We start from the raw sequence: 144,179 nt of genomic DNA, 5'->3' as shown, positions 1-144,179 counted from the left end.
ACTGTTGCAGGTGCTGTCTACTGCTCTGTTCCCCCTGACACCCCCCCTCCGCCTCCACTGTCACTCACCACCTGAGTAAGGAGGGTAGAAAACGTCCGTGGTACCAGCTGCGAGGTGTCACTCAACCTTCCTTGACCGGCAGATTGTGCACTCAGAGAGCCAACCAACGGCATTTCAAGAATACCTGAGAAAGCTTGCCTGGCAGGGCATGCAGACTTTCTCATCGTGATTCCCTGCACGGTGGGTGCCTCAGTGCAGAGCATGACTTTAGGTCACACCGCAGGCCGTGTAGAGATGGCTGAAGTCTACAGGAGGGGATGTGCAGGTTCTGTGCGTATCCTACACCTTTGCACACACAGTCCCTGAGTGTCTGGGGAACTCGCTTTTCTTCTAGATTCCCAGAGCCGTCTCCTAAGGGGATGGAGGCCTGAGATGGCCACACCCCCATAAGCAAAGTAGAATGCTAAGGAAGATGGGTAGGAAAGCAGACGTGGAGTCAGAAATACCTCAGCACAGGAAAGATCACTGTAGGTGGAGCTCGGGGTTTTAAGGCAGGCCCTGAGCTCTCGGCTGGCTGTTGTGTGTGAGGGATGGGGATCATGGATTTAGCACAGCTGGGTCTCCAGCTGGAAGAAAATATGGTTGGATCTTACTCCTGTGTGCCAACAAATTCCAGATGATTCAAAGATGTAAGTGTGAAAAATAAGGCCACAAAGAGGAAGGAAAACACGAACGACTTTATTTATAATCTTGGTGTGCAGGAGGCTTGTTCAGCAGCTCACAGCCCCAGACAGCAGAAAAGATAAGATCAAGAAACACGGTTATATAATTACATGCTGTGTGGTCTTGTCGAAAGAGAAGAGTGCAGGGCAAGCCAGGGGGAGAAACATTTGCAACCCATGTCACAAAGGGCTCCTTTCCCAATGAGCTCCCACAAACCAATAAAGCCAGTGGCATCATGGGAAGGTGGGCCAAGGTCGGGGCACGGGCAGGGAAGGAAGATCACGTGATCTGACTCTCTCAGGGCGAGAGGGAGAAACACATGGAAACCACAGTGAGAAGCTGCTCCTTGCAGTCATTGTGGAGCTGCTTTGACGAAGGCGGGGGAAGAAGGAAGCCGACATCCTGGCACAGCCGAGGGGTGTGAATTGGGATGACTTGGAAAGGAGGAAACAGGGACTGTAATTATCAAAACTATGTCTTGAGAGGGGACCTTGCTGTTATCCATGCTGGCTTCGTGCTCCGGGCTCAAGTGGTCTCCTGCCCCCACCTGAGGTTGCAGGTGCACACCTGTGCCCCGCCCAGTCTGTCGTGTCACGTTGGCCCAGCGAGTCAGCCTACCAGTATTTCTCCTGCAGACCCAGGTGTCCACACACCTTGGTGAGCAAGGACATTAGTCGCTGCTGTAGCGGCAAGGGTGGGAGGCATCACAATGTCCACTAGTAGACAGGAGTTGCATAGAAGGGCTGCGAAGAAGGAGATAGCTTTCAGATCACTTAAGTAGATCAGTCACCATCCATGAAGGGAAAAGTTGTGATTAGCACGCAGTCACATTTGTGCTGAAAGAGAAATGGATATAACATATACACATACCCACCCACGCTTCCTTCCTTCCCTCCTTCTTCCTTCCCTCCTTCCCTCCTTCCCTCCCTCCTTCCTTCCCTCCCTCCCTCCCTCCTTCCCTCCCTCCCTCCTTCCCTCCTTCCCCTCCTTCCCTCCTTCCTTCCTCCTTCCTCCTCCTCCTCCTTCCTCCTCCTCCCCTCCTTCCTCCTTCCCTCCTCCCTCCTTCCCTCCTTCCCTCCCTCCCTCCCTCCCTCCCTCCTTTCTTTCTTTCTTTCTTTCTTTCTTTGAGTCAGGGTCTCAGAGTCAGTCTAGCTGGTCTGGAACTCACAGAGCACTGGGACTGAAGGCTAATGTGACCACACCTACCCACATTCTTTTTAAAGGGTCTCACTGTGTTGCTCAGGTTGGTCTCAAACTCCTGAGTTTAAGTGGTCCTCCTGCCTCAGCTTTCTGAGTGTCTGGGACTACAGACCTGTGCCACTGCATCTGCAGAAGATGCCTTTGTTCACAGAGTGACGGGAAGTCTCCCAACTATGAGGAAAAAGCAGAAGCTGCAGAAATGCAGTTTCAGCATCAGAGGGAGAGACACTCAGAGTCCGTTTGAGGGGGCTGGAGGCTCACAGAAGGGGTGCTGTAGACAGTGGGGTGGGGTTCTTAGAAGCCTGTGGCTCCATAGTTGGGCTGAGCTCTGATGACATCACAGTTTAGACTGTAAGAGATTGTCACTGGTGAAAGACCTGAAAGACCAGGGATGTTGGGCACCTCTGTCTTCATCCCCCCCCAGGTCCCGGCATGTTATTAGGAAAGCAACATTCATCTCCCAGAACATAAACATGTTTTCTCATTTATCTTGTGGCATAATATGCTTGTTTCTCCTTTGCTTCAAAAACAAAACTGCCAAAAATAAATCAACTTGATTGCTCAGGAACATTTTTTAAACAGCAACTTAGTATATTGAGAACACTGGAGTTTATTACTGTTTAAAGACACACCGGCTTGCACGACGACGCCCCAAAGATAAACACCTGCCACCACTCCAAGCAATTCTAGCTTGTTTATTCTTCTAGTAGTCGGCTAAAAATACTTTTCTCTAGGATATGAATAATGCAAAATAGCTTATTTTGAGGCATTATTTGTTACTTTTCTATATACCCTTTCCTCCTCTAAGAGCCAACGTCTAAATTTATTTCACAACAAACAAAATTTGTTGGTTCTTGGTTACCAACAGTAAGTAAATGTGCCACAGGCCTGGGGGCAGATGCTGAGGTGACCCCTTAATCCCTTGCAGGCGTTCTTTGGCCTGTGCACTTTTCTGGAAGCCCCTGAGGTGGTTCATAAGCCCCCGACTTTCTTTCTTTCCAAGGTAACTTTCATGTTCAAAGTTCTGCCTTCCAGAGTTCTCCACAGGAAGAAATTCCATTTACTTCAGCCAGCACCTGGGCTGTGATGACTCTTTTCAGAGCCCACCCTGTCCTGGACACCCTGGCTGCCCTGTGCCAGCCTGTTGGGGGTGGCCTTGCCACCTTTTCGAACATCTTGATGGCACAGTACTGAGAGCAAAGCTTGGAGAGGACAGGTGACTTAAAAGCAGACACGTGGGCCACCAGGATGTTTGATTAAACAAGGGACTAAGGAATCCCCTCAGCTGCCCATAGGCCTGTAGCATGGTCTCAGTGTGAAGAAGCTTCTGCTCTCTATCTAAACGTACCTATGCAGTTCACACCGTTATACCAAGGAGCAGACGAGGTTACTCCTGCCCAGTGATGGCCCACGCATTCAGGGTAAACTTGGGCTCTGACATACTGTGATCTGCTCTCTGTGGGCACTGATTTTTAAAGGCCCAGAAGGAAAGGCCAGGCAGAAAGGATGGCTCTTCTAAGAGGCCATCTTGCCCTGCGAGGTGTTCATTAATTATTCCATCTTCCCCAAACCTAAGGCCACATTTACCTCCCAAATGTTAACAAGGGCTTTACGGGGCTCTTACTGGAACAAGGGTAGCCACTGACTATGACTGCAGGGACCTCTCACATCACTCCCTGCCCAGTACATCTTAAAAAACAAGACAAAAACCACATCAGAGGCAGCAAAGTGGTATGACATACACCTGCCGTCCAGCTTTCAGGAGGCTGAGGCAGAAGGATCATGTTTTCGAGGCTCTGGGCCTACATAGCATTATCCTGACTTAAACATCAAAGACTCGTAACATTAGAGAAAGGTAAAGAAATCAAGAACACCATCATTGCCTTCACGCCCCCTCCCCCCCGTGACTCCCTTTCCGGTGACTTGAATTACCCAGGGTCAACTGTGATCTGAGAATACTAAAGGGAAAGTTCCAGAAACCCACACGCTTTAAGCTGCAGACGATCTCAGCAGTGCCATAAAACCTTGTCCTTCCCGGGACGTGAGCTGCTGCTGCTTTGCTCGGTGCAAACACTGTGTGTGCTGCCCTCTCTGCAGCCACACACCCACCATCTCAGTTGTCACAGCCCTGACGTCTCGGTACTGCCATGCTGTGCACAAGCGACCCTTACAGACTCACACCGTCCTCCCTATTTCATCTCCTGTAGACAGGGCATCTCCTCACGAGAAGCGCGAGTCTCAAAATCAATGAGATGCTGAGATTCACATAACTTCTACTGTAGTGTTGACTGTTTTATTTTTTTTTTTTTTTGTTTTTTTTTTTTTTTTTTTTTTTGAGCTGGGGACCAACCCAGGGCCTTAAGCTTGCTAGGCAAGAGCTCTACCACTGAGCTAAATCCCCAACCCCTTGACTGTTTTATTTTACTTAGCCTAGAGAACCTAATTTATAACTTAAACTTTAATTCATAAACACTAAACTCTGAAGTTTCAGGCTCGGGGAGGGAGGCATGTTTCCAGGAAGGTGTCTAGTGGCTAAGGGTTAGGGGGAGTCTGTAGTTTAATGTTAGAGGAAGCTATCCCCACAACACATACCCTTTAAAAACATTCCTATTTGCCACTTAAAAACACAACCCCTCACTGCCATGCGTTTTCAGATTTTTTGCCAAAGCTACAGTACAGAATTCTGTAAACGGGAGTTCTGGGCCTAGGGATCCATCCCTCCTTGCAGAGGCGACACTGGCCAACAGGGGGCAGCACAGGGCAAGCATCCTGCCAGACGGTGGTCCAGGGCCTGCATCTCCTTGGATTTGGGGGTAGAGGGTCCTTTCATAAGTAAGTTTTTCCTTGGGAATTTCACTCTTTCCTATGTCTCTGCTTCATAGCTGTGAGTTGCTCCAAATGACCTTCAGACAACGTCACAGGGCTCTCTGTCTTCCAGGAAGATGGGGATTCTGTCTGATCTAATGTGCTGGATAAGCCTCAGTAACGTAGGCACTACGTTCTTCCTACACCAGCTTAGGATAACGTTCTGTTAAGAAAAGAGGGGTAACGTAGAAAAGGGGCAGACACCCAAGGGAGTGCCTTAGGTCTGGCTGGAGTCTTCATAATACTGTTCATCCCGATTGGCCACTGTAGAAAAGGAGGTTTACCTTTCTTTTCCCAAACAGCTTACGTAAGAGATGTTGGTGTTTTCATATGTATATAAATATACATATATGTGTATGTATATATGTGAATATATGCATAGGAATATATATGTTTTTAATGGACGGGTGACCTTGACTCTGCTCAAGCACAAAGCTGTGGGCACAGCCAGCTCTGCAGCACCTCTCACCTGTCAGAGAATAAAAATAAAAACATTGTCATGGAGCATTGTTCCCGGATTACCGTCAGCTTTGATGGTCGGTGGCTCCCCAGGGCTGGGGCTTTACTTTAGCATGCAGAGAGCTGCCAGGCAGGATGACAATATTTCACTCTGGATACCTCTTTCAACACTCTTCACCTGAATAAAATGTGGGTGCCCGCGCCAACGGAAGGATTTGGGCAAATGCAGCAGAGCCCCACACAGCCACGAGGTGACATTCCTTCTGTTATTGTCCTCCACAAGTGGCACATTAAAAAGGTGGAGGGCAGAGGATACAGCTCCCCAAATCACTACGTTGTCAAGCAGAAAATACCAGGGACTCTTGGAGATGAAGGCAGAGGCCAGAGGCTAGTATTTGTGAACTGCTCCTCCATGGTGACAGCTGGTGCCACAGACCAGGTGGGCTCCTCCCTCGCACATCCAGCCACCTCCCCCATTGTTCCAAGGTCGGGGACATCAAAGATGGCTCGGGACCCACATTCTGCAGCTTCCCCTGGAGAGCTGAGCCATCCTGTGGGCATGAGCGAGTTTTTCCTTTGAAGAGATGCTCCCAGCTGCTCAGGGCGTCACATTTGCCGTGACAAAAGAATGGGAGCCTGGAGGAGTCTCGGCTGTCCTTCTCATTCCGTTCTCTCCTGTGCAAGACCCCACTGCCGCCATGAGCTTCCAAATTCCTTCCTGATGCTCTGTCACCTCACTTGGCCCCTTGGTGAGAATAGGTTTTACACAGAATAAGTGGATTCCCAAATGGGACTGTCACTGTGTACCAGGTGTGGACACTCAGTGTCCCTAGACCGTGTGATTCTAGGACCACCATTTCCCCACATGTGAGAGGGAGGTGGGCCGGTGAGCCTCCTGGCTGCTGGTAGCCCTGAGCTTGCTCCTTGGTAGGAGAGCCGTTTGTTCCGGAGCCCGCAGGCTCGGTCTCGGCGCTGCCAAGTTCAGAAGCAGCAGCTACAGAAGAGCTGACCTCTAACTCTCCCCCGCCAGGTGGAGTCTGAGGGAATCTACGTCCTGGTCAGGACGGCTGCAATCCCTGCTGAGTTTTTTCCATGTCCTCTTTCAGGAGAAATGCACAGTGTTTTCTTTTCGGGGCCAGAGAAGTGTTTTTCAGTGCTTCTTGGCAGCAGACACTGCGGCTCTTTGGCTCCCTGGGGCCTTAGCAAATGGAAGGAGGGAGGAGCTGATGGGCCTGCTGGCCACAGCTTCCCCCTTGAGGGAAGAAGCTGTTTGTAGCCTCCCGTGTCCCCAGTTACCCCTGCTTCCCCCACAGAGCCCACTGCTTCAGGCCCTGGGGCACTGGACAGTCGTTTATGTACAGGGAGATTTCCCTATGGTGTGGTGGCTCCTGCCAGCCCCAGCTGCAGGGCTAACTCCAAAGATAAAATGGAAGGTACTTTCCCCGCCCCCGGTGCTGGGAATGGAGCTTAAAGCTTCTCCCACAGAGAAGTAGCCAGCTGTCAAACCCTTCTTAATTCATGACTTCTTTTTGTTTTGAGACAGGGTCTTGTTATATAGCCCAGGCTAGCCTTGGACTTGTGGCAGTCCTCCTGCCTCAGCCTCCCAAATGAGAGGTGTGCACTGTTAGATCTGGCTTCACTTTTCCTAAATGAGGAGAGCAAACAGCCTGCACAGAGCTATCTGTGAGAGTGATCTGGGAAGCTTCTTTAAAAAAAAAAAAAAAAAAAAATAGCAGCATCTTGGCTCCATTCCAGAGCAATTAATTCAGAATCTCTAGGGTGAGGGAAGAGCATTACTATTTTTAAAAAACTCACTTATGTGCTTCCAGTGAAGTACAACTAAGTCCACAGCCATTCCGCGGCGGTGCCAACTCGGGTTATAATGACCTTCCGTGTGTTAGCGTGGAGGCCACTGTGGGCTGGTTCGGTCACACAGAAAGGGCACTGGGAAAATGTATCATCCAGTTGTTGACCACCAGCTGCTGTCTGTCCATGGCTAGCCATCCGGTGCAGATGTGGCCAGACACTGCTTGGTGCTGCCATACTTCTGTGTGCTCGACAGGATGACCAGTTTAAGTGAGCAGAGCAGGTCACTGGACTGCAAGTGAGCACAGACAGCCATGCACTCCAGAGGTGGACCAGAAGATGGGAACCGTGGTTGTTTCTATTCTTCTAAGATTAATTTTTTATTAGCACATTAATTATGCCTACTCATGAAGCACCATGTAAGATTTCAACACATGACTGGCACATCTCAGGAAACACAGTCCCATATTCAGTGTAGCCCAGGCTGGCCTATAGCTATGGTCCTCCTGCCTTATCCTTCTGAGTGCTACACTGACGTGTGTCGCACACCATACGCTGCCAGAACCTGCATTTTAAGTGAGAGCTACACGGGTGCTCTGTAAACTCCATGTTGGCAGTCTTGCACTGACGGGACCTTCTCAGAGGAGCCTCTGCTTTACTGAGGGAAGCTGCTTATCCCTAAAGGGTCTGCTGATTACCCACCATCCTGGACTTCCCGCTGTCTTAATCCCTCGTTCTCCCTGGGATGTGTCCTGCCAGTTCTGAGCCTTTCTTTTCTTTCCCTGTGAGTTTCAGGATCAGCTTACCAAGTTCTAAGCTGGGATTTTTGGTTTAAGATGTGTGCTGATGGTGTGGACTAAAGGAATACACTTGCTTGAGGGAATTTTCCAAGACCTTGGAGATTCAAGCCTGGTCTGTGGGCCCTGGGAAGCTCAGCCTTTCTGTCAGACCATCTTCTCCCTCAACAGGCAGCATCAGTGACTCACTCTGGGTTACTGGTCGGCAGCTAGACTGTACCAACATTTTCTTTCCAGAGCTTCTATCTGACAGGTCCCTGGAAAGTCTGCTGGGCTGAACTCAGTGGCCCCCAGTGTGCATGATTTCAGGCTGCCCATTTTGTCCCCAATTCCTCATGGGTGCCCCAACTTCTGGTCAGGGCCCCCAGCTCAGTGCCTGGGAGTGGGGATCTTTGAGTTACCCAGAGAGACTCCATTGCTTTGGAATGGAAATCTTTTGTGATGTGCCAGTGGCTGCCTGGCTTCACTTGGCCCTCACAAGCACGCATCAGGTGGCAGATTCCTCCCGGGGATGTGTTCATTGTTCTCTGAGTTCCGCCTCCGGGCCGCTTAGAATTGTTTCCTACCATGTCCAGGCCACAGGGGCAGCGCTCTTTTTCTGTCTCTGCGGTCACTTAAATTCCTCCAAGAGCTCAGCTTCCATCACCTCTAATCATCTCTGGAGGACTTGTCCTTTGTTCTTGGATTAAGCCCCGACAGCTGTCGCTCTCCAGAGCCAAACTTCACACAGGGCCAGGACCACGCCACAATTCGTCAGCCCCGGGGTGGGGGTGGGGGTGTCGATGTGTTTCAACCAAGTCCTGGACAAAGTTTGCACAGAGCAGTGGTCAGCAAACTCAGAGATGACAGGAGACTGGCCTCAGAGGCCAGGTGATTTCTGCTGTGCTGAATGTCCATGTTGGGGAAGAGAAAGGGTCCGGACCGAGGCGGCCTCGCTCTCCCACAGAGCTGGTGTTTTCTCCTGAGTTGGCAGGGAGCCGGGTGTCTGCCAGCTCAGGGGCTACTTGCCCGTCTGTGGTGCTCGTCCCTCTGAGTGAGAGCCACTGCTATGAACAGCACATCTGGTCTCTCCGTTGAACACCTTCCTGTGTGAGGAAACAATCCAGGTGCCAAAGACACATTTTGAAAATACCCCTTGCTCCCACATTCTACCCCAGGTGGCAGGTGGGGTTGGCACATGGGACCGTCTTGTCACTAGCCATTGTCCAAAGGGCTCAAGGGAAAAGGGAAAACTTTGGCTTGGGGACCGGTTGGCGGACTGGGGTGGATATTTTTAGTTGGGTGAGCCTTTGGTCATCAGGGACCCAAGCAAGAATACTTTCACCCACAAAACTAAGCTGAGTGACACCTGAGTGCTGGCTGCTCCCAAAGGACTCCCAGGATGTTGGTTGACATTGAATTGGATAGATGATGGTCTCAGGGCCAACACATGTCAAAGAGAAGGGCCTCATGTCTGTAGGTCTTCTGAGAGGTCCCTCGGGTTCTCCAGGAGTCTCTCTGGATGCTGGGGTCTTCTTTCCCATTCAGAAGCTAAGGGGTTAAATTCCTGTCCTCTGCTCTGGCTCCTGGGCTGTTACACCCTGTACTGCCCACCAGCTTCCCTAGCCTGCCGTCACATCCATGATCACACGTGCTCATGTGCTCTCACTCAGACTCAATACATACATACATACATACATACATACATACATACACACACATACGTTCTCAGTCCCACATGCTCACACATTCAAACATGCTCACGCTGTATGTTCAGCTGTGTACCATTCATGCTCACATAGCCTCGCATCCACACACACGCATGTGCTCATGTCTTACACTCAACCTCTCCCCATGCTTCTGTTCACACATGCATGCTCACACACAGTCACTCTCCTGCTCATGCTCATGCATACGCAGCCCCATGCCTTATGCTACCCCTCATACACATGGCTCCAGCGTGTGACTTTTTGCAGCGGTCGTCTCTTTTCTGGCCCAGGTGTGTGTTGCTGCTTTCTGGCTGCGGCCTCCTCTGCCTCCCTGCGTAGCGAAGCCCCACTTCATCTTCCAGGTCCCTGCAGCATTCCCCAGACCCTCCACTGGAGTTGGCTATGATCCCAATGCCTGAAGCCCGTGGTCTTGCCTGTCACAGGCCTGTGTGATCTTAGAAGCAGGTCCCACATCCTTGCCCAGCTCACCAGGGTACCCAGGGCCATCACCAGTCTCCGTTGGTGTACGCACCACCAAATGTCAAGGGTGCTGCCTCACAACCAGGGTCTCAACGCACCAACTGTTAGTTCAGTCATCCCGGTGCCCTCTGCAGTCAGTCAGGCGTAGGCTTCCCTGGCTCTCCCATGAGGAAGATTTAATAGCAATGTATTTTGGATTTTTTTTTTTTTTTGGCTCTTCATTTAAAAGTAATTTCAAGGTTAGGAGTGGTGGCACACAGCTCTAATCCCAGTACTCAAGAGCCAGAGACAGATCTCTTTTTTGTTTGTTTGTTTTTCAAGACCGGTTTCTCCATGTATCCCTGGCTGTCCTGGAGTTCTCTTCCTCTCTCACTCTGTAGACCAGGCTGTCCTCAAGCTCATAGAGGGATTAAAGGCCACCACACACCTGGTGATATCTCTGAATTCCAGGACAGCCTGGTCTACAATACAAGTTCCAGTATGGCCAGGGCTATAGAATGAGACCTTGGCTCATAAAAACAAAATAAAATGGGTGGTGGCTGGTCTACAGAGTGAGGTCCAGGACTGCCACGGCTACACAGAGAAGCCCTGTCTTGAAAAACAAAACAAAACAAAAACAAAGAAAAGAAAAAAGGAACAGAAGAAGACTCTTAATCTTCTTTTTTTTTTCTTTTTTTTTTTTCCGGAGCTGGGGACCGAACCCAGGGCCTTGCGCTTGCTAGGCAAGCGCTCTACCAGTGAGCTAAATCCCCAACCCCGACTCTTAATCTTCAAGTTCATGTGTTGATGGTATGTTCGGAGTAGGCTCTTGGGAAGTGATTAGGTCATAGCATTTTATGTTGGCGTTAATGGCTTCATAATGAAAGGGATTTCAGCTGGAGTGACTGATCTGTCTTGCCGTCCATTTGATATGCCCCACCATATGAGATGCTTCAAGAATGCCATGTTCTTGAGCTTCAAGACTCTAAAATCAGCTGAGCTAAGTGTTAATAAACGAGTGGCTGAAGCCAGCCAGTGTAGTCCGCCCTGACCTTGAACTCGTGATCTTCCTGCCTCTACCTCCCCAGTGCTGGGCTGTACCACCATACCCAAGTCCTAGTCTTTATGAATTCATGGACTGAAACATCTTCTATATCTGTCTGTCGATGAACTCTCTCCATCCTCACTGACGTTTTTGAGCAGCCCCATCTCTAGGCTCTGCCTTTCTCAGCCTGGAGCTCCGGTCTCTGTACTCAGACGTGGTGCTTTTCAAAAGCTGGTGTCTCTTCCTTCTCCTCCACGTACTCTCCTGTCTAACTACAAACCATATCCCGACATTCAAACGCTCTCCTTGACCAAGATCTCCCTCTTTGTCCCAGACATGCTTCTACCAGGAAGCTGGGGGATCTTTCTGAAGTGTCACTGGGTCACATCACTTGGGGAAACCTGTCAGAGTCCGATTCAAATCCTTGACTGTGATTTAAGTTCCTGACACAGCATCACTCTCCTCTGTGACTCACTGCCCAACTCTGACCTTGGCCCCTACTTCAAACACCCTTCTCCCCTCTTGCTCCGGGTCACAGTCAGTCCACGTGACTACCTGTGTTCATTTCCGCTGCCCGCCTTTCCGCCTGGATTCCAGCTACCTGAAATAGGACGGAGTTGGGTTCTGTGAGTTGGATAAACGTTGGAAATAATTGCAGACATTATGCGCCCTAGCTATTGAGGACTTCCTTTTCCATCATATGTTCAGTGAGAGGGAACGTCAGGAGACAGATGGGTCCCAGCAAGGACTCGCCAGGTTCATTCTGCTCCCAAACTCCTGATGGTGGAACTGAGCAAATAGAAGCAACAGACTTTAAAAGGAGGTGTTTGCATACTTTGTGGTGGAGGGACGCACAGAAGGGCACAGAAGGGCAGAATCAGCGTTTGCTTAGGTCTGGCTGCATTTGTCTCTCCACCCTCATCATCAGCTTTCACTCAGGCTACTCTCTGGTCCCTAGAAACAGTGTGAAAGGGAATTGAGCCATCCTATGCCCAGGAGGCTTCCCTGACCCCAGCTACCTCTTCCTCAAACAGCACCACCATCTCCAGTGCCTGCTTTCCGCAGACCATCCCCATCCTGGCTTGTGCGCTTTGAATGCACTTTCAAAGGGAGGTCTTTTTGTCGGCAAGTGCCCTCGTTAGTATTAAGAAGAAAGCATAGCCTTGGGTGGACACTGTACTCTGCAGGAAGGGCATGGCCACTGTCCCCTCTCCCACACCCCAGGTCTAGAACAGAAAGATCTCCAAGCCTGTTCCTCTCCCTCTCGCCATCTTGCCTCTATTTTCTTCACTAGATTTGGAGGCCACTGTTTGGTGCTTCCCTCGCTGACGGACAGTGGCTTTTCAGATGTGTCTGCTGTTGGACTCCTCAGCAAAGGTCAGGGCTGTGATGGTGGACATGAGGGTCCCTAGAACTCTGCTCAGAGGAAAGACAAGACCCATAAGGGATTGCCTGTGTTCTAGATGGATAGATTAGTGAGCATGAATTTAGGCACACAAGTCTTACAAGCAGTGGGGATAACCCTTGCTTCTGCAAGGGGACATTCAAGAAGGGTCCTAGGTTCCTCCTGATGACCCCCTGGTTCCTGTAGCTGTGCAGGTGGCTTCTGTGAGAGCAGGCTGCTCTTCTGGGGTTGCTTTTGTCTCCAAGCGAGCCACCTGTTGTAACTGACCTGTGGCCTCCCATGGGATTTGCCCATAGACTGACCTGGAGGTGTTTACATTTGGCATCTGAATTGAAACTTGGAAGAGTTGGAGGAAAATCAGTGATGGAACGTAAACCATTATTTTCACTTTTCAAATATCCCTGGCCAGCTCTCCTGTCCCCTGCTGTTGCTTCAGCTCCTTAAGAGAGCATGCATCTGGACAGGGGCCCCTCGTGGCCGTTTGTGCAGGTGTGACTGTCTGCAGGAACTGGTCCCAGCAGGGAACATATCTGGACCTGCAGCGTCTGGTAGGCTTGGAAGTTGGGATCACAGAGATGGCTCCTCAGAACTGAGATTGCAGCTCAGGAGAATAACGCCATGTCCTGTCCTGATGCAGTGGTCACCTGTGTGTGGCACTAGTGACTTTGACAGAGGGTAGTTTTACAGGCACTCCGGAATAGTGGTCCATGCTGCCTTCAGCATCTGAAATGATAGAGGTCAAGTGCCATGGTGGAACAATCTTTTCCGGGTCGGGCTCACAGCCTTGTGTTCCAGATAGGCCCTACCAGGATGCTTACTGCGGGATGCGTCATCAGGTCCAGCCTTCTCGGGCCTTCTTATTTGGCCAGACTTGCTACATAACGCAAGCTGGCCTTGAACTCGCAGTGATGCTCCTGCTGCAGCCCTCACTCTCGCTCTGTCTGCAGGATTTCCTACGACCCCGCTCGCTTTCCGAGATACCTGCCCGAAGCCTACTGCCTGTGCCGAGGCTGTCTGACCGGGCTCTACGGTGAGGAGGACTTCCGCTTTCGCAGCGCACCCGTCTTCTCTCCGGCGGTGGTGCTGCGGCGCACGGCGGCCTGCGCGGGTGGCCGCTCGGTGTACGCCGAACACTACATCACCATCCCGGTGGGCTGCACCTGTGTGCCCGAGCCGGACAAGTCCGCGGACAGTGCCAACTCCAGCATGGACAAGATGCTGCTGGGGGCCGCTGACAGGCCGGCGGGGCGCTGATGAGACTGCCCGTCACGGTCCAGCTTCCTGCAACAGGTTCCCTGGCCCCCACAAAACCCACCCCACGATCCCTGGCTGTTGCCCACTTTTTTCGAAAAGACAGCTACATAAGCTTTAAGTATATAAATATTTTCAAAGTAGACACTACATACCTGCTACTATTTTTGAATAGTGGCAGAAACTATTTTCATATTAGTAATGTAGAGCGAGCATGTTGTTTTTAAACTTGATATACAAGCACACCAGATCCATCCAGTTTCCCTCTAGTAGGATTCTCCAGCGCATAGTCGTGGTGCTCAGATGAACTCCCAGCCGCACCGTGCCCTGCCTCTGAGTCCCTCCTGTTGCCCAGGCTTACCAAGGTGATCTGAATGCTCTCATCTGTGCACAGAAGGCCTCCCAGGCCCGTGGAGAGGGAGGGATGGAGGGGCCAGGAACCAAATTCCCTTTTGTTCTTTAGCATGTGGATGGTCTCAACCTCATGAGGATTAAATTTTTTTGGTGTTATTCTTTCACGTTGGAAAGCCACTGGTCTTAATTTGTTGCAGGAGGTAGAATGTGACGTCTTAGCCAATTCTCAGGGAGCTCCAAGCACGGATGGGCTGAGTTTTGTGGCTTTTGGATCAAGCCAACCCTGAGGAGGAGGAGGAAGAGGGAAGGTCCAGTCTCGGGTGTTAAACTGTGAACTAAACCCTTACTCTCATTTAGGTGGGAGGGCTGCTCCTGAACACATTCTTTTTCAGTCACAAAACAGCGGTGGCTAAAGGACTCCGTGGCTGTGTACATTTCATTTCTTTCCAGATTTTGCTCAGGTGAATGTGTTTGGAGTTTGGGAGGGAACCCAGGCCTTTGAACTTCCTAAGTTCTGTATCAGTGAGCCACACCCTTTCCTGACTCACATTCAGAAGAAAAATAAAAGGCCTCAGGGTGGTCCCTGATATGTCCAAGGGGACCTGTCACAGGCTCCTTGGTGCCACCATCTGGCAAACCTACCAGTGACCCAAAAACAACGAGTCCCATTGACCTTAAGTTGGAGCCTCCAGAACTGTGAGCCCAAGTACACCTTTGCTCTAATGTTTATCTCAGGCACCGTGCTAGAACAGGAAGCTAACACAATGCCTCATGGATGCTCACTTCCTGTCACCAAACTCTTGGGTAACAACTGTGGACAAGACACAGCCTCTTTCTTAAACCAAGACAAGAACTGCCGGAAGGGAACTGGGCTGCCACATGCCAGCTCTCTTCCGGGCTGCTTTCCTCATCTGGGGAATGTCACAGCACCATGTTCTGTCGATGTGTTAAAATACCTCAGCGACACCAGCTTGAAGTAGAAAGTTTATCTGTGCTCAGAGCATCAGACTTCAGCATTTGGCATTGTTTGGCATTGTTGCTGTGGGCTCCTGGCAAGGAACATATGGCTGGGGGACAGATGGAGCAGAGCTGCTCAGCTCATGGTGACGGAGAAGCAGACAGAGAGGAAAATCCAGAGTCCCTAGATATTCTTCAAACGCATGCCCCTAGGGTCTTACTCCCTCCTACCGGCCCCACCTCCAGGTCTCACCATCTCCTAAATGAGAAACTCCACAAGTAATTCTTAAGTTACACATTGTACATTATTCTACAACTAATGGAATCTGACACTGATTCTTGCTCTAATCCACGTCATAATCAGCTGCAGCTGGCTTTTTTGAGGCACCATCTCTGTGGGGCTCTGTGGGTAGGGCGGATGCTGGAAAGGCGCTGCCGTCACTGTGCACAGCTCCTGCGTGGTTTCATAAAAGCTGTAGGCTGAGGCAGGAAATGTTTCGCCACTGTGGACAGCTCCTGAGGCAGTGCACCACGGTAGACAGCTCCTGCAGTTCCAGTGAGGGTTGAAGACGGAGAAGTTGTGGAGGCCATTTTGACAGGAGCCGCCATTTTGGACAGCTTCTGTGGGACATTTTACTACGCTGGTGTGGGAAGGAAGGGCCTGCCTTCGTCTTGATGGCTTTTGTGGCACAGTGGCTTTTTCGGTGTGCTGCTCAGGGACCACAACCATGACTAGCAGAGTAAGGATCCACAGGAGGCAAGAAGGTAGTTCTGGAAGTTGATTCAGTATCTGGGAGTCCGATCCCAAGTATTTTATTTTAGGCATATTTAAAAGCACGGTACAGTTTGGTGAAAAGTTTTCTGGTGACAACTCAATTGCACGTACACAGTAAAGCACAAAGTAAACTAAATAAAGATCCTACAGGACTACATTGAAACTCTTTGTAGGGGCATGTGACACCGTCTATAAGATGGGTTGTATAGACTGAGAGAAACAAGCTCAGGATAAGGATATGGGGAGGATCTAGTGTGGTCTAAGCCACACAGATAGTGCAAAGGCTACCATGTTATCAACCATGTCTGTTCCAGACTTCTGGCCAGATAACAGCTTATGTCTGTTCCTTTGAAGGAACAGCCCTGTATGCTTAACATTCCAAGTTCCTCGGACTTCATCTGTGAGCACAAGGACCACCGAGGACCACAAGGACAGTGAGTGAGGGGTTTGTTTTGTTTTGCTTTCACGGTTTTTGAGACAGGGCCTTGTGTAACCTAGGCTGGCCTAGATCTTGCTCATCTGAAAATGACACATGAGCCTATGGGGGACACGTAACGTCCAAACCACATAAGAGGTATGAGAGGCGAGCGTTGCTTTGAGCATCCGAGTCTGCTGTTGTGAGGCAGGCAGTATGAGTGGAGAGAGGACGGCCCTGGTCCTGCTCACACTTGCCAAAGCACCTCCACAGGAGTGCAGCCAACGCGTTCCGAGAGCTGCAGAAACAGCTGCAGGTTTTATGAGGCTCAAAAACAGGTCACGTATGAACACAGATTTACCACTGCTGAAGCAACATCGAGGGTCCAAAAGCCATGAAGCACGTTGGCTGCTTCTTAAACAAACTTGTTTAGTTACAGGGCTGAAGATCTAACTCAGTGCTGACCTTGCATACTTCAGGGTTTGGTTCAAGCTCCTACGCCAAGGGGCAGGGACAACGGTGGGAGCAGGGGTGGGGAGAGGGGGGGCGGGCACACGGGGGTGGGGAGAGCGGAGGGACAGGGGCAGGGGTAGGGGCGGGGTTGGGGGCGGGGCGGGGCGGGGCAGGCATGAAGGGCTTCCTGGCTTGGTTCCCTAGACCTCTTTCTTAGAGTAGTTGCACAACTTCTCTTGGATGAAAAAAATGCCAGCTTACAGGACAAGTCGGTTTCTGATTTTTCCGCTGTTAGCTGTCTGCAATTCCTAAACTACACATGATTTCTCACTTAATGTCTGCTTCTCACTTAAGGAATTTGTGGCAAATTGGTTCCTATGGAAACAATAACGGAGAGACTATTGTTTAAACAATGTACGGCATGTGCCAGATAGATCGTAAAACGTTAGCACATTTTAAGGTGACGCTGTCTGAGAATGTTGAGAGCCGGGCCTGGCCTCTGCCTGACTCAGGACAGGATGGATTTAGCTCTAGTAACAAGCCCATCTACTCTGGCGTTGTCTTAATTAGGGTTAGTATTGCTGTGATGAAACGCCATGGCCAAGAGCAAATTGGGGAGGAAAGGGTTTATTTGGCTTGCGTTTCCCATCACTGTGCATTACTGAAGGATGTCAGGACAGGAGGCTCACAAACACGGCAGGAACCTGGAGGCAGGAGCTGATGCAGAGGCCATGGAGGAGTGCTGCTTACTGGCTTGCTCCTCATGGCTTGTTCAGCTTGCTTTCTTATAGAAGCCAGGACCACCAGCCCAGGGATGGCGCCACCCACAATGGGCTGGACCCTTCCCCAATAATCACCAGTTAAGAAAATGCCCAGCAGGACTGCCTACAGGCATTTTCTCACTTGAAGCCTCCTCCCCCATGACTTATGTAAGTTGCTGAGTTAAATTATGCACAATGAACCCCCGCCTTGGTTCCTCATCAGTGACCTCCCTGGGCTCATTTCAGTGCTCATGAGTGTTACTCTCTTATGAAAAACTATCAGAGTGTTTGATTCCTGAAACTTTACAGACATAAAACTAGCCAGCACAGGTGCCCACAACTAGGATCTTTTCCCCTCCCCTAGAGGTCAGTTGTGGCTCTGCCCAAGGACTAGATAGAGCGGCTTGTGCCTGGAAAAAGAAGTGTGCAGTGGAGAAGCTGGTCAGTGTGGGAGTGGGGTATGTGACATGTGTTGGCCATCTGACGTTCTTTTGGTCAAAGAAAGTATCCTTTCCCAGAGAGGGGGCCTCCTCCTCCTCTTCCTCCTCCTCTTCCACCTCATTTTCCTCCTCCTCCTCCTCCTCCTCCTCCTCCTCCTCCTCCCCCTCCTCCTCCTCATTTTCCTCCTCCTCATTTCCCTCCTCTGCCTCCTCCTCCTCCTCCTCTTCTTCCTCCTCCTCTCTCCTCTTCTCCTCTTTCTTCTTTTTTCCAATTTTAACATGATTGTAGGTCTCAAAAGTTACCAAACCACCAGAGTGATCTTGTGTACCCTTAACTCATTTCCTGTGAAGGGGTAAAGTACAGAAACTGCCAACATGGCCGCTCCATTAGGGGAAAGATTGTTACTATGGGTAAGAGAGGATATATGAAGGGGGCACCCAGGGAAGTCCAGAGGAAAGGAAAGCAGGCTGGGCATGGTCAGGGCTGGAGAAACAGAAGACAATGGAGTTAGTAAGAGATAGAACATAGGCAGACAGCACGAGACGAGAGCAGAGAACAAAAGTACCGAGACAGGGAGAGATGGGGTGGACAAACCACGTGGATTATACAGAGGATGAGTAGCAGGGGAGGAGGGGCTCCTTTTGGGGAGGGAAAGCTGGTTTCACAAGGTCCTGAGGAAATTGTGCTTTTATCTAAGCACCAGAAATCCTTCCATAGTCCGGCTAGAGCTCACTTCTTGACAAATGGACGGAAGGCCTGAGACCTAGCACCCAGAAAGAAGTATATTGGCTAACTATAGCGTGATGACACTGTCTCTGTGCTTGGACACCACTTGGAGTCAGGCAGATTCACGTGCACCATGTAATGTGATCACAGGATTTGTGAAACTGCTACCATAGGAGGATGGAACATTCCAGTACCACAGAGAAGGCCCCTCCATGGCCACGCTCAGCCTTCTTGCCATGCCCACACTGATCCCAGCATTGCTATGCTGTTCTCCATTTTCAAGTACTGTGGTAGAAAACAAGGAGTGTGGACTTTTCCACTTAGCATGATGTCCCTTAAGAGCTCTCCAAATTCTACGTATCTGTGCTTTTGTTTGGAAAAATCTTGCTGGGCTCAAACTTACAATCCTCCTGCCTCAACCTCCCTAGTGCTGAGTAGTCTCCTAGAGCACTGAAGGATATAAATACCTGTAACAGCAAGGTTCCAGCACACCCCAGCTCTGTTGCTTGGTTATTGTACTGGCTGGTTTTGTGTGCCAACTTGACACAAGCTGGAGTTATCACAGAGAAAAGAAATGCTTCCATGAGAGCCAGTTGTAAGGCATTTTCTCAACTAGCGATCAAGAGGGGTTGGATCCAGCCCATCCCTGGTCTATGGTTTTGGGTTCTATAAGAAAGCAAACTGAGCAAGCCAGGGGAAACAATCTAGTAAGCAGCACCCCTCCATGGCCTCTGCATCAGCTCCTGCTTCCTGGCCTGCTTGAGTTCCAGTCCTGACTTCCTTTGGTGATGAACAGCAACATGGAAGTGTAAGCTGAATAAACCCTTTCCTCCCCAACTTGCTTCTTGGTCGTGATGTTTGTGCAGCAATAGGAACCCTGACTAAGACAGTTATGAAGTTTGGCTTGGCACTGCCAGCCTTTCCCAGTCTGGAGTGAGGTGCCAGATGCTGGGACATCAGTGCTACATTCACCAGAGCTCTCAGAGCGGGAGGGGAGGTGGGACGCAGGAGGAGTGGGAATGCTGGCCGAGGACCAACCTGCTTCAAGGAGGCAGGTACCTGAGGAGCTTCCAGAGCTCAGTCCACTGGGCAGGCAGAAGCCACCATTGTTTTCATGCGCTGAACAATTAGACAGCTTCCAACATTTTTCTTCACTCTAAGTCCACAGACCTGAGTTGGTGTAAGAATCTCATAGAATCAGCAATGAGAAGTTTTATTTTATTTTGAAGCCATGGGAGTCCCAGTCGTGGCAGAGCGAGGGGGAGGTCACGACGTTCAACAGGAAGAGAACTGGGAAATGGATGTGGGGCCCTCGCTGGATGCTGCCATGTGACTCTAGGCTTCACAGTCCAGCCCCGAGTCATAGTTCGTATAACAGCGGAACTCATTGGCCAAGTTTCGGGAATGTTCTGGAATAAACTTGCACACCTTCACACCCAGGAGCTGAGCTGCCTGCTCCTCCATGATGGCGCCTGCAAAGAACAGACCAAGTGAGCTGAGAGTCAGACCCTAAGCACGGCTCGTCTGAGCTGCGAGAGGGCCCTAGACGAAGACCTGGAATAACTGGGGACGCTCCTACTGCACACGTGGCATAGTCTTGATAATCCTCTTTACTTCCTCTAACGCGTTTGCAAAGTGTGTACTTTCCCCACTTCTTTCTCTTGTGGACATGTGTGTGTTGTGGGGTGCACAGAAGTTCCATGTGCATGTATGTACCCATAATAATGGTGGCTAGAGAAAAGGAATATCTAACATGTATCCACGTGTGCACAGGCCAGACCATGTGAAACACTTCATGTGAGCTACATCACTCAATTCACAATGGCCCTCTGGGGCACAGAGGTCATCTAACTTGGTTAAGGTCATGCGGTCAGTGGCAGACTCAGGATCCCAGCACCCGACAGGGGCTCTGAGAGGACGTGAAGGTGGCATCTACCTGTGCACAGCAGAATCTTGCCCCGAGTCAGGAACTGGATGGTTTCAGATGTCTTCCTGAGACACTCCTCAGACAGGTAAGGGGGGTCTGCAACCACAATGTCAAAGCTACTCGGGGCGACTCCCTCAGGCAAGTCCAGGGGACTATTGTAGTCATAGAAGATAAACTCATCCCCGTATATGGCGAATCTTCTGTCGTATTCAAAGATGCATACAGAGATGTCCTCCCTACGAAGCTCCCGGAGCTTCTGGTATACACTGGGCGCACTCACACATGCGATTCTGGAAGCAAGCGCATAGCATGAGGTCAAGAACGGTGGAAATAATAACTTCTTAAAAGTCTCTGTGCTCAGGAATTGTTTGTTCTCGTTCTAGGAAAAAGGTATTTTAATTCGGTTCCACTTAAAGCTTCAGTCCCCCACATTAACCATAATTCCGCATACAGGAAGCTCAAACATTCAGTTGTCCACGAGCTGTACCACCATATACTGCACCTGCATCCGTGGGAACTCTGACATGTTTTACTGTGTGTTTGTGACTTTGCATCTGATCCTTTCCCAAAACAACTAAGATGCAATATGTTTATTCCCTAAAGGCAGACCCTATGAGTTTAAGGTTGTCTCTTTGAAGACATCGTACATAAGGGCCCAGTACGTCTCCTGAAGCCTTGCCACCTTAAGCCGAGTGGTTTCCAGTGGGTGAGACTTTGGCGAGGCTGCCCCGTACACTTTGCAGGCCGTCTGTCAGTTCACACGATTGCTAGAGCATCAAGTGCAGTGCCCGGTTTTTATATTAGATGAAATTACACCAAAGATCTCAAGCTTTCTTCCAAATGTCCGTGTTTGTAAACAATGTTTATTACAGATGCTCAAATTTCAAGTTTTCTTGGTGAGAGCAACAAATACATTGGACACAAGAATGGAAACACTAGAAACCCATGCTGTATGTAAAAGCCACTAATAACAGAATTCAGTTTAACATTGACAGCTCCCATTTTTGATCTTAGTTCCTTAAGTCAAAAAAAAAAAAAAAAAAAACCCCACTGAATATAAAGTGTAGGGTTCATAAACTCACCAGCTCTACCCTAGAGAGGAACTCTAAAGATGTCTTTCTTGCTGATACAGACACCAAAATTCCCTTGAACAAAGTAAGCTCACATTCTCTTGAAGGAAGTAATGGTGTGAGTAAGTGTTTGCAATGTTTAAAGAAAACTTTGCAGGCTTCACGTCTGAGGAGCCTAGTGTCTAAAATGTCTAACTCCAGCCAGGCATGGTGGGAAGCAGAAGCAGGAGAATCTCAGTGAGTTTGAGGTTAGCCTGGTCTACAGAGAAGTTCCAGGACAGCCAGGGCTGTTATACAGAGAAACCCTGTCTCCCAAAACCAAACCAAACCAAACCAAACCAAACCAAACCAAACCAAACCAAACCAAACCAAACCAAAAAAGCCCATGTAAGTCACAAGGCTGAGGCTGAAAGAATAAACGTATGTTTATGGAAATATGAAAAGACTCAAGGACACATTATGATCGGAGTTAGACGTGGCTGACCCAACACCCGAATTCCTATTTCAGGGTGACCCCAGCCCAATCTAAGGTGTTTTGTTTGTTTGTTTGAGATGGGATCGCATGTGTTCCAGGTTAGTCTCAAACTCACTACGTAGCTGTGGTGACATTGAACTTCGGATCCCCCTGCCTGCACCTCCTAAGTGCTGAGGTCACAGGGATGCCACTGCCCTGCTTTCATGGGTGCAGAGCTCTAGGTGACACCTGGGAGAGGACTGGGCCCTAGAGGAAGACAGGCTAGACTTTCTAGCTTTTTCTCTCTACCTCTTTTATAACGTCTAGATGTGTGTTATATGCATGTACTGCCAACTAAAAAGACTTAAGGGCCAGAGGGAGATGGCCCCACAGGTAAAGTTTTGCTGGGAAATGTGATGACCTTATTTTGCTTGCCTGGAACCCATGTAAAGTGGAAGACGGGATGGATACCCAAGGCTCTCCCCTGGCCTCCTCGTGTGTGCACTGCATTTGTGTTAACAGAAACGACAGTGGAGACTTCAAAACTAATACTGACACAAAAACAAATATACACACATCACATATAAACAGCACAGACAGAAACAAGTATGTCTTGAAAAGGAGTTAATTTTAAACTTAAGCTTTTAAAATAAGATATGTTTCTTCCTCCTTTTTCTTTTTAAAGACGTAAAATATTTTTACTTTATGTGTAGGAGTGTTTTCTGTGCACCACATGCACACCTAGTGCCCATGGAGGCCAGAGAAGGCACTGGATCCTCTCCAACTGGAGTTACAGAGCTATGAGCTGCCGTGTGGGTGGTGGTTTGAACCCAGGCCCTCTGAAAGACCAGCCAGTGCTTTCAAATTAACAGTGAAGCGTTTCTCTAGCCCCTCTTGTTTTCTATGTACGTATGTATGTATGTATGTATGTATGTATGTATGTATGTATGTATGTATGTATGCGTGCATGCGTGCATGTGGGTGTGTATGTGGATTTGTATATACCAATGCATATATCGTCTTCAGAGGCCATTAGAGGATGTCAGGCCTTTGGGACTGGAGTTACAGGTAGCTGTGAGCTACCAGGTCAGTGCCCAGAACTTAATGCAGGGCCTCTGCAAGAGCAGCTAACACTCCTACCTCTCTCTCCAACCTGACACGCTTCTTCCAGAGGCTGTGAGGGCTTCGTCTGTGAAGTACTCATGCAGCAGACAGTACCCTCCTGTGGTTATGGGTTGTGCCTGGGAGGATATGAGCACCCTTGTACAATGCCTTTGCACTGGGCAGAAGGAGCCTTGCGGCAGGAGAGAATTCTGCTCCTCATGAAAACAAGTAGAGGTCTGCAGGTTGTAGAGCCAGAGGGCTGCACGCAAATACATGGCCAGTCCCTGTGCGCTGACTTCACCCAGGTGCCGGGCTCCTCTCTGGCCTCAGTGGCAACTTTCCTATGCAGAGAATAAGCCCTACATGGGAGATCTATATATACCACCGTCCCTCCTCCCAGTGCTCAGGGATCACTGGGCACAGGGAAAGAAGACTGGCAGAGCCACGGATGGTGCAAGCAAAGTGGTTTCTGAACACAGAGGGCAGTTACATTCACACATTCACAGCATTTGAGACAGCATGTCCAAAACCTGTGCAGGGAGCTGGGTGTGGTGGCTGATACCTCTGTGAGTTCAAAGCCAGCCTGGCCTACACATTGAATTTCAGGACAGCCAGGGCTCCACAGTGAGATGCCGACTCAAAACATAACAAACAACAAAGAGGCCTGTGCAGGTTCAGACCAGACGAAACTCCAGCACAGAGAGGGGGCGGAGGGGCACCACGTCCCAGCTCTAGCTAAGGGGCTGACCGCTGCTGGAAAGGGAGTGCCAGCTTTCTTTAAGGCTACAACCCCTAGTGGTTGAGCACACTCCAGTGAAGGCCATATTTCATACAAACTGTACCTGATGGCTTAAAAAAGAGAAGAAGGCATAAGGTGGGTAGACGGGGGTGGGGATGGGGTTATGCCTGGGAGGAGTAGGGTAGTGAATATAATCAAAACGTATTGTACAAAATCCTCAAAGAACTAATGAAAATAAACTAAAACGAACACCCAAACTAAAATCCAAGAAAACGGAGAGTGTAAGAGGCCTGACCACAGCAGTGGTGCCGTGAGGCACAGCAGAGGAGCACACAGTAGCAGCCACTACATGCTGCCTACAGGGCACCATGACTCCTACAAACACCAACTCTCAGGAAAAAAGGTGTCAGGTTTGGTGGTACACACCCAACATCCGAGCACTTGGGGAGGGGGGGAGGCAAGAAGATGAAGCTCTCTTTTTTTTTTTTTTTTTTTTTTTTTTTTTTTTTTTTTTTTTTTTTTTTTTTGAGCTGGGGACCGAACCCAGGGCCTTGCACTTCCTAGGCAAGCGCTCTACCACTGAGCTAAATCCCCAACCCCAAGCTCTCTTTAAATAAAAGAAAAATTGTGTCCAATTAATATGCAGTGGTAAAACTAATAATTAATGGGAAAATCCAATATATCTAAGAAAATACTGCTGTAGTTTGAACCTCAATTGCCCTATAGAGGTAGGCCCTGGGTCTCGGGCTGTGAGAGAAGCTGGCACTTGCTTCCTTGATGCCTCTGCTATAAGCCCTGCTTCCAAAGGCCAACTCGCCATGACCAAAGCCCCCTGAATGAGCCAATACCTCAGGCATTTATCAGCGGCTGAAAGCCAGCAAGCTAAGGAAAAACAAGTAAAAACAGAAACGCATAAATTGCTGAGAGCAAAGGGAACAGAGTGGAGAACTGAAGAGCAGACAAACGGGTGGCAGACGGGTGACAGACAGGTGGTGGTTGGCTCAGTTGGCCTGGCACTGGCAGCCAGGGGAGCTGGGCCGTCCCTGTCCTACGTCGTTGAAGCATCCCCAAGGGGCTCCGGTTAACGCAGACCCTGGAAACACAAGACCTGGGTGAGAAGGTGGGGCTAAAAGCAGAAGTTGTTGAGAATCTATTTAAGAAACTGCTTGTTCCCAGGGTTCTCTTTCACATCCCCGTGTCCTGAGGTAACTGGAGAGACCTGGAGGAATGTTCTCTGGCTTGTCGGATGCTGGGTAGGGAAATACTCAGCAGGACGACAGAGTGGTACCCTGTGGGAATTAGAAGAGGGCGAGATGTAGCCCGTGGAAGAGCAGCTAAGCAAGGCTCTGGGCTCCACCCCAGCTCCAGAGCAGGGAAGGGTCTAGAACACCAGCACCAGATGTCTGTAACCTCTGGCAGGAATTAGGGGAATCCTGCCTGGCCCTCCAGCCACACTCTCTGGGAAATAGCTCATCCTGATCTCCTCACTACAGATGCCACAGCAGGAAAAGGGACTGGTAGGGCGGCTAACTGGTAGACCCTGAAATAACTGCCCAGCGCAGGCCAAACAGAATGAACAGACGAGGTCCACCCTTAGGCTTAACAAGGGGCCCACCCACCCTTAGGTGAAAGAAGAGGCAGGGCTCAGCAAAGGTACCAGGAGAACACCTAACGTCCAATAGATATCAATAATCAATAAACGAGAAACGTTACTTCACCATCGACTGAAAGGGTGTGCAGGAAGGAGGCACCGCTCAGGAGCTGAACGTTTAGCATCCAGTCAGGGTGTTCTCTTGAGGGAGAAGTGGACACTTTAGTACAGGGATATAGCCAGAGGAAGCAGTCACAGAGGACAGTGGGGAGGATGACAGGATCATGTCCCATCCTCAAGTAACAGAAGTTCCAGGACAAGGAATAGAAAGCAAACACACATGCACGTGCAGAAGCAAGCACGCACGCACGTACGCACGCACACACACACCAGCAGCAGCAGCAGCAGTGATGGGGGAAATCAAAGAAATAATTTAAGACATCCTCAAATCAAACAAGAATGAAAGGGCTACTTCGGGGCTCCCTAGGGTCAGTGCCACAGAGGAAAGTTACACATCAAGACATTGAAAACCAGGAATTAAGAGAAATCTCTACACGTGCCGTGGATAGGGATGGAGGAAGCACATTTTCTATACTCAAAATGGTGCTGGATTTCTTTCCTTTTTGAATGTTGGGTTTTGGTTTTGGTTTTTGTTGTTGTTGTTTCCAGACAGGGTTTCTCTGTGTAGCCCTGGCTGTCTTGGAACTCTCTCTGTAGACCTGGCCAGCCTTGAGATCTGCCTGCCTCTGCCTTCCCAGTGCCCGGCTTGACTGTTGGGTTTCTTAACAGTGACAACATTTTCAAAAACCAGAATTAGACACTCATCAAAACCAGTATAGTTCAGAGAAAGAGGAAATCAAAACCATTTTCTGACAAGTTCACCCCTGTACACCTCTTTTGTGGAAGCCGTGGGTGTGACCCACTTAGATGAGGCTATAACCCAGGGACTGGGGCATAGGAAATGTGTAACCTAGAGTGTAAGTGTCTGAAGACCCCAGCAGGCTGGCCAGAGTCCTCAGGAAGCAGAGAGAGAGGGCGGCCCTAGAAATATATTCTTCTCCTTAAGAAGTTGAGGATGTAGCTTGCTCTAGCGTCTATAAAGGGTAACCTGAGCTACACAAGTCAGAAAGAAGGGTGTGTGTCTGGTTTTTGTTTTCTGAGACAGGGTTTCCCTGTGTATCTGTCCTTGGCTGTTTTGGAACTCACTCTGTAGAACAGCCTAGCCTCAGACTCACAGAGATCCGCCTGCCTCTGCCTCACCACTGCCTAGCTATGGAGTAGTTCTTAGTGAGCCATGAGCGGTAACCATGTGACAACATTTACATATTGTAATTCAGACTTTGAAGAAACTATCTCCTTTAGGAAAAACATTCAAAATATCCATTTGTATGCCCGGGCCTCTAAGTGACACGATTGTGTCTCCATGCGTCCCTCAAACAAGAGAAAAAGAAACACAACTTAAATCTCACCTGCCGCCTTCTCCCGCAGCATTGATAGCTTCCTGTGCAAGTCTCAAAGCAGTGTCCTGACTGTACCAGAACTGGCTCAGCTGCTGTAACAGGCAGATGACACCATCTTAGAACTCACAGACTTCTCTCAACCCACCCTCAGCTGCTGTACAGATATTTCGCTTGCCATCAGTCCACGTTTCTCCTACGTTAAGATCGCACAGTTCCCAGTACATCAACAGAGTCCTCGCCCCAAAAGCAAGGTCTGCTGATATCACAGAGCTAACACCACCAGCCCATGCTCCCTGATGGCAGAAGGAACCCCGCCTGAACCAGATTCGGCTTCTAGAGTGGAGCAGAACAGATCCAGGCAGAGGCAGGGCAGGCTGAAGACCGCTGCGGCTGGTCAGTGCTTTCCACGGCTTCCCCTATTCTTCACCTCCCCCACGTTACTTATGGTTGCGTTGTGACTGCTTTCGTTTTGCTGGCTTCTTTTGATTTATTTATTTAATTTATATGAGTACACTGTAGCTGTCTTCAGACACCAGAAGAGGGCATCTGATCCCATTTCAGATGGTTGTGAGCCACCATGGTGGGAGCTGGGAATTGGACTCAGGACCTCTGGAAGAGCAGTCAGTGCTCTTAATCACTGAGCCATCATCTCTCCAGCCCCTGGTTTTGATGTTTTGTTTCATCCTGACTGTGACTTTCCTTAAACTTCAGGCGGTCCTTACTTATGTATTCATTTTATAAGTGAAGAGTGGTGCTAATGTGAAGAGAAGCAGTCTGGTTTTCCTCTGTGGTCAGCCCATCTCTCCACCTCTTCCCCCAGCAACACCTAGCTGTCATGCAGTCTTTGATTTAAAAATCTGTCCAGGGTCTGGGGACGTGGGTCACAGTGTTTGCCTAGCATACATGGGGCTCTAGGTTCTAGAAAATTACTTTTAAAGTAATGAAAATCTGTCAAGGATACAACAAGCCAAGAGCTTACCATGTGAAGAACAGGTTACAAAGGTGCAGTGTGCACATATAGTGGGCTGGGCTAAAGGTACAGTGCACACTCAGTGGGATGGGCTAAAGGTGCAGTGCACACACTCAGTGGGCTGTGCTAAAGGTGCAGTGCACACTCAGTGGGCTGTGCTAAAGGTGCAGTGCACACACACAGTGGGCTGTGCTAAAGGTGCAGTGCACACAGTCAGTGAGCTGTGCTAAAGGTGCAGTGCACACACTCAGTGGGCTGTGCTAAAAGTGCAGTGCACACACAGTGGGCTGGGCTGAAGGTGCAGTGCACACTCAGTGGGCTGGGCTAAAGGTACAGTGCACACTCAGTGGGATGGGCTAAAGGTGCAGTGCACACTCAGTGGGATGTGCTAAAGGTGCAGTGCACACTCAGTGGGCTGGGCTAAAGGTGCAGTGCACACACACAGTGGGATGGGCTAAAGGTGCAGTGCACACACAGTGGGCTGAGCTAAAGGTACAGTGCACACACAGTGGGATGGGCTAAAGGGGCAGTGCACACACAGTGGGCTGAGCTAAAGGTACAGTGCACACACAGTGGGATGGGCTAAAGGGGCAGTGCACACACAGTGGGATGGGCTAAAGGGGCAGTGCACACACAGTGGGCTGAGCTAAAGGTACAGTGCACACACAGTGGGATGGGCTAAAGGGGCAGTGCACACACAGTGGGCTGAGCTAAAGGTACAGTGCACACACAGTGGGATGGGCTAAAGGTACAGTGCACACACAGTGGGCTGTGCTAAAGGTGCAGTGCACACACAGTGGGATGTGCTAAAGGTGCAGTGAGCACTCAGTGGGCTGTGGTCCATCCAGAGAAGCCCAGGTACTGACATGCTACATTGTAGACAAGCCTTGGAAACACTGAGAAAAAAATCAGATGCAAAATCCTACACATCCGTGTCATGTGATTCCATTGCTGTGAGATGCTCAGAAGAGGCAACAGAACAAGAACAGAAAGTCCGTTAGGTTGCCGGGCAATGGGAAGATGGCAGAATGAGGCCCCTGACAGCTAAGCGGGGAGAGTAGGTTTCCTCCTGAGGCAATGAAATGTTCTGATGGGCTGGAGAGGGCTCAGCGGTTAAGACCCTCTGTTGCCCTTACAGATACCCTGTGCTCCTTTCCAGCACCCAGACGGCGGCTCTCTACCATCTTCAACTTCAGTTCGAGGGCATCCCATGCCCTCTCCTGACCTTCTTGGGCACCAGACGTGCACATGGCATGCACATATACATGCATGCAGGCAAACATTCACAGTTCCTCGGCTGATGAGTACACGTAGAGGTTAACCCATGGTCTCGCATACAGACATGCCTTGTCCCTTAATAAGCTAATTTTATGTCACCAACTTTACCATCATTTGTTTCCTTACCCTAGATCATAAATACTTCACCTTCTTAATATTTTCTATAATTTTTACGTTTAACACTTCAATCCATGTAGACTTTAGTTCTGGGCGCAGAGAGCGAGGACTGAAGTGTGTTAAGGGCAATGCAGCACCCAATACCTGCTGCCACTCTGGATGGATTTTTTCCTGGCAAATATCTTTATCCCCTGAGCCTGGGCCTCTACCCCAGCGTCTGCACTGAGGCCCTTACATTTGTCCTCATGGTGCCTATCACAGCAGCCATCGCTCCTGCCGTAGAATACTCTGCTTTGTTTACCTTGTCCTGTCCTTGTTTATTAACTCCTATTATTTTTGGAGTTTTATTTGTATGTGTGTGTGTGCTCTTGGAGGCCAGAAGAGGGCGTTTATGTGTGCCAGAGTTGTGAGCAGTTGTGAGCTGCCCCGTGTCTCTCTAGCCCACTTTGGTGTTTTGGTGTCTTTAGCATTAAATCGCTATTTGGAGATGGGGCTTACAGCTCAGGCTGGGCTGAAACTTACCATGTCGCCCAGACTGATGTCAAGCTCACAGCCATTCTTCTGCCTTAGCCCCTCAGAAAGCTGATGGACGTCACAGGTGTGAGCTATCAGGCCTGGCTAAATGTTTTTCTTCTTCCTTTGGACTTCTGAAATTAAATTCGGTGCCTTATATGTGGTAGGTTTATCTGGAAGGGTTTACTAGTCAGTGCTTGTATTACTCAAAACAAGGCAGCCTTCAAAATTACGACAACTATATTTGCTATTCAAAGTAACAAATAGTATGAAAGTACGCAGAGTTCTTTAAATCAGTAATGTTTTCTGACGAAGGAAACCAGGATTCTTATGTATTTCACATTTAGCTTGCACGGCATTGGCTGAATATTTACTTGTAAACACAAGCTTCACAATGTTTCCGAAGGCAGGGCGTGCATGTGCCCTTCCATGAATGCATGAATTCATGTGTGTATCTACATGGATTCTCCGTGGATGGCTGGAGGAATGCTCCTGGGCAGGAGACATTACAGAGCCTCATTTCACTGCATCACAGAGGTGGGGACAGCTGACTCACAAGAGCTGTCTGCAGGGAGGCTGCACTGCTGTCCAGGTTTCAGAAGGCACCTCCCTAGTGCTCACACCCACCTTCCTGGGTTCACATCTTCCTTGCTAGGGCAGAGCTCACGCCTTCTTTCCTTTCTTTACTTGCTAAAGCTAAGCTTTCTGTTGGGAGGAGGTGCTGCAAGTCTAAAATATATTTCTCTGTTCTCACACCAGACTGACAACTTAGCTGAATACAATTTTCATCAGACTGTTCGCAGCATTTTAGATTTATAATTTCCTTCTTTCCTTCCTCCCTCCCTCCCTCCCTCCCTTCCTTCCTTCCTTTACCTATTTATTATCTTTTATTTTGGGACAGAGCCCTAGCTGGCCCGGAACTCAGAGATCCACCTGCTTCGGCCTCCCCAGTGCTGGGATTAAGGCAGCCACCATCACAGCCAGCAATTCCAGTTTCTTTTCCGGGTTGGGTGGTAGTGATGAGACTGGCTGGCCTCCGTCTTGCTGTGCTGCTGAGGATACCCGTGCGCTCCTGACCCCTCTGCCTCCCCCTCCTGCGTGCTGGGTAACAGACAGGTCCCATTGTATCCTGCTAGAGTCCTAGTTTCTACTCAGGTTATTGAGAAGGGCAATGTGGCTCTGATCCCAAGGTTCTCAGAAGACCTGCTCTTCCTCAGGAAGGTGTGAGGATCTTTTGTACGTGGCACGTGTCTGTGTGACATTGGGATCTCCTTCTGTCACCTCTCACCTTACTGTTATTTCTCTGACGAAGCTCTCACTAACCCTAGAGCTCATCCATGCAGTTGGATTAGCCGGCTGTAGGCTAGGATCCTCCCTCCTCCTGGATTTTCCTTACTAGCATACCCAGAATTCTCTTGTGTCTCTGTGTGCCTGGATGGATGTGTGTGCATTGCTAGGTTTGGGACACAGGAATACATGTATGGAATATGTGCTAAGCAGTGGTCTACCAATGAGCTACATTCCCAGTCGTTGGTTATTTGTTTTTTAAGAAGGGAGTGGGGGTCTTGTAGTATAATTCAGACCAAGCTTTCTGGGGAACAGTGGATAAGGCTGTGCCACAGCCTTGATCTAATGATCCTCCTGCCTCAGCCTCCTGAGTGCTGGGATTAAAAATAAAAATCATCAAGGGAAGAATAAGTCAGGGGCCGTGTCTGGGGAATCCTACAGCTCTGACTGACTAGCAATCAGATTGCTTCTTTATACAGGTTTCGCAGAACAAAGACAGACTAATGCTTACCCAAGTAGTGCAAATTATATGTTTGTCTTTGGATATGTGTTTAATTTTTCATACATGTCCAGGTGGACCTGAGGCTGTTGGATCCTCCTGTCTCTGCCTCCTGGGATTGCAGGCATGCAACATTGCCTGCACCGTGCCTACTTTTTATAAGGCTACAAAATACAAAACGTATAAAACTAGAAATTAACCTATTCTTAAAAATTCTCTCACCAACTTTCCATCATATGCTCAGGTTCAGCTACCCCTTTTACTGAAATGATGCATCTTTTTTCCACACAAAACCAGCTGGGTTCCATGAAAAGCAATAGGGTGTGCCTTGTGGACAGGACAGTACCATCCCCACTACCTGCAAAACCCCTTCTCTGATCACCAGCCAGCTGGTCAGAGCCAGGAAAATCTGTGCATCCTGTCCTAGGCTTTCCATCTGCTGTCTGCCTTCTGCCCTTGCTCCCTGGAGCTCTGAGCAGGTAGAGGGAAGACACGTAGAGTGCCACACTGCTACTTCCCAACATGGATGCATTCACTTACCCAGTTCTCCTCTATCACCCCAACGTTGTATTTATCATCCCCTCCTGGGTTGATGGTTTGCTTCTGCTCAGCATAAAACTCCTGCAGAGCTGCTAAGGTGTGGGAAGAAAGCTGGGGTATGTCATCGTCTTCTGAATCGCTCATTTCACAAGGTGTCTGCGACCTGCAGTGCAAGAATATATGTGTATAGACTTGCTTCCTATGCCCGCCAAATAACAATGAGAATTCTTTTCCCTCTGAGACGGGGTTTCTCCAGGTAGCCCCGGGTGTTCTGGAACTTGCTCTGCTGACCAGGCCTCAAACTCACAGAGGTCCACCTGTCTGGGATTAAAAGCATTGCCCACCATTGCCTAGTGAGAAGTGAATTTTAAACAGAAAGCATCGGTATTCAAAACCTCCTGGGGATGGAGGAATGGCTTAGCGGGGAAATCACTAACTATGCACCCCTGGTAACCTGAGGTCAGTCTCTGGAGTCCTTGTGAAAAAGCCATGAAGGCTGGAGAGATGGTCCCCCAGTCAAGAGCTCTCACTGACTGCCCTTAGCACCCACCGGGCAGTTTGCAACCTTCTAGAACTCCAGTCCCAGAGAATTTGATGCCCGCTTCTGGCCTTTACTGGCACCGGGCTTGCATGTGGTGCACGGACATTATTAAGGCAAATGCTCGCACACATAAAATGCAAATAAACCCAACCAACCAACCAGATGCGGTGGCTTGCATGACATCCCAGCCGCAGGACTGGTAAAAGATAGGAGGTAGCGATAGGAGGCGGATGCAGCAGAAACCCTGAAAGAAGGATGATTGCCAGGCACGGGGCACGCCCCTTTAATCCCAGCACTTGGGAGGCAGAGGCAGGTGGGTCTCTGAGTTTGGCGGAGTCTACATAGGTAGTTCTACGCCAGGCAGGGTTAGATGGAGACACTGTCTCAAAAAGCAAACAAACGAACAAACAGGACTGGGGAGGAACTCACTCCTGGAGAGTGGCTCTCACCTTCGCACATGCGTGGTGCCACGCCTATGTCCGTGTGAACACAGGATGAGCTCTAATAAAAGCACTCTCTCATATTCTTCTCTCTTTCCTTCCTAGAGGTCTTTAAGGTGTTTTTCCTATTTATTTCTGCCTTGCTGCGCTTTCTCCATGTTTTACGGAGGTTCTTGGATCTGCAGAATGTACAGTTTTGCATCAGATTTGATAAAAGGCCTTGGCTCTGCCTGTCCTGGGAATCAAACTCTGGGCAGCAGGCCTGTCCATGAGGAGCGTTACCCACTGAAGCATCTCGGCAGACCCTGGATTCATCTTGATACAGTTTTCACCTCTACAAACCGGAAGTCTGTTTCATGCCCATGCTTAATGGGTTTACTCTTTTCTTTACCTGCTTTTCCTTTTTATTTAGGTGTTTTGCCTTCACCTATGTCCATGCACCACATGCATGTCTGGTGCCCAAAACCTTGAAAAACTTGTGTACACATAGCCTAGATGTTCCTTAACTTCTTAAACTGAGGGTTATGACCTCATACATGAGGTTCCATAGCTAAATGTGCACTAGGGGATGGGGAGTGCTGGTATGAGGGAAAGGTTACTAGATGTGTAATGACCCTGGAAACTCAGCACCTAGTGAGTCTCAGGCCTTTTCATGTAGCACCGTGTTGCCCATCACTACAGCCGTGGCTATGCGCACACAACACCAGGCATGGCATCAAGCCACACAGCACGTTCTGAACTGTGTTGACTGCTCTGTACTCCGTTCTCCACTCTTACAGAAACAGCGAACCACAGAAAACAGTTGCTATTTTCCTACTGGCATTCCTGAGCACTTAGGTATCAAATGAGTGTTTTTAAGATTGTACTGTTAGAACATTTGATTTTAAAAACTGTTGTTTGTGAGGCTGGAGAAATGGTTCAGCAGTTAAGAGCACAAACTGTTCTTACAAAGGACCTGACTTTGGGTCCTAGCACCCACACTGGGAGGCTGATAATTGTCTAAAACTCCAGCTCCAAGGGATCCAGCGCCTTCTTCTGGCTTCCCGGGGCACTGCACACACCCACAAAAGCACGCATAATTTTTTTAAAGATTTATTTATTATATATTACACTACACTATTATATTACAGTACACTGTAGCTGTCTTCAGACACAGCAGAAGAGGGCATCGGATCCCATTATAGATGGTTGTGAGCCACCATGTGGCTGCTGGGATTTGAACTCAGGACCCCTGGAAGAGCAGTCAGTGCTCTTAGCCACTGAGACATCTCTCCAGCTCAGGACACGTACTTTTTAAAAATTGAAAATAAAATCTAAAAAATATGCTGTTGTAACTGGTCGCTTGAGTTTCATAAAAAGTCATTTGATGAATTTTGCCTTGGAATTGACATTCCTGAAGTGGCACCAATGAGACACCTACCACTCACAGTACATACTTATTTTAAAATAAATTTATGGGGGGGGGAGAGATAACTTAGTGGCTAAGAGCACTGGCTGCTCTTGCAGAGGACCCAGGCTTGGTTCCCAGCACCCACATGGTGGCTCACAACCATCTGTAACTCTAGCTTCAGGGGATCCAATGCCTTCTTCTGGGCTTAGCAGGCCCTTGGATGCACACGGCACACATATGTACATACATGTAGGCAAAGCGCCTTAACACATCCAATAAAAAATAAAGAAAAATGTGGGGTTACTATCAGTAAATGTTTGGTTATTTTATATGCCTATGTATAAATGGTGACCAAAAATGTCTTAGGTGAGGATCAGGAGTGTAAAAAGATTTTTATATATTGCTGTATTTTTTTATTCCCATTTATTTCCAGAAAAGGAGCTAAAATGTTAATTTTCATTTTGCATTCATAGCACTGTTGCCTATCATAATTCGTTCTAAAAATCTATTTGTCCTATATACATATATAGAAATATAAATAACATGTGAAGATAAAAAAGCACATAAAAGCCATAGATGGGCTGGAGAGATGGCTCAGTGGTTAAGAGCACTGCCTGCTCTTTCAAATGTCCTGAGTTCAATTCCCAGCAACCACATGGTGGCTCACAACCATCTGTAATGGGATCTGATGCCCTCTTTGGGTATGAATAAAGACAGCTACAGTGTACTTACATATAAATAAATAAACCTTTAAAAAAAAAAAGCCATGGATTATCTGGTGGTTGCCTGTGTGTGTGAGAACTATGCTTGGTGAAGTCTAGTTACTAAGGCAGTGGTAGAAGCCAGAAGTTCCTGTCATTGCTAACCATTGGGGGGGGGGGTTCAGTGGGAGTGAGAAATGAAGAAGACAGGGTCTCACTATGTAGCCCAGGCTCTCCTGGAACAATGTAGCTTAGGCTAGCCTCACACTCATGATCCTGCTGTCTCAGCTTCCTGAGATTAGTATGTGGTACTCTGTGTGGCTGTTTTGTATTTTTTTTTTTTTTATATCAAAGTAGGTTTGTGAAAATGTGTTAAGCAGGTCTGAAAAGGGCTGTCTTATATTTAACTGACCTGGAGTGTTTACCTGCTCATATTCTAGATCAGTGGTTCTCATGGGAGAGCCAGGAGTCACCATCTTCTAGGAGAAACACTTGCAAACATCTGGAAACATTTTTGGTTGTCATTACCAAGGGCATTGCTGCCAACCATTGCATGAAGGTCAGCTACGGTGCCGAACTTCCTATAGTTTATCGGACAGCCCTCTACCCCAAAGATGTATCAAGCCTGAAATGTCCTTAGTGTAGAGGTCCCGACACTCCAGAGACAGAGACATGCCAAGGTGGGGATGGCTCAGCATTGTGGGCAACAGGAAAGAACCTGGTCAGAAGTAAAGTCACGGCAGTTTGCCTTGATGGGAAAGGACAGAAACAGGGTTACAGCAAGACGTACTACAGTGGGCAAAGTCTTCGTTTGTATAAAAAACCTTCCATTTCCACACACGAAACCCACCAAAGCAGCAACAAACTAACAATGCTGTGTTTCCACAGAGTATCAAAGTACCTTCTCCAAGACATTTAGGTGAAGACAGTGTAACCCAGCAGAAAGAGAATGAACCGATGACTCATGCCAGAATCATTAGTAAACTGCAGGAAGGGTAGCTGTACTAGTAGGCGAATGGAAGCCTGTCAGGTATGCTCAGCCTGCAGTTCACAGACATACGCACCCAGGGTAACTAGAAATGAGATTGTCTTCAACTTGGTTGTTCCTGAGCATGAACTCTGTAGACGACATTTTGCAGTGTCAAAAGGCTGGACACGGGGTTGGGGATTTGGCTCAGTGGTAGAGCACTTGCCTAGCAACTGCAAGGCCCTGGGTTCGGTCCCCAGCTCCGGGGGAAAAAAAAAAAAAAAGGCTGGACACACCTGGTAGATATTCTCTAAGCAGTCTTATTGATTGGTTCAAGACAGGGTTTGTGTAGACTTGGCTGTCCTAGAACCTGCTCTGTAGACCAGGCTACCTACCTACCTACCTACCTACGTACGTCTAAGATAGGATTTCTTTTTGATTTTGACTGTCCCGGAAAATGCTCTGTAGACCAGTCTGGCCTTAAACTCAGAGATCTGCCTGCCTATCGTGTGTTGGATTAAAGGCGTGCAGTGCCTAACACCCAGCTATAAAAATCTTTCTTGTGCTTTAATTTTTATACAAGTCTCTCTACCTGAGACAAGTCCTTCATTTTCTAAACACTGCTTATTTGGTTAACTATTATTATTTAAAGAAAGATTTTGGGTGTGGTGACACGGGACAAATGCAAGCACTAAGGATCAATGAGTTTGAGTTCAAGGCCAGCCTGGCTACAGTGAGACCATCTCAAAATAATAAATCCCACCGTGACTCACTAAGATAAAACTTCCACAGAGAAAGCAGGCCATAAACACACAGTATGGAAAATTTGGATGTACAGCCTAGCCAGCCAAACCCCAGGCCAAGGCTCGTGGCTTCCTCAGGTCCCCGACCCCCGCAGTCTTCCCACATCAGGTTAAAGCATCATTAAAGCATCATTCATTCCAACCGGATCACTAAGGACCTGTTTCCGGTTCAAGGTGTCCAAGTCCCCGGACCCCGCACAGACGAGGCCCTACTGGGAAAGTCTTAAAGGGTCAGTGTGGACCCGGATCGGCCGCGACAGTCTCCACTGACCCCACGTCGCAGTTCAGAACCCACCCGAAATTGCCCTAGGCCTTATGCCGCCCCTCTCCGTGCCCGCCACTCACCACTGACACATGCGCAGTCGGCACAATACGAGGAAAAAGAAAAAAAAAAGGTGCGAGGGGCGGAGACCTCCGCGTTGGCGCTGAAGCCGACCGGAAGGAGGGGGCCAATGAGCATCTAGTCCCGCCCAGTCATCTTCCGGCTCCCATATTCGAGGTTTTAATTAGGTTGGGGTAGTCAGGCTGTTTGGTATTTAGGAGTCAATCTTACAATTGAATCACGGACTAAAACAATAAAGGATTCATAGAATTAAGGGGATTCAGAAAAACCTTTCAAACCCATTAGTCATTCAGAGCTTTCAGTGTTGAAGTCACAGATAGTATATGAACACATTTTACCAACCTATCGTGGTAGCTGGCACACAATAGAACTTTCGTTCAGCAGTTATCAAATCACATATGATTTTCCTTTTTTCCCCAAGGATAGGCAAACTACATTATGTTCCTGCCGTTCTCTTTTCCCTTAATCAAATTATCTGACAGCTTTAAATCACCGCTCAGCAGCTGATGCCGTTCAATTAAGCAACTTGCTAATGTTGCTTTAGACTTTATTTTGATTTCAGTTTCTCTGAACGAATGACTACTCTACTAAACCAAGTAGTTAAAATCAAGTGCAACTTATCAAAATGGCAAGAAAAAAAAACAAATCAAAATGAAGAAACCACCCACTTTTATGACTTAAAGTGTTAAAGCAAACTATTTCGCACCTAATTTTTTAAAGTTTCAATTCCTTTTAAGTATGCATGCCTCAATGATTATTTTCATGTATTCAATTATATGCTATTTTTAAATATTAAAGTGTCAGAAGAAACCAGAAAGCTCAACCCTTTTGTTTTGTTTTTTTCAAGATAGTGTTTCTTGATGTAGTTCTGGTTGGCTGGTACTCATTTTGTAGATCAGGCTGGCCTCAAGCTCACAAAGATCCACACGCAACTGCCTTGAAGATTTGGCATTAAAGGGGAATGCTGCCACCACCTATCTAAAACTGTTAGTTGGTGGCCACTTCATGCAATACATAAAAGTTAATAATTTCTCCACGAAACATATGCATTGTAATTAAATGCTTCTCACAAATCATAAAACTAGTATCAAAGGCAAACTAGTCCTTATGGAAGTAAAAAACAATTTTCAGTCAAACTGGATATAAAAGATGCGTTCAAGTCAATTTTAATTAAGGAAATCATTCCTTTTATATTTAGTAATGGTGCAGAGAGCCTATCATGAAAGATCTGTTAAGATAGAAATATGTGGTCCTGAGGTCCCAGTGGTCAGAGGAGGCAGGTAATTCTCTGTTAAGTTTAAGGTTTGGACTGCACAACAAGTTCACGGAGAACAGGGCTACATATTAAGACCCTGTCTCATAAAAACAATAAACAAACAAACAGTCTTTCTTTTTCTTATTTATTTTTTGCCTTGGGACCAAGTTGAGTCTCCAGCTTTAACCTTTGAAGCAGAAAGGCAATTCCACAATTCTTGGTCCTTTAAAAAAAATACATTTTTAAAAATAATATAACACATATTACTGATACATAAACTCAGACTCCACCATTTGAAAGCTTTACCACAAAATTATTCTAATCACCCTAAGTACGCAGCAAAGGGAGCTCTCCAGAATCCCAGTCCCACAAGATACTAGACTGTATTGATCACACAAGTTAAAAATAATTAAAATGATTAATCAAATCAAAATAAGATTTGATAATGAACTAAGTCATAAGTTAGTGTTGGCAGGAAAGTCAAGTTTGGGAATCAGATTTTTTTCTCTCAGAAACAACAGCATCAGGTGCATAGAAAGGCCTTGTTTTCAATGAGACCCTGCGACATCCAATGTAGCCAGTGTGACAGCATTCTGAGGTGAGGCATTTAAGGTGATGAAGTCTAAAGGCTCATCCTTCACTGATGACATTAGGCCCCTTCTAAAGGGACTGGACAGAAGGTGTTGTTCGAAATCTTTCCCTCCCTCCCTCCCTCAGTTCATGTGAACAAACAAAAAGGCCTTCACTAGACATTAATGCCTTCATCTTGGACTTTCGGACCACCAGAACCATGGGAAATAATGCTGTCAAGTAAATGAAGCCTTAGAGAAGGAACATGGAACTTAGTGAGCATCCAATACTATTTATCACTGTTTAAAAATCTCACTTTAGAAGGCTGGAGAAATGCCTTAGTGGGAATTGTTCTTCTAGAGAATAAATTCAGTTCTCTCTGGGTAACTCAATTCCTGAAACTCTGGCTCCATGGGATCTCATGTCCTTTTCTGTCTCCCAGACACCAAGCATGCACATGGTGCATGTAGAACCACTTACATACACGTTAGGGGGAAAGCACCCTTTAAGAGCACTACCACTGTTATGAGAATAAGATACCCCACCCCTACTAAGTTCCATGGATGTCAGTTTTTCTTTTTAGTATTTTATTTGTTTGTGGTGTGCTTTGTATGCATGTGTGCTATATACCATATGCACTCAGAGGTCAGAAGATGTTGAATCCTCGGGAACTGGAAATATGGATGGTTATGAGCCATCAAATGGGTGCTGGGAATCGAACCTGGGTCTTCTACAAGAACAAGTGCTCTCTCTCCATCTTTCCAGCCCTGACAGCAGTGTTTCCTCTTCATCGCTTCCGGAAACATCAGACTCTACCCTGTTGGGTCTCATGCTCTGTTAAAATCCACTCAACATGGAGGAACTCAGGTTGCTGATGTGTATGCTCAGATTTATGCCAACTGCACTGGGTAGAATTTCACCCACAAACTTCCCTCTTGGATGTCACCATGCTCTTTGTCTTCACTTAGTTCTAAAGTTAAATTTAATGGAAATGTTATTTTGGATAATACAGAAGGTACAAGATCCCATCCAGAATAAATTTTTAATATAAATCTTACATTTTGGACCTTTCCAACTATCTGACCCTCAGACAGTTCCTGCCTATATATATGGTTCTACCTTTAATACACAGAGAGGAAACAAACTCCAAACACAAGAAACATTATGATTATGATTATGATTATTCTAAGCAAAATCAGGTTAAAATGTTTTCAAGATACATTTTCTTCCTTAAAAAAATTAGCTTCTGGGGCTGGAGAGATGGTTCAGCATACGACAGGAGGACCTGAGTTCCTAGCACCCACATACACAGCCCAGTGTGACTGTGCACATCTGTAACCCTGGCACCACTTAGAGGAGGGAAGATAAAAGGACCATCTAGGGCTGGAGAGACGGCTCAGTGGTTAAGAGCACTGACTGCTCTTCCAGAGGTCCTGAGTTCAAATCCCAGCAGCCACATGGAGACTCACAACCATCTGTAATGGGATCTGATGCCCTCTTCTAGTGCAAGGGCATATATTCAGGCAGAACACTGTATACACAATAAATAAATAAATCCTTAAAAATCTAGACATTGCTGACTGCCAGCCCAGATCCAAGTTCAGTAAGAGACCCTGTCCCAAGGGATTAAGGGAGTAATAAAGCAGGCCCCCTAATATCCTCCTTTTGCCTCTCAGATGTAAAAAACATACATTCCTTCCACATCAGCTTACAAATGCTTGCATCCTGAGCTCTAGGGGGTTCAACTTTTAGTACTCCACACAGAGACCCACTCCACCAACAACCACATTTCAGTAATTGTCTCCCTAAGCACCTGTGATGGTTTGAATGAGAATGAGCCCCCACTGGCCCATAGATCTGAATGACAGGAAATCAGGGAGCGGCACTATTTGAGATGGTAAGGTGTGGCTTTGCTGGAGGAACTTTGAGGTTTCAAAAGTCCAAGCCAGCTGCAGTGGTCCTCATCCTGCTGCCTGTTGGTCCAGGCCTGAACTTTCTTCAGCACCATGCTTCCGACGATGATGATAGACTAAAACCTCTGAAACTGTAAGCCAGGGCTAATTAAATGCTGTCCTTTATAAGAGTTGCTGTGGTCATGGTGTCTCTTCACAGCAATAGAACACTGTCTGAGACATAAATTGGTACCAGGAGTGAGGTATTGCTAAGAAAGGCCTGACTATGCTGCTTACTGGTGGACTTTGGGTTATGAACGTGGTTCAAAGTGGGCTTAAGGAGCCATACCTGGGCAGGGAAGACTGATGCTGACAGTAATGTAGTTTATGGTGTCCTGGGCTCAAGCTTTCAGAGAAAATTAGTAAGGGCCCTAGAGACTTGTGATATTTTGGAGAGTATGACTGCTTTTCTGCTCATGTCTGAAAACCTGCCAGAAGCTAAATTGAAGTTCTGGATTACTGGTATTGGTAAAAGAGATTTCAAGAGAGCCTAGTAGTGACTGTCATGTGGCATTAGTGGTCATTTTTATGCAGATCTACAATAAAAAGGCACAAGCTGAGCAAGAAAAATACAAAATGTACAGTTTGAGGAAAAAAGGATCATCAGGAAGTGTAATGGAGCTGAGTTCATTGTTCAATGACATAAAAAGATTAAAGAAAAGCCTAATGCTGGATGGAATAAAGGAAGTGGTAACCTAAGAGCAAGACCCTACCCAGCTAAGTTCCCAACTTCTGAAAAGCAACCAGGGAGGCCATTGTGTGAAGCCGTGAAGATGAAGCAAGGATTTAATTGGAGACCCTAAGGCGTTAGAGCTGTGGGATACCATCCAAGGAAAGCTGCAGACCAGATGCGGTCCAGCCAGAGAGAGGAGGGAGGGAGGGAGGGAGGGAAGTGTGTGTGTGGGGGTGGTGATGAGAGAGAGGTGATACAAACAACAAAACTAAAAGGAGTTGGAAATCGGAAGAATGCTTTGACATCAGACAATGAGATGTAGAATTTGGAGTTTGCCCAACTTGTTTCTGTTCTTGCTTTAGCCCAGTATTCCCTCCCTTTTGGAATGATAACATACATCCTGTGCTATTGTATGTTGGAAGTATATGGTCTGCCTTTCGATTTTACAGGGGATTACATGTAAGAGTTCTATGAATCTCAAAAGACACTTGGGACTTTTAAACAATGTTGAAGATGGAGAGTTTTGGAGTTGGACCAGACACATTTTTGCTTTATGATATTGCTACAAGCCTGTAGGGGCCAGGAAGTGGGATGTGGTGGTTTGAATAAGAGTACCTCCCTCCCATTGGTTCATAGATTTGAAGGCTTGTACACTGGGGAGCAGCACTATTTGAAAGGATCAGGGGGTGTGGCTTTGTTGGAGGAAGTGTACTATTTGGGGTTGGGTTTGAAGTTTCAAAAATCCAAGCCAGGCCTAGTGGCTCTCTTCCTGCTGCCGACAGATCTGGATGTAGAGCTCTCAGCTCCTCCTCCACGTCTGCCTGCAGGCTGCCATGCTCCCCACCATGATGATAATGGACTAACACCTGAGACTGTAAGCCAGCTCCAGTTAAATGCTCTCTCTTACAAGAGTTGCTGTGGTCACAGTGTCTCTTCACAGCAATAGAATACTAAGACAGCACCCATGAACAAATCACACATGGTCAAACCAAAAATGTAATAAAAATATTTAGTGAAAACACATATTTTTATGCCCATTGATGGATTAAAAAATACAAATAAAGTTTTATCAATTTGATATTCAGGTTATAACTGGTTCTACACATAGCCTTGGTTTATTTCCTAAAATCATACTGCAGTTATCTTTTGAAAAATTAAATGCCTTCATTAGTTATATTAATAGAGGTAAATATTTAAACAGTATACACTCCCTGGGTCTCTTAAAAAAAAACTAAAAAGTCTTACTGTAAGTTTAAAATTTTAATATTTATAAATTTAAAAACGTTACACGTGCTGAATGACAGCAGTGCTGACATTCTGTGACCATTAAACCACAGCTCACGGCATAGAGCTTCTTTCTTTGTACAGAGAATAAGATCACAATACCAGGATTTGCAATTTGTCATAATTTTGTGGTAAAAGACACCACATGAGGAAACCTGGGCTCAGAGCTTACTTGAGGTCAGATTCCCCACCCCCACCCCCCAGTAGGTACATAGTGCAGATATGGTAAATTATTTCAGGCTAAGGAACTTAGCTGCCAGAACACACCTGACAGCTCCTAATGGGTAAGAGGCCTAAAAATGCAAACAGGACAAGAAATCCAAACCTTCCACAACTGGGAAGTTCTGGGAACAGATGAAGAGCAGGCCACAGTGGGTACAGGGAGCTGACTAGTGCCAGTCACACAACTCCCACTCGACAGGAGGGGATCATCGCCACAGTCAACTCTCAGTCTTCACAGAGACCTCCACATACACATCTACAGGACAGAGACAGACTTCCACATACACATCTACAGGACAGACAGACTTCCACATACACATCTACAGAACAGAGACAGACCTCCACATACACATCTACAGGACACAGACAGACTTCCACATACACATCTACAGGACACAGACAGACTTCCACATACACATCTACAGGACACAGACAGACTTCCACATACACATCTACAGGACACAGACAGACCTCCACATACACATCTACAGGACAGAGACAGACTTCCACATACACATCTACAGGACAGAGACAGACTTCCACATACACATCTACAGGACAGAGACAGACTTCCACATACACATCTACAGGACAGAGACAGACTTCCACATACACATCTACAGGACACAGACAGACTTCCACATACACATCTACAGGACAGAGACATTGCTTCATCCGTCTGCAAAACTAGCAAATGAATAGCCACCATTAATTCTCCAGTTTTACCTGAACCAAATATAGTCTTTGGCTACATAGGTCATGGTTTCCCATTATAATCAACCAAGAACACTTCACAATTTTTATATCTAAGGTAAAATGAAGTTCAACTTGAGCCATGGCCCTTTAAATTAACTTGAATTCAACAAGATGTCAAAATTGGACATTTTTCTTTCTAATTCTAGGAGGCCAAGTTTTAAAGAAATGCAGTGTTTTTAGGAAAAGTTAGAGAATATTCACTTACATTTTCAAATAATTTAAAATATTACTACATACCCAAGTCATCTATGTCGTTCTGTGGGGTTTTTTTTTTTTTTTTTTTTTTTAGAAAATTATAATATTAAAAACATATCTAGCCAGGTATGGCGGCACATGCCTTTAATCCCAGCACTCAGTAGGCAGAGGCAGGTGGATCTCTGAGTTCAAGGCCAGTCTGATCAATAGAGTGACTTCTAGGACAGAAGAGCTACACAGAGAAACTCTTGTCTTGAAAACCAACCAAACCAAACCTCCCTCATATTTGAATGAGTTCCTTACTCTTTAGAAAGCGTCCCTCTGCACAACACTGCAGTTCCTTCAGACTTGAAATGCTAACTGTTTTACTTAGAACACAATATTGATAATACTTGCAAAACACAGCTAACTTAGGAAGGGCCAATGACAATCACCTCTAACAACAGAGATGGCAAACAAAATGTAACAAATAAAAATATCTTCAGGGTTTAAGCAACACTATCTATCCCCTAGGAAGCTCCAACCTGAAATTATCAAAACGAACAGCCAGCTTCCCTTCAGTATTTGAGAGATTCACGTAAGCACTAACAGAACGAAGAGACAGGTGAGTGAGTGTGCAGACTTGACCTCAAAGAGTGTTGAGTGGAGAAAATTATAGATCTGGTTTTGAGTGAAATTGTGACAAAGTAGCAGCCATCTCATCTGAACAGACTAAAATGATTATCATTAGATATTTTTCCATATAATAAGTTTGAAGTTTTAAGTTAAATTTAGGGTGAGAATTACAAAATGTCATTTCTATCTAACAAAAGCAGTGCAGTCACGTTGACATAACACAGTCTTCCACCAGAGTAAGAAAGAGTCAACTGCTGTGTTGGAAAAGGGTACTGTCAGGTACTGTCAGTCAACTGCTGTGTTGGAAAGGGTACTGTCAGGTACTGTCAGTCAACTGCTGTGTTGGAAAGGGTACTGTCAGGTACTGTCAGTCAACTACTGTGTTGGAAAGGGTACTGTCAGGTACCGCCAGTCAACTGCTGTGTTGGAAAGGGTACTGTCAGGTACTGCCAGGTAGCTGAGCTATCCAGAGTCACCAACCAACACAAGGACATCAAATTACCCTTTCCGGAAACCTAAGGAGCCACTGCAGGAGCTGTTACATTAGCACCAGTGTTAGCAGACAACCTCCATGTGACTGTGTAGAAGATTACTTAGTGATTGTGCCCCGGGAAGCAAATGGCCAAGAATCATAAAATGAGACAAACTGAACAGCAAAAGTGTGGGGAAATTAAGGCTAAAAGGTACTGTATGAACAAAAAACTGAAAAATCAGTTACTCGGCAGTGTCCCTTTAACATATGTTTTAGAAAGGGCACATATAATATTTTGTTTTAAAAACATTTTCCAACAACTTAACAGTCAGTTTGAATTGGAAAAACCAGTTCATAAAGTCAGTGGCCTCAATATCCACTGGGGCAAGAACATCAAAAAAAAAAAAAAAAAAAAAAAGTGGGACAGTAATACAGTTCAGAAGTCCACGAAGCAGTAGGAAACAAAGCTAAAAACAAAAGTGGGCAAAAAGACCAAACTAAACAAATACTCAGTAAAGCGAACAGACACACAAATGCCCTGAAAGGTCGAAGTGGGACAATTAAGTGGTGTTCCCATTATTTAAAATCCAGTGGGGTCTTTTTCCCTTTAAATCAACAAACTGGAGATCATTTAAGAATTATTTGGTACAAAAAAAAAAAAAAAAAAAAAAAAAAAACCAAAAACCTTCCTTCAATTAAAAGGGGTGTAACAGAATTGGAGTATATCATCCTAGGATCTCATCAAATTTAATAAATATAGTTCTGTCTGAATACAAGTTATTATACACAGATAGATGCCTTGTTACTTACCAAAGCATCCTTTCTTACACATCTCTGCTGGAACTTGATAACTGCTTTGTCCTAGCCAGTGACCTATCTATTCAGTTGTATCTCAAGGCCTTCTGTCAAAAGGCCTGTAACCCTCCACACACACAGATACACAGAAAACACACCTGCTGAGGAAACACAGACATCAAGAACAATACAAAATAGAGTGATTGCTGTTGCAGATCAATTAAAGAGAAAAAAAAATCTAAAAACAACCTTTCTAAGTATTTAAAATACAAAGCATGTAGAATTATATTTCTTCTTTGCAGTAGAGATCTTTTTTTCCATACTTACAGTTACTAAATGGTGATCAATTTAGAAGAAAGGACTCTCAAAGAGTATGGCCCTAAACTCTGCGTCCTCGCACACCTACCATCACAGGTACAGGATGGGTGTAATTCAGATGCTCTGCGTATACAGAGTTACACAAAACTTGCAGAGCATCAGTATTAAGATGCACGCACTGTGCAGTTCAGGTAGAGGACAGTACCTGCTGGATGGTTCAGCAGAGAGGCGTCAAGAACAGCAGAGGAGCCTGCCCTTCCATGGCAGTCTCAGATGCACCTAGGTCAGAGGCCTCCAGTTGCCACTGCGCGTTGTGACTGGTCCTGCAGTGGGCAGTGTCAGAGGCCTGCTGTTTATAAATGAGTTTTCATTTTCATAATTAAAGCTGACACAAAAATTAAGAGGAGCATGGGAGCAGTATAAAAATCCTGATTAGAAAAGCCAGAGGATCTAAAGAGAATTTTTCTTTTTCTTTTTTAAAGATGGATCATACATTGTAGCCCAGACTAGCCTGGCCTTCACACTCAGTTTCCTAAATGCCAGGAATACAGGCATGCACAACCATGCCTGGCTAATGGGTGGCTAACGTTATATTTTTAAGTCTTTGAAAATGAATTAGTGCAGCTCCCGTGCCATGAGGATAACACCCACTTTCGCATAATTATTGCCCCTAGTGCCCCAATGTGCAATAGTCTGTGCGAATTAGTAATTCACACCCATTAAAAAGTTATTGCTTAAGCAAGCCATTCAGAGTAGATATGGGCTGTGTGGCTGGACAGAAACACACTGAGAAAGGCAACCACGCCAGGATGCTCTTCCACATCACTGATAAACTCACATAAATACATAATCAAAGGGGCAAGAGGTTCATAGCAGCTAATACCCAAAGCCAACTCTTAAGTGTCAAGACTAAATTTCTATCTAAACAAATCTGGTTTGTCTCTTCCTCTTAAAATTAAGGCAATGAAATGGCTACAGTTCCTAAAGTCATCTTTACGGAACAGAAATATACACGTACTTTCCTCAAGTTCAGGCATCACAGTCTGATTAGAAACCTGAAATAATTACACAAAACCTGCAACAGTGAGACGAAAGCAAAGGAAAGGGAGGAGGTGGGAAGACGGACGTCCTGCGTAATTAGAGTCACCGAGGGTAGGAAGCATTGGAAAGCACAAAGTCTGTTACATGCTTTCAGCATCTCTCGCATCGATTCCAAACTTTAGGGTAATGGAGGGGAGGAGCTTAGTAAAATGGATACTCTAGAGTCCAACGATCAAATCTTCTAATGATGCACAGTAGGACCCAAGAATCCCCTCCTACAGCCAGCTCCTCAAATGATGAGGAATCTATGGGCATTCTGAAAACTAATGCCGAGAACATATCAACTTTGGCTAGCCACCTATGCTTTGATAAAGGGGAAAAGGCACTGAATATGAATTTCATGGTGCCCATATCTGTTTGCACATATATGGAATTGCATTTTGAAAAATGTAAATCACCATTCAGAATCTAGAAGACAGATATATGGCAGATCATGGCTAACACCTAATGACGAAGCTGATTTCAAGTTGACCTCTCCTGTTTCACCGAACTCCACAAAGTCTCAGGCTTGCCAAAATCCAAAATGGTCAAACGAACTGAGGAACAGGACAAGACTCGAGTCAACTTTCAGCAATTCAGTGCACTTTGCAGAAAGGATCTAAGTTAAGCATATAGCTCTGTTGTTTATTTTACACAAAGGAGACCACCAACATTTGCCATAAATTCTTCTAAACTCTTTAGGAAGGCCATCTTCTGCTTCCGGTCCAGGGTAGGAGGAGTGCTGCTCGCTGTGAGCTTGTTGAAGGCATCTGCTAATCTCTGGTAAATGATTGGGTCTTGTTGACTTGATAGTAATGTCTCAACCAGTTCAGAATACTCAGCCTGCAGAAGAAATAAGGCAGCCATAAGAATGTTTTCACTGGGGATCCTAGCAGGGAATGTGGGGTTGGTTCTGAGGCAGGGCAGACAAAACCTCTTTCTGACAGTTCAGTGTTCAGGTCTTGTTCTTGCCCTATCTATGCACTAATTATTTTAATATGTATGCTACTTTGGAATTGACACTATTAACATTCCCATTTTACAGATTAAGGTTCTGCCAGATTAAGTAATAGACTGAAAATCACACTGCTGTAAAGCACGAGTACAAACATTCTGGCTCCAAACCCCCGTGGTCCCAGCTTTGTAGTATTGCCTCTTCTGGTTCATCTGCATTTTGTGCCTGAAATGTTAAGGTGAACAGTTCTCCAGTGGCTCAGGCTAAAACCTTGTCTTCCCAGTTCTGAGGGTGGCAGGAGCATGGAGAAGGGTGGAGAGCTCTCTCAAAGTAGAGAGAACACTCTGAAAGTCACGCCAGCACTGTAGCAGCGGCTTGGGATAATGCAGTGGCGGCATCTTCTATTTCTATTATCCACTCTCATAGCGTTAGTATACAGGTGAGTGTACAGGGACTTCAGGGAAGTGACCTAGGACAGAGAAGCACTATGGAGAACTATTAATGTTCATGAGCTTCTCGGAATAGCACAGCATCCAAACCAGGAAATCAGATATTATATAGACAAAGAGAAGTAGGGTACAGCTTCCCAACCCCCCACCCCACTAGCTACAACAGAACCAGGGTGGCTGCCTGAACTGCCCTCTGCAAAGGACAGGACTACTCAGGAGGCCAGGATAATCTTACATAAGAAACAGTCCTGCTTCTGGGCCAGGCAGCAGGAATCATACCACTGTTCCAAAGTGTCCACTCTCTTTTTTTCTGTCTTTCAAGAAAACAAACAAAACCCTCAAACCTTATTTATGGGTATGTGCTATATGTGTTGGTCCTCTCTTTTCACCATGTTTGTCTTGTTTTTTTTATTCTTCTTTTTTTTTTCTTTTCTTTTTTTTCCGGAGCTGGGGACCGAACCCAGGGCCTTGCGTTTGTTAGGCAAGCGCTCTACCACTGAGCTAAATCCCCACCCCTTGTCTTGTTTTTTAAATTGGATATTTTATTTATTTACATTTCAAATCCCCTCCCCCTGCTTCTATGAGGTTGCTCCCCATCCACCCACCCACTCCCACTTCCCTCCCTGGCAATTCCCTACACTGGGGCATCAAGCGTTCCCAGGACCGAGGGCCTCTCCTCCCATAGATGTCCAACAAGGCCATCCTCCTGCTACGTATGCAGCTGGAGCCATGGGTTGGTTCCTCCATGTGCACTATGCTTGTCTTATTTCTTTTTTTTTCTTTTTTTCGGAGCTGGGGACCGAACCCAGGGCCTTGCGCTTTACCACTGAGCTAAATCCCCAACCCCGCTTGTCTTATTTCTAATAAGCATTTTAGATTTTTTTTAGTGTGTGTGTGTGTGTGTGTGTAAGTAAAAACACTTGCATAGTTGGTACTCTCCTTCCATGTACATAGGACTAAGGGACTGAACTCAAGTCATCAGGCTTGGTTGAAAAGTACCTAAAGCACCCTCTGAGCCACCCTCCCAGGCCCTTTTGAGCTTCTCTAAAATGGAAAGTCTAAAGACTCTGGACAAGGAAATTAGAATGTACGACTGGCTTATACCCATGGGGAAAGAAGCCAATGGTGCTTCAGTAACCAGTGTGACAGAGAAGGAGTGCACACCTGAAAGGAAATACTTGTAAGTAGTTGCCACAAGAGCACAGCACAAGAAAGGAAGGCCTAGAGCACTTTTAGCCTCTGGTACACATTGTCACATTAATCCCACAGCAATGATGTTTTACAACTTTAAGGGTCAACAAAAAAATAACACATTGTCTAGAAGAAGGGGGGACTTTACGAGTTAGGATCTGAAAACTCTACTTTTAGGACAGCAAAGCTTCTCCAACCAATCACTTGGGCACACTAAGGTATGAGGGGAATGGGAAATTAAGCCACACACTTCCCCCGCTTGTTCTTTTACATACTTGATAGGCATTTTTCACAATTAGGAGGCTGGTGGGCTTCTGTTACATTAATCCCATAGCAATGATGTTTTAGGATCTTTAAGGTTCAATACAACAACAGAAACAAAAACACAAACACACACAAAAAAAAACCATTGTTTCCAAATCACTAAACAAAATAATGCTCTGCTCTCTATACTCCCAATCTCATTCACCTTGCCACTTTATGAAATCTGAATTCCTCAAAGACATCAATCACTCTCTTGTGTACATGTACCGGGCTCCTAGCACAAGCAATTAAAGCCGAGTTTTTGGGTGAGACTGCATCAGAGACGGGATCTTTTGATCTGACAAACAGATTGCCTATGAATATGAAACATAATCCTAGAGCCCATGAGGAAGCGGAGAAGCCTCCCTGGGTTGTGGCTCATGTGTCAGAGCTGGAGGGCAAAGGGGGCGAGTACCTGGTGCAAACACACCAACGTGTAGAACGCTTCTCCTGCCGCGGTCGTCATCTCTGTGTTGTGCTTTTGTAAGACCAGCATATCAAAAACCAGCTGCAAGCACATAATGAAACATACAAGAATTACTTACATCTCTAGCCCTTTCTGGTCTGAACGGGGTGGAGGTTATAGTCTACTTCTTACATTAACCAGTTATTCACCAAATCTTTTTTTAACCCTCGGAAAACACACAGATGTTATTTTCTGTGGAATCTAAATTAAAAGTATCAAATTCCTCATAATATTTACAGCATCATTCAAGGATCCAAAGTGGGCTAGGCAGCAGTGGGGCACGGCTTTAATCCCAGCACTCAGGAGGCAGAGGCAGGCAGATGTCTATGAGTTCAAGGCCAGCCTGGTCTAGAGAGTGAGTTACAGGACAGTCAGGGCCACAGAGAAACCCTGTCTTAAAAAACAAAACAAAACAAACAAACAAAAAACAAGGGGAAGAGAACATGTTCCTGAGGTACTGGTCTCTACACACCTTCAATCCCAGCACTTAGGGTACGGAGGGAAGCAAATCTGAGTTAGAGACCAGCATAGACTACATAGCAAGTTCCATAACAGCCAAAGATCCACAGAGAAACCCTGTCTCAAAAAGCCAAAATCAAATCAAACCAACACACAACAACAAAAAACAGTGGATAAAATATTTCCTCTTCCCAGATTCATTTGAATCAGGAGTTCCATGGGCCTGCTAAGATAGCGCAGGGGTTGAGAGCACTGGCTGCCCTCGCAAAGGACCCTGGTTCTATCCCCGGCATCCACAGTAGCTCACAAACGCCTGTAAACCCAGTTCCAGGGGTCTGATGTCTTTTTCTGGTTTCCACAGGCACCAGACAAAACGCCCATAAACCTACGAATAAAAAAGTTCTCTCTTCCTAGTTTGAGGACGGCCTTGATCAATCTGGAACTGAGTCTCAGCGTCCTGGTTAGGTGCCATGGCAGGCAATGGCACTCAGCTTGGTTAAACAGATGATCAGATGATTCTCCAATTTACCCATCAAACATCTTACCTTAAGGAAGTGTCGTGTTGCTAGAAAAAGTGGTGACTCCGTTTCCTGTGCTTTAGCACATTGTTCAGCTAATGGTGTCAAGGCCTCGAGACAGAGCTGACATACTTCTGAACTCATTCTGAACACAATGGTCAAAGAGCAAATTATATCAGACATACCTGACTTTATGAAAGATCAAAGAAAAAAAATGACAGCTACATTCTACACAGGACTTTTTGTAGGAAAGAATACAGATGGTGGGGGTAGGCCAGATTACAATGTCTCAACTGAGTTAGAAAAGAAGTATTTGCATATTAGATGGCCTCCCACACTAGATGGTCTCTGAGAGTTTCCCAGGTCCAGTGATGTCTAGCTTGTTTCTGCAGATGATTATACAAATGATGACATTATAATGTCAGCAAACTAAGACTACAGAACCAACTGCAATATATCACATGACCTACATGAAGGAATGACCAGAGGGCTAGGTGCTAGATGTATGAAAAGAAAAAAAAAATCACAGAAACTGTCAAAAGAAACAGAATTAGAGCTGGGTATGGTGGTGCAAACCTCTGATCATAGTACTGGGTAAGCATAGGCAGGTGGATATCTGAGCTTAGAATCAGCCTGGTCTACAGAGTGAATTCCTGGACAACCAAGGTTACACAGAGAAACCTGACTCAAAACAAAAACAGAAACAAAAAAAAAGAAAGAAAAGTAAAAAAAGTAAAAGAATTAAAGCAGTTACAAATTGAGCTACAAAAGAAAAACAATCATTTTAAAAACTTTAAATAAGAATTTCCCTCCCCTAGTAACAATGTTCATTTAAAGGATACGATGTCATTCCTAGTTCTAGGGAATACATCAGACTCTTAAACAGATCCTCAGGAAGCTGGGGTATTTTTTCAGGAAAAATCTCACAAATAAATGTGATCAATTTGTAATATTGATTACAAAGGGTTGGAAACTGAAAAAGAAATATTAAATATTTTTGTTTAATACTGTTTAATAAAACGAAAAACAAGCTCATAACCAGTGTAACAATTTTCAAGATGTACACAAAATATGGAAAACATTATGACCTGTAAAAATACATTATAGTAAAGGGAATCTTTCAGTAGTTGTTATTGGAATGATGCATAGTGGAAAGAATTCTCTTCCTGGAGGCTAATGGGAGATACAGAACAGTCCTGGTGTTCTATGTTGACCCTGAACAAATAAACAAAGCAGTCAAACGAGTAAATGTGTTAATCCCCATGTAAATGTGTTAGAAAACATGTGAGGCTGATACACATTATGCATAGAGTAGAGTAGTCAGTCCTTTCCCATCTTTCTACTTGGACAACCCTGAAGAACCGGGGGAAAGCAGGCAACCTAGTCTAACCACAGAGAGAATGTGCACCGAATGTTTACTACAACGGCTGACTTAGTAGAATGGAAAAACAGTAAAAGCAAACCAGTGTACAAAGCTGAGTAAACTCTCACATCCTAAGAGTAGTTACAAAATCTCTTGGTTGATGGGTTGGCAGGCATTGCCCAATAGACATTCCTCAGGGAGGAAAGGACACAGGAGAGCCTGAAGAGTTAGCCCTAACTAGGTCTTTTGTCTCCATCTCCTGCCCAGTACCTGTCCCACCCACCATATCAGATACAGTCGGGGCACGTGTTCCTGCGGTACACTCATAGACACACACCCTTCTCCTCTAGTACAGCCTTGCTCTTCCTTATCCTTCTGTGATAACACACACTCGTCTCTCCTAGCGCGCTTCTGGAATGAATAAAAGGCAACCTCTGTGCCACCTACCCTTAATACTAACTGATAGAACCAAGGCACAATACAGCCATAATGTATAAAAAATTTTTTTAATTTACCTTGGTTTCTATTATCACATTTCTACATGAAGTGCCTAGAAAACAGCCACTGTTGCTGCTCCTTTAGCCAAGAATAAAGTTTACAAACTGACGAATTCTAAGAGAATTAGAACTGCCAGCAGAACTGTTTTCCTGTGGTAGTTCCTGATGAAATGAGTCACTAATTATCTGCACACACAGGACTAAGGCCCATGCACTAAGAGGTAGGTATAGTAAACTGTAGTAGAAATATAGAAATAGAAATATTAATATGCTAATAATATATTCTTATGTTCATATCATTTTAATTACCTTCAAAAGATCTTGTGACATTAAGGGCAGAATTAGGTTTACTCCGTATAAAACGACGTCAGCTGCAGAGACGGATCTGCCTGCTGCTTGTCCTGGCTCATGGCCTCTAAACACTTCATCTATCAAAACAAAAGCATACTTGTGCAGTCGTGACTTCAATATCCAAAGCTCACATTCCTTCCGAAAACATGAACAGTCAAGCTTAAAGACCCAAGAAATCCACTAGTGGACAACAGAAATCAGATAAGCCCAGCCCACACCACCCTTTGCATTATTGTTGGGGAATCTGAGCACCCCAACAGTAACAGCATATAAGTAAGGGCAAAAGACATTCTCGAAATCAAAGTTAATAGTAACGCCCTTGCGGCTAACTGCAGCGCCTCCAGCTAGTTTGGGCAAGCCTATCATTGAACTACGAAACTAGCAGGGCAGACAGTGAACAAGAGAAATGAGCCAACAAAGTCAACAGAGCAAGAACAATTCAACCACTGGACGAGTGACTAATGTGGGCTGCTACAGTCCAGCTTAGAGAACCTCGACAGAAGTAAAAGGATCTCCGACCATGAATGCATGATACGAGGTTCTCTCTATAAAACAACCAAAGAGCTTTACTTCAACCAAAGAAATCTACTTCCATTTTGGTTTTTTTGTTTTTTTTTTTTTTGAAAAATGAGCTTCTTCATGGGACTTTACCGGGAGAAAGTAGCCTGTGGCTTTATCAAAAATAATAACCACAAATGTAAAGAGACTTTACCTGTGTCACTAAAATCTATGAACTCCTTTGAGAGAAGGTTGGTGAGAAGCTCCATGATGAGAAGCAGGTCCTGGTACTGCTCTTCTTCCGCCGTAACGTCTATCCTTTGCCGCCCTAAGTTATTCTTAGAGTACACTTGTAACAGAGTGAGGCAGGCTTCATATAGATGCATGGCTCTGGACTGAAGGAAGCATGAGAAGTGGTATAGCTCGGTAGGACTCAGCAGACGAGTCCGTGTGAGTTTACTCTAAGTTACAATAGTAGCTCTACTCTAACAACAACAGAGGGTTGAGTCAGTGAAGTACTTGCCAAACAAGCACAGGCCCCCAGTGGTGGTGCGTGATTATGATCCTAGTACCAAGGAGCAGAAGACAAGAGAGCCAGCTCTTCTGGCCTGCTTGGCTTGGTAAGCCAGAGGGTCAGTTAGTAAGTGCTTGTCTCGGAAAGTGAGGTCAAGACCCACCCTTGACTTCTAACACACACACACACACACACACACACACACACACACACACACACACACACACACACACACACACACACACACTGCATCAATAAAAGGAGCTGGACGAGGTAGAGTACACCTTTAATCTCAGCTCTTGGAAGGGAGAGGCAGATGGAGCTCTGTGAATTTGAGGAAACCTTGTCTACATAGGGAGATCCTATCACAAAAAGAAAACAAAACAAACACCCCTCCAACAATAAGAAAACAATTAAAGATCAATAGTAAAAGTATACTTATAGTAAGAGTAAAGCTATAGTTAACATACCACACTGACATTTTGGAGTAAGAATTATATTCACTCAGCTTGAGCCCCTACCTTGGAGAATCAAACTATGCATTAAATGTGAAGCAAAGAATGGAGCATCATTGCTTCGGAGACTTGTAATCCAGAAGGAATAAAACTCACCTCTCCAAGATAGCATATTTGTTTATGTGCAACTTCAACAAAAACTTCTATAATGAGATTGACAGTTTCTGGAGTATTTTTGTAAACTTCCATTAATCCAATGCAATTGTTAAGGAAGTCCATTAAAAAATTAAAAAGGATGGCTACATTGTCGATCTGGGTGGCCTCAGCAATGCCACACAGGGCCTCCAGCGTGGCAGTGATCTCCTGCTTGACTTCCTCCTGCTGACACATCTGCTGAAAGTTCTCTTGGTTTATCACTCTCAGGAATCTCTGCTGGAGAGGCTGGAGAACCTGTGGAGGAGTATCACAGCAAAACTTCCTGAGATGAAGAGTGAATTCCTCAACTTAGATGAGTATGTTTCTTAAAATATTCTCATTGGTGCAGAATATGCACACAAAACAAGCAGTATTTGAACCACCAAGTTCCCTACCCTTAAGTCTTTGAAACAGGGTCTTGCTAGGTAGAACAGGCTCGTCTCAATCTCAGGAAGCCTATCTCTGACTCCTACATGCTGGAATTATAGGTTTGAGGTATGTTGTTCGTACTGAGGGTCATCATAACTTGTGCACAAATGGCACCCAAGTCACAGAATATGGTTCTTTTGATCCTATTATTTGTAAATTCTTTTTTTGGGGAGGGCGGTTATTATTTCCTCACAATTCTTTTGTTTTATTGCACATGTATTGGCATTAGGTATCCACCTTATTGAGGTAAGGTATTTGCTGAATCTAGAGCTTGCTAATTTGGTCAATCTAGGTACCAGTTTATCCCGAGGATACTCTGTTTCTGTTGTACAGTGCTGGGATTTTAAGTGAACCTTCACAAACACCCAGCTTTTATGCAACGCTGAATGTCTGAGCCCTCATCCTCACACTCCTGGCATAACTGCTTTACCCATTTAGCCATCTCTCCATCCCAGGCCCCTATCTGTTTTTTAATAGTCTCACTGTGCGTCCCTGACTAGTTATAACCTGGTGTTTGAATCCTCTTGCCTCTGCTTCATAAAGGATAAGATTATAGAGGGGTGTGTGAATATGTGTGTATACACATAGACACACAGACATAACTGTTTTGAGTACAGGGTCTCTGGTCACCATTCATTTTTTTAATTTTGCCATTTCTCTCCACATTTTTTCCAGGTGATTGGCCAAAGAATTATAAATATTTAAAAAAAAAAAAAATCTCAGAACTCCTCAATAGGGAATCAACAAGGTTTTCTCCACTAAGAGCTAGAGAGTGAGTACTGTACACTGTGCACTTCAGCAGCACCATATAAACACAGAGTGAGAACTCAATTAGGGCTTATCTACAGATGGCAACCATGTTGGGTTGATGAGCTAATTTCTATTGTAATACAGGCATATTATGAAGCCCTTGTCTGGTTCCCTTCCTTCTCCACAATTCTTGGCATAGAATACAACTTCAGATAATCAGTCCTGATCTGGAAGTTAAGATTATTTATAGGGCTGAAGAAATGTTTTGGTTGGTAAAGTACTTGCTACATGTGGTGGCTTGAGTAAGAATGGACCCCATAGCTCATATTTCAATATTTGGTTCCTAGTTGGTGGCACTACTTGGTAAGGATTAGAAGGTATAGCCTTGTTGGAGTGGTCTTTCCTAGTTAGCTTCTCTCTACCTCATGGTTATTGTCTCAACATGTAAGCTATTGCTCTAGTGCCACATTCTCCACTATGATGGCTACAGTCATTCTCTGAAACTATAAGCAAGCCCATAATTAATGCCTTATTTCTTAAGTTGCCTTGGTGATGGTGTGTCTTCATAGTAACTGAACAGAAAACCAACAAAGTCACTACATAACATGTAAGGACCTGAGTTCGAACCCCAGCACTCATGAATAACCCAAGTGCCTATAAGCCCAGAGCTGGGAGACAGAGACAGATGACCCCTGGGGTTTGCGGGCCAGCCAATCTAGCTGAAACGATGGCTATGGTCAATCTCTGGCTACATGTCTATATTTGTATATGGCAGGTGTGTGCACATACATGCAGGTGCTCACAGAACCAGAGGTATCAGACAGGTCTCCTGTACCTGGAGTTACAGGGAGCTGAAAGTCACCCAAAGTGGATTCTGGGAGACAAACTTGTGTACTCAAGAAGAGTAGTTTGTGTTCTTAGCCACCAAATCATTTCTCTGCACTCCTTCACCACAGAGAGGATATAAAAAGTTAGCTTGTTTCAGCTTAGCTATAAAAACATAGATGACTGTCTACTCTTGTGCCCTTATCTTTACAGGTAATTAAGAACACTCTAGATACAAGGACCAGAGGCCAGACCTCTACATATATATTTGATTAAGAAATAATTATAGAAGGTGCCCACGCTATGGTTAAATTAGAAGCCCAGAAAGTGACCTCATTTGAGCAGAGTTGTTTGAGATAAAGTAAGTTAGAATTCGGTCACAATGAAATGTGTTCTACTCCAATACAGCATCTTATACATGGAGGAAATGTGCTTGCAGAGTGCACAGAGAACCTGTGAGCAACAGAAGTGCCACAGGTTATCACTAACTACCAGAAGCCAGACCCTCGTCCTTGTAGACCTTAAAACGAACTCTGTGAACGCCTTCTTTCGACACAGGCAGCCTCCTAGATGCAAGGCAGTGAGCTCCATTGCTTAGGCCACAATGTCAGAGAAGGGCCAGGAAACAGAATGCATTGTGATTTTCATCTCCTTTTCAAGACAGAGAATGCCTTGTAGTTCTTTATGTTATAGTTTCTTTCACTTTGGGGGTCAGGCCGACTCACCTGAGCCTTGGCATGCTAAGGCAAGTGCTCTAGCTCTGAGCCACCCACTATGCTTTTTACATTCTGCTAAAAACACACCAATTCATGCTCTCATCTGGCTTGAGAAAATGTACCTGAAGCATTCAAACCATTAATAATAGTTAATATGTCAGACACGTAGGGCAGGATAAGCTTTGAGACAGTATTTATCAAATAAGCTCCAATGGTTGAGGAGGAGGAAGAACTAAAGGAAAATTACTGAGGTGTCTACCTCCAGACTCTTTTCTAATATCTGTAAGGTGAAAGAAGAATTAAAAGAGAAGGGACTTTTACCTCAGTCCAATACTGCTGCTTGGTTTCTGTGTCCATATGTGCAAAACCTCCCAAGACCAGAGCCTTCATTAGTGTCCTCTGCACTGGGCTGGACAGGAAATTAAGAGGTGGGCTTCGGCTTGCAAACTGCTTCGCTAGGTTCCACCAGTTTTCACACTGAATTACTAAGTTTGCCCTTCAGGTAGAAATAATAAAACATAAGTTATATTATGTTCATAACATATATATCTACTAAGAAAATAAAAACTGGACAGGGTCAGAGAGATGGCTTGATGGTTAAAAGTGACTACTACCAAGGACCTGGGCTCAGTTCTTAGCACCCACATGGCAGTTCACAACCACATATAACTCCAGTTTCTGGGGATCAGTTTTCACTCCAGGCATTTGTAGACACACGGTGCATGTGAATTCATGCAGGCAACTCACATGATTAAAGGGGTGGAGGGTACATGGCATCTAATTTTAAAATGTGCCGAGGCAAGGCCTGGCTGTTACTCAGGTTGACCACACTTGCAATCTTCCTTCCTCAGCCTCCTCAGTACCCAGAATATGGGTATGACTGGATGTAATTTTTAAATTTGTCTGGGTGTAGATATGTGAGTCTGTGTATGACACATGCATAGGTGTCTGTAGCAGCCAGAAAACAGTTCCAGATCCTCTGTTACAGAGAGCTGTGAGCCACTCAGTGTAGAGTCTGGGAAACAAACATCGGTCCTCTGGAAGAGGATCAGAAGCTCTTAACTGCTGAGCTCCCTCTTCCGCCCCCCTCTGAATGTAAATTCTAAAGAACAGTAGCACAATATGGACTCTTGAATTACACTGGTTTTCATTTAAACCCAGTAATTGCTCAAGAACACATTTTTTAACCTAATCCCTTTTCATCATCAATTTTCTGAGTGTAAAATGAGAATGTCTGTATAGCCATTTCTCTGTGGAAGGTAGGTAGGAGAGGATCAGGGAACTTCTGAGACCAAGGAAGCCCATGTCCCAGGTTCTCTGACTGGTGATCAGTTGCTGACTAGCTGTGGCTGCAGTGACAAACATTTATGAGCAGCCACTTACTGCGGCAGAGGGACTGCTTTTGGTGATGCAGCTAGCTGTGCTCTAAGTCACTCCTTACCCACACTCTAACACTCACGGCTTCAGCACACTAGGCTCATCCCTTAGTCTGCTGCTCAACTCTCTATCTGAGATAGGCAGAATCAGATTCCCCAGGGAAAACATGGGACAAACAAGGAGTTAGAATATCCCTGAATCTCATGCTCAGTGAGATCTTTAACAACAATAAAATTCCTATGCAATAAGAAAAATTAAAATACACCTACAATTTACTATAGAAAGCAGTAAAAGTTTTACTTTGCAACATCAGTTTAAGCATCAGTTGTTCTCACCAATAAATGGGAGATCACTGAGCCAGGCATGGTAGCACATGCCTTTAATGTCAGCACTTCGGAGGCAGAGGTAGGCAGATCTCTGAGTTGAAACCACATTGGTCTATAGAGTGAGTTCCAGGATTGCCAAGGGTACAGCCTCTGAAGGGGAGGGGGTTGAGGGGGCAGGGGCGTGTATGGGTTGTACACTGAAATATATCTAATGAGAATATCATACATCAAAGTGGGTTTTTAAAAGATTATTATTTTATGTGTATGAGTGTGTTCTGCCTGGTGGCCAAAGATGCCCAAAGGTGGCATCAGATCTTTTGGAACCAGAGTCCCATACAGTTGTAAGCTACAGTTGTGCTAGGGATCAAATCAGGGTCCTCTAGAAAAGAAGCCAGTGTTCTTTTTGTTGTTGTTTTGTTTGTTGAGACAGGGTTTCTCTGGGTAGTCTTGGATGTCCTGGAACTCAGACTGCAACCAGGCTGGCCTTGAACTCATAGAAATCTGCCTGCCTCTGCCTTCTGGAATGCTGGGATTAAAAGTATGCAACACTACCACCCATCTTAGCCAGTGTGTGTAAGCTTTGAGGAATCTTTCCAGTTCCTGAGAGTGTTTTTAAAGCAGGTTTTCTAATGCCAACAGCCAGTGCAATTGTCCATCAAAAAAACAACAAGCTGCCATAGGCGTTTGTAACAGCCCTGGAAGAGGTTTTAAATTACTGCTCTGAAAATAGTGCTTTAAATGGGCTTAGATATTGTAACCATTTGCCAGTCACTAAAGAGAAAACTGAAGTCCCTGCTCCTCCCCACTCCTTACCTTTCCCTTCTTTCTACCAAAGTGACAAGGAGCTGAACAGTATCATTCGCGAGGTCCTGCTCACTACTCCACACTGACAGATTGCTGATGACCTTTTGTAAGAGGTAGCCGATAATCCACTGGGAACCCTCTGTATCCGCTCCAAATGCTGTGCTCAATGGCAAACTTATCTTAAGAGAAAAGGTGAGAATTTCTAAAGTCAAAAAGACCAGCTAAAAAAAAAATAATCCACAGAAAATCAACAAGGAAATTAACATCGAAGCCTGAAGTTCTCATTTCACATTAGTTTTATCATTTTTCTTTGTTGAATCGAAAAGAGAATTCACCCATGTTTTTCAACTAATGTTTTCTGTCAGTTTTAATCTCATAGTAATTAACAAACTGAAAAGTGACATATTTAAATTAATAGCCATGTAAATCTCAAAGACAACATAAAACCATACTAATGTAATGGTAAAGTATCTTAATACTGGCTGAAATCAATAGAACCAAATGCCATACTCTAAAACAGTAAAGCAACAGCATTCAAGTCCCTTATATTTCTTCTGTGAACATTCTTTTCATTTTGTTATATCAGAGTTGTCTCTCTCTAATCAGTTCCCCCTTCCTCCTCTTCCTCCTCCTCTCCTTCCTCCTCCTCTTCTTTCTCTATTTTTCTTTTAAGACAAAGTTTCTCTGTATAGCTATGGCTGCCCTGGAACTCAAAGATCTACTTAACTCTGTCTCCTGAGTGCTAGGACTAAAGGCTGTGTCACCAAACCCAGCTAACAGCTTTGTTTTCACCAGACAGACAGACAGACAGACAGACAGACAGACAGACAGAATCATCCTACCTCTAAACTTGCCATCATCATAAACCCAAAAAGACTTACTGGTTTTATGTCCTCACCTGATCATACAGTTTTTCATCTACCAGGAGGTAAGTCTTGGCCCAGCGTTTTAGAAACCAAACAATATCTTTGCCCATTTGAGGGCTTAGTAGATGAGTGAGATCTGCTCTTATTGCTCGAGATTCAACTTCTGAGACTCTTAGCACAGCAGACAACAGCCTGTGGGGAGAAAACAGAAGTTGCTAACCCTATTTTTTTCACCTATAAAAAAATCCTTTTTGTTTCTTTATACCAGGCTATGTGCAAGCATTTCCTCAATAGGGTTGTAGATAAAGTCCCCACATCATTTCTGATCTTCCAGAGTCAAGGCAAAGGAGGGGAGAAGCACCCTCTGCTCAGGCTGGAACTGCAGATGTAAATCTCACCATCACTATCTAAAGCGTAGTTCCCAATTCAAAATGGGGAAACACATAAAATTAAATATTCAGAGTATAAGCCAAAGTTTTCATCACTCCACCAGTAGACAGTTTATATTTTTGTGTCACAAAAGACGAGTCCTGTTACACTTTAAGATCTGAGAACTGACTTATTAGAATGTTGTAAGTATTGAGCTTTGTCTCTGAATCCCATGGTCCTGCATATTATCTCATCATCTTGATTCTTAATAGCATCTTAAAATAAAAATCGTCCTAGAATTATTACCTACCTCAGTAGGTAATAACATATGGCTGATTCCCATGTAATGGGAATAGGAAAGGGACATACCAGAAATTATATAATTTTAACTTGACTTTAGTCAAAAAATCAGGAAGCATAGGTGGTAATAAATATCAGTGCCCAGACTAGGGCTCTAATCACTATGGTCTGGCTTCTGCTTATTCCTTGCTGTCCTCAGAAGGCTGAAATTCCTGTGTAATCAAACTAGATGGATGTGTGCATTCTTATTGACCTGACCTGTCAAGAACTACTTGATGCTGCTGACCACCCTGCCCCTTTGAAGGAGCTCCCTCCATGGTTGCCCTGGGCTCACTTCCTATTTCCCCACTGGTCTGCTTACTATTTCCCAGTCTTTATGGAAGACTCTTCTCTGGATTTTCTTTAATCAGAAGTGTCCGTCTAATGGCCCTTGTACCCCACTGACACACACACACTATCTACACGATCAGCATGAACCAGCGCTCAAGCTTTCTAAATTTCAGAGTTTATGTGAGCAATAACAGAAATCCCAATAACCTCACACTCATCAGTGATGATGTAATAAAATTTTCCTGTAATACTAAATTATTTTAAATACCACAGAACTCAAAAAGGTCAACAAGCTGAAGGGCCCAAGTGAGGATGCCTCAGTCCCACTTGGAAGAGAGAAAAAAGCAACCACCAGAGGGGGAGGGAGGGAGAGACCTGGGAGGGAAGAGTGAATCTGGTATAGGGTGGGGGAAAAGAACCGAAGCCCCGAGGGCCAGCAGAAAGAATGGAAACAGGAAACCTCAGGAGGTAGGAGGTTGGGAGGACTTTCCAAAGGGAGGAACCTTAGACCAAATGGCCTACAGTGGAGAACCCACCTCCATAGAAAGACAGGGCATCAAGTGAGAGATGGGGTTGCTATCCCACAGTCAAAACTCTGACCCATAATTGTTCCTGTCTGAAAGAATTGCAGGGATGAAAATGGAGAAGAGCCTGAGGAAAAGAAAGTTCAGTGACAGGCCCAAAGTGGGATCCAGCTCAAGGGGAGGCCACAAGGCCTGATACTATTCTATTACTGAGGCTATGGAGCGCTCACCAAAAGGGACCTATCATGGCTGCCCTCTGAAAGACCCAACAAGCAACTGAGTCAGATGCAGATCTGTGCACCCAACCAATGAACAGAAGCTGCTGACCCCTATGGTTAAATCAGGGAAAAGCAGGACGAAGCCGAGGAGGGCAACCCTTTAAGAGAACCAGCAGTCTCAATTAACCTGGACTCCAGAGATCTCTCAGACACTGGAACACCAACCAGGCAGCTACAGCAGCTGAGATGAGGCCCCCAACACATATACAGCAGAGGACTCCCGGGTCTGGGTTCAGTTAGAGAAGATGCACCTAACCCTCAAGGGACTGGAGGCCCCAGGAGATGTGGTGGGGTGGAGACATCCTTGTGGAGACAGGAGGGATGGGGAGGAGGTATGGGATGTGGAACAGTTGGAGGGTGAACCAGGAGGGGAATAAAATCTGGAATGTAATAAATAAATAAACGAATGAATGAATGAATGAATGATGAATGAATGAAAGAAAGCAAGCCTAAGAGAATTTGAAATAAGATGGTTATATTGGTACTTTTAAAAGTAAGCGCTGCAATTCAATATTTATGGTGTTGACAACTACTACCATTTATTTAAAACAAACTTCCTTTATACGAACTTTACTCCCCAAAGAACGTTATTTATCAATGGCACTATTTTCTATAATACGAACATCTATATATTATACTTTTCACGTATTTTCAATGATCATGAAACTTTAGAAATTAAAGGTCTTCTGCATTGACTTACTATTGTTATATTTAACAGCATGCTATAGAACAAAATGTAATATAAATTTAAATTACAAACCAATTTATCCCAGTGTTAGGGTTCTAACCTAGAAGCTTATACACGCTATGCAAAGTGGTCTACCACTAAGTCACATTGTCAGCCCAATTTTGTGCATTTTGGGAAATACGAAACAGTTTTATATCTCCTACTTGGTTTATAAACTTGTGAATACTACTCATTGCCAGAATGAACCAAAGTGCAGCAAAAGTTGATTTCTTTCTCAAAAGATATAAGTACTGGAGAAAAAAAACCAAAAAACAAAAAACTTGTTCCCATTAAAAAAACAGAAATTATTTTTCAAACACTAAGGTCTGTTATTTGAATTACTTAAGTTGTATGACAAAATTCAAGAGCAAGTCATTTCATCTGGCCAAGCTGGGCCCCTTCCAGTGCTGTTTGATGCAATGGACTGTATTGTTGGCTACCTTGCCACCAACAGCAGGTGTCTCGTACTGACTGCCCTTCTCTTGGTAGTCTTTGGGCACCATACGTGCCAGTCCAAATAAGCTGGTCCCTGGGAACCCTCCTTCCTTCCTTATCTATCTCCCTTCTCTATACTATGCCAGGAAATCAGCAGTACCTGGAGGACTCTCAGAAATGCCTCTCAAACCCATGGGCCAGTTTCCAAATTCTCCCTAAGACTGAAGGCCCAACTTGGCCTGTCTGTTAACTCCACCTTCCACAAAACTCTATGAACAGCTCACTTCCCTCCTGCAAATCCTGCTGGTGAACCCAACAGACCTCTCTCCTGCCACTTTAACCTCGCTTCTCCTATGATGAGAGTGCCTCTCCAACCCACAATGCCTTCCTTCCTCTCATCTTTCAAGTAGCCATCTGCCCAGTAGTCTGCCCGTAGATCAGGTTAAGTAAGACTCCTAAAACACTCTGCTAGCAGTCCTAGGTGCCCCATCCTTAAATACCATCAAAAGGTTGAGTTGAAGAAATAACTGAGCCAAGTACTTTTTAGTTGTTAATATTTCTTGATCAATACCCCAGTCACGTTATTCTGTCAAATACTTTATATTCCAGCAGTGCTCGGCTTCCCAAATCAGTCTGGCACTCCATTGCGTGCTAACTGTAATAAACCAAGAGTCAGCACGATGAGTCAGGCCTTAGCCTCACACCTTCTGCTGTAGGCTAGTCTGGATATGCCAATAACGCTGTGCTAACCATGACTAGACTCACAGGCAGTTTCCCCACTCATTACACTGACAATCAGAGTGGGAATCAGGGAAGCTCTGTATGTGTCACTTACTCCCCTGTTCAGGACGTACAGCAGCACCACAATTTTCCTCAGTGCAAAGACGTCTCACAACACCCGAAGGTTAACTTTTCTTCCTACTTATTTCTACAATTCCATCTCCTTTAAAAATCTATTTCTCTCAGCTTGGTTCGCAGTGGCTTTCTGGCCGTAGCTGCTTGACCATGCCGGGGATGGCTAGGGGCTTTACATTAGTTATTTTATTTCTGTTCTAGCTGGGATGTTCTTCCTCTGGGCACATTCAAGACTCTCTTATCAACAACCTCAGTCCTTGCTCAGGAATCATTTAGTGACGTTTATGTGAATCCTACTACTTAAGACTGCAAGAACCCCTGCAGGAGTCTGTTTCGGGCGCCCTGCCCTAGTTGGCTCCTCTCCCACAGCACTTCTTGCCTTCTAACACTTCCATCACTTGTTGACCGGCTCTCCCTTTACAAGAACCCTAACCAGGGGTAGAAATTAATTTTCTTCAAGAGATAGGAACTACATTTTTAATGAACCAAAGGTTGGTCTCCCATATATCAAATCATTTCACAATAACTCTTTAGATAAAAACAACAACAAAAACATAGTTATTCTAACACTCCATAGTCTGTGCTCTCAAATAGGAAAATGATTTGCTCCCACACTGATATAAGGGAAATGGTAAGACAACACACCTATGGCACAGCTTGAAAATAAAGAGTCCTAGAAATAACATTCACCAGGATACAAACCAAAGCAAAAGTCACAAAATCTAATCACAACAGGAACCTCAAAAGAAAGAAACTTTTGCTTATATTTATGGCAAACAAAAGATTATACCAATAAAGGAAATAAAGTCCCAAACAATTCCTTGGTATCAGCTTATTATTTGATCTTAAAACAACAACAGAACAACAACAAAAACCCCCATATCTTCTGTTATAGAGGCTACATCTTCTCTTAGGTTTGCATTGAAAAAACAAAGTGGAATGAAACCTTGAGTAACTGACAAGCCAAGGCTATCACCATTTCTACTATCCCTAGGCAACTGAGACTCAAAGACAATGAGATAAAACTTAAAACCATTTTCAAATCAATTTTTAAGAATACAATTAATTCAGATTTACCCCCTCTTAGATTTACAATTAAGAATTAATAAAAACATTGCCTTTACTAACAGGAAGATGAATAATGAGTCCTCTCAGAGGCAGTCTTGCTGTCTTGTAATTACTGTTGACAGGGCTCTCAAGTCTCACGTTTAACTATTTCTATAATAATGAGCTTTCCTTAAGAAGCCGCTGACACATGGTTCCCACTTTCATAAGCAATACATTTTGTTAAGGCTCACCTGGCTTCTAAAACCTGTTTTTTCCTCATGAAGGATTCCTGTACATACATCATTACTGCTTACTGATGGACAAACACTAAATTCTTAATAAGTTACAGTTAATGCTGTTTCCAAGTCTCGCATTCAGATTCACTTTACGTTTGTTCTGGTCAGTACTGGATAGCCCTGCCAACTCCTGCTAGCGTGCCCTTGCCACCCTTGTGTTTCCAGGTTTCCCTAAGTTCTTGTTTCTTTCATGTATCCAATTCACAGCACAGCGCCTACCCCTCCAGTCATCTACCCAGCAACTCAGAGTTTATGAGACAATAAATTACAAGAGCGCAGCTATAGAGTTCATATTACCTAATCACAGAATCTGTTCTGCTGTACCCTGGGATGGAAGAAGCCTTTTCTCCTGGAGATCCCAAAATTTGAAGTGTTGTATTAATGTCAACTTCAGATGAATGCTTAATGGAATATTCCATTATTTCTGGAGGTATTAGCGGAGTCTCTCCCTGAGTATCATCAGCTAAGAGGTAGCCTTCAGTTTAAAAAAAATTAAAAATGAACACTTAACAAATCTATTTACCAAATTGCACTATAAATGCTTTCAGTTTTGATTTATATACATCACATAAGTTGATGTAAAAGTAAATTATAATGTTAACCTATTAATTTCAAGATGAGGTGTAGCAACTGTCAATTAGATAACTAAAACCCTCAAAAATACAGCAAAGGATCAAGGACAGATGGTTTAGTCATCAATCTCATAATGCATGGTAACAGGTAGGCTTTGGAAACTTGAGTAATTTATTCTGTTAAGTTAATGGGAATTCTGCTATTACATCAGGAATTTATCCATATACAACTTTTAAAAGTCAAGTGTTTTTTGTTTTGTTTTTTTCCTTGATTACAATATAGAATCACTAATAGGGTCAGTGGTCAAGGAAAAGAGACCCTAAAAGTCAGACTGCCTAAACGTGCATTCTGGCCCCAAAACTTGACTGCAGTGTGCCACGCCTCACACTTACGACTTCTTCATCCGTTAGCTGGGAGCGATGATGGTGATGGTGATGATGATGGTTAACATCATGGAACAGAGCTAATTCAAGGGGCTACTATGTGATCCAAAGCAAACACTTGGCATATAACATGATAGCCAGGGGTTTTTAAAAATATGTCTATTGCTCTATGTCAAACAGCATCTGCATCCAAGTCATTTAGCACTATATATGAAATATACATACAAATAATGTTGTTGATGTTTGAGACGGGGTCTCACTAGGTAGCCCAAGCTAGCCTCAAAACCTCAACCCTTCTACCTCAGCTTTCCTTTGGGCTGAAATTACAAGGACATGCCACCACACCCGGCTCCAAACTATTCTTTTTTAATAGATGAGGCTCCTTCTAGGTTTACATGGTTTCACCAGCAACTATATGAGGAGGGAAAAGCAGCTGACCTGTAACTAAAATAAGCCAGTGAATATCTTCATAGAGATCATCAAGCATTTTGTTGTCAATGGTGCTTGATCCAGGCGAAGCAAGTAATTGTTGCTGATGCCGTTGTAACTGGCCATGGAGTCTTGTTACTCTTTCTTCTAATAAACTAAAAGAGGAAAAAAAAAAAAAACAATGGCTCAATCAAGTGCAGGGTGTGAAGGTCTAGGACAACTTCCATATAACTAAACAACATAAACTAAGATATTAGCACAAAATACATATATTTAAAGATATTATAGTACACAGCTATTCTCAAGAGCACTAGAAGAAACAATGTATATTTTATGACAGAATTAAAATACCACTTTATAAACAAGCAAGGTTTATATGACAGGCATTTGAAACTGGTTATTCCAAGTCATTTCTCATGCCTTGCTTTCCACAATTCCTGTAGTCTATAATGTAGTGCCTAGGCTCCCACTGTATAAGACCAATGAATTCAATCATAACATGCTTCTATCCACTGGGTCCAGTGTACTGGGAAGGGGTGGGGGTGTTCAAAGCTCTCCAGGGAACTGTGAGCAGAGAGCACTTCTCCAAGGGGTTCCTGGACTATGTGTACCTTGTCAGAAGAGGCATACAGTGTTCGGCAGCAATTCTTCCTAGCATTCCTACACTGGCTAGTTGATCAGAAAACTGATCTCGGTCATCTTCTTGGAGTTCACTTATTTCTTCTTCCTCACGAGAGGCCACACCATTGGCAGTCTATTTGGTGAAAGGAGGAGAAACAACAAGGAAATACAGCATCATGTTCCATAAGGCATGTGTGTCTGTGACCCTGTCAAATGGCTTCAGGAAGACGTGGACAGAGCCAACCTACAAGTATAACTTTCTAGGACTCCTTTCCAACCTTGCTAGCAGCCCTGGTAGCCATCAAAAGGGTGAGAATAGCACTGAAGAGAAGGAAGAAATGAAATGCTTCTCTGTGCACATGCTAACAGCTAGCCGCATATCTATAGCCTACCTCTTATACTGAGGACTGTCACTTGTCATGAAAACAATCTAGCATCTTACAATTCCCTAGTTCTTTAAATATAGGATATAATTTAATATAGGATGTTACCTGGCAAGACAGAAGTGGCTAACTGGAAACTTGAAGGAGGAGGTAATTTGTGGTCAATGAAAATTAACAGAGACCCACAACTGGCAGTATGCAGAGAATGAGAGACTGTGAACCACTCAATCCTAAATGAAAGTCTTCACCAACCCCTGCGCCCTGCCGAGGCTCAGTTATCTATGCAGAAGAGGAGGCGGTTACAGGAGCTTGAGGGATGGATAGCTCCAAGTGAACAGAGTACTCTAGACACAACAGAACTGATGCACACATCAACTCACAGACTGGTAGAATGCACAAGACCAGCACAAGGTCAAGCCAGACAAGGTCCAAGCAATGAGACTGGACACATGATACTATCCCTGACCCTGACCAAAATGCTAGTTGCAATGTATTCACTAGCAAAAGGAATCCTTTTCTCCAACGGAGTGTCACTGGGTATATCAACCACACTCTAGGACAAGCCCCACAAAATAAACTCCATGATTTTTCTTGTCCTTTTTTTTTTGGGGGGGGGGGACTCCTTGTTTTTTCTTGTTGTTGTTGGTTATCTTATAGGTCTTAGGATTGTTTTGATTTTGACCTTCATTATTGTGGGTTGCATTTGGTTTTTGGCTTTGTTTGGAGACAGAGGAAAAGAAAGAATGAGCATAAAACTGAGCAGATGAGGAAGTCAGAGGATATGGTATTAGTAGTTGGGAGTGAGATGAACATGATCCAAATATATTCTATGAAAAACACTTTGCAAATAGATAAATCAATCAATCTTTAAAAAAGTAATACATACTCTATGCCACATAACATATAATAAAACCCCTTAAAGTTAAAAAGAAGAAAAGGCAGTGATTGTAATTAACAGCCCACACATGAAAACTGGTATATAGATAAAAAGAGCCACATTTTTCTCAGCAAATCTTTGAGGGAACCTATCCCGAATTTCTAGTATTTTATGCTGTCCAATATGATCAAATAGAACCTATAGTAATTGTTCATTCCACCTTGCTTAAAACTTACCAAATTCCTTGTGCCATCTGGAGCAGCAAGGTGACACTGAATATAGGAGTTGAACACCTGAACTGCGTGCTGCGTGAAAAACCCTTTATGGAAATGCTTGTCATCTTGGACCAAAGTTAGCCAGGACTCCAGCAACTTATCATATGCTTCCATGTACACCATGTCGTCCTTATCAAGCTATAAGAAAGAGGCTTCATTAGACAAGGATCAAGGGAGATAAAATGGGCATTGGAAGAGGTATACAGCTATGTACAAAGGCAATTTTAACAATGCTTTTAAGAGAAAAGTATTTCCAATTATTAAGCATTTATTAAACCTTCTAAAATTTCCCTAATTTCAAAAGAAACAATTCTTGGCAACATGGAATTTATGTTTATTTTAAAAGACTGTTTAGTGCTTTGTGGAAAGTACATTTTTAAATAAAAGTAGTATTAGACTTTTGAAAAGCTAAAAAATAGACTATATAACATTATAATGTAAGTATAATTCTTATACATTTGTTTTTCTTGTACTGGGATAAAATCTGAGACCTCGCATATGCTAGGTAAGTACTCTATCACTGGGCCACAAACTCCAAGTCCAACATTTTCAAGTAACTTTTAAAATTAGTAAAAGAGCAAACTGACCTAATCAGATAGCTAATTGTTACAGATATTACTTAACAAAAAGTAGTTTATTTTAATAAAAAAGGACAGCTAATTTCATATAGTAAGAAATGATATACTCAAGAAACATAATAGCCACTGACTCTACTCATAACATTAGAAAATATAGAGTAGTCAAGTAGCTTAAGAATGTAAATATGAATAACTGTTTCTTGTCATCAGGTAAGGTTTTTCCTATAAAGGAGGATATGTGACATACTTTAAAAAAGAAAGAAAGAAAAAGAGTGACCAGGTAAAAAAGCAAGAGGAAGCCATGCCTCTCCTCACCCAGCTGAGTCTCTCACCCCCATCTGCTGGGAAGGAAGGAAGGAAGGAAGGAAGGAAGGAAGGAAGGAAGGAAGGAAGGAAGGAAGGAAGGAAAGAAAGAAAGAAAGAAACCAATCAATCACTGTACTTAAAAAGCTGCAAAGAGCAGGAATTTGGATGTGCTGAAACCACAGGAAAGAATGCAACTGAGAAGATCCGGCCCTCACACAGAGAAAGACGAAAGGCAAGGAACTATCCAGATGGCCTCAGGAGTATGGAGATCAAGTTTCCTCTTAACTGTATCAAGAAACTACTATAGGAGCTGCAGAGATGGCTCAGCGGTTAAGAGCCCTGACTATGCTTCCAGAGGTCTTGAGTTCAATTCCCAGCAACCACATGGTGGCTCACAACCATCTGTAATGGGATCCGATGCCCTCTTCTGGTTATCTGAAGATGGCTACTGTGTACTCACGTACATTAAATAAATAAATCTTAAAAGAATAAAGTAGCTGTAATGTTCATGACAGTATGTTCAACAAAAGCACACAACACAGGTTTTTTTGTTTTTTTTGTTTGATTTTTAAAGAAAACCATACTGCCTGTACTGTGCAATATGACTGTGGCTCAGGTGAATATGATCAAAGTATGTTACATACACATGTGAAAATTTTTCTTTACAGTTAATATACACTGTTTTTTAAAAAGTCAAGAAAATAAAAAACACAGATGAAAATCAAAATATGTTGGTTATAAAGAATGGGAAAGAAAGCTCTGTTCCTTCTATAATTTCCTTAAATCCGCATAGCTAATCGTTGGAATCCTGAGGTGACTAGGATGCTTTCTTCCCACAGAAGCATCTGTGGCTTGTTTATATACTTAACAAGGCGTGTGCTTTGCAGACATCATTTGTCAAGTCTTAACAGTTTATCTTGCCAAAATAAACAGACTGGTAACATATCTAACAGGATTTAGGAGTAGCATCCTCTGATCTAGTCTCAAAAAGAAAAACACAGGACATTTTAAAGACCTACTTTCATTTTTCTAAGTACATATTTAAGACATGAATCAAAATGTAAAAAGCCCCTTTTAAAAAGTTAAAAGCCTTACATTCGTAATTAAAGGAGTTCTCCATAATGCCTCCGGTAAACCCTGATATTAGAATGCTCTCAACTAGAACACACACACAAGACCTTGCACACTGAATGGTGACTTAAAGTAAAGACTGAGCTTCTTGGGAAAAACAAACCTCTGGTTCCCTCTGTGCACATAAAGTAACTCATCAGGCAAGTGTGAGAAATGTGGTTGATGACAATTGGCAACTGATCTTCCAGTCTAATCCCAGAGACGTGAAACCTAAGCTGGTGCTTTTTCATAACACCTTGGCTCTGCTCCATGGCCACGCGGGCCCAGATCCAACAGGCTGCTGGCAGCATGTGGACAGATGACTAAGGAGACCAATCTAGACACTATGTGCTCATGCTCTGAGCACTGTCAGGCCTAGTGCCACAAGGGCTTTGCAGAGGGGCTTAGAGCTTATGGGACCTACTTGACCCCACTTCACTGCATTTGAATATGGAGAGGGGAGTGATTAGCAGCACTTCTGTCTCGGCCTATAACTAGCCTGACGATGTAGAGAAGTGTGACGATGAGGAGCTTCAGACAGGAAAAAGGGGACAGTTAAACTTTAATAATTCTGAGTATATAATCCCCCAAATAGTGAAATGACAGGAATCTACTCTGGTCCCTGCCTGACAATGAATGTAATTTCAGTGACATCATTCTATAATTCCAAGTACAGGATATTCTGGGAAGGGAAGATTGCAGACACGGTCAGAGTAGTATGCCTCGTCACGGGGGTGCTCACATTTAAATTCCATCATTTGGGAGGCAGGGGCAGAGAGAGAAGGGGGGAGAGGAGAGAGAAAGGAGGAGAGAAGAGGGAAGAAAGGAGAATAGAGGAGAAGGGAAGGGAGAATGGAACGGAAAGGGGTAGGGGGAGAAAGAAAAAAGGAAGGAGGGAAAAAGATGTTATCACCCAGTAGTTTCCATAACCTGGTGTAGAAGAACGAACAGGCGAAGCACACAGAATTTTTACTGTGTCAATACTCTACAGGGTAAGATAAAGGTTATTACGCATTTGTCCAAATCCAAAGCATTTATACCATCAGGAGGTAGGATGTGGTGGCAAACACCTTGAACCTGGCACTTGGGAAGCAAAGACAGAAGCAGGTGGATCTCTGTGAGCTCTAGGCCAGCCTGGTGGACATAGCAAGTTCCAGGACAGTCAAGACTACATAGACACTGTCTAGTGATGATGGTGATGGTGACGGTGATGATGATTATGATGATGATGATGATGACGATGACAAGAACAACTAATCTAGATCATCAGAAATGAGCCCTGTGGCCCCATGGACTCTTGAGTGACAACCATGAATCAACGCAGGTGTAGCAATAACACAGACACCACTCTAATACAGGCTCGATGGGGCAGATGATGATTAGGGAAAAGTGTATGAGATCATTCTGTGTTTTCACTGTGACCCTAGAAATGCATTATTATAGTCTTTACATCGCTACCTACCTATATAAATAGATATTTTGAAAGTGGACAAATATACTAACTTGCTTGTAGTTACAACTGTGCTTATTATCTGCAAACAACTCCAAATCTGTCCCTAATAATGATACCATCCACAACCCGTCCCCTGTGCTTTCCCCCCACAGTGAGCAAATAACCAACGCCAATTCCAGCTCTTCCCATGAAGTCAGAAAGCGCTTTCTTCTCCTTAGAGAGAGGCTCTCGCTATGAAGCCTTGTAGGCTGCACCGGAGCTTGTTATGTAGCTCAGGCTGGCCCAGATTTCACAGACATTTTCTATCCCTCACTCCTGGGGACTAGTACTTGCCCACCTAGGAAACGTTTTCTATTGAATACCAAACGTCAGCTTTGCAAGTAATTTTTAAATTACTTTACGAATAATAACTAATAATCTTTAAGATGTACAGTTACAAGTTTTCTTCCAAATATTCTTCTATAATTATCATTATTTTTGGAAAGAAATATCCTTTCAACATGGAAAGCTTAAGCAATATTCCTGTGTCTCATTTCAGCTTTTCCTACAAGAAAAGAAATGCAAGCATGATGAGTGGACAGGGGCTACAATACCCTCAGTGTGAATCAGAAGGGAGGAGGCCTCTCAGCTAATCACCACAACAAAAGGTCATGCCACACCAAACACCATCATCGCCCAGAGTCAACTGTTGCTGTCTGTTTTCTACTTCAAAGCCCACTTTAAAAAAAAAAAAAAAAAAGTCCCTTTCATGAGATTCTATCTCACTGAGCACAGGGTTTCTCAAATAGGCATTTTCACACAAGAAGGAAGCCAGGAAAGGTAGCACACATCTGTAATGTCAGCACTCAGGGGTAGAGGCAGACAGGAAACACAGAATGAGACCCAGACTCTAAAAAACCCACCCACCACAAAACAAAATGGGGGTGGGAGTCGGGCATCACAAAGAACTGTTAGTCTGATTTTGGCAAGAAGGAAACATACTTAATGAAGTTGAAAAGGTCTCCCAACAGCCTGAGCTTATGCCCACTCAGCCGGTGACCACTGTCTCCCTTCAGATGTATCTTCAGCTTCCTAAGCTGCTTACTTACATACTCAATTTTTCCAGAATTTCCTTAAAGGATTCTTAGTTCTCCATCTCAGTACAACTATGCATTAGCTAGTATCCGGTAGCCAAGAAATCAAAAGATGGCCTATATAAGTAAGAAGATCCAATCTGCTTTGGCTGGATTTGTTTGTGACCTTAAGCTATTAGCTGAACATTCTCCAATATGCATAAGATGATAAAACATGAACATTTAACTGCCTTTTAAGGAAATCCGCTTAGCATTCATGCAAGTCACATGACAGGGACAACCCCCCAACCTCCTACTTGCCCAGGCCTGCCTAATGTGGCTTCCACAGTTAATGCAAAGCTTCAGACAACTTTTCTCTTTCTGTCCTATATAATTGGTAGCCAGTTGCCCTTAAAATTAACTGTTAAAAATAAACAGATAAACTGAGAGAATTAAAAGACATAAACAGCTGTTTTCTTCAATGAAACTTATTAGGTATAGTCTAACTTGGAGCACAGCATGCCTTCTGAGAGAAGCTAAGAAACATCAGCTTCTTTGAAAGTGAATTTAGCTTCTTCTATTCCGACAATTCTGTGCCGAATTGACAGAAAGCCTCATGTGCAAATAAACTTCAAAGGTAAGAATCTCCAAGCCAACAATATTACATATATTCTAGCCAGTCTACTAAATCTAAGAACCCTCTTAGAGGAGCTAAAGGTAGTTATGTGTCTAAACAGATGAACAACATACTAAATCCTGACTCCATCTTACTCAAAAGAGAAAAATCAAGAAACACAAGGAAGCCATGTTACATCAAACTTCGCATCTGAGCCTGAGCCTGTGGAAGGGCTTTTAAGCTGAGACATTTAACTTCAATATGGACTTACATGTTTAGAACAGAAGTGACCATCTTGAGAAGTGCAGATTTCACATGATGTCTGAAGTTCTACTCCTCTAGTGTACAGATTTCCATCACATAAAGCCCTGCCTTCCCTGTTCGTAAACTCTCAACAAATCCTAAGAGCCTAGTTACATAAATACAATCATTCCCAGATCCCTAACACTTCAGAAGCTTTACAAATATAGCCAGACAGAAACTCAGGATTTAACACCAAATTCTAAGAGGTCAATTATTTACAATGATTACTATAGTTATTTATCATAGTAACTGTTACAAATCAACTTGTCAAGGAAATTTTTTTATATTTTCTAAAATTAAAGCTAAAAATTGAAAAGCATCTGAAAAAGTGTACCTACCCACAAAAAGCTTTAGTATTATTACCAGTCTTAATTTGAATATAAATCAGTTTATCAAAATACAATATTAAACAATATATATCACATAATTTCTAAGTCTTAAATAAAAATACTAATAGCATAGATAAAATTTAACTATACATAATTACATCCAACCATGAAGTTATTTAGCAGTACTTGTAAAACACTTTTAAAATAGACTAATCAACACAATTTAACAAAAACATTGAATTTTAATGATCTCAAAATGATAATTTCCAAGACTAATTTAAATTCACAAATTTCAAAGGTCATGTTTCCATACACAGTGCCACTAATATATGTATAAAATGTAGTTTTTACAACAGCTCTAGTCCTCAGTTAAAACAACTGTCTTGAGACAAGCTCTAACGGCAGCACCTTCCGTACGGCAGGCACACAGACGCAGACAGACTTTGGAAGTCACTCACCACTTCTTCCAGTGCAGCACTTCGCCCAAAAGAACAAGTGAGGTGTGTGAGGCAGTTGACAAAGGAGGAGAAGAGCTCACTGGGGATGGCAGTTAAAACATTCCGAGGGAACACAGTTATCAGATTGCTGATAATGCTGGAGATCCCTACAGCTTCAGAATCTTCTATTTCAATTCTACAAGGCAACAAGGATTAATCCATACAAAATAAACTACATTTCCAAACACAAATATTATCACTCACTCACTTCTAAAGGCACGTCTCTGTAGTAATTTCAAATTAAACATACAATTCTACTTCAAATCACAGAACAGGAAAAGCCAAAGTCCTTAGGTTCCCCCCTCTGTATTAAGTCCTAGAAGTTCAGAAGGAAAAGCAGACCTACCCATTGATAGTGCTCAGCAAACCCTCAATGAAGTGTGCGAGATAATCGACCTGGGATCCTTCATCGGGGAAGATGGGTCCATGGAGAGAAGCTAACTGGGCAAGGCACTGCAGAGAATCCTGTGCCATATCTGAATCTTCTCTGATTTTTCGATGTACCTGTTAGAAAGAATTACTAATCCATAAAGACAAATTCTTCTTTTGTAGGGGTCACGTGAGAACCATGTCGAATGAGGTAAGAGAAAAATTCACTGTAGCTGGTCATTTCTGGAAAATTAACTCCAGTTAAACCAAATCTGAAAATCATCCTTCAGTTCAACTGACATCATAGACCATGATTTTAGGCATTTCAGTTAACTTTCAGCTGAGGGCTACCTACATTTTGAAAATTGAACTGTCTCCAGCATATTATGACAAGGAGAGAAAACAGATGCTAGCCAGTCAGACATACTGCTTCTGCTAAAAACAGCAACGACGACAGTCATCTGTATTATGCTAACTATGCCCCGCCACGGCTTCGGCTTCGTGCTAAAGTTAGCAGACAAGTTCAATCCAGTCTATAGATGCTGTCTTAGTGAAAGTAAACAGTTGCACACTCAGAAAACCAACAAATGTGCCTACCTATCACCAGCCCCAGATATCCCCCACTCACCGACAGGGAGCATGTGCTTAATTTCTATGCTGGTCTAACCTGCTTAAACTTCATTTTATATCATACCACCACTGTTAATACTCAATGTTTTTAAAATAAAATTTGCACTTAAATACATAGCTCCATTTAAACATACAACTAGATTTTATTTTAATGATGAAATACTGATACATACCTACTACCTAGTGTTTTATCTAAAGAAAAGGTTCTCAGAGTATTGCTCCTTAACTTCAGTACTACTGAATTTTCAGATAATTGAAGACTTCATTTCTATGATCGGACATTAAAATAGAACAGGAAATGCCAGAAACAAGTTATAAAGTGGCCCTTCACACCCACCCCCATGTACAGTACTAACAGCCATTTGCTACTCCCATAGGCATTTAACTGACACACTCTAACCCTCCTTTCTTTTTTGAACCATTGTTTCAAGCTATGTGTCTTTGACTCTGTCAGTCATTTATGAATTACTTGACACCAGAATGTTTTTGTTTGATTTTTAAAATGCATTCACTGGTACAGAATGAAACACAGTGAACAGAGTAAATCTTTACCCTTACTGATTACACTAACCTTAGCCTCTAGGCTTCTTAAGGTCAAGACAAGAAATTAAAGCCAGTATAATAGATCTAAAAATTATAAATGACTTACAATACATTATACTCTGGTCTAGAACATGGGTAGTCAAGCCACTGACCCATGGACCAAATCTGGGTGGATGCAGAGGTTAAAGCAAGGCTTTTCTCATGTTTATACAATGAGAGAAAGAGAAAAAAAGTCAAAGGAAGATTATACAAAGTCCTTAACTTTAACGACTATCAGCAAAGTTTTACTGGAATACCAGCTTTCCTTGATTATTTTTAATTTAGGATTCTCACAACAATAGAGATTTGAGAATGACCACATTATGTACAAAGCCTAAAATATTTATTGTGGGCCAGCCCTGACAGCACATTGAAAGAGTTTGCTAACCCTTGGTCTGGAACAAAAGTACTTTTGAACCTGTAAACCAATGTATTTTAGACTTTACATAGTAACTTCAAAGTACAACCAACAGAGTCATAAGTACATCTTGGTTGCAGACACTAAAATGAAGCACAATTAAATCTGTGTCTTCATGCTCTGAATCCTAATCAAAAGTTCACTGAGATGCCCAAGACCAGATTCTACCAACACATACAGTGCAAACTGGGACAAGAGAAACGTCACATAGTCTGCTCCACATAGGGGCAGATGTCCATTCATTCCTGGACCAGGATGAAAACACAAAATAATGAATATGCTTAATGAGAGCCAGTGTTTACAATTTAAAATAAAACAACTGTTCTGGGAGCAAGAATTAATTTGTTTCATGAAATAGAGTCCACATAAAACTCATGTCAAACATGTAATTCTTGTGATAGATTCATGGTCTGTCGCATTGCAAAAACATTCTCTAATAATTGAACATGGATTTCAATCTGAACAATATCATACAATTAAAGGGCAGCTCTACCACCTCCGTACAGAAAGGAAGCAAGGGGAGGACCAAGTCTTAATGGACACCCAGGGGGACAAGCAGATAGAGAGGTCATTCACCAAATAAGCACAGAGAAGGCACGAGTTAGCAAGGACAGATTTCTGCTGAGGTGTGCTTAAACATCAGATGCCAGTGTGCCACCCAATGGCAATACCCGGTAAGCATGCAGATTATGAGTCCAGGAGCGTGTGGAGGGTGGGAAAAGCAAAGCAGAGCTAAGAATGCCAATATCCACACAGAGGGCAGCACCAGAGCCACAACCAGGAAAGTACTGTCTGACACAGGAGGAGGAAAAGGAAAACTGACAACTTTGTAAACTTCTAAGGAGAAGAATGCAACCAAAATCATTTAAAATTTCAGATATGGCCAAGAAATTTAAGTATTCACTCCATGCAACCTGTGCAACAGTACATTTATCTAGTGAAATCTAGCATGATAATGATATCTAAGGGAAGGAAAAATTAAACTGAGTAATTCATATAAATGAAGGTAAATTTAGCAAAACTCAGATTGAGTCATGTTTTTTGCAACAAATTAAATTGTTTATAAACTGCTTAAATACAAATAGCTACACTCATAAACTACTAAAATGACAAAGTAGAAAAGGGTTAACTTTTCAATTCAAAGTTATTTGCATGTGGTAGTTCACAGCTGACAGGAGCAGCTGTCTGCGTTGTCTAGACAGCTGTTCGGATCTAGATGTTTGCAGCACGCCAGCTAGTTTTTCACCTTTTCACAAACTGCTGGAGTGGGACCTACTTTTTGTCGAGCAAATACAAAGAACTGAACTTGAACTTGTATCAAAACAATTCCTTTCAGATGCTATGCCCCACAATGTCCTTAAAATCTTATTGCAAGTACCGTTTGATCTTGGTTATGGTTTTAGACTTTTTCCCTCTGGTTTTAAAAAGGAAACTGAATGCTCAGACTGAAGATTTCCATAGGAAACATCGTATGAAGGGCAGAGATGAGACTTAGAGACACAGTGCTAATCAGGCACACATAAGACCCAGGGTACGATCTCCACAACTACAAAGCAAGACACTGTAGTAGAAAATGTGTTTTCTGTATACCTGAGGATAGACAAACATGCTCCAGACATTTTAAAATATATACCACAGCACTGAAATATAAGTGTTTTGGTCACAAAAGGCTCCTTCATATTCAAAACACTTAAAAAGATAGACTATAATGATTCAGATTAGACACAATTGCCTTATTCTCATCTTTTTAATTGGTGTTTACTTAGATTTTATTGATTTTTATTTTTGTACAAATCACTGATCTAACTACACACCTCGTCTGTAACTGAAAATTAGCAACAAACATATACATGTATTTTTTAATTCTAAAACTCACTGGTACACGAGGGAATAGACTGCTTGTTTCTTGTAGCTAGATGATACTAACAGGCCACTTTAAAATTAAAATTGAAATATTTAAGATAAATTGCCCCTAAATATTAACTTAGCTCAGGTCTTGTGAATACAGCTCACTAGGGACCAATTCTCAAAATGCAGTCCAGGGATCCCTCAACTTGCTAGCCACTGCAGACTGTGTTTACGAGAACACTAACGCGTTTCTGCTCTTCCCTATGCACTGCATAGACGTACACAGAAAGTGTTTCCTAAGGTCACATCATTTAAAATACCAACTGTATAAAATATAAAATGGGAAAATCTGGTTGACTTTTATTAAACCAGATGCTAGAGAGATTTGCCAAAATATAAAACAAACAAAACCGAAACCCAGTTTACGCCAGTTGTTTTCACTACACATTTCAAAGTATTTGTTCATTGAAGGTATTTATGTTATGATGTGATGGTTCTTGCTGATATTTTTAGTGAAATAAAAATTTTTCAAGTTTTCAGCCAGATCTCAGTTTACTTTTATAAGAACGTGCCATATTTTAATCAAATGACCATAACTCGTGCTGTCATCCCCTTTCGCTTCATCAGTTTTAATCTGTAACGTGATAACACTGTGTCATGTAATAATAGCTATGTAACCCACACAAACAAAAGCTAGCAGGACTGTAAAGAGTGGTTACAAAGTCTATGAGGTTTTGCTGAAGGATCTAAGCCCTTCAAAATGAGACAGTATTTGTACATCAGCAAGAACTTTGTCATATACTCTCTCTTTCAGCAAGTCAGTTGTAAGAAGAGAAACCAACGGGGAGGGTGGGAAGTGATCTGTCCTGTTTTGCTTAAGCAAAACAAAGGCATTTCCTCTTCCTGTGCCCCTCTGCTAGCCCGAGCTGAAGACAGGACTTACTGTGAAGAAAAGCTCCATGACTCTGCTGTCCAGAAGTGCCTCCCGCCAGGACTCCGTTGGCTTCAGTAGCACATTTTGTGAGGATTCAAACATAGCTATATAGTGTCTGCCCAGTTATCAAGTGTCAAGGTCAACAACAATAACATTCTTACTTTGTCTAAACTATAAGTATACCCTAAATATAACAGCACCAGCCAGAAAGAATGCAGTGGAAACAGGGTAAGCCTCTTCACATATGCTACATAATTCATGCATGAAGCTAAGGAATAAAAGGCATTAAGTGCTGAAAAAAAGAATGCTATAGGAATGTTAGGTAACGGTTTTAGTCCTTATGTGTACCATATCACAGGGGCACAAAAACCTTTGGAATTAGAGATCTTAATAGAAGCAACAGAAGGGGGAAAAGTGACTTAAAAACAGATATCAAAAGACTAACTTAAAGAATCAATTTCTGTAAATTTGCCCCATTACTTCACCCATTACCTTAAACAGCTAAAATCATATACACAAAATGAGTCTCATATAGATTATGGGGAAAAACAGCCATTTTCCAGAAGAAATATGCTCACAGGAAAAGAACATGGACGAGCAACTATGCACCATACTAAAACAGAAAAATTGAGATCACAGTAGCCCAACACCAAGTCAAAACGAACAATTAAGCAATTGACAGATAACGTATTTTTATTCAACATTCCCATAGGCTCAAGGGAGGCAGAAAGGTCTGGATCTTCCAGGACTTACTAGACAGCCAGCAGCCTACTTGATATGCTCCAGGCCAGAGAGACACTGTCTCCCATAGAATGACTGCAGAAGTTGTCCTGTCCTCTACACAAACATACACACATGTACACTGATATACATGAGCATACACATACACTGAACAAGTCACATTTCCCATGGACTCAAACAGTATATTAGGTGTCAGGTATTCAATATCAAATATGCTTCAGTTGCAGCATAATTTGCTGCAAATCGACTGACTATCATAATAAGTATGTGTCTGTAGATGTTGATGAGTGTCACGGTAACTGAGGCTTTAAAGAGCAAGAAGGCTGCCTGGAATGAAATGGTACTTCTTTGTGAGCAAGCTGAACTAGGCAATATTCACTTCATTCAGTGAGAAATCTCAATACAGGCATCCAAGATGACACTCTTGCAAAAAAATCAGGCATTTACCATTCCCTTATACCCAAGTCATTCTTTTTAGAGAGAATTTATTTGCAGAAAAAACCTGAAGGCCATACGTAACAATGCTTTGGAAACCATCCTTTAAAAGCTGGTTTATGAGATTGTGTCTTGTCTCTGAAGAGGGCTTGCAATCAGTTGTCCTAAGAAAGGAAGTCGCTCCTTCTTTCTGATGTCATTCCTAACTCCTAATTCTGACTAACAAAAGGGAAACCCTGAACAGGCTCACCCAGCATTTCCCTCTTCCCTTATCCGCCCCCTCGTGGACACAGAGAATGAAACCCTAAGGAAAGGAAACCAGAACATGACAAAGAAAAGAAGACCAAGAGTGACCAATGGAAAGTGATTCCTTTCCTCAAAGGCATGAGGGGACATCGTCTCATTACGTTTTAGAAAAACAAATTGGAGGACTTACTGCTGCTGTCTGCTGTGTATGTCAGCAACAGTCACTGGCTAGTCTTTGAGATGCCTTTGAAATTCACAATAAAGGAGAGAAGGGATCTCCAGTGTTCAGAACAGATCATCTGGGTAAAGACATCAAGGCTTTATCTCTCTTGAAACAGAAAACAAATGCATTTATCTTTTTTTAGTTTTAGTACCATTTTATTAAAGGTATTTTTTAATTATGTGAAAGGTCAGTAATGAAACATACTCAAATTATTTAAATAGTGCATGATCTGAAGTGGTGTGATGCCTTCTTCAGTCTAGAGATCACATGACACTGTGAGGTGAACACATACATGCAGATCTAGACATAATAAATGTATGCAGACAGACCATACATATCAAAATAATGTAAAGAACAAAGGTAGCTCAATTTTTAAATTTTAAGTTAAAAAAAAAATGCCAAAAAGCAAATAAAATCATTACAGTCAGAATTTAGAAATCTAACTTTTCTACTCTTACAACAATGTCCTAAAAAAAATGCTAAGCCAGGTGCAGTACACAGGCTTTTAATTTAAACCCAGCACTATGGAGGCAGAACTCTACATAGTGAATTCCAGGACAGCAAGGGCTCCATAGATACCTGGATCTCAAAAAACAACAAACAAATAAACAAGCAAGCAAAAAAGTTGAGTACTGGCAAAATCATTTGGTAAGTAGCTGTACACGTCTGATACCTGCCCGAATTCAACCCCTGAAACCCACTTAAAGGTAGAAGGGAAACCAGTCTGCAACTCTGTCCTCTGACCTCCTCCACATGTACCATGGCACTGTGTCAGAGAACATGTGTTCCTGCTCACTTCTCTCTTACTATAACAATAAAGTACTTTTAATTAAAAAGTTCTTTAGGGCTGGAGAGATGGCTCAGTGCTTAAGAGAGCTGACTGCTCTTCCAGAGGTCCTGAGTTCAAATTCCAGCAACTCTGTAATGGGATCTGATGCCCTCTTCTGGTGTGTCTGAGGACAGCTACAGTGTACTTATATATAATAAATAAATCTTTTTTCTTTTTTAAAAAAGAAATTACTTTAATGTTAAATAAAGCAAATTTCATTAAAATTAACTTCAATAAACAATAGTTGCTTTTACAAGATTGCAAAGCTTTGGTTCTCACTGACTAAAGAAACACATTCAGGTTTCTACATACAATACTCTCTTATCTTGTAAAAACATGTCATCAATAAGAGAGTGGTCTGCTAATGACTGATCAGTTATTTTTATTTTATGTAGTACACAGAAGGCAGATCTCATGAAGCACAAGAATCACAACAATAAATAGCTATTATCTTACCAAAACAAAACACTATAAATTCCAAATTTTACTGAGAGATAATCTTAATTACTTTTCTAAATATTTAAATATTTATGTAATTTCCATTTTATATAATTCATTTGCAACCAGCAAAATATAACCTTACAAATAAGGTACTCATATGGAGCTGCATTGTTTTTTAATAAGCCTGTGTCACTTTGAAAATTGTGTCAACCTCATCTAACCTTCCCTTTTTCATGTTTGACCAAATTAGGACGTTACAAAGTCCCAGTGCATAGGCCCTGTCTGTCACTAATCCACTCCTTCGCAGCCAGGTTCTAACAAAGGGCAGAACTGAGGTGCTAAAACTCAACCTGGCTTCCAAGCTCAACACCATCCTAATCTCTTGGAAAATCAGCCAGAGCTGCATGCAAATTCTACTGTAGCTTGGAGCAGAAACAAATTCAATATTCTTTGCCCCTCTCCACAAAGAGCCTTTCAAATTCTTCAAAGAAAAAAAGCTCACAGACGTCTGAGGAATCAAAAACACATCCACAACACCTGCCCTATTCTGTAACTTCAGCACCAAGACAAACGCTGGAGGACAAGTTTAATCACTCCCCACCAGTGACTCTCACTGGCTAATCCTACCAAGTCTTCTGTGTTGAGTTCTTGAATAACAGACAGCTCTCAGCAAGTGCATCCATCTCAACCACAGGGCAGTGCTGCAGTTGGAAAATGCATGAGAATTAACATAAACAAAATAGCTCTTGTCCATTTACTAACACCTTCAGTGAGGGTATCACATTGTGACACTGAAAAAAAAATGTAAGGATGTGATTCAGTTGGTAAAGTGATCATTCTGTATGCATGCAGACCTGGGTTCAATCTCCAACACCACGTGAACTGGGAGCATATGCTTATAATGCCAGCACTAGGGAACTAACGGTGAGAAGGATGGTTACAGACATAAAAAACAAGTGCTGATGAGGAAGCAATGTTAACCCCCGAACCTCTTCAGTGGGCATGTGATCTGTACGTGCACAAATATATGTGATCTTTATCTAAACAGATATACAACACTACCAAGAGCACTACCAAAACATTTAAAACTACCTTTGTATGTTCAACTGAGTGGACTAGTAATTTACATTAAGGCGAGAGGTTTGTATTGCTATGTCACCAGTGCATAAGAACCCAAATCTGGGGCTGGAGAGATGGCTCAGTGGTTAAGAACAAAGACTGCTCTTCCAGAGGTCCTGAGTTCAATTCCCAGCAATCACATGGTGGCTCACAACCATCTGTAATGGGATCCGACGCTCTCTTCTGATGTGTCTGAAGAGAGTGACACTGTATTCATACATATAAAATAAGTAAATCTTTATGAGAAAAGAATAAATAAAAAGAAAAAAACATTAAAAAAAAAAAACCCAAGTCTGCTAATGATACACTAAATTATGTCAAAAATTGCTTCAATTAGTCCCAAAAGGGTTAAACTTCCATGGTCATGATGTGCTTTCTACTTAACAGCTTTCTAAAAACAACAAAGACTCTGCTGTCTACATTAAATGCATAGAAAGACCTAGGAGGACTCAGTTTAGGAATCAGTAAAGCAAAACTGTCCACACAGTGCTCCTTCTTTCCTTAGGACTCCCTTGCCAGCAGACCTAAAGCAGGGAAGACCTATATAATCCAGAAAGCAGCTCACTCCCACAGCCATCACTTTCCAAATGAAGCAGCACTACACTCTAAGCTGCACAGCACAGCCTGGGACGGCCCTGCTGTGGCGTTCACGGAAAATGAACTGAAATAACCTCGGCTGGCAATTAAGAACCTAGCAGACAAATTCCTTACAAGTGTTAAGTATGTTAAATAAATCATTTTCTAGTGAGAAATATAGTTATAGTAGGCAAACCATATTTGCCTAAGCTTACACCTGAATGAACGAACGAACGAACGAACGAATGAACGAACGAACGAACGAACAAACTTCCCAATCCAAAAGGTAAGGGGTACCAAATAGAGCTGCCACCAATACACAGGCTGCAGCTTCTCAGACACCTTTGACCTGAGTTTCCGAGGTAGTTGAATAAGGCTGTGAAAGCAAGTTCACTCATTGCATTTAAATGTATGTATTTATCCCATCCCTTCTCTTCTTGCACTAACTTAAACTACACAAGGTACTATGTGAACACCAGGGGTGTTACCTGGCTTTCTCTGCCTCTGAGCACTGTCACTCCATGCTCCTGCACAGTGACATAGAAGAGCACACAGTGTGGTACAACACCATCTAGAACTAAGAGGAGAACGGGGTACATCCCGGCAGGAGAGAAGGCAGGCAGGAACAACATGTCCAAGAGCTACAAAACCAAACCAAGGAATGTGGAAACACTCCTGAAAAGGATGATGCATACATGACTTCAGATACTGACTACTCATCTCACCTACTTTCCAATGTATGACATCAGACAGCAATGCAAACAACAGTGAGAGTGAAACTCTCACTGGACTGAAGAAAATACTACCCAGCCCTGCGTTACATCTGCATTTAAACATTCTACCACATTTCTGTACTCTATTCCTCCAGTTTCAAGCCATCTTAGAGCTGATCCAACCAAATTTAATAAACTCTGCTATCGTGAAGTCATGCACTTCACACCAACACACGGCGTCTGGCCTTCCTCACCATCTCAGCCTGAGCCTACACTGTCTTAACACTTATCACTGGCCAGCATTACAGCACCTCGCTTCCCTAAATCCTGCTTCTCTTTCCCCTTGGACAGACAATACTGCAAGTATAAAATGTATCATCCCCTGACTCACTCTCAGTCTAGGGGCAGCGTAGCTGACTGACGTTCTATGGAATAATATCTACACTCACTAGGTATGACTCCATCTCTAAATTATGAGGTGTAATTGAAAACCACCTCCAGGTAACCCTTGGAAGTAGATACTGACTACCTTTATTTGAAACTCTTTTATCTTTTCTCCCCAATTCTCCTGGCCGCCTTCTCCCATGTACTCAGCTGGTCTTCTCAGGCTCCTTGGCTTCTTTCTGCCTTTTAAGACCATAGCGTCATATTACAATAATGACTCCCCAAATTCTATCTTCACTGCAAATCATCCCCTACAATACAATTCTACTAAGGGAGCACACACAGGGAGACGGACGAGGGGACGACAACTAATCAGTAAAGCAGCATGATAAACCTTGGCATGCCAGATATTTTTAAAGGCTCCATAGAGACATAATTCACATACTATACAATTTGTTCACTGATGCGATAGTTTTGCTATATTCACAGTTAAGTACCATGAACACATCTAATTTTAGAACATACTCATCACCCCAGAAGCCTGGTGTGCTCTCCAGTCATCTCCCATGCCTTCCAAACACCAGTGCTCTAGGTAACCCCTATACATTGTCTCCAGTTTGCTTATTCTGAACACTGCATAGACATGCAATCATGTATTAAAGTTCTCTCTAAATCGCTGCTCTCACAATATCTTAATATAATGTCTCCAAAGTTTGCCCATGTTAGCATGAGCAAGTATTTCATTTACTAACAAATATATATCATTATATGAATATGCCACATCTCATTTATTCCCTTAGCAGCTCACAGAGCTGTTTCCACTTTATAGAGAATACTGCTGTGAACATTTAGGGTCTTTCCCTCATACCTACAATAAAAACCACACCATGGAATAGTTATATCGTCAGTTTATACAGATAATACATCAAATAAAAAGATAAAAAACTAAAATACATTAAAAAATTACACATCAAGATGTATTTAGATGAATGAACACATCCTGGTATCATTCTAAATGTTCACACATACTGACATAAGATAGACTGAGACATTTTATAAGGCCTAATTGCTACTTCGTTTCCCCTATAAGATAATCATTTTTTAAAGGCAATTAACACCCATTTTAACTAAGTTCACTATTTGACTCTCTCTATGGTACAAACCTAAATACTTGTCCAACTTTTCCCCTACCAATTATATACGATAGATGGCTCTCCAAGCAATTGTCAAAAATATAACTCAGTCAGAATTTGGTTTGTTGAGAAGCATTTCACTAATTAATGCCCAAACTGTACCTTCATTTTAATATCATTGCCAAGTTCTCCTAAACTGAAATCTATCACTCAAAAGAGCACTCAGCTCTAGTCTAGCTTTCCAATATATGGAATTACACCAGTCACTGGACACATACACTTACAGTATGAAGTAGAAAAATATTCTCATCAGCCAGGCATGGTGGTACATACAAGAACTTTTGAGGCTAAGGCAGGAGAATTCTTTTATTTTTTTTATATTTATGTGTACGTGTGTCTGTTCATGTGCATATGGGTGACCATGGAGGCCAGAGGAGGGTGTTAGATCTTCTGGAGCCAAACAGGCAGTTATGAGCTGTCCAACACCAGTGCTGGGAACCGAGCTTGAGTCCTCTGGAGAGCAGCAGCGAGCATTTACCAGATCAGCCACCTCTCCTGACCCAGCCCTCTTCAGGGTCTGTGTCACAGCTGGCCTGAAACCCACTGTGCAGCCAGGGAGAGCCCTGAACCCCCCTCACAGGAGCCCTTCAGAGGGACGGTGTCCTTTGACAACGCTGCAGTGGTGCTTACTCTCTAATGCTTTGTCTAAGGACTGCACAAACTATTTTATGAGTGTGTATAATTCAGACAAACTTTGTTTCCAAACTCTTAGGAAACTGTTTCTCTTCTCAAAATAGTAACTCTCTGCCAACTATATTTTCCCCTAAAACACTTAGAATTGGCAAACACTTAGAACTGGCTGTGATATATGCAGTGTAATTTTTGTTAATTTTTACTACATACATAATTAATGTTTTGATAGCTCCATATGGACTGGTACTTTTAAAACCTGTTCCAAGTTTTTTTCGGTATCTTTCTTGTTTTGTTGGTTTTCTTAAAACGCTGTCTTGCTCTGTAACTCTAGCTGGCTTTGAACTTATGGCAATCCTCCTCCTTTTGTTTCCCAAGGGAATGCTGTGTTTACAGGTGTGTGCCCTTCTTATAAAGTTATTACTTTATGTACATTGGTGCTTTGCCTACATGTATGTCTGTGGACCATATGGGTGCCTGGTGCCTGAGGAAGCCAGAAGAAGGCATCATATCCTCTAAAATGAATTACAGATGGTTGTATGCTAGGAACAGAATTCTGGTCCTCTAGAAGAGCAGCCAGTGGTCCTAGCACTAAGTTTTCTTTTAACTCTGATTTTTCTGTTTTGTTTAACTCTTCTTCATACAATACACCCTGACAGAAGTTTCTCCTCTCAGCCCCATCCCTAAACTCCAACTCCCCCAGATTCACTCCTTCGCCTCCAAATGGCATCAACAGAACACAGCATAATAGGTTACAATTAGACTGCTGGGTGGGGAGGTAGTGCACACTTTTAATCCCTGCAGAGGCATGCAGGTCTCTGTGAGTTAGAGGCCAGCCTGGTTTACAGAGCCAGTTCCAGAACAGCCAGAGCTACACAGAGAAACCCTATCAAAACAACAAATCAAGTTACAATAAAACTATGCACAATCTCTCTTATCAGGGGTGGACAAAGCAACCCAGTTGGAGGAAAAGGGCCCCAAGGGTGGTGAGTTAGGAGTCCCATAAAACCACCATGCCAACAACCATAACATGCCTAGAGAGGACCTAGTGCAGACCCATGCAGGCTCAGTGACTGCCCCTTTAGTTGTTTTGTTGTTGTTGTTATTGTTTTAAACTAAAAAACTTAGGAGAGGAACTAGTCTAATTTTTGTTCACAACAAGATCCTGCTTCAGTGGTACTTAAACTCTAACAATAGACTCTTTTGAATAAAGTTCGCCAAGCCATCCTTTAAAAAACAAAACAAGGAACTGGAGAGATGGCTCAGCAGTTAAAAGCACTGGCTGTTCTTACAGAGGACCAGGGTTTGATACCGAGAACCAACAAAATGTGATACCCAGTACTCACAGCTCCTTGTATCCTCTTCTAGGGGATCTGATTCACCTCATCTGATCTCTGCAGGGACCATGCACAAATGCAAGGTAAAACATTCAAACAATAAAAGTATATAAAGGTACAAAATTTAAACAAAACAAAAAGAAACAAGTTGGATGTGATAACATACACGTATAATTCTACCATTTGGGAGACTGAAGAAAAAAAAAATCATGAATTCAAGACCAGACTGCTAGATTTGAAGGTTCTGTCTTACCTCAAAAGAGAGGGACAGAAAAGAAAATGTAGCCTGAAGCAAACAATGTGACATTCAAAAGAAAAATGTTTTAAAAATGAAAAATTAAGAAAGTATGTGCCTAGGGATGGCAACTCAGGCCTAAAATCCTAACACTGAAGAGAAGAAGCAGTAACTCACAGCTTTGAGTTCAAGGCCAGCCTGGGCTACAGAAATCACTTCGCTCAAAAACCCAAAGCAAAAAACAAAGTATGTGCCCCTTACAATTCTTTAATATAAAGAATTAAACTTATATATTAAAGATATAAAAGTGGTTAACAGGTGGAAAAGAACGAACAGGCATGAAGAGAGTGTGATTAACGTAGTAGCAAGCTTCATTCCAATGTGACTGCCCTTTGGCAAAGAAGCCTGGAGAATTCCGGCTTTAAGGAGTCAGTGGCTCGATTTCTCTCATACCACCTGACTTTTTGTAGTTCTTTTCTACTAGGTAAATATAGTAGCTTGACAGTGAAAATCACAGTTCATCACACACCTTAATTCTCAGTTTTACAGGTCTCAAGCATACACATATGGAAACAGCAGATCTTGACTCTATTGGAACAAAGATGAGCCTCACTTATTCTAAAGTTCTGATGAGATTTCTCATCTTCTTAGGAATAGCATTTGTCTCTGAAACAAACTATTGCAGAGCCCTAGGAAAGGGCAGAGGAAAGCTCTGTAACAGCAGCTGACTGAGAGCGTTAACTACACTGTTTAGTCAACATCCTCTTTCTGTTTGGAAAAAATTAAGATTCAGAAAGGCTCAGCAATTTGCTGGACATCAACTGAGGTTCAAACCTAGATCTGCCGGACTGAACAATGCTACAAGCAGGCACCACAGTACTCCGAGGTACAACATGGCACTCAGCCGCGGATGCTCTCAACTGAAAGCTTATCACTAACTTATTGTGTACACTTCAGCAATAAGCAGAAGTGCAAAACCAGAGTCCTTCTAACTAAGCAAAGTCAGGAAACAATTTAATTTAATCACATATCAAGGAGAAAATGGTTCTACTGCTGAATAAAAAAGCATTTTTCTTTCACAATACATTTTGTCTTTTCTTTCCCAGGACTACCATCCTTTCCCTCAGTCAGCAACAGCCTTATTAGCTAACAAAGGCTGTCATACGTTCAATCCTCTTCAAAACATAGTAAATATGACTTTAGCCTTTCTACAGTCTACTGTACTATGGTATTATAAAATTCCAATTCTCCAAAAAGAAAAACCAAGCCTCCATTCAACAGAATGCTTCACACACCAAAAAGGTAAGGACACACAGGACTGCGCTTCATGATTATATCTTCTATAAAGTCACCGCCAAGTCAACCCCTCCCATTGTTAAAAGGATATAATTTGGAGGGAGAAAATTCCAGCTCAGGACTTGGTTGGCTAGTGCAAGGTACCGCTGAAACACTGAGGACATCTGAGCACTGAGGTTCTCCCGTCTGCTGAATTCCTGCAGAACTCCAACTGTTAACATGAAGATCTGACGAAGGTCTTCTTCCTATGGACAATAAATCACACAGCGGTTTGCATGACACTTACTCAAAGTGCATTCCTTTTTAGAATCATAAAACAAACAAGAACCTTAAGGTTTCCATTAGATGGTACTACTTCCTTAAGAATGTTTTCCATCTTGTGGCTTCTAACATCAGTGCACCATTAACTGTAATATAAATGCTCCTCCATGCAGGAAAGCCTTTGAGGGCGAATGTGACTGTAGGGCTGGCAGAGCCAGTTGCTATAGTGCAGCGCCTCAGGACTTAAGCCAATGCCTTCACATAACTTTACTCCAGAGCCAAACAATACACTCGAGAGATAAAGAGCCCACACCATCTGTAATAACATTTTAAATATATGACCTTCTTTGGCACTGAGCCAGTCCTATTTTTAAAGCCAGCAGAATCCTATCAATTGAAATATATCACAACCTGATAAGAAAACTGTAAACTAAGGAATATATTTTTTTTCTTTTTCTTTTTTTTCGGAGCTGGGGACGGAACCCAGGGCCTTGCGTTTGCTAGGCAAGCGCTCTACCACTGAGCTAAATCCCCAACCCCTGGAATATTTTTTATAATGTTCTCTTTTTTGTTGCTTCAAGATGAGAACTGAATAATTTCAGCTTATCAATTACAGAAATCAAACTTACCAATTTACTATGTCCTATGAATCTCAGCACAAGTCTTCAGATATAAGCTACTACCCAAATGTCTAAAACAAACGCTGTCACCATTGGAACAAACCGAACAAAGAGCAGACTGCCCAGTAACTAAAACATAAAACAAAGGCACCAATACCTGAAAGACTCGTTTGCAGTTACCGTGGAATTCCATACTCAGTCCAATGTTGCTAGTTTTACTTGAACTTGAAAATTCACTCAATAGAGCAGTTAGAATAGAACAGGCCAGAGTTTGCTATATCAATAAGAAATAATTGTAAGTCATTCCATTTTTCAAAACTTTGTTTCAATATAATTTGTTCAAACATAATTTCTGTGTGCTACAGCTTCAGAGCCTCTAACTGCCCAGCAGAACTCTGGATGTGACTAAGAAGACTGGCTCTCCTTTCAAGTAGGGTGGAAAATGCTAACATCACATCTGGACTCACAGAGGACTGGAACCCAGCACACGATTCCACTCAACTCTAGAGGGCAACTGAAATTTTAATGGTTGTTAATAATTAAGTAATTGTTCGATTCCTTGTTTCATTTAATTTACACAATAATCCATACATTTTTACACTTGAAAGAACTATGACCTGAAGAGGGTAAACTGCCAGAGGCCACCAACATTCAGCCTCATGCCTCCCACCCTCATTTTCTCATGAATGTAAAAATGTGTTCTCAAACAGATGACAAGTAATACAGACTTTAATCTCCAAATACCAAACAGGTAGTACCTCAAAGCTTTTGAAATCAAAGAAAGAAACTTTTCCTTTTCCTTGGGTCTACTAGATACACTTAGAACACCAACTCCTCAATCTCATTCACAGACTCTTTAGAGTCAAGGTAACAAGGATGGAGATAAGGCTATGAATTATTTTGGCACATTTCCAGGGGTTAAACAGAAATATGCACACTACCTCTGAACAACCGAAAGATTAAAGTCGAGATGATACTATTTCTGCAAGCTTACACAACAGCTGAACACAGTGGGCCCACCCCACCAACTGCATCTTTGTTCAGAAATGCTTCTGATGTCAGTACCTTGACCTTACAGATGCTTGGTTTGGCAAATCTTAGCAAATATACATAAAGTGAAATTCCTACAGACTTGGAGAGCTGATGTCTGCTTTAGGTACGTAACAGTTACATGGATAAACAATATACTACTTTTACTTTTTAAAAACTTCCTTCAAAAATGTTTTTTTAAAAGTTTTAAAGGAAGTAGATACTGTTCACCTCTTAATCACAACCAAAATAAGCACAGGTAAGCAGCTTCATAAATTATGGAGAATCCAGAAGAATCTACTAAAGGTGCCTTCTATAATAATCAAAATTCTACAGCTACTTAGGTTAGTTTTTGTGCACACAGACACTTTTGTTAATATTTATTGGCTGTCCTGAGGGTTGAACCAAGGTCATTATGATCAGTAGGCAAGAGTTCCTCATAAAAAATGAACTTAGCCCTGTCCCCACACTTGTTTACTTCAAAACACACACTTTTTTTTTCCCCCAGAGCTGAGGACTGAACCCAGGGCCTTGCACTTGCTAGGCAAGCGCTCTACCACTGAGCTAAATCCCCAACCCCCACACACTTATTTTAATACACAAGTTTACTTATTCCCAAATCTTCCAGAAAAATACGTGAGTGTTTAAATACCTTCATGGGCCTGAGGAAAACAGTATGAGAAATCAGGCACAAGTGCCTCATGTAGAGAGCAATTTGTCCCTGTCTTTACTGCTCAAAGGGATTTCAAACATTTACCAAGTTAAATAATCTTCATTTCACACGGCGATTAGAGTTCTTCATTCATCAGCCAAGCATAGAGGCATGGTCCTCAGCCCTTCAAACCCTCATTACCTGGAGGCTAAGGCTGGGGATCACTGGAGGCCAGCTTAAAAAGACCACACAGTGTGTGGCTCAGCCTCGAAAGTAACCCCCAGAACGCTAAGAAGAAAATTAAAGCACCAGCCATCAATACGTCATAGATAAATTAAATAATATCGAACATCTTTAAATCTGATTGTATGCAAAAATGAATATACACACCTTATTGTATACTTATTAAAGATTTGGTGGGGGAAATATACTAAATAAAATAATAAAATTAAATTAACTTCTGAGACTCCATAATTCTGAAGACAATTTTAGTGGCCTGTATTCTCTAACTCTTAGCCTTACTTCTCACCCATCTGCTGTAATACCTCACTGTCTATATTATGAAGAAATAAAATATTTGAAAACATGTCTAAAACAAGAAAATTAACCTCAGATATCAATCACTAAATACAATTTACACATACTCTGCTTTTGAAAATCAAGAAGCACTTGTTAAATGCAAACTGTCACCATCCTTACAAATAATGTGCTATAATCCTTTCCCACAAGTACTGTAACTCACCACAGGCTGGTTTCTGGTACTTACACAAAATGGTATAATTTTGAAACTATGGTCATATTCAGATTCTTAGTACAATGCCTAATTGATTATTAAACTATACTCACAATAAGATTTTCTCTTATATGAAATAAATATTTCCTAAGCTCATATTCATGGTTGAATGAATGGATAAAAATACAAACAAGGCAAAGCTAGTGAACACTGCTAGGCACCTAAGGCTTTCAACAAGTAGGTTTCCTTTAGTGATACAGTATAGCTCAGCACAGGGAGCCAACAGAGGCCAGCTGCATCACAACCATTGCCATCCAACCAAACTCACACAGGGTGTACACAATAGCACATAAAGGCAAGTGAGTGTAGTGTCATTCCCTCTCCCCAGCCCCACTCTTCAGATGAACGTCCATTTGTGAAGGAAAGTGAGAGAAGAGCTTCTGCAGGTGGGAGAGGCTCCTAATGAAGACCCCCTCTAACCTTTATTCTCAACACGTGAACATCAAGAACAAGAGGTGTTCGCATCCCAGACTCAGCTTCCTAAACATACGAATGTTTCAACCTATGAATATAATATATCATATCTTAACCTTAGAAAAAAACAGATGGTTAAAAAAAGTTAGAAGAAAATAAAATTACCTATAATCCTACTGTCTGGGGATTATTACTGAAGTTATTTACATATAGCTCTTTACTTTCTTAATGCATGTACACACATTAGTTACAAAACATACAATTTATATTCTTTATACTTTTTCTACTTTAGTTTTAAAACAGAAATCTTTAAGTAAAAATTGTATTTCACTACACCACCTAGAAACACAATATACTAAGATAATTATATAGCATGTAGATATCAAATGCTGTTTTGACCCATACCTGAACTCATGACTTTTCAGAAAACTGAAATTTAGTGAGATATTTTCAAATACTACAAAAAAGTTCAATTTGAAAAACTTGTGTAGATATGAGAGTAGCATCATAAACTCTGATTATACTATACTATTCTAACTAAAGGATACCAAATGAAAAACTCATTCCTTGGAGAAAGTGCATTAAATACTGATTATAAAGGAACGAAGCAAAGTACTCTGCTATATATCAACAAAGTAGTTCTCTCTATTCACAAGAGAATTAAGCATAGCATGAATATGTAAGTGAAGTTACCCTTATTACACCGGGATGGAGACAGGAAAGCAAAAAGCAGCCCCAAGAAAGAATTTCCCTGCCGGAGCTAAAAGCCGTCAACCGTGCCTGGGAGAGAGCACCGACTCTGGGCCTCACTTACCACTGAAGAAGGCTCCTGTCTGTTGCTGCAGGCATTCAGTACTCAGGGGACACAAGTGCAGTCAGTGCCGTTTACTCCCCCTCCAACCACCAGCACTTTCAAGTGCTATCCCTACCCTTAGTCAGTCACGGCTAGATAGCATTCTATACTGTAGAGATTGACTCTGATACTCAAGAGGGTAACAAAAGCTGTCGCTAGAAACTTCAGTGAAATCTGATGAAAATAGACTGAGAAACAGGAAATTTTTCATACTAAGGAGGGCTTTGACTGAAACCATAAGCACAAACTTTCAGAATTTTAAGACATTATCACAAGAATGCTTTATTTATCTAAGATCATAAAAAATAAGTTTATATCTGTTATTGTCTAGGTATAACAAAAAATGTTTTAAATAAAACTTACACCCTGTATATTTTTCTACAAGAAGCCCTTTTTATAGCAACTATATAACAATGAATGACTACTTGGAAGCCACTGAAGAAGAAAGGCTCTAGGTTGTTGGAGAAACAAAGGGGCTATCAGATCCCCACGCCTGTTGATTTACGTCGGCCTCACAGGGTTTCTCAAGTGGCCTTTGAGGCAGTCTAGGCTCACGGCCCCTGGCAACCGGACAACACCAGCAGGCAGCTCTTCACTCATCATCCTCATTCAGTGACCATTTATAAACCAAGTTACAAAGTCTATTGTGCCTGTTTCTGAAATACATTATCAATAAAAACAGCCTGTAAAAATCATTAGGAATACCAAAAACACCACAAAACAACCTACTGTTTAGACTAAGAAAACTGTTTCCCATTAAACTGTAGGCAAGATAATTCATTTATCATCTGAATAAAGTCTCATCCACTCTTTGCCTACCTAATCCAGTTATTCTGCATTCGGATTACATGATTTCCTCTAAGTACTGCATAAATGCAACAATTAGGATAAGGTAGAGCGAAGGTGGTATTTTTGTAGTTATCACACACTGGGTTGTTTAGGTCCTACCTCTTGACTGCCAAAATTAGAACTACAAGATAAATTATCGCTTAGAAGAGGGTCAGTAGATGCTGCTTGGAGCAGAGTCCTCAGCTATTTGTATTTAAACTGCTGACCCAGGAGGAGGTAGAAAATAAATACTCAAGTTTCCTAATTTTTTAAAAGTTATTTTTTTATGTTTATGAGTATTTTTGCAGGTATGTTCGGAACCAGGAGAAGGCATCGAATCTCTTAGAGTAGCAGTAACAGATAGTTGTGAGCCAACATGAAGGTGCTGAGAATCAAACCCAGATCCTCTAGCAGAACAGTGCTCTTAAATACTGAGTAATCCCTCACGTCCCACTCCCATTTTTGCTGTCTATAAATTTAGATTGATAAAGCAAATAGAAGACAAGGGAATAAGGTCTCAATCTTACCAAAAAAAGTCTCCCTGAGCTGAGAATGTAACTGAGTTACTGAGTGCTTGCCTAGAACTGCATGAAGCCCTCCCTGGTTTTGGTCCCAGGCATTACATAAAAATTGAGTATTTGTGGTACATGGCTACAGTTTTTGAATTTGGAAGACAATACAGAAAGATCAGGAGTCTGAGGTATCCATAGCCATATCTCAAATTTTTAGGTCAACCTGGGATACATGACACCTGCTCTCAAAGGAAAACTATTTTCATAGTATGGCTTCTTTCATTGAAGTACTAGAAATTCAAAAGTTTATTCACTGGCTGACAATTTTTAAAACTCTGTCTTCATCTAAAATTCCTACAGCAGCATTCACATCTCTCGTCAAAGCCATTCATTTCATGCTTGTGGAGAAAAAGATTTTTAAAAAGCCCCCCAGAGACAGATTGCCTTCCCACTTCACAAGCACAAGATACGAACTCCAGCTGACAAACTAAAATGCTCTTGTTCAGGGGGAGGACTGTCTCTTATAATAGCCTGGCTCTTGCCTCAGGATCCTTATTACCAAGAATAAACTGTATGAAAGGTTGCCATACTATATAGCAGACCTCCAGCTGCTCTTCTAAGAAAACATCAATGAGACATTGCGATAAGGGAGATTAACTTGGCTATCTCGCCCAGGGGCAGCCCTGGGTAGACAAGTGAATTTCACACCCACTTCTGCCCAACATGAAAAAGAGGGGAAAAGGAGGCTTAAATACTGCTTAACTATCTTTCAGAATGACTTAACATAGGCTTATTACTTTCAAAGGAAACAGGCAAACATGAAATAGAGTAAATTTTTAGTTTGTATGTCAGCCTAAAAAAATAACCTAAGCTACTCTTCTAGGAAGGAGTTTCCCTATTCCTCTCAAATCATATTGACAGCAGGCCTGACAATTCCCAGCTGAGATGAGATAACCATAGCGCCCATCACAACCACGGCAGCAGGACAGCCTCCTCACAAAGATGAGCGTGAAGTGACATGTGTGATCACAGCAGCAGTACACCACAGCACATGGGAAGCTACACCATCTAAGAAATGCTCCTTAAATCCTATGTCCTATTCTGCTTTGCTTCTGCTTTATCTTATTATTATTTTTTGGATGATTTTATTCTAATCACAAAAGAAAATGTGTAAATTTGTGTGAGCAAGGATATGGGAGGAGTTGAGCGAGGGGAAACCAGAATCAGAATATATTATATTATATAAAGTCTTTTTTCCATAAAAAAAAATTGAAAATAGGGGTTGGGGATTTAGCTCAGTGGTAAAGCGCTTGCCTAGCAAGCGAAAGGCCCTGGGTTCGGTCCCCAGGTCCGAAAAAAAGAAAAAAAAAAATTAAAAATAAATTTAAAAAATGGTTTAATGAAGGCTAAAGATATAGCACAGCAGTAAAGCAAGGTAGTATAATCAAATATCCTCTCTCTCAAGGTTTTTACACATTTATGAAACTTTCCATAAAATGATCTGCAAGAAACCACAATAATTTTTTAAAATATTTATTTATTTATTATGTATATACATCACACAGCTTTCTGCCTGTATGTATGCTGCAGGCCAGAAGAGGGCACCCAGTCTCATTACAGATGGTTGTGAGCCACCTTGTGGTTCCTGGGAATTGAACTCAGGTCCTCTGGAAGAGCAGTCAGTGCTCTTCACTACTGAGCCACCTCTCAAGCCCCGACCATCATATTTTTAAAAATTAATATAAATTAATTATTTATATATAAATATAAAAATAATTAGCTTTCACTAGTAGATATTGTCTTCTGTGTTTCAACACTTAGAATAGTTATATAGGTTGATTTATTAGAGCCTATGTTCCCTAGATTTTCAAAAGCTGGGTTGAGAGGCTGCTAGCACAATGTTGCAAACACTTCTGAATGTGTAGCCTCAGATGACACTAGGACACACACTTTACATTCTAAGGAATCAATGCCTAGACAGTTTACAGTATATATTTGTTCCTGGTAAGAAGATAGTGATGGGGGTTGGGGATTTAGCTCAGTGGTAGAGTGCTTGCCTAGCAAGCGCAAGGCCCTGGGTTCAGTCCCCAGCTCCGAAAAAAAAAAAGAAGAAGATAGTGATGGGCAGAAACGTAACTAAGAATGAACCAGAAAAAGTTGCTCTACAACTGCTAACTGCCTCAAAACCCATATAGGGTTCACGAGACTTAGTAGAGTTAACACAGGGAGAGAGACAATGAACACCAGGATTTGGAGGGTAAGTAGCCAAACTCTAATTTCCGGCCAGTGAAGGTCCGTGGAACTGTCATTTTTAGAGGTAGTAAGAGGGAAGTGACTTCACAGCTCCTAAGGTCAACTCTTTGTACCCACAGAAAACCATCAACTGGGGCCAGCTGCATGGCTCAGAAGGTAAAGGCACTTGTGTCAGAACTGTGGTGGAAGAGAAGAGCTGATTCCCAGAAGTCAACCTCGCAGCACACATGCCCTGGCATTCACACATGCACATGCACTCAACAACATATGGATGTTAAAAGCAGTTAAGGAGAAAAGCCGTCAGACGGCTTCTATCCCTGGCATCTATCTCTTCATGGCCACAGCTCTAAGCATTTCTTCTGAGGCTATTCGTGTCTGTGAGACTACGGCAGCCTTAAATTCTCACAAACTCTTCACCGTAAAGAAGATACATTAAAACATTTTATTGGTCTGCAATCTCACTTTCTGGAGCTACTGAGCTGGCTTTACCCTACCTGGCAAAGATGTCGGACCACAATGTTTGCATTTTACTTACCACATAAACAGAGAATTTTTAAGTTTAATGTTACAATGTGGTCAACAAAATCACTTCATCCCATCATTAAAAATGGTTCCATCCATCTCCAACATATTAAATTGCTAATACTACAGAATTCTTTGGTCCTGTTATTTGGAAACTTTACTTTAAAAAAAAAAAAAAAAAAAACTTGTTGCCTACAGTGGTACATGCCTTCAATCCTAGGACATAGGTGATTAAAGAAAAAGTTCAAGAGTTCAAGGCCAGACTATTGCACAGTGACTTCAGAGTATTGGGTAACAAAGCAAGACCCTAACTCAAAACCTGTGTGTTTCTGGGGGGCAGGGGATGGAGGAGGAGTGTGTGTAAGGAGTGTGGTATGTTTTTGTGTATATGGCGAGGGGTTATCTTAGCTTTGACTGCTTCAAGAATATCAAGGATATTAAATGCATCCAAAAGTATGTATTGTAAATACAGCAGAATGTTCTCTAACCGCACTGTCTGTTCTATTATTTGTAGAACATGTCATTTCCATGGCTCAGACAATTTGCCATGAATCACTTTTTGTGCTACCTCAAATCTACCCACAGGGAGAAGAAGAAAACTTAGTTCCCAGCATGTGCTCACTCCTAAAAAAGGCAGGGCCTGTGCTGTGCTCTCTCAGGACCAAGGACATGCAGGAGGGCAACAGCAAGCTCCAAACCCCTGTACCAAAGCCCTTGCTGGGGAAACAGTCTAATCCACAGAGCTTTAGTCGCAGTCGCAATGCCACTGTTCCAGCCCAATCCTGTCCACTTAACAGGCCAGACGACCAAAATACAAGAGCATGTCCCAAAGCAAAATCTAAAAGGGGAGCAGTAACTCAAGCCAGAGCATCTAGGGAGCACTGATCATCAGACTACACACACAGTCATTCCCATGAAAGGAAGACTACCAAGTCCATACAAGTGATTTTACAGGGACGGTCCCAGGGATCAGAGCTGGTCAGTAATAGAGCCTCTGGCGAAATTTCTACGACTAGACACTCCCTAAATGTGGAAAGGAAACCATGCTCCTTTAAGTAATTTAGTCAAGAACTATGGCCTGACACTGCTCACCAGAGAGAACCACCTGGAAGTCATGGTGTAGTTAATGATTTTTATTATATCAGATACCATTTATATTTAACTCAACCATTTCTATAATTACTGATATTTTCCAAGGCTTATTAAAACTGGGGGTGGAGAAATGTTCTAAAGAATGATTAAAAATGTGAAGAAAAAAAAAAACAAAACAGAACATAAACAAAAACAAGTATGGTGGTATATGTCTTTAAACCCAGAACTCAGGAGTCAGGGGGAATCGGGCAGATCTCTGTGAATTCTGGGCCAGCTAGGGCTGTATCTCTCCACACATAGAAAAAAGAATATTAACTTATGTTTTGCAAGCAATTAAAATGATTATGAGCACAGTGGCAACACAGAAAAACAAGACTCAAATGAAAATGCTAAGCCTACTGTGTCTGCATTCCACACACATTTAAAGATCAGAAGAAACGTCTGAACAAATGAAGACTGCACGGCACGCTAGTGTGCCTTCCTCTTATACTACTATTGCCAGAATGCAATGAGTGACAGGCAGAATAAAAAATATCTATCGATACAAGCAGTTAGCATACTTACCACGGTAGGATTGCCACTACTTATCAACTGGCTGACTTCATGAAATATGCTTTTGCAGTCAATTGACTTATCTAGTGATCCTCGTTTTACAATCACTGCTACAGCTAGTAGAATCTGTTCCCGAACATACTTTTGGAGGCTGCAAAACATAAAAATTGTGAAAACATTTACCTATATCTAATATAAACAGTCCCAATACTATACACAGCACTATACCAGAAGCTTCTAATAATACCACCTGAGTACTATTAGTATAGTAACCTGAGAGTATATAATCTACCAAGTTATAGAAAGACTCATACATACACTTGGTCATCTCTGGGCTACTCTGTTGTTTACTAGCTGTGCAACCCAAAGTAAAGACTTGGTTTTCTCTTCTTTTAAATGGAGACAACAGTCACAATTACTGTAAAAACTAATGTTCCACCCTAATCTAGTCTACATAGTTCATTTCAGGCCAGGCTGGGCTGTATACCATGCTGTTTCAAAACAGCGAATGCCAAGCAATAAAACATGTTCAACTCTAGGACTGTGTCCACTCCACACATACTAAACACTTTAGGCAGTGTTCAACACATGCTAAGTAAGTCAGTTCCTCAATGAGTACTTAAGGTGGGGGTATCAGGAAGATTAAGATAAATCTGATTTGATATCCCTCTCCAACCAGCAGTACCTCGACCCTTGCTGTTTAATGGGTAAACTCCAAGAAAGGTGTGTCAACTCCGAGTGACAGTACAAACACTCATTCCCAGTCAAACACTCTGTAAGGCCTATAGATCTCAGGGGCACAGAGACTTAAATATGCCTTTTCAGAACCTCTTCTTAAAGGTTAGGATCCAAAAGCACCAACTTTATAATACAACCTCTCAAATGCCATAAAGATGTGCCCTTGTGCCCTTGTGCCCTTGTGCCAAGCTATGTCCCTTACCATGGGCAACGAGATGAACTGTAGCTTTCCTGGAAGAGTCCCAGTGTCCTGTTGTCCCGAGGAATTATTAATAGTGCTTACTTTTACTTTCAAAGGTATCCCAGTTTGGACACAGTTATACACATGTACTTTTACAGTCTGTGACAGCCAAGCGCCACTCTGCTCTCTGACCTCACTCTTTCCATACGCTCAGTAGGCAGGCATATGGAGCTCCTCAGTCCCTGGCTCAACACTTACGTTTCCAGCCCTATGAACTTCTATCCCCTCTGCCAAAACTGTGATGTCACTTTCCCAGAAAGTTACTACTAAAGGCTCCCAAGGCACCAGCATGTGACATGAGTTATCTGTTACTACTACTTAACACGATCCTGAAAATCAACCACTCCACTCTAAGCACACTAAGTGTATGCAAAACTCAGGATTTGCCATGTAGAAGGCATTTATTAATAATCTCAAACATGAGTCCCTATATCAAGACTAAAGTCAAAATATTCCTTCCACAGTTTTGGGCCAGGGGTGGTAACACATGCCTTTACTACCAGCACTTGGAAGGCAAAAGCTAGTGAACCTCTGGAGGCCAGGCTAGTCCACAGCAAGTTCCAGGCCAGTCAGAACTTGATAATGGGACTCTACTTAAAAGAAACAAATCTCTATTGGCAGGACTAGAAAATTAAAACATGTAATGGGTTTTATCTAAGAGTTTCTGTAAATTAACATGTTTAAGAAACATTATTAACTCAATTAATTATCAGAAAGTTAGTTAAAAAGAAAAAAAAAGATGAACATAACTTCAACAAGGTCCCTGAGTCAAGTGTTGCAGAATGGTAATGAATACACATTCCTTTCTTGACCCATCTGCTACCTGCCTCTAGAAAAGGAGGCACACTGTATCAAACCAGAGCTGAACTTAACCTCAATTAGGAGGTAAGGAAAAAAACCTATACATATAGTAGTTAAGGGCCCAAAATACACAAGCCATACGTATACTAAACTGTACAACATAAGCTACCTGCATAATCCTGCTTGTATAGTACATCAAGATTTGTTACTTGACTCTAATCTACACCAGAGAGCATTCTATAAAATAAGAATGCCCACGTAATTAAAGATGAAGAAAGGTAGAATTACTCAGGCTTTAAAGAGATGTGACAGGGGCTGGAGAGCTGGCTCAGTGGTTAAGAGCACTTGCTGTTCTTATAAAGGATTTAGGTTTGGTTCCCAGCACCCACAAAATGGCTAACAAACCACCCATAACTCCAGTCCATTTCTGACTTTGAGTACCAGGCGTGCGTGCGTGCGTGCGTGCGTGCGTGCGTGCGTGCGTGCGTGCGTGTGTGTGTGTGTATGCATACAAGCAAAATAGTCATACATAGGAGCTAGGAAGATAGGTCAGCAGCCAAGAGCACTGACTGCTCCTCTAGAGAACATGGGTTCAGTTCTCAGCACACACCATCTATAACTCCAGTTGGATCCCATCACAGATGGCTGTGAGCCATCATCACTCTTCCTAACTGCTAAACCATCTCCTCAACATTTCCATTAATTAATTAATTAATTAATTAATTAATTAATTAATTATTATCTTATGTACACTGGTATTCTGACTCCATGTCTGTCTGTGAGGGTGTTGGCTCCCCTGAAACAGGAGCTACAGAAAGTTGTGAGGTGCCAGGTGGGTGCTGGGGATTGAACCCAGGTCCTTTGAAAGAACAGCTAGTGCTCTTAACCACTGAGTCATCTCTTCAGCCCCTGTGGTAGATATTTCTTTTCTTTTTTATTCTTCCAGTTTCTAGAGAGACAGTTTCATACTGCAGGCCAGTCTAGCTTTGTCGTGCAGCATTCCTTCTGCCTTAGCTTTCCAAACGCTGAAATCAGAGGCGTGCTATAACACTCCTAACTTGAAATAACAATATGAAACAAAAACACCTGAGCTACATACCCAGCCCTGAATCTTTTTAAAAGTATTTACAGATAAACACTAGTTCCTTTATTATTTAAATATAAGCATGAAGATTTCTCTCAACTTTTCTTTAACTACAGGAATATATTATCAAAATTTATTTGAAATTATTTTGCCAGTAGAGATCAAAACAACCATCTAATGTAGCAAAAATGTGTTATTTGCATAAAGAATCAATGTATTGTCTTATAAGAATGTTTAAACAGGGCTGGAGAGATGGCTCAGCAGTTAAGAGCACTGACTGCTCTTCCAGAGGTCCTGAGTTCAAATCCCAACAACCACATGGTGGCTCACAACCATCCGTAATGGGATCTGATGCCCTCTTCTGGTGTGTCTGAAGACAGCTGCAGTGTACTTATATATAAAAAAAAAAAAAAATCTTTAAAAAAAAAAAAAAGAATGTTTAAACATTAAAGAAAATTCACTTTACCTCACTCCTGCCTGAAATTTGATCTTTTTCAAACAAAAGATTTAATGTTTTTTCTTCTAAAATATTTTCGATGCATATATGGATGTAACATTTGGCCTATTGATGGTTTAATTTTTTCCTCCTCCTTTCTGGGGCTATGCAGCCACATCTTATGATACTCAGCCCATGCTAAACTTCCTCTAACATATTAAAAGAAATAAGCTATACTACCAAGCACTTAAGAACAAGGAAATGTAAGTTTTCATGGTCAAAAGTCAACTTTAATTTATAATCAAATTCTTCAAAGTTCAACAAGAACAGTATCATGTATTCTTTAGTATTAGAGACTTAAGTAAAAGCTACGAATTTTAATAAGTATGAAAGCAAGCTACAATCATGTGCACACATTTTCTCCAGAACAGAACTTGCCCATAAACATCACCATTAAAAAGAAGGGTTGTCTGGAAGGACAGATCATACACAGAGGCTGAATGCAGCCGCCTCTATCTTAGCGGTGCCACCCCAGTACTTACTTAGGCCTTTGCAGGACATAGGTGAGGAGGAATGTTCTCAGTGACTCGATGCTGCCTTTTTCCAAGAGAACCCACTCTCGGACAACCGCTTCCATTATGGCTGTGGCAGCTTGGAAAAGGACATAGTCCACTTTACTGGTTTCTGGGGAGAAAATTAAAAACCCTTCAAGCAGTAGTTCATGTTACCGTGTGTACTTTGCATTTATGAATTTTAAGACAGAACTTTTCAGACAAGGAATAAGATGGTTACCTGGTCTGGTTTTAATCCAGTGACCTTGCTCTAGCACCACAAAGAGGTTAGTTCTCCCAGAAGACACCCCAGGCAGGTGGCAGCTAATCAATGATCACAATTTTCACAAACTTTCCCTCACCTCTTTCAACTGTTACTCCAAAGCATGAAGAACTAAAAATAATACAGCTTTAAAAAAGTAAAAATAAAAAATATGAAGCAATCAGAAAGTGGACTAAGAGATTCTCACCCTGTGCAAAACCGGAATTTTTTATTGGAAAAATTATCTTATTAAACCGGTCTTTGAACATTACTATTTGTGATGAGCCATGCTGCTAGAATCTTGTGGCTTTTAAATAAGTAAGCCTTCAGCAGGATGGCCCACCTTAATAGCAAGCTCAGAAATAAACAACCACATCCAAGTTCTTTGCTTCAAAACGGTCAAATATCATGAGCCACGTGCACACAAGGTGAGAAGTTGGTGTTGATTTTCTGATTGCAGCACTGATCAAACTGAGTAAAACCCCGAGGCCACACTTAGAGAGACCCCGGCTAGGTATAGTATCTGATCTAAAGCCTGAATCAGGAAAAAGAAAAGTAACATGCTGAAGAAATATTTTATATTAATTTTCTATTTTTTCTGTTAGTGTATACTGTTATAGTTTTTGAACAGCACTATCAAAAGGGAGAAACAGTCAAAATGAAGTCAAGAAATTCTCTGAAGGTCTAAGAAATAACCATGTGAAATCACTCTTAATAAAATCTGATTAGACTCTAGATTCTATGCCTAGAACACTGGATATGAGTATCTGAAAGCCATGAGAAAGTAAGCTTAGTCCTACAATGGTGCCTTTGAGAGCTCAGACGAGCAGGAAATAGAGATGAACACTGGTTCCTAGCTCAAGCTCATGTCATTAAAAATGTTACCAATGTTCTTAACTCATTACCTGTGAAGATATGGTGTACCTGCATAAGAGCATGTCATTGTAGACAGGAGGTCTGAAAACAGCAAATGTAGAAAGAACCAATCTGGGCCTTCTGTTCCTAAGATTTGATTAATCCTTGCTACATTAACATGAACTGATTAAGATAATGACTGGAAATCACAAAAACTTAAAAACTTTACAATATAATAAGTGATTAATTTTAAAAATGAATGGCTTCTGAAAATATGACCTTATTATAAAAAATTTTTAATTTTCCAGAAGTGAGGATGGAGTGGTAGGAAGTTTTGTCAGAGTCAAACAATTTTAGCTACTAATAGGTTATATCTATCTCCCTTAAGAAGAAATATGGCTGTCTGATACCGGTGAGTTATATAATCTCACCACAGATTTCTATTTGAGAGGATGTTGTTAGTCTTCACTTCCATCTACAACGAGATTCTTTACTACAGATTTTAAGAAGGCAAAAATATGAAGGCCTCACAGAAGCTTACAAACAGCAAAGATCATCTTATACAACTGCTCCATCTCATAGCTGAAGAAACTGCTACCCAACAGAGAGGAAACGTGCTGTCACTTTCCTAAATAACACTAATCCTTGCTAAGCACACACTCAAATAGGCAAGACCAAGAAGATACCTTCTGTCAGCTGAGTACTGAAACACACTTATTTTAAATTAAGTGTGCTTCTATCTTAGACTTTTTTCTGTCTTGTACAAGAATGACACGTCAAAGCTTTCAAGAGACACTTCTTAACTTTTCTTCAACACCTACCTCTACATGGCAGGAAATGAGGATCTCTAACTTACTATAAGAAGCTGTCTCTAAGGATGGAGAAATCCTGGAAAAGAAAGCCAAATTCCAAATTGAAAAGTAGGACTTGTTGGGGATTTAGCTCAGTGGTTAGAGCGCTTGCCTGAGAAGCGCAAGGCCTAGTCTGGTCCCAGCTCCAAAAAAAAAAGAACCAAAAAAAAAAAAAAAAAGAAAAGTAGGACTTTTCCTAACTGAGTATTACATTTTCTGATAACACTATCATTAGCCTTCAAAGAGTGCATTTACACACAGCATGTGTGTAAAAGAAGCTAGAAAGCACTCTGCCCGCTGGCCAGTACTCACCAGCAGAGCATCTGCACACATGCAGGCCTCAGTCCATCTGCCAAGAAGACGACTCACACGAACACACAACTCAGCTACAATTTCTCACACTTCTCCAGGAAGAGCTGCTGGTGGCTACCACAGCTCAATGATAAACTACTTAAGGCTACTTTGAAGACTGTCTTCTTTGCTACCACAGGAACTTCAATGATTAAAGAACTATGTCATTTTTATTCTGAAATAAAAATTATATTTTGTCTGAAACATGATAGCACCCTTTAAAAAAACTGAAGTAAAATTAATAATAAAGGGAAACTGATTTTTAAAAGGTGTTCTAAAAATAAAGCAAGCCTACTACAGATGGTCAGCCACTGCAGTCTACCCTTGAAGGTTTCTGTTCAAGCCACAGGACTGTGAGCTGAGAAATGCCAGCTATTCCCCATACAATGACACCTCCATATACAGACTAACAGTAAAGTCTAGCTGAAGGGAACACTGACAGCATTACCAATGACAATTTCCAAAGAAGTCACGTTTACTAGCCTAACTGAATGTGCTGGCTTGTTTCATTTTGTACTGGCTGCCTAAAATGAGTGAGTTGAGTCCGTCTCCCTGAGAAGGCAAAGGAGCACTACACAGGCCCCTTCAGAAGTAGTAATAAGCCAACACCCCTCATTTCTTGGTTATTTCTATAGCAAGAATTAAACTCAGGCATGTTTGTCTTTTAAAACAAAAACATTTAACCCTAAAAAAACTAGTAACTTCCTAAGTGCTAAAGATTTCTTAGGTGAAGTAGTCTAAAAGTGCTCATGACAAAAAAACACAAGCATGCAATATGTACACACATTTGTGCATACACAGAGACAGTCAGACAACCCATACACAAGCAAAGAGAGCAAAAACTAAGAGGGAAATAAAAATAAGAAAAAGAAAAGAGGTGAAATGAAAAACACATAAAACTGAAGTCAGAAGAGGTTTTAAGAGGACAGAAAAGGAAGCACCAAAGAGAAAACTCGCCCTTTATCAGAAAATAATATTCCCCAGACATTCTACAAAATGACATATAATCCCTAAGTAGAATGTGAAAATTCTGAGTTGTGATTGACTGCCACTTGTATGAGAAGTCTTCTTAGAGGAATTTGCCCTTCTGTGCTGGTGGCGACTGAGTAAGGGGTTAAAAAGATATTTGGTCAAGTTTAGATGCAAACATTAACATAACCCGGAGCTCCGCAGCACAGGCATGACAGTGCATGTTGCCGCGGTACGGCGCCATCCTTCAAGCAGTTAACAGCGGACTTTGAAAGCACAACCAGAATTAAACACAACTGGAAACAGCGACACTGCTCTTTACAGTGTCCAGACAAGCTCTGCCCTTATAAAAGCTACTGTACATCATAAATGCACACACCGAGAAATGAGAGTGCTATAAGCAAATAAACGCTAATAAGATGCTTATAACATAGTCGACAATCACAGCTGCATTCAACAGAGAGTCAGATGAAATGCTGGGGGAGCCCTAGGTGAGGCAGGTGAGTTATCTGCCATTAAACTCTAACTCCAAATATTTTAGGTTAATAGTTTAACACAACAGTCTCTCAAATATGTTGATTTGAAATAATTTCAGGGTAAAAATGAGATGTTACTCCTTTTAAAGTCTTTAGGCTGATGTTTTAGTTCTTCCTTTTATTTAATATTAATTAAATATGCTGCATGAGCAAAAAAACAAATGTCTTTGTAACAGGAACAAATGGATTCAAGTATAAAGTCCAACCGAAAGTCCATTAAAATGGCTTCATTTTGCATTAAAGAGGCAGTTGTTACAACTACTGCTTTAAAGGTAAGCTCTTCTGACTGAGACAGCTACCTTCCTACTGCTGCCAGCTCCTGCCAGCCAAAACAGTCACATATTTTAGATGATCATCTTAAAAATAATTAAAAAATCTAGTAAATGAAGTAATGGGGTTATATTTACTTTATTTTATGCATGACAACATAGGCATCTCCAAGACCTTAAGACAGCCCATGCCCATGAAGGCAACTGGTATCATTATTTCCATTGCAAGGATGGCAGAGGCTCAGGAGGCTGGCCTCTTCAGTTGACAATGTGCAGAAGCACCACTGGCAGCCAGGTCTCATAGTTCAACAAAACTCTTTCCACTACAGCCTGAGGCCACTCACTCAGTAAGCCTGACACGTGAAACATCTTAGAAGAATGATCAACATTACAGCTTATTTCTACATAGAGACCAGAGTACTGGGAAGTACAGATAAACCCCACTGAAACCCTAAGAATAAATGGTCAGATGTTTTAGTTCCTATCAAGTAATCAATTCTATAGTCATAAACAGACTCAAAAAATTTAAAAACCTTAAGTATGAGCAATAAAGATACCTCCAACTAGACAAAAAGGCCAACAGTAATCGGATTATAAAATAAAAACAATGCTAGTGTTGGTGGCACACATCCCTTTAATCCCAGCGCTCTGGAGGCAGAGGCCAGCCTGGTCTGCAGCACAAGCTGCAAGACAGCCAGGGCTTTACAGAAAAAAAAAAACTCCCTTGAAAAACAAAAACAAACAAAATGAAATCTGCCCTTTTATTACTATTAAAAAGTATAGACGAGGCAAATGGCAACGTTATATACAACTCTCAGAAATGCCACCTTGGACAAGACAACTATCATGCCCATAACTGTTTTGTAAGACATACAAATTCCTAAGTACCAATCACTCCTTTATTTACCTATATTGATAACCTTCCCAAAAGTGACTAAGTTGGCTAAGGAAGCTGAGTATAAACCAGTTTTTAAAAAGAAAAAAATGGAAAGAAACTAAAAGAGAGAAATATAGATCTTCCCCTAAACAACCTTAATTTTCAAACATGCATTAGGGAATTCCTATAATGATATGCCATTTGAAAACAGAAAAAAAAAAATTAGAACCTTTTCCCTAAACTTCCTTTCTAGTTTCACAAAATACTTTAAATATACCAATTGCAATAGGAAAATACTAAGTGAGAATGACTAACTGCACAAGTCTGCTTGTATTAAAAGGGATTTATAAAAACTAACATTCAAGATAGAAAAAACAGCTCTGATTATGTGAAAATACTTTTAAAGTGAAAACTTACCCAAAATATGCCTGCAAACAGCAAAGGGTGACTTGGATTTCCTAAACGACAGGAATATGTGCTCTGCATGCTGGCGCTGTTCATTACTGACCATGGAAGGTGGTGCCTTTAGAGAGGAAACAGAGCCGACACTGAGAAAGCCTGTACAACAACAGTCTGTCCCCTGAACCCCCACTGCAGACAAAAACTTTTCACTTTGGGGAAAGGGAAGAAGGGTAAAACGTTTGCTTACGTTTTTAAGGAACTACAGTACAGAACTTCAAGATAAATATATAAAATACAGCTTCAGGAAAAAAAAAACAAAGAAACAAGCTTTGCCTCAGAACTGTTTAAAGCTGCTCCAATTCAGAAAAGGAGATGCTTAGATAGACCATTTTTTTTTAAATAGTAGGTAACCTCAACATCCTTTGCTTCAAATCTACTGCTCAGACTAACAACAAATTTCAGACGCCAACTCTTCAGTGCTCAGAAACTGAATCCAAAAATCTATAAATGTTAAAAGTTTGGAATTCATGGAACATTATATAATTTCTCTGAATAATAAATTCAATCAAAATTTTAAATTCTCCTTTGATGCAATAACTTGTCTTCCAAAGCTATTTCTTTACTGAAAAAGATTTAGTTAAAATATATTCCTGTTACAAGGTTTATTTCTCTACTAAAAGACTTAGCTAAAATATATTCTCATTACATGGCTTAATTATCTTTTGATATAAGACCTGAGGGAAGGGGAGGAGATTGGGAAAGGTAACAGTGTATTATTCCAACCAATATAATAAAAGACAACCATGCCAGATGTGGTAGTGCTTGCCTTGAAAGGAGGACCTAAATTTGAGGCCAACCTAGGGCAATTATTAACATAGTGAGACATTATCTCAAAAGAGAAACAGAGAGAGAGGGGAAAAGGGAGGGAGGGAGGGAGGGAAGGAATAGGAATAAACGAGTGTAATTTTAACTATATCAAAGAATCTTAAAGATGAAACACATTTTCAACCAAGCAGACGAACATACTATGTAGTGTCAGCCTCTCAGATACGGACACTCTGCCTTTGACTCTCTGTAGCTAGTTAAAGGCAGGGCACATTACTCCTAAGGTTAGAGCACCCTCTACAGCTCTCCAGAGAAAAACAAAACTTTGTATTACAGAACTGACTTAAAATCTTTAATACTTCAAATTAGGTTTTAGTAACAAAATACTGGGAGTAACCACCTACACTAGAAGTTTTTGTCCTTTTATCTGTAAACTCTTTATTCTTACCAAGAGAACATAATTAGTTGTGTTTTTCAAGGTTTCCATATGTAACACTGCAGATTAGTAAACACCACCCACTCAGACAGCTGTATGCAGAAATCAACACTGGGTCACCTGGGCAGTCTGAATCACTTCACCTCTCATCATCCTTATGCGTGTTACTCTATAAATAACTCTGCTACTCACACATACTTTGTAAAAAGTAAAGGTATGAATACATTAAAGTATAGCATATAACAAGCACCTAAATAGATATTATCCACATGAACTCACTAGGTCAACATATTTGGCAGGATAGAATTTACTTTAGATTTCTAAATCCAAAACTGTAAATTCTCTCTTGAAAGAAAGCTGTTGTTCTGTGCACTGGTGGTCCCTGGTACTTGCCAGGTTGAGGCAGAAAGATAGCTTGAACGCAAGAGTTCAAAAGCAGCCTGGGTAATAAAGTACATGCAGTCTCAACAACTGTGTAAAGTGCTTTAAAGTGACTTGGCAATGATTTTCAAAAGGCAAGTTATCCCAGTCAGAAAATCCCAAAAAAGCTAGAGATGGCTCCATGGGTAAGAGCACTTGCTATGCAAGCTTAAAGACCTGAGTTCAAATCACCAGCATCCATGTGAAAATCGGGCTTGACTGTGCATACCTGTAACTTCAATATGGGAATGAGGGCTGGGGAGCAGATCCCAGAAGCTTCCCATCAGCCAGCCAGCTTCAGGTCAGTACCTCAAGGTAGTAAGGGAGAAAGCAATAAAAACATACAGAAAAAGGAGAGAGGGAAGGAGACCAGGAAACAGAACAAGTTAGGAGTGAAAAAGTGTGTGTGTGTGTGTGTGTGTGTGTGTGTGTGTGTGTGTGTGTGTGTGTGTGTGTGTTTGTACCTGTGCACTTGGATTAAATTCAAAGTGTGCACATGATAAACGCACAAATTTTCTCCTCAAAGTTCCCCAAGTAGTCCGGACCTGGTATACCCCACCCAAAAGCTCTTTCCTATGGAAATCCCAACCCATCTCTACCATCTTCAGCCCTTCATGGCCCTTCCCTCACTGAGTACAATCCCCTTCTCTATGTATGTACCAACGACCGAACTCTCCATAAACGCTGCTCCCTTTGTTCCTCTGCCTTGTTAGGTTTCTGGCACCAGGGACTTTGTTCTACTCACCTCTAAGTCTCTAGAACCTAACACATATAGAGCAGAGCAGCGCTCAATGAAACGGGGGCCTAGCATTGAAAGATGCTTAGCATCACAAACATTGTTACAAGAAAGGGACAGAAAAAGAAAGCAGCTATAATCGCCCTCATCCTGACAACTTTGAGGAAGATGCAATGGTCCATCTCCCACCACCACCTAACCCTACCACCATACTCCAAGCTTCTTCACCCTCCTGCAGTTCTTCACTTACCTACAAATGAACTGTAATCTAGAAAAGGACAAAATTCCAGAAATGAGCAACTCATAAACTCTGAACCATGTGCTAGTCTGAATAATAGTGTGGTGAGTTCTGGTGCCACACCCTTTCATCCAGCCAGAGATGCAAAATCACCTTTGCCTCACTCATGCACTACCCGCTCATTTGTCTCCTAGCAGTCACCTTGGTAATCAGACCAAATGTCGCAGTATGCCAGTGTTTATGTTCAAGCAAAATTTATTTTCCTGAACAATAGCCCAAAACACAAAAGTAATGTTATGATGGTAGCAATTTTAAGACAGCACGCTGTCATAACTTCTCTGTCTCACTATAATTATTATTGATTTCTGGATCTTATTTATAAAGTACACTTTATCGTAGATAGGAATATGTGAGGAAAACTATACAGGAAGAACTAATAGTAACTACAGATTTTAGAGGTTCACTGACTATCCTAAAATGTACCTCTTGCATGTTGCCTCTGTGTTTCATAAGGAAACTAAGCTACAGAGAATGTCATTAAATATGCTCAGGGACATACTAGAATAGAAGTTTGAACTAGAAATCAAATTCAGGCAGTATGACTGAAGGATTCTCACTGAACTAAGTTCTTAGATAGCTCAAAGTAGAAGAGCGGACTTCCTTAAGTCTTCTTCAAGGACCCAATTCAGACACGGAAATGTTCTAAATGGTCTGCAAAGCTCAGTAAAGAATGGTAACAAGAGACTTTTTAGCAACTATTTATTTTCTCTCATTGACAACAACAGTAAAAGCTCACACTGCACATTTGGGATAAAAGGTATAAGCCGTGGAGGCAATGGGAGATGGCAGCAGAGGTCAGTGATGGCAAGACACCAATCTCAGGAGCTTCAGGAAAATAAGGTCCAGGAAGGGCGGAAACAGTATGTTCCTACAAATACAGGCTTATCAGAAGACCCAGAGCTCACAAAACCCAACACAAAAATACTGACATTCCTTTCCCCAACTTCACCGTCCCACCAGCACAGACAAGCAGTTATCAGTTTACAAAATCTGGTAAAAACCTACAGCAACTCAAAGCCAAAAGAATCCTAAACTGGAATTCTAGAGATTACTTACTAATGCAGGGGTTAAATGATAAATGGCATGCATAGTGTTTTAGTGTGCTCAATATACATGGCGGGTTCAAAGTCTTTGAATGCCTTCTATTCAGATGTATTTGACATGGAATATTCTTAGCACCATGCCAGAGCGAGAAATGCACTTACATGATTCTATAAGACAAGGCAGGAATCAATCACAGAGTTCATAAGCCCTCCATCCACCAATTCATTCTAATCACTGCTACTACCATGCTGCTAAGCCTTCCTTCAGAACACCAACCAATTCCAAACCCCATTCTACAGACCTTCCGCTCTTTGCCTAGGAAGCAATGAATGTGTTCTAAACTGTAAGTAATAGTCATAACATTACAATCATTATAAAACTGTCAGGCAGGGGGTTAGGGATTTAGCTCAGTGGTAGAGCGCTTGCCTAGGAAGCGCAAGGCCCTGGGTTCGGTTCCCAGCTCTGAAAAAAAAAAAAAAACAAAAAGGAAAAAAAAAACTGTCAGGCAGAATGCCAAATTCTTTTCCTATATTAACTCATTAATTCCAGAAACATCCTTATAGGAATTATCTTCCTTCTTTTAAATGGAAAAACTAAGATTTAGAAATTGCTAAATCCCCATGATTGCCAAGTCAGTAAGAATCACAACCAGAATTTGACCTCAAATGCACAGTACATTAAAACTTATCCCAGGGCTGGGTAGCAGTAGTACACGCCTTTAATCCCAGCACTAGGTAGGCAGAGGCAGGTCAATCTCTGAATTCGAGGCCAGCCTGGTCTACAGAGTGAGGTCCAATACAGCCGAGGCTACACAGAAAAACCCTATCTCACAAAAACAAAACAAAACAAAACAAACAAACCTTATCCCAGGGATAAATACTGAGTTCTGCCTCTCAGATGTCTAGTAGAATATGCTAAGATTCTTAGCTTTTTATATATACCATTATGTACAGGTCATTAAAAAGGCAGAACACTAAAACTCCTACTGAATAATCAGGTGCTATTTGTAGACAAAAGAAACACTATGAAAGTAAAAGAAGACATGGTTTGAAGTTATACCATTAATACATAATTAACACTTTTGTATATTTTTAATAGATGGATTCATGTTCTAATTACAAAATGACAGTTGTGCCACCCAAACAAAACACACAAATATTAGTAGCCTTTGACTTAATCAGTGAAGAGTTCAATTAGAATTTATTTAATTTTCAGTTTTCCCTTTATATTTTCTTGAAACTTTGGCTCTTACAACTGCTCCTATTTAAATTTAAAACTACTCCTATAAAATGATATTTTGATACTTTACATTTATTCTATTATTCCAGCACCCAGAAATCAGATGACACTCTGAGTTCCAGGCCAGCCTGGTCTACATAGGGGGACCCTGTCTCACAGCACTAGGAGGCAGAGGCAGGAAGATTTCTATGTGTTCGAGGCCAGTCTGATAGTGAGCTCTTCTCTCAAAAAGCAACATAACCATAAAACCCAAATAATTAAATAACTAATTGAATGAATGAATGAATGAATGAATGAATGGGCATGTTTAATGGTGCTCTACAAGAAGGTCTACAGATTTGAGGCACTGTCTTTTTCTGCTAACAAGTCAGAGTCATAACTAACAAGTCAGAGTCATACATTTTCCAAAGTTGTCCTACCAACTGTTTTCCTCTCAGACAGACTTTCTCCCAGAAATGATCTTGTTCTTACTTTCAAAGTTAAAAAAATTAAAAATAAAGAAAAACTGAGTCCATACCGAGAGCCAAGCTTGACAACACATGAGACCCATGTTAAAAGCCTCCCAGGATGCTGAGCTTTCCACTCAGACTCCCTTCATCTTCTACCACCTTCTCCAATCTGTTACAAAATACTCCTCACATCTTTGTCTTAACTCAGCCCTCCTCTTTCCCACACAGCCTTATTTATGTATTTGTGAATCTCTCCTCTTCCCTGACTGTCTTAATTTTTTCCTGATTGCAGACAATTCTACACTAGCTCATAGCCCCTTTACACAGCCTTAAATATCACTTGATGACAAGAATGGGATATCCAATCAGAGAAGCCTGGCTTCCAATCCCATCTCTGCAGCATATTCATAGGGAGATCTCAAGAATCGATAACTTATTTGCATTTCAGATTCCCACTGGTAAAGATTAGTCAGTAACATAAGACCTACTCTTAAAAGTAACCATACAGGGGGTTGGGGACTTAGCTCAGTGGTAGAGCGCTTGCCTAGGAAGTGCAAGGCCCTGGGTTCGGTCCCCAGCTCCGAAAAAAGAACCAAAAAAAAAAAAAAAAAAAAAAAAAGTAACCATACAGGTCTCTCAAAATTAAACAATATAATCCCGTTAAAAAAGCTGAGCAAGGTTTCTACAGCTGTACAATCTTAACTACATGAAAAGGGCAGAGTAGAATTTTGAAAAAGGATAAGGAGAAGCTTGCCAAAGCAGCAGACACTTCTGAAAGAATGAATGGTTAAAACTTAGCCTTAGAGCAAAGATTTTAACACACGTACCTCCCTCCACCCCCAAGAAGCAAAAGGAAAACAGAAGAGCAGAGAGATTCCCCAGCTACAGACCAAAGTAAGACACATCAATGAGGGAAAGTTGAATTGGTGGTGGAACAGTAATAATTAGATATCTTAAAGAAATAAAACCAGGGTCTGGTGAGATGGTTCAGTGGTTAAGAGCACTGGCTGCTCTTCCAGAGGTCCTGAGTTCAAATCCCAGCAACCACATGGTGGCTCACAACCATCTGTAATGGGATCTGACGCCCTCTTCTGGTGTGTCTGAAGAGGGAAACAGTGTACTCACAAACAAGAAATAAATAATAAATCTAAAAAAAAAAAAAAAAAGAAGAAGAAACAAAACCAGATCTTTATATACATTGTACAAAGTAATAAACTCACCTTATATATAGGAGAATTTAAGTTTTAAAACTGAAACACAAAACTTATAAATGTTAATTATAAATTATAAAATGTTAAGATGAAAACACAGGTTTATCAGAGCAGTGAAAAAACTTACTAGACAATTTTGCTTTATTCCCTGTTTTTTAATTTTGTAAGATTTATTTCAATTGTAACCACGTCTCTGTGTGGGTGTGTAAGAAGCCAGAGGTATAGGATTCCCCTAGGGCTGAAGTTAAAGGAGGTTGTGAGTCACTTAACATAGGTGCTGGGACCTGAAGTTAGGTCCTCTTCAAGAGCGTGCCTGTTTTTAGCCACTCAGCCAAGTCTCCAGTCCCATTCATTACCCTACTATAGTTGAGAAACAGATACCATGGCTAACTAACTTGCTAAATATCCCAAGCCATCACTGTTAACAAAACAAACAAAAACAGACATTCTAGACCTTATTATACTGCCTTTTAGTTCCCATAGCTTCAATACATTTTCAACTTGTACTTTTACACACACATACACAGTGTGACTTTTCTACGATGACCCTGATAGTGAAAGTAAATAACTTCATAATTAAACATGGCTATATTTTTTTAAATATTTATTTACTTTACGTATATGAGTACACTGTAGCTGTCTTCAGACACACCGGAAGAGGGCATCAGATCCCAATACAGATGTTGTAAGTCATCATGCAGTTGCTGGGATTTGAACTCAGGACCTCTGGAAGAGTAGCCAATGCTCTTAGCTGCTGAGCCATCTCTCTAGCCCAAAACATGGCTATATTATAGATTACAATAAAGTTTTTATTAATTTTTAAGATGAACGTTGAGAAAACAAAGTCTAAGCCTGCTTGATGAATTAATTCTCACCTTCCCCAAATATATGTACACACACACACACACACACACACACACACACACACACACACACACACACACAGAGTCATTTCTCCTTCATTAGTTATTTTGGCATTAAAAAAATTAAAATTAATATATTCCCTGCCCCAACCTTGTTCAGAATCTCACTACTTTCCACAACTCCTAAGTCCCACCAATGAGCAAACTCAAGGTAATTATGGTGACAAAAAGGACTTAGTACAGGCCACAGTTGCCTGTTTCCTCCAGGTCACAACATCCTACTCCCTTCTGCATTTAATTACTTTTTTCTTCATTAACATATCCTAAAGCAACTACTCTAAGACAAACCTTGTACCAGATGCTAGACATCAACTTCAAAGAAAAGTCCAAACTAAAAATATTTGGTCTAACAAGGTCTAACAAGGGAGACCAGTATTGATCAAATAACACATAGGCAGTTCTGAACGTAGGTCAGTATAGAAAAGGTGAATCTTACCTTCCAGGTCAACAAAGGCTTCCCTGAAAAGCTAAGAACACTCTTTAGGCAGAATGAACTGTTTATGAAATGCCTTGTGTTGGGGTGGAAAACAGCAAGAACTGAGAAAAGTGGAGGGGCCACAGAGACTGGCAGAGGGAGAAGGGCTCTAAGAAGCATGGCAACTGAGTACCTTATCCAAAGCCTGCTGTTGCCCTTTGGATGAAAAATGGGTCTGGTCAAACCTGCGAAGTCTGTCTCCAGACTCTCTCACAGCACTTCTGCCTTCCCCTACAGTACTCTGCTCAAATATTTCCCCCTCAAATGACTATCAAATGCACATGATGTGACCTCCATAAGTTTGATGCTGCAGGACGAAAGTGAGTTAGCAATTCACATGACCCCTTAATGCTGTAGGGGCTTTGTGCTAGCTGCATCAGTCAGCAACAGTCACAGTGTGCATCACTGCATGCTTAAAAACATTACCAAAGTGGGGGATGGGGGAGGGGGGGACACAAACAAGCATTAGTCTAGACCAAAATAAACTACAGGAACAGAGAAATAAAGTGTTAAGTAGGCAAAAGTCAGAGAGGGGCATCTTAAGTCAACTGAACAGAGATAAATAAGGCTCTGGAAGAGAGCCAATCAGTGGTGACAGATGGATGGCTTCGTAATGCAAGAGCCAAGCAGGCTTCAGGGGCGGGCATTCTACACAGTCACACAGGGCCCCACTCTCATCATTATTGATGTCCTGAAGTGCTTAGGAACTTGTGTTTTCTAAGCAAAGCCCAACAGACAACAAGATGTATGAATTGTTAAAACAGATGGTGACCAACTATGTGTGTATACACTTCAGAGTAAACTGGGGGACCAAGGTCTCTCGGGTGGCTGAGGTGAGACCTAGGCCTGACTGGCAACAGTGAAATGCTAGGGTACTTCATACACAGACTATGCAGGAACCTACAGTGGGAAACCATCTTGCCTATCTATCACCAGGGCCTAACCCTAATCCCTACCCCTAACTAAAACCTGAGTGCCTGGACAGGAACTGTCACCCACACTCGGTGAACTTGGGTCAATAAATTATAGAACAAAGAGAATTAATCACTTCAAGGAATCACTAGAGTTCTTCAGTTTACAAACACTGGTTTTGCATTTCCACCAAAAAATGCAAGTAACTAAAAGCTTAGAAATGGAGAAATTAGTTTTAAACACAGAGCCTCATGCACACTGGGTAAGAGCTCTACCACTGTAGCTATCCCACCGGCCTATGGTGATATTTTACCTGACCTAATTTCTAATGAGGAAGAAGTTCAAAATTATTTTCTTATAACTGAAGATAAAACAGCAAGATATATAATCAGGGACTTTTAATTCTATAACTCATGTAGTGACTCTCTAAGAATGTACTATATGACTTCTACCAACAGCTGTCAGAAGAAAAACAAAAAGACTATGTACATTTACATCTAAACTAAATTCAAACTTACATAAGACTGATTTGTATAGTTAAAAATTTTATAAAAATCTGCAAGAATCATCAGCTCTAAACGTGCTTAATACTTCAAAATAATTAACTAGAAAGCTGCGCTGTTACTACCTTTAAAATGCAGCAGCTGTACTAACAGACGCACAGCAGAAATATCTTTCTGAAAGAAGAAAACTGCAGTGATGTTTGGCAAGAGCCACTGATGCCACTTTCAACTCTCAAGATGAACTTGCGAAAAGAATTTTTTTTTTTTTTTTGGTTCTTTTTTTCGGAGCTGGGGACCGAACCCAGGGCCTTGTGCTTCCTAGATAAGCGCTCTACCACTGAGCTAAATCCCCAGCCCCACGAAAAGAATTTTGAAAACACATGGCACATGTATCTCTAGAGTTCAAGGTCAGCCTCCTCTGTGTTCCAGGCCAGCCAGAAAGACTACATAGTGATATCTTACCTCCAAAGAAAACAACAAAATACAACCAAAAAAAAATTAATACATTTATAGAAAGACATGACCAATCAAGACATCACATCAACTATATTATATAAAAATCATGAGGCCTGGAGAGATGCCTCAGTGTAAAGAGTACTGACTGCTCTTCCAAAGGACCCAGGTTCAATTCTCAATAAGGTGGCTCACAACCTTATTTAAACTCCAGTTCTAGGGAATCTGACATCCTTTTTTGACCTCAGCATGCAAACGGTGCATAGACATACATATAGGCAAAACACCCTTACATATAAAGTTAATAGTAGTAATTATTTTTTAAACATCGCTGATACCAAAATACCATGTCCTGTGACTGATCTTACTCATAATTACTATTACATATATGTGCATAGTGTGTTATTCTTTATGCACATGCACAGGTGTTTCGTGGAGACCAGAGGGTGATGTTTTCCTCTACCGCTTTCCATCTTGTCCTGTTTGAGACAAGGTCTATTTGAACCCAGAGCTCGTCAACTGTTGAAACCGGCTGGGAAACAAGCTCCAGGGACTGCTTGTCTGCGTCTGCCCAGTGCTGAGTTACGGACATGCACTTCTGCCTCTGCCTTTTGGGAAACTGAATGGAGAGGTCCTCGTGTTTGCCCAATGAGCACTTCACCAACTAAGCCATCTCTCCTGCCACCTGCTTCATAATGAAAGATTTAACAAGAAAATGCTTTGCACTTGCGACCTTCAGCACTTTCTTTTTTTTTTTTTTTTTTTGGTTCTTTTTTTTTCGGAGCTGGGGACCCAACCAGGGCCTTGTGCTTCCCCTAGGCAAGCGCTGTACCACTGAGCTAAATCCCCAACCCCTCAGCAGCACTTTCAATCTCCTCTTTAACATTTCCATTTGCTCTGGGCCCTGCGAATTACGTAGCCAGCCCTGGGAGGAAAAGAAGACTCTTGGTGGGACCAGCTTCACAGCACGGATGTAAAGCAGGGCCAACAACTCTGCTGAGTCTATTGTACAGTCTAAACTTTGAAAGGCTCTACTCTGAAATACTGTTATTTAGAGGTGACCTAACTTTTCTCACAATTACAACTGAATACAGAATAAGTCCCTATCTTCTTTCTATTAACTTTTCCTCACTTGAAAGGCATTTTGTTGACAATATTATGCTAAACTAGTGGCAATTACACAAATCCATGGAAACAGAATAACCTGACCTACAAATGCAACACTACAAACCCAGCCTTAGTGTAAAATATGACACACTTCTAATTTTCTTTAGGATAAAAGACCTTGATTTGAGTATTACAGAATATATATGTACATATATGCATGTATTTAAGCATCACCTGGTCCCCCCCCATACAATTATCAACTAAAAAAAATTAATTCTGGGGGGGCTAAAGAGATAGTATAGCAGTTAAGAGCATGTAGATTCAAGTAATGTTTTATACTATAAAAATTTCAAATTACGTATTAAAACAGAAATTGGGGGCTCTTGCGACATCAATCACACTCCACTCCCATTCTGAACAATTTAGTGCAGACCTTCCAGTGCTGTTCTATGGAGACCCAAATACAAGTGGTCACAGTCATCTTCTTCCTCCTCCCCCTCTTCTTCCTCCTCCTCCTCCTCGTCTTCCTCTTCTTTTCTTTTCTTTTGGTTTTTGAGACCGGGTCTCACTATGTAGCTTTGGCTGTCCCAGAACTGTCAGTGGTTCTCAGCCTGTGGTTCCAGACCCCTTGAAGGGTTGAATGACCCTTTTACATATCAGATATTTGCATTACAATTCATAACAGTAGCAAAATTACAATATGAAGCAGCAATGAAAATAACATGTATTAGACAGCCACAGCACTAAGGTTGGAACTACTGCTTGCAGTGGCAGACCAGGCTGACCTCAAACTCAGAGATCCAGAGATCTCCACCTCCCAAAGTGCTGAGATTAAAGGCATGAACTACCATATCCTGCTAGATTTTGTATTTTTTAAAGAAACCAAAATGGGACAAATTCTTTTCTGTACCTCTACCTCACTTGAACATCTTTCCATGTCCACTCAGATCCTTCCATTTAAAAAAAAAAAAAAAATCGGGCTGGAGAGATGGCTCAGCGGTTAAGAGCACTGACTGCTCTTCCAGAGGGCCTGAGTTCAATTCCCAGCAATCACATGGTGGCTCACAACCATCTGTAATGGGATCTGATGCCCTCTTCTGGTGTGTCTGAAGACAGTGACACTGTACTCATATAAATAAATAAATAAATAAATAAATAAATAAATAAATAAATAAATCTAAAAAAAAAAAAAAATCAGGCTGGGCGTGGTGGCACACAGACATCTCTGTGAATCTGCAGCAGCCCTATCTATGTAGGGAGTTCCAAGACACCCAGGGCTACATAAAATGATCTGGTCTCAAACTGTGCCCCCCCCAAAAAACACCCACTGCATATTATTAGATCTACATTTTTTTCTTTTTTTCTCCCCTCCCCCAAGATCTACATTTTTTAATTCCATAAAATTTCTTGGGGATTTAGCTCAGTGGTAGAGCGCTTGCCTAGCAAACGCAAGGCCCTGGGTTCGGTCCCCAGCTCTGAAAAAAAAAAAAAAAAAAAAAAAAAAACTCAAGGTGCTTTGGGGTTGGGGATTTGGCTCAGTGGTAGACCGCTTGCCTAAGAAGCGCAAGGTCCTGGGTTCGGTCCCCAGCCCCGAAAAAAAAGAAAAAAAAAAAAAAGTTTCATTAACTATCATAGAATACCAGTTTACTTGTATAGACTGAATAAATGCAGGAGAAAAAAATTTACGAATTTTTAAGGTTTCTGGAACTCAATGCAAACCTTTTATCATAATTTGTCCTATTTTATACTTCTACCAGCAGAGTCTATTCCCCTCATGTTGACGGTTTAAAGCGCCAGCGAATTACTTGCTTTGGATAATCCTGTTACAACATTCTACTCCTTCCATGCCAATGCACCCACAGTTCAGTTAGTGTAGTTTCTATGCACACTTTAGTAAGTGGCACGTCGAGTCTGAAGACCCTTCATTTTTGCTTTAAAAATGTTCTTGGTGGACAGGTGTGGTGGTGCATGCCTTTAATCCCAGCACTTACTTGGGAAGCAGAGGCAGGTGGATCTAGGTTGAGTTCAAGGTGAGCCTAGTCTATGTAGTGAGTTCCAGGACAGGACAGGATTGTATAGAGACCCTGTCTTAAAATTAAAAACAAAAAAGTTCTTGGTTATTTTCATAGCTATTCTTCTTGATATATTTTTTGTTTGCTGTTTTTTTATTTTAGTTCTTAGGAACAGGGTCCTCCTACAGTGTAGCCTTGGCTGTCCTAGAACTCTCTAAGACTAGTCCCAACACAGAGATTCTCCTTCTTCTGCTTCCTAAGTGCTCCAGCTACCATAGCAGGAAGGCCTGTATATATGTTTTTCTAATGCTAGAGATGTTCCCCATGGAGACTGGAGAAACAGCCATTGCTGAAGAGTGGCAGGAACAGCTCAGGGAATTTGTAATTGCCCTCATAGTCCATACTTCTGTATAGCTTGAGTTGTTACTGTTCAGAATGGTATTGCTAGGACAAGTCAGGGATAATTCTCATAGTATATCATCATTGATGAAAAAATGAATGAATAAATAAAGTAGGAAAAACCATAAAATGTATTGTAAAAGCCAGTGGAAGGAGTTGGGGATTTAGCTCAGTGGTAGAGCGCTTGCTTGCCTAGGAAGCACAAGGCCCTGGGTTTGTGCCCCAGCCCCGAAAAAAAAACCAAAAAAAAAAAAAAAAAAAAAGCCAGTGGAAAAGGAAAATATTTAAACTGTTGTGCAGATTACATAAGAGGAAATGGGGTGGGAAATATTTGTATATTGATTTACTTTAAAATAATACAGTCCAGTATTTTTGCTATAATTTGTGATATAATATGTATTTTCGATATCAAGTTTTAAGACTACATTTAGGTTAAATTTGAAGCCAAAAAAACTCTCAATGAAGAGAATGTTAGCATAGGAAGTATGATTGGTTTTACTCTGTAAAACAGCTACCATCCTCAAGCAAATTTGGGACGTGTATTTAAATACTTCTCCAGGCAAGGTGGTACATACCTATAACCCCAGCACTCAGGAGGCTGAGGCAAGGAGACAGAAAGTTCAAGGCTAGAATGGACCACAGAGCAAGTTCCAGGACAGGCCCTGTCTCAAAACAAAACCATTTTCCCCCATTGAGTGCAGTGGTACACACTTTAATTCCAGTGCTTGGTGGCAGAGGCAGGCCACGTATCTACCCAGGGCATTCCAAGCTAAGATTACAAAATGAGATCGTCTTGAAACAAAACAACCACGTCCCATTTCCACAAGGTTTTCAGAGTTATCTAACTTTACTTGGTTATCATGACTAACTTACAATAGCCCTTGACCATTCTAGCTCATCTACCTTTAAATGTATTTCCTAGCAAGCAGTGTTTACAGAAAACATCCCCTATTAATACCTTTCAGACAAAAATCTTTTTCCTACCATGTGGTTTCTGGGGATCCAACTCAGGTCACACACAGCTTGGTGGCAAGAACCTTTACCCAGTGACCCATTTCACTAAGCTTTTATATATATCTGTCACCCTATAGGTCTGTTATAATACTTCGTGTTTGACATCTTACTCCATAACCTTAAAAGGACCATATTGAGAAATAACATGTTGAACTAAAAATTAACAGTTAAAAATTTATAGGACTGGGCTGGAGAGATGGCTCAGCAGTTAGGAGCACTGACTGCTCTTCCAGAGGTGATAGGATTGTAGCTCATGCCTGTGATGCAGCACTGAAGCCTGAAGCAGTGACACAAAAATGTCAAGGCCAGCATGGGCTACAAACATAATGAGTTCTAACCTAGCCTGAATTCTAAATTCTGAAATGGGAATCTGGTTGAACTAAGCAATGGATCAGTTTCATCACTACATTTCCCGTGACCTACTGCTTTGAACCTGTTTCTCTCAACAGTGCAAAGCTACTACAGGATTCATAATATAGAACCCAAACTCTAGCACTCAACACAACAGTAGTATCATTTTTCTTACCCATCTCTAAACAGTTGATAAAAATTAGCCTTACCAGGAAGAGAAACGATACATTGCCAATCACAAATACTAAGTTCCATCAGGCTAATGCTGAACACCATCAATTAACCTATCAACTTAAACACTGGAGCACTGTTCTTTGGATCCAGAATCTAATTAAAAACAGTACCCTGTCTCCTAGGAAATCTGGTATTTTCAGGGGCGCTGTATTTGAGGATTTTGGTAAACTTTTATTAAACTTAAGTTTTTACTCCATACTTTTAAAAGATTTGTGTGTTTTATCTGCATGGCCTGAGGAGGTCATCAGATACTCTGAAACTGGAGTCAGGGACCATTGTAAATCACGTGTACTGAGCAGGGTCCTCGCTAAAGGAACAAGTGCTCTTTAACCCCTGAGCCAACTCCCCAAACCCTCTTCTCACTTTCTAAAAGCCAAAGCATCTGACATTGTATGTGAAGACAAAACTTAATGGGTAGTACTAATAACTACTCTGGAATTGGCTCAAATATTGTTTTTTAAATGTTTTAAAATTAATTTTAATTATGAATATGGGTACATGCATGTCAGTGCAGATGCCCCTGGAACTGGAGTTACAAATTGGCTGAACCAACAGACATAGGTCCTGGGAAACTGCTCAGGTCCTCTGGAAGAGCAGCATGTACTCTTAACTACTGAGCCGTCTCTCCAGGTCTTAACTAAAATATCTTTAAATATGATGCTCCAGAACAATCCTTAACACTACCCTTAAAGTAATAAAGTTCAGAGTAAAAAAATCTGGCTGCATTTAGTTGGGGATTTAGCTCAGTGGTAGAGCGCTTGCCTAGGGTTTGGTCCTCAGCTCCGGAAAAAAAAAAAAAAAAAAGAAAGAAAGATGTGGGAAAAAGTTGTTAAAAAGTCTAAGTCGGGCTGGAGAGATGGCTCAGAGGTTAAGAGCACTGGCTGTTCTTCCAGAGGTCCTGAGTTCAAATCCCAGCAACCACATGGTGGCTCACAACCATCTGTAATGAGATCTTCTGGCCTGCAGGTTACATGCAGGCAGGATGCTATATATATAATAAATAAATAAACCTTTTTTAAAAAAAAAAAAAGTCTAAGTCATTTCAAGTAATAAACCTCTACGTTAAAAAAAAAGTCTACAAATGCAGTCGTCATATAATTTACAACAACAACAAAAAAAGAATGAAAGAAAGAAATCAAGCTGAGCCAGCAAGCATTAAGACACACAGTTTATTGAGTAACTGAACATAGTTTATCCTTACTTTTGCTCCCTGTGTAGAATACTGTTTATAATTCGGACTCGTCCTGCTCAAACACCCTCATCAAACTATTTAGTGGTAGTTGTTAAGACTTCAGCTAATGAGTACCACAGAGTCAGTTTTCCAAAACGCGAAACCCACAAGGAGCTCAGTCTTGAACCAAGTTTTGCCCCAACGACCTTGGTCCTAAAGATTAGCCTGCCTCCCTCCTGCCGGTCCGTCCACGTGCCGCCTGCTGCGGTTACCCAGAACTGCCTGCATGTCAGGCAAAGAGCTAGGGGACCCTGTGCACAAGGGAACCAGGGTTGCTAACAGCACCCAGACTATGCCATCCCTCCCCTAACAGAATCAACTCCCCAGCGTCATGCACACAGTCCCAAGAATGTTCCCTGACCCAAGTCCTGCGGGGTTCATCCCGTGCCTTGCTCTGCTACCCAGTCTGTCCAGCGCGGTATAAAGCGAAGCTGGCGGCACAGGAAACTCTCCATCTTACACCACTACACCCCAGTGCCAGGCTGAGAAACAAGGCGGTCAGGGAAGTACACAGCACTAGAAAGTAAAGAACCAAGAAGGAGGAAAGTAGGATGGAGAAACCTGCGCCACGCCACCACCATCTCCACTTCAGGGTTCATCCCAAGGCCCTTCCCGGCCACCAACCCAGCGGACGGCAGGCCTGACCCGGGAAAGCCAGCCGGAGTCCCACTGATCCCGCGGTTCTCCGGGCCCGGCGTCCTCACCATCAGAACTTTGGCCGCGTTCTCCAGCTGAGCGATCACTTCTGGGGGCCCCAGCGCCGCCGCCATCATGGTCTCTCTTCAATGACGCGCCATGCGCTGCATTATGGGAGCAGGCGCCGCAGCCGGCCAATCGCCGCTGCGACCCCGGCGCCTCTCGCGCCTCCGGGGCTGTCGCAGCCGCCGTCGGCGTCGCGCCCTCAGCGGCCTGACGGGACCGCCGAGTCCTGAGCAGCTGAGAGGAGACAAGCGTGATCCCGGTCGCGGCGCTGGAATGAGGGCGGCGGCAGCCGGCACCGGGCGAGGCCGGGCGGTTGGCTCTGTCAGCCGTGGCCGGGCATCCCGCGCGGCTCTGGGCTCTGCGCATGCGTGGTTCCCTGCTGCGTGCGGGCCGCGCGGTCCTGGATCCAAGCCGCGCAGCCCTGTAGCTGCCTGTTACGGTGCTGCTGTCCTGCCCGTGCACTTTTCGCTAGCGTAGGCTGTCCATCGTGGAGCAGGATCTCTTAGCCTTGGAAGCGCTCTCCTAAAGGGGCGCCTACGGCCAGAATCAGCGTTTCCTGCTTCCCGCTCCGTGGTTCCTTCTGCTGTGAGGAGGGGGCATCCGAGGGTGGCTCGCCTGGTTTTCTTGATTGAAACCCTCTCCTTAATCACCTGGCTTCCTGAATCCAGTAAGAGCTCAGCTGTCGACAGCTTTGTGCTTCAGAAGTTATAATAGCAATGCTAAGTACAGAATCTGCGAGAAAAGGTGCGTTGCAGTAACTGCAACGCGCTGTCTTCTCTCCAGTTCTTTAGGGTTTTGTTTTTGTAAGTCTACGTCCAGGGAGGTGAACCTGGCATTTAGCTAGTTCAATGTTCAAAAGAGGTGGTCTAGTTGAAGCATTTTATTGTTTCGACCTGACATCTTCCTTTTCTGATGTTGATCGTCTGTTCTGCTTTCTGGGGGTAAATCACGTTTGTGAGTTCCTTCTGTTGAAGTCTTCCTGGTTTCCCCAGAGATTTGTAAGTCTGCCCAGCACGCTTTTGAGGTTTTGTGTCTCAGAAATAGAATTGCATTAATTTTTAAATGGTTTATTTTTAACTTTATGTGCATTGGAGTTTTGTGTGCATGTATGTCTGTGTGAGAGTGCCAGATCCCCGGGAACTGGAGTTATAGACAGTTGAAAGCTGCCTTGTGGGTGCTGGGAATTGACCCTGAGTCCCCTGGAGTTGCAACCAGTGCTTTTAACCAGTAAGCCATCTCTAGCCCCCAGAATTGCATCACTATTGAAACAGATGTAATTTCTTCTCTTCACCCCACCCACCCTCGGAGCCTTTTAAACAAAAACAAAAACAGGACTTTTCTTTTTTTTTTTTTTTTTTTTTTGGTTTTTTTTTTTTGGGGCTGGGGGGCCGAACCCAGAGGACTTTTCTATTCACGCTGTAGACCAGGCCAGCCTCAAACACAAAGATCCACCTGCCTTTGCCTCCTCTGTGCTGGCATTAAAGGCATGACCAGTTGTATTTTGGTTTTTGTTTGTTTGGTTTGGAGTTTTTTCACATCTGTAGTTTTGAGAGAGTAAATTAGTGATATGTTTTAGTGCTTGAGAAGTAAAGTGCCTTTCATTTCATTGTCAGATGGCAAAGTTGGTTAAAATGCTGCTAATGGTGGTTTTCCTGTTAAGATTTGTGTGAACCTGGGCCAGCCAATTTGCTCAGCAGATAAAGAGCTTGAAGTACTAGCGTGAGGACCTAACTTCAGTCCTAAATGCACAGCAGATAGAGAGAATGACTGTAAAGCTGCCCTCTGACCTCTGCACCCTTGTCCTCCTCCATACAGCCATAGCATACACTGTATTGGTTGGTTTTTATCAACTGGGCACACAGGGGAAGGGGTCTTAACTGAAATATTACTTGCATCAAATTAGCCTGTGAGCAAATTTGTGGGGCAGTTTCTTGATTAATGGTTGATGTGCAAAGGCAGGTGCATAAGGGCAAAGCACCAATGCACATTCAAATAAAACAAAGCTATCCACTCTGTAAGTAATATTTTTATCTCTTCTGCTACTTTCTAATATTGCATATATGTCTCATGATGTTTTCGCTCTTGTACACTTCTCAGTTAGGTTTTAGGACTGTGTTTATGTTTCTTTAAGGTTCCAGGGAGAAGACAGAAGGAGCCGGGGAATAAGAAGGAGGCAGAAGTTTGGAACAGATTGCCAGAGTTAGTTTGAGGCCAATCAGAGCACTTCAGTCAGGCTGAGAAACCATTTTAATCTGTAAGCTTGAAGAGGAGTTTGGGCTAAAACAGCAGAGTTGAACCAGCCAGCCAGAGTTCAGAAAGAGCTAGAAAAGATGTTTATTCAGCAGTGAGCCTCCAAGATGACAATTACAGTTGGCCAGTAAAAGTTACATATAGGGCTGGAGAGATGGCTCAGTGGTTGAGAGCACTGACTGCTCTTCCAGAGGTCCTGAGTTCAAATCCCAGCAACCACATGGTGGCTCACAACCATCTGTAATGAGATCTGATACCTCTTCCGGTGTGTCTGAAGACAGCTACAGTGTACTTACATATAATAAATAAATCTTTTAAAAAAAAGTTACATTTACAGTTCTGCCATTGTGTTACCCAGTTTTTAAGACTGGTCACTGAAGTATTTGAATACTCGAAAAAGATTGAGATTTAACTTATAAATGTTTTGCAGTGCTGGAACACTGTCTTAGTCATAGTCACTGCTCTATTGCTATGAAGAGACACCATGACCAAGGCAAGTCTTAGAAAGGAAAGTATGTGAGGCTGAAGAGATAGATGGCTCGGTGGTTAAGAGCACTGACTGCTCTTTTAGAGAACCCAGATTGAATTCCCAGCACCCACATGACAGCTCACAACTGTTTGTACTGAAAGGAAAAAGTTTAAAATTGCCCCCTAGACAAAAGTTGAAGCCAAAAGCAGGCCCTGGAACTGCCTATTGCAGGAACTAGCTGATCACAGAAAGAGTAATTGCACCAGCTGGTTCAGCCACTTTGTTCCAGGAACTAGCTGACAATAATAGCAGCTGACCATAGTAGCAGGAACTGGTTAACCATAAAGTTAGATTAAAATCTTAAAAGAACAATCATGAGAAGCAGGAGGTTCTTCCTTGTGATTCGGTATGGTTTTTCCTTTAAATACCCCTTCTTCCAACCATTCGAGGTCGAACTCCTCTACCCTTGTGTGGGATACGGTCTCGACCCCAGTGCACTGGTTTCTGTTGTCCCTATCAATAAACCTCATGTGATTGCATCAAGATTGGTCTCTCGTGAGTTCTTGGGGGGTCGAATCATCCCGAGACTTGAGTGAGGGTCTCCCCGCTCCGGGGGGTCTTTCAGTACTTCTAGAATACAATACCCTCACATAAACATACATAGACAAAACACCAGTGCACATAAAAATAAGTACATTATAGAAAGAAAAAACTATGTAATTGAGGACTGACTTACAGTTTCAGAAGTGAGTCCATTACCATCATGGTGGAGAGCATGGCAATGGTAGGCAGGCAGGCATATTGTTAGAGAAGTAGCCGAGAATCACATCCTGACCCACGGACAGCAGGCAGGGAGATAGAGTGAGCCTGGTATGAGCTTTTAAAACTTCAAGCCCACCCCAGATGACACACTTCTTCTAGCAAAGCCAGACCTACTCCAACAGTCCTCCACCTCCTAATCCTTCTTGGTGGCTAAGCATTCAAATATGTAAGCCAATGGGGTCATTCTCTTCACACTACACAGACTCAAACCCAGGGCCTAGCACAAGGCGAGCATTCTACCTAGAACCCTATTCCTCACTCATGGCAGGATCCCTGCCTCTAGAAAAGATTCACATCTTACTTTTCTCACAACAAAACTCAGGTTCCACTTTGAGACTTGTTTTGTTGGTTTCTTGTCATGCCCGAGATCAACTCCAAAGTCTTACGTCCTAGGCAAGTGCTGAACCACTGAGCTACAGCCCCTAACCCTCCAGTCTTCTTATCAAAGACTATTCTAAGCACCTTGTCGGACTATCCTGTCTCAAAGTTCTGTTGCTGTGATGAAACACCACAGCCAAATGCAACTTGGGGCTCTTTCTGCCATATTGGCGCCCTTGGAGGCCTGCTGGGAACAGGACTTCTAAAAAAAAGCAAGTATGTCTGGAAGGCTGTGGTGCAAGGCCATTTTTGCTGGCTACAAGCAAGGCCTCCGGAACCAAAGAGAGCGCAGGGCTCTTCTTAAAATTGAAGGCGTTTATGGCCGAGATGAAACTGAGTTCTACTTAGGCAAGAGGTGTGCTTATGTGTACAAAGTAAAAACAATACAGTGACTCCTGGAGGCAAACCAAACAAAACCAGAGTGATCTGGGCAAAAGTAACTCGGGCCCACAGAAACAGTGGCATGGTCCATGCCAAATTCCGAAGCAACCTTCCTGCAAAGGCCATTGGACATGGAATCCGTGTGATGCTGTACCCATCCCAGAATTAAACTAATGGAGAGTAAATAAATAAAAGTAGAAAAAAAATGCAACTTGGGAAGGGAAGGGCTAATTTTTCTAACACTTCCACTGTTGCAGTAAATGTTTAAAAATGGGTAACCTTTTATCCTAAGCTAGCACTAGAGCCAGCACCGTTGGGCCACATGGCACTGTGTGGTACTTTATCTCAGCGGCGCCACGCTGCCCCCAAGTATTCTTAGACTCAGGCAGTCCTTGAGCCGTTCCAGTGTGGCACCTTGCCACACTGGTTTCTACAGTTAGTTCTGTCACCAGAGGGCCATATGGAAGTAATCATAATTTATCTCCGGTTAGTATCTCTCCTGGTGGCTCTCTACTAGCCGCATACTCTACGGTTCCAGCCATCCGGTAAAATCTGAGCTCTAGAAGTCCAGCATGCGGGTGGCCTATCATGGCTCCCCGCCACGGACTTTGCCCACACTCCCAGCGACTGCCCCCTGGTAATTAAGGTAAAAAACTCCCAACTACCCCGTGAAATCATGACTCCATAAACTGTAACTTAACAATCAGATTTATGGGCTGGAGAGATGGCTCAGTGGTTAAGAGCATTGACTGCTCTTCCAGAAGTCCTGAATTCAAATCCCAGCAACCACACTGTGGCTCACAACCATTTGTAATGGGATCTGATGCCTCTTCTGGTGTGTCTGAGGACAGCAATAGTGTACTCACATACATAAAATAAATAAATCTTTAAAAAATCAGATTTATATCTTAAATTCTCAGTCCATAAGACATCCACACAATAAACTCACAACCAAATGATAAAGACATAAACTACCCACCAACATAAGATCAATTGACCTATAGAAATCCATCCCTTAAGAAATATTTATAACAACCTGTATCAATGTAGAGATGCATGAGGATAGATCTTTTACGTCTGCCTCCATGTTGCCTCTGCCCCTTTCTCTTCTCCCTTTTCTTCTAAAACTTTGTTCCCTCCTCCCTTCCTTCTCATCCAATGCCAGGCCTTATTTTAGCTTGCGTCTGCCTTCACCTGCATAAGGACATCAACCTACATTCCACATCACAGTTCATCATTAAAGACAGTCTAGGCAGGAAGCTGGAGGCAGCAGCTGATGCAGAGACCACGGAGGGGTGCTGCTTCCTGGCTTGCTCCTCGTGGCTTGCTCAGACTGCTTTCTTTTAGAGCACACAGGCCCACCAGCCCATGATTTATACCTCTCACAATGAGCTTGGCCCTCCCGCATTGACCACTAATAAAGAAAATGCCCTACAGGTGCTGGTACAGCCCAAACTTAATGGAGGCAATTTTTTTTTCAACTGAGTCCCTCTTCTCAAATGACATTAGCTTGTATCAAGTCAACATAAAACTAATCAGGACAATCCGTATCTTTATTCAGGATGAAGAGTTGGATTTGAAGCAATTATCTATTCTTTCTTGGTGTTAATTCTTTCTCCAAAGGTCCAGAGCCTGGAGGTTAGTTAAATGGTACAAAAATTAAAATTTGAAAAGTAAATAACAATTGCCTAAGTATGGAACCAAAGCAGATAATCCTACTTGCTTTATTCTCTTGATATACCAAAATTCGTAATCAACTTCTATACGCACTACACCCCCATAGGTTTTGCAAACACATAGGCTTCAATTCCAGCCATTGGATGTATGTCAGACGATGCTCAGAATAATGCTTCAGAATAACTTTGCCCACCATCATTTTGTCGCTTTAACATGACGCAAGTAAACACATTGCTCATAGTCTGTAAAAGACAGGCTATGCCATTTAAGGGTATTGAGCTATTTTTGTGATGTCTTCAGCCTGGAAGAGAGGTGGGTGGCACTTAATGACAATTTGAACATAATAAAGAAGTAACAAACTATGACTTGTTTCTAAGTGATGTGTAGTATTAACAATACCTTCCAAGAAAACAGGGACATAAAAAGAAATCACTAGGAAAAAAACTGCAGTTTCCAAGCAGCTTGCTTAACTGCCTTCGTTTTCAAGGAAACAACATGCCGAGAAATTTGATAGGCCTTTGAAATAAATTCTAATCTCCCTCCCAAAAGCATAGCAACAGCATCCTCTACTGTTTGGATTTCATTGGTGCCGGTTGTAATATCTCTAATTTGATGAATTTATATTTCATCGTCATTGCACTTTGTTCTCATTTGTTCCCCTTCATCATGGCCATTCCTGTGAACCTGTTACCATCTGGCTGCTCCTCCTTCCCCAGAAATATCCTCACTCTGCTGCTGTTCTCTCTCTCTCCCCCTCTCTTCCCCTCCCCCTCTCTCTCACCCTCTTCCCCTTCCTCCCTCTCCCTCCTTCCCTCTCTCTCTCCCCCTCCCTCTCTTCCTCTCTCTCTCCCTCTCTCTCTCTCTCTCCCTCTCTCTCCCTCCTTTCTCCCTCCTCCCTCCTCTCTCTCCCCTCCCTCTCTCTTCCTCTCTCTCTCTCCCTCTTCCTCTCCCTCTCCCTCTGCCTCTCTCCCTCCCTCCCTCTCCTCCTCCCTCCCTCTCTCCACCCCTCTCTTTCTCACTCTTCCCCTCCCTCTCCCTCCTATCTCCCTCTCTCTCCGCTCATCCACACTACATGTATGTTTGCCTCTCTCTCTGTCTCTTTCTGTGTGTGTGTGTGTGTGTGTGTGTGTGTGTGTGTGTGTGTGTGTATGCATTTGCTGAGTTGATTTTTTTTGTGTTTCTTATAACCTAGGTTGACTGGAACTGGAACTCAGCATATAGTTGGGAGTGAGCTTGAACTCTGGTCCTCTTGCCTTCATGTCTTATGTGCTGGAATTACAGGCATGCACCACCCCAACACCGAGCCTCTTCTGCTTTTTATTCATCTGTCATTGTTCCTATATTTCCCCTTCCTTTAAGAGCTCTTCCTCTGCTCTCATACTTTTATGAGACACATACCTGTGTGCATGCCCGTGTACCACATGCATATGGAGGCCAGAAGAAGGTGTTACAGAGGGAACTAGAATTGTAGTTACAGATGGTTGGGAGCTGCCATGTGGATGCTGGGACTCAGACCCAAGTCCTCTAGAAGAACCACCAGTGTTCTTAACCATTGAGCCAACTCTCCAGCCCCCACATACATTTTATTTAAAATCTAGGCTCTGCATATAAAAGAATATATTAGTATTTCTCTTTCAGAGTCTGGCTTGTTTCATGTAACACGATTTCTAGTCACATCAATCTTCTTGCAAATGTGACATCATTTCCCTTTACTGTCACACAAAACTCCGTTGTGTATCTGTGCTCTTTCTCTATCTGTTCATTTGTTGATGGGTATCTAGGGTGCTTCCAGGGCTGGTGCAATTCTTGGCTCTTGTGAATAGTGCAGCTATAAATATGGACGAGCTTCTCTGGTTTCTTGACTTAGAGCCCTCAGGTATATACCCAAGAGTGGGGCAGTTAGGTCATAACATAGTTCTACTTTTTTTTTCTTTTGAGGAACCTCCATATTGGTTTCCATAATGGCTGTACATGGTTACATCCCCACCAGCAAAGATAGGAATTCTCCTTTCCCTATAGCTGAGCTAGCGTTTATAGCCATTTGCTTTCTTCATGATCGCCATCCTGCCTGAGGAGAGATAGAATATCAGAGCATTTTAATTTACATTTCCCTGACAACTAAGGATGTTGAAACTGTGTTGAGACAGGGTCTCATGTTTCTGACGCTGGCCTCAAACTTACTATGTAGACAAAGCTCGCCTTGAATTTCTGATCCTCTTATCTTCCCTTTCTGGGTTCTGGGATGACCAGTGTGAGATGCTGTTCTTAGTTAAGTTAAATTAATACAATAATGGGGATCCCACCCCGGGCTTCCTGTAGGCAGAGCAAGGACTCTACCAACAGAGTTATATTTCTTTTTATTGGCCATTTGTATTTTTTCTGTTTTTTTTTTTAAAGTTGTTTATAAGGTTTGTTCTGTGTTTTTGAGAATTGGACCTGACAGGATACTGGAACACACACACACACACACACACACACACACACACACACACACACACACACACACACGTTAGGAACAGAAGATAAAGTTAAGGAGTTTAGGGAGAAAAACTTTTCTCTTGAGGAACATTTGAAACATCTAGGCCATGATCTTGACAGGTTGGGGGAGGAGGGTCCTTAAACCAGGGAAGGAGAGGGCACTTGTGGGCAGTAGACTATGCCACTAGAAAGAACTTGTAAGGTTGTAGCAAAGTTCAGAACCCTGATAAAACTCATAGGTGAAAATGGCAGGGGGTTGGGGATTTAGCTCAGTGGTAGAGCGCTTGCCTAGCAAGCGCAAGGCCCTGGGTTTGGTCCCCAGCTCCAAAAAAAGAAAGAAAGAAAGAAAGAAAGAAGAGAGAGAGAGAGAGAGAGAGAGAGAGAGAGAGAGAGAGAGAGAGAGAGAAAAGAAAAGAAAGAAAGAAAGAAAGAAAGAAAGAAAGAAGGAAGAGAGAGAATGGCAGGAGTTTGGACCAGCTCCTGGCCATGACACCCAACTAGGAGGACCATGACAATCAGCTACACAGAGACAACACCTTCCCCATGCAGATAGAGCATCCCTAACATCTCAGACCGAGCCAATAGAAAGCACCTACCTCTAGATTTCATCCCGTCCCAAAATGTTTATAAGGACCCTGTCCACAAGGAATAAAAGTACACCAGTTATTTCACCAAAGATGAGAGAGAGCCTGCCTTACTGAGCTGGAACACTCCAGGGAAGAGTTTTCCCTCCCAAAGTATTCATCCCAGGACCTTGACCAACAAACTCAGTGTGTGTGCTTGACCTCGGCTACTTCCTGCTTAGTGGCTCAGCTCCGGCTCGGGCCCCTAGCTGCCCAGCTCAGCTCCTAGCTGCCCACACAGTCTCATGGGCTGCAGGTTGTGGTGGCTGAGGAAGAGGGCTGGCAGCCTGCCTTGCTCCGGATTCCCCTCGGAGAACTGTAACACTCTGATGGTTCTGGCGACAACCAAGTCCCTTGTGAGACCTCTCACCACCAGCCAGGCTAAGGATTCCCTGCTGGCTGTGCCCTGGTACGCAAACTGCAGACTCCCACCCTCAGAAATAGGCAGGGGGAGATGATACAGGCTGTTGATTGACAGTACTTACCTGGAGTCCATTTGACCTTTGGGAGGTGGGTTTGAGTGGATTCCCTGAAGCTTTTAAGAATCTTTTTTTAAGTTTACAAAAAGATAATTTTCAGATTTGTTAGTTCACCACTGTTTAATGTAAAAGCTCTGAACTCATACAGCAGTAGCATGGGGGGCGGGGTCTGAAGCATTTTCCTTCCTCCCATACCCTAACTCACCCTCCTATCACCAGCCAAGGTTTTCATGTCCTCCAACCTCATTGCATTTACCAACCTCAAAGCACCTTCCTAGACCTCACTTTCTTGGAAGCTTTCCTATCCTTGAACCTTCCATTTCCATCTTCTGGTGTCTTGGATCTCTTTCTTCAGTGTCTTAGAGTTTGTATTATATTATATTATATTATATTATATTATATTATATTATATTATATGTCTTTTGTTTGGTTATGGCTATCCCAAAATTTTCTTTGAGGCTACTAATCTGACTTCTGTCATTTGTATGTGGGAGGGCTACTGATTTTTGTATATTAATTTATATTCTTACACTTTCTGAGTTTCCCAGCTGTAGGAGTTCCCCAGGATGGTTTCTAGGACCTTTCATGTGTACTATCAGATCATCTACAAATAAAGGTGTTTTGATTTCTTCCTGTCTTACTTGTATCCCCCTTCTGTCTTGTTGCTCTGGGAGACCAGATCTTGGGTTCAGACTCCACCTTAGAGAACCTGACCTAAGGTTGAACTTCAGTTAACTAACAGGCCTCCCGGTACCTTGCACCACTTTCCAGGTTACCCCCCACCCCCAAAAAGACCTGTATCTAGTACCATTTCCCAGGTTATTCCTCAACAAATCTGCACTCCCAGGTTACAAACCTGCCCCTGAGACTTCACTTCCTACCAAACACCAGTCAGAAGAAGTTTATGGTTGACACCTAGCACCTGCCAATTATGTTAAAAATCAACAATAGCCCCGCCCCCAAATCCGATGCTTGCCAGCCCAACCCTTGTTTGACATTTCCTGTAACACCTTGTCCCAGTGAAGGCTCAGGGCTGCTTCCCCATCCTGTGGATCAGCCATGAGTAAGCTCAAACTGAGTTTGTAATGAAGAGACGCTAATGGGATTGTATCGGAGTAAGCTCCTGCTTGGTCTTTTGAGCTCGGGAAAGCTTCTTGGGACTACAGCTCTAGCTGAGACTTCAAATACTATAATGAATGGGTATGGAAAGAGTGGATATCCTCACCTTGTTTTCTTCACTTTTGTAAAATACTGTGTTTCTCTTCGTTTAGGTTGCTTTGGCTGTGGACTTACTGCAACCTGCCTTTATTGTGGTATGCATCTTGTATCCCTAGTCTGTCAGGATTTTATTCATGTAAGGGCGTTAGATTTTTGTCAAAGACCTTTTCTACACATAATGGTTTTAATCTTTCAATCTGTTTACATGTTTAATTTCATTTAATGATTTACATAAATTGAACCATGCCTGGGATAAAGTGTGCTTAATTAGGGTGGATAATCTTTCTGATCTGTTCTTGGATTCAGTATTTTATTGAGCACTTTTGCATTTGTGTTCATAAGGGATATTGGTCGATAGTTTTCTTTTTTTCTTCTTTTATTTTCTTTTTTTAAAAATTTTTGTGGGGTCTAAGTATCCAGGTATTGGTGGCTTGGTAAATAGGATTAGGTAATCTTCCTTCTGCCTCTATTTTGTGGGATAGTTTAAGGAATACTGGTTCTAATCTTTGAAGGTCTGGTAGAATTCCGTGCTGAATTCATCTGACTCTGGGCATTTTGGTTGGGACATTTTCACTTACTGCTTTCATTTCACTAGAGCTTATGGTTCTGTTTAAATTGATTTAACTTTGGTAGGTTGTACATATTAAAATATATCCATTTCTTTTAGATTTTCCAGTTTGGTGATAAGTTTCTGAATTTCCTCAGATTCTGAAATAATGTTCCCCTTTTCATCTCTAATTAATCTGGATCTTCTGTCCTGGAACTCACTCTGTAAGATCAGGCTGGCCCTTGAATTCAGAGATTCAACTTCCTGTCTTCTGAGTGCTAGATCAAAGGCATGCGCCACCCCCTCCCAGCTCTTTCTCAGTCTTTTAATTTGACTAACGGTTTGTCAGTCCTACTGATTTTCTCAAGAAACCAAATCTTGATTCACTGATTCTTTGTGTTGTTTGCTTTTTTCTATTTCATTGGTTTTGGCCCTGAGTCCATTTTTTGTGTATTTGAGTGTATCTATTTGAGTGTATCTCTTGTTGTTGAAGAGCGCTCAGCTGTGTTGCTAAGTTACCGATATGACCTCTGTCTCATTTTTGGTGTAGTGTTATATGAACTTGCCTCTTAGGATCACATTCACTATGTCCAGGGAGGTTTGGAATGCTGTGTTCTCATTTCATTCATTCGTTTGTTGAGACAGGGTTTCTCCATGGATGTCCTGGAACTCTATGTAGACCAGGCTGGCCTAGAGTTTAGAGAGAGCTACCTGCCTCTGCCTGTTGACTGCTGGAATTAAGGAACACACTACTATGCCTGGCCTCTCCATGTCTTATAGTCTGCCAGTGAGCATTTTGTTTGACTTCCTAAATCTTTCATTTCCTGTTTTATTTTGGTTTCAGTTTTCTTTAATGATTCTATTCTTTTTTGTTGTTATTAAATTCAACTTTCACATCTTGAATTGTTTTGGTTCATCCAACTGTTTGTCTTTTCAGACAATCCACTAGGGATTTGTTTATACCCTCTTAAGGTTCTTGAACACATTCAAGGTTACTATTTTGAAGTCCTGTCCTGTGCTCTTCTCGAGGCCTATTGGAATAGGGTTACTGGCTTTTGGTGAAGGCATATTGTATTGGCTATTCATGTTTCTGCTTTCAAACTGGGATTTAGACATCTGGAGTTATGATATTTCAGGTATTTCTTGATGTCCAATATCTGGTCTGGTCTTTGTTGGATGGGTGTTCCAGTCTTTGGTTACTGTTGCCTGTCCTCCAAGTCCTTCCCCCTATTCCCCCTCCCCTGGATATCAACCAGCCTTGGCATATCAAGTTGCAGTAAGATTATGTGCATCTTCTCCTATTGAGGCTAGAGAGGCAGCCCCATAGGAGGAAAGAGTCCCAAAGGCAGGCAGCAGAGTCAGAGAGAGCACCTGCCCCTGATGTTACCAGTCCTACGTGAAGACCAAGATGCATAGACCTTACATAGGTGTAGAGGGCCTAGGTCAGTCCTATGCAGGCTCCCTGGCTGGGGTTTCAGTCTCTGTGGCCCCTTGGACCCAGGTCAGTTGATTCTGCAGGTTTTTCCTGATGTCCTTGACCTTCTGCAGGATTCCCCAAGGCTGATCTTGAACTTGCAGGATCTCCTGCCTTGGCTTTCTGAGTACTGACATTGAAGGTGTGGGCCACATGCTCCACTAAAGCTCATTGTTTTGTATAATTACTATATGCTAATGAAAATATCTAAAAAATAAAAACCAAGCTGCAGTACTGAGTGAAAAGTTTTGATATGTTGGAAATTACTTCAGCCCAGCAGGCCTAAGTCATTTACCTCATTACACAGGCTTGGCCACCAGGTGGCTCCCGCTCCCAGCAATTTCTAGAAAGAACTAACTCTGGATGCCTTAGTTCCTACTGGGCAAGTCAGTAGCGTTCAAATAGCCCCCACTTCCCACCCTTGCTTTCTTTAACAAAAGAAATGAATCCATTGGTTAAGGGAGGAAGAAATCCAGGAAAAGGAAAGGTGTTTTGTTTTGTTTTTTAAAAGTATAGTAAGGGTTGAGCTGGAGAGATGGCTCAGTGGTTAAGAGCACTGACTGCTCTTCCAGAGGTCCTGAGTTCAATTCCCACATGGTGACTCACAACCATCTGTAATGGGATCCAATGCCCTCTTCTGGTGTGTCTGAAGACAGCTACAGTGTATTTACATATAATAAATAAATACATCTTTTTAAAAAAGGTCCAGTAAGGGCTGTGAAGATGGCTTAGTATAAGGACCTAAGTTAGGGTCTCTGCATCCATGTAAACAGCCAGGCACCAGGTAGACACAAAAGGATCCCCCCAGTGTGTTGGCTGGCCAGCCTAACCAGCTGGAAGCCAGCAGCTCAGTGAAGTGTCTCAGAATCTAAACGGAGTGATTAAGGACACAAGCAGGTCCTCTGGTTTGCCTGATACTTTAAATAACAGTAGATGGAGAAGAGGCAGGTGCCTCTCTGTGAGATCAAGGCTAGTCTGGTCCATACAGGTTCCCGGCCAGCCCCAGCTAGAGACCCAAACTCAAAACAAACAAAAGCAAAGGAAGGGAGAGGGAGTGGTGGCCCAGCCCACCTAGGAGGCAGAGGTTGGCAAATCAGTGTGAGTTCAAGGCCTGCCTGATTTACATATAAATTTCAAGTCAGCCAGGGCTAAGAGTGAGACTTTGTCTCAAAAACAAAACAACACACACAAACAAACAAAACATACCCCAAACAACAACAAAAAACAAAACAAGAAAACAAACACCAAAACTACAATAATAAACCAAACACCCCCTCAAAAAAAAAAAAAAAACCTGAAACAACAATGATGAAAAAGAACAGGTGGCAAAAGGATATTTATATACAATTGAGGGTTCAGAAATAAACGTCCAAATCTATAGTCTATTTATTTATTTATTTATTTATTTATTTTAGTACTTCAGATAGAACCAGGATCCTTGAGTATGCAATATTCTGAACTGGTAAATGGATTTTCTGTTATTTTTTAAATCTCTTCTTTTTGAAAAGAGAAGTTAATGGAGGTAAACATGAAGGACCTGTGTTGAAGAGGCACAAAGCCAGCAATCCCTGTCAAGGACAATCTTCATGAAGCACAAAGAGAATATCTTAGATCTTCCTTAGAAAAAGCAACCACCTCTCAATACAGGATCCTCACTGGGACTCCTCTCAGATATCTGTCCTGTTCTGGCCCTGCGTCATGGAGATCCAGCAGTTTTGGCTCTGGAAGGCGGGGCCCTTCCTGGACTTCAGCTGTTCATCAATGGGGTAGATGTTGGGGTGGACCTGAGCTGGTCGGTCCTTGGGAGAGAATCTTTACAAACTGTGTGGAAGTTTCACCTGTCAATAAAAAGCCTGTGACCAATGATCTGAGGCAGGCTTAGAAGGAGAGACAGCCAGCAAAGAGAGATAGGATTCCAGGAACTAGGTACAGAATATTTGCTCCAACGAAGAAGGAGACAGCCTCAGGAAACTGAGGAGAGGTAACCAATCACGCCAGGGCTTAGAATAAACTCGTAATTAAATTATGAGCTAATCGGGAAACAAGCCAAAGCTTTTGGCCTAGGCATCTATTCATTAAAAAAAAAAAAAAAAAAGCAATCGCCAAGTCAGAACACACACCCATATTCCTGAGATTCGTTAGAGCCAAAGGCAGGGAGATGGTGAGCTCGAGGTCAGCTACATGACGTGACTGGTTCAAGAAACCAACCAGCCGAAGGGAATGGCCTTAGACGCCTCTACCACTGGAAGCAGGATAACAAGGACAAAGGCCTCGGTCTGCACACTTTATTTTCTCTTGAGAATTTTATGCCCAAGCATATTTCAGTCTGATAGAAAAAAAAAAAAGAGTATCTTCATCATACAACTTTTTTCCAGGCACAAATCATTAAAAAAGGAAGAAGACCTGGCATTTGGCAAAACTAGGATCCAGCACAGGAAGAGAGACAGGAGACCTCAGGAGATGACAGCTGTTATCAGAGTTAGGAAGCGACCTCATCCAGACCATAGAAGGATGTGGCATTTATACTCTGGAAGCAGCCTGGCCATGGGCAGATAATTTGGAGAGAATCAAACAGGAAACAAAAGGGGGAAAAGACCTCCACCCCAGTAAAAAAGGGAAAAATCTCAAGCAAACCAAACCCTCTGAAGATTTAAAGACAGTAGTTCAAATTAAAGAAATAAGGTGTCAAGTATTAAAGAGAAACACAACCATGATGTATTATTTGGTTTAAAGACTACTTACATATGGCCTTAACGTTATATTAAAAATTCAACATCTATAAATTTTGATAGAAATGGATTGAGAAACAGATTGGGGCAGAAAGTATGAGAAAATGATCACAATATACACTCAGTAATAGAAAATATTTAAA

The 144,179-nt window shown here is 42.7% G+C and overlaps 3 protein-coding genes and 1 pseudogene across 4 annotated transcripts in view; 2 read left to right on the top strand and 2 right to left on the bottom strand.

The window, feature by feature from the left end:
* Window positions 1-14,214, top strand: part of Il17d (interleukin 17D) — a 17,409-nt gene extending 3,195 nt beyond the window's left edge. The window contains exon 2 of the mRNA XM_032917466.1: window positions 13,395-14,214. Coding sequence (XP_032773357.1) covers window positions 13,395-13,701 — 307 coding nt within the window. The 3' untranslated portion in view covers window positions 13,702-14,214. The remainder of the gene's footprint in view (window positions 1-13,394) is intronic.
* A 5,558-nt stretch (window positions 14,215-19,772) lies between these two features.
* On the bottom strand, window positions 19,773-37,424 carry Eef1akmt1 (EEF1A lysine methyltransferase 1). The gene is made up of 5 exons (XM_032917467.1): window positions 37,317-37,424; window positions 32,130-32,292; window positions 26,935-27,017; window positions 20,517-20,797; window positions 19,773-20,052 (listed from the first exon to the last, which is right to left on the bottom strand). The coding sequence occupies exons 1-5, from the start codon at window positions 37,325-37,327 to the stop codon at window positions 19,916-19,918; spliced, it is 675 nt and encodes a 224-aa protein (XP_032773358.1). The 5' UTR covers window positions 37,328-37,424; the 3' UTR covers window positions 19,773-19,915.
* A 10,697-nt stretch (window positions 37,425-48,121) lies between these two features.
* Window positions 48,122-128,874, bottom strand: Xpo4 (exportin 4). Of its 2 annotated transcripts, XM_032917292.1 has the most exons (23): window positions 128,514-128,874; window positions 111,553-111,658; window positions 106,157-106,298; window positions 102,327-102,465; window positions 92,972-93,088; window positions 92,025-92,178; window positions 81,545-81,657; window positions 77,101-77,258; window positions 76,716-76,890; window positions 70,472-70,648; window positions 68,966-69,108; window positions 68,364-68,509; window positions 67,267-67,444; window positions 61,841-62,000; window positions 60,952-61,121; window positions 58,757-58,931; window positions 55,677-55,970; window positions 54,766-54,946; window positions 54,012-54,130; window positions 52,685-52,815; window positions 51,870-51,987; window positions 50,815-50,907; window positions 48,122-48,344 (listed from the first exon to the last, which is right to left on the bottom strand). In XM_032917292.1, exons 1-23 carry the CDS (start codon window positions 128,580-128,582, stop codon window positions 48,147-48,149), a joined length of 3,456 nt encoding a protein of 1,151 aa, XP_032773183.1. In that variant the 5' UTR covers window positions 128,583-128,874; the 3' UTR covers window positions 48,122-48,146. The 2 variants fall into 2 exon arrangements, with proteins under 2 accessions (XP_032773183.1, XP_032773184.1); XM_032917293.1 differs by lacking the exons at window positions 111,553-111,658; window positions 128,514-128,874 and adding an exon at window positions 106,407-106,469.
* A 3,738-nt stretch (window positions 128,875-132,612) lies between these two features.
* LOC116913203 lies at window positions 132,613-132,980 on the top strand (annotated as a pseudogene).
* Window positions 132,981-144,179: the final 11,199 nt, after the last annotated feature.

The sequence above is a fragment of the Rattus rattus genome, chromosome 12 (assembly GCF_011064425.1).
Source record: "Rattus rattus isolate New Zealand chromosome 12, Rrattus_CSIRO_v1, whole genome shotgun sequence".
Lineage (NCBI taxonomy): Eukaryota > Metazoa > Chordata > Mammalia > Rodentia > Muridae > Rattus > Rattus rattus.
This window is presented reverse-complemented; position numbering and strand designations above follow the sequence as displayed.

Excerpts from the sequence above, each read along its gene's own strand:
- Xpo4 (XM_032917292.1), bottom strand. The coding sequence starts at position 128,582 with ATGATGGCGGCGGCGCTGGGGCCCCCAGAAGTGATCGCTCAGCTGGAG. Across the intron at positions 70,649-76,715 it reads GTGCTGCACTGGAAGAAGTG|CTTGATAAGGACGACATGGT; the intron begins GTGAGTGACTTC and ends TCTTTCTTATAG. Across the intron at positions 55,971-58,756 it reads AGCAGCAGTATTGGACTGAG|GTTCTCCAGCCTCTCCAGCA; the intron begins GTAAAAGTCCCT and ends ACTCCTCCACAG.
- Eef1akmt1 (XM_032917467.1), bottom strand. Across the intron at positions 20,798-26,934 it reads GCTGCGGGAGAAGGCGGCAG|AATCGCATGTGTGAGTGCGC; the intron begins GTGAGATTTAAG and ends GCTTGCTTCCAG. Across the intron at positions 20,053-20,516 it reads CAAGATTCTGCTGTGCACAG|GCGCCATCATGGAGGAGCAG; the intron begins GTAGATGCCACC and ends TGTTCTTTGCAG.